At 37.8% G+C, this 144179-nt stretch overlaps 5 protein-coding genes across 5 annotated transcripts in view; 1 reads left to right on the forward strand and 4 right to left on the reverse strand.

Annotated features, from left to right (window-relative positions):
- Nucleotides 1-3486: 3486 nt before the first annotated feature.
- Nucleotides 3487-47640, reverse strand: atg16l2 (ATG16 autophagy related 16-like 2). Its single transcript, XM_079885897.1, has 18 exons — nucleotides 47345-47640; nucleotides 46557-46626; nucleotides 46104-46164; nucleotides 45402-45475; nucleotides 43858-44109; nucleotides 40675-40740; nucleotides 39365-39445; nucleotides 39204-39257; nucleotides 37007-37112; nucleotides 35181-35286; nucleotides 34520-34590; nucleotides 32152-32223; nucleotides 30818-30938; nucleotides 30582-30687; nucleotides 18010-18159; nucleotides 17200-17247; nucleotides 6229-6330; nucleotides 3487-3988 (listed from the first exon to the last, which is right to left on the reverse strand). Exons 1-18 carry the CDS (start codon nucleotides 47478-47480, stop codon nucleotides 3895-3897), a joined length of 1770 nt encoding a protein of 589 aa, XP_079742023.1. The 5' UTR covers nucleotides 47481-47640; the 3' UTR covers nucleotides 3487-3894.
- Nucleotides 47641-49205: 1565 nt separating this feature from the next.
- Nucleotides 49206-89852, reverse strand: wdr62 (WD repeat domain 62). Its single transcript, XM_079885200.1, has 33 exons — nucleotides 89459-89852; nucleotides 89183-89274; nucleotides 87089-87151; nucleotides 86942-86999; nucleotides 84151-84321; nucleotides 81541-81678; nucleotides 80781-80963; nucleotides 77997-78157; nucleotides 76110-76299; nucleotides 75885-76034; nucleotides 73681-73844; nucleotides 73511-73602; nucleotides 70958-71083; nucleotides 70760-70830; nucleotides 68601-68722; nucleotides 68346-68421; nucleotides 68120-68231; nucleotides 67895-67958; nucleotides 67029-67151; nucleotides 64821-64939; nucleotides 63991-64052; nucleotides 63641-63910; nucleotides 62571-62725; nucleotides 61567-61688; nucleotides 61320-61445; nucleotides 60706-60820; nucleotides 60417-60519; nucleotides 58670-58724; nucleotides 55420-55500; nucleotides 54100-54834; nucleotides 53293-53387; nucleotides 50023-51285; nucleotides 49206-49801 (listed from the first exon to the last, which is right to left on the reverse strand). The coding sequence occupies exons 1-32, from the start codon at nucleotides 89588-89590 to the stop codon at nucleotides 51040-51042; spliced, it is 4572 nt and encodes a 1523-aa protein (XP_079741326.1). The 5' UTR covers nucleotides 89591-89852; the 3' UTR covers nucleotides 49206-49801; nucleotides 50023-51039.
- Nucleotides 89853-91329: 1477 nt separating this feature from the next.
- mrap (melanocortin 2 receptor accessory protein) lies at nucleotides 91330-92076 on the forward strand. The gene is made up of 3 exons (XM_079886938.1): nucleotides 91330-91474; nucleotides 91548-91644; nucleotides 91931-92076. Exons 1-3 carry the CDS (start codon nucleotides 91366-91368, stop codon nucleotides 91998-92000), a joined length of 276 nt encoding a protein of 91 aa, XP_079743064.1. The 5' UTR covers nucleotides 91330-91365; the 3' UTR covers nucleotides 92001-92076.
- A 1121-nt stretch (nucleotides 92077-93197) lies between these two features.
- Nucleotides 93198-135045, reverse strand: urb1 (URB1 ribosome biogenesis homolog). Its single transcript, XM_079885896.1, has 41 exons — nucleotides 134818-135045; nucleotides 134094-134233; nucleotides 132751-132902; nucleotides 132423-132552; nucleotides 130644-130740; nucleotides 130480-130565; nucleotides 130281-130406; nucleotides 127198-127319; nucleotides 126356-126551; nucleotides 126061-126198; nucleotides 125223-125396; nucleotides 125026-125134; nucleotides 124810-124935; nucleotides 124624-124736; nucleotides 124332-124451; nucleotides 122393-122509; nucleotides 121572-121710; nucleotides 120496-120666; nucleotides 120056-120255; nucleotides 119160-119372; nucleotides 118181-118366; nucleotides 117097-117362; nucleotides 115827-116109; nucleotides 114457-114718; nucleotides 114151-114349; nucleotides 113803-113980; nucleotides 113246-113304; nucleotides 112526-112716; nucleotides 111024-111134; nucleotides 110870-110933; nucleotides 110610-110778; nucleotides 106430-106538; nucleotides 105000-105160; nucleotides 103960-104071; nucleotides 103732-103838; nucleotides 103409-103552; nucleotides 101996-102105; nucleotides 101696-101893; nucleotides 99330-99571; nucleotides 97904-98455; nucleotides 93198-93457 (listed from the first exon to the last, which is right to left on the reverse strand). Exons 1-41 carry the CDS (start codon nucleotides 134948-134950, stop codon nucleotides 93297-93299), a joined length of 6666 nt encoding a protein of 2221 aa, XP_079742022.1. The 5' UTR covers nucleotides 134951-135045; the 3' UTR covers nucleotides 93198-93296.
- Nucleotides 135046-135566: 521 nt separating this feature from the next.
- The window catches only part of phkg1a (phosphorylase kinase, gamma 1a (muscle)), an 11573-nt gene continuing 2960 nt past the window's right edge, over nucleotides 135567-144179 (reverse strand). The window contains exons 6-10 of the mRNA XM_079885516.1: nucleotides 141342-141505; nucleotides 138301-138391; nucleotides 138008-138161; nucleotides 137765-137890; nucleotides 135567-136118 (exon numbers count right to left, since the gene is read on the reverse strand). Coding sequence (XP_079741642.1) covers nucleotides 135852-136118; nucleotides 137765-137890; nucleotides 138008-138161; nucleotides 138301-138391; nucleotides 141342-141505 — 802 coding nt within the window. The 3' untranslated portion in view covers nucleotides 135567-135851. The remainder of the gene's footprint in view (nucleotides 136119-137764; nucleotides 137891-138007; nucleotides 138162-138300; nucleotides 138392-141341; nucleotides 141506-144179) is intronic.

The raw sequence follows: 144179 nt of genomic DNA on the forward strand, positions 1-144179 counted from the left end.
GCAATCCTGTTAAATTACCGTAAAATTATCAGAATGACTTTACTGGTAAATGCACAAATATGCTGTTCACACAAGCAATAGCATTCTGGCTTTTTACGGTAAGAGACCATTTACACATCAGCTTCAAAATACCGGTAAATTCTGTGATGTCAGAAATTATCTTTAAATGCAGTGCCGTTGTCTTCATCTGCCCTCGTGAGGAAAATCGCTTTAGTTTCACTATCTGTTCAATTTGACAAAAAATTTAAACACCTGAGTGAAAGGCATAACGGATGATCAAACATAATGCGTTTTTACTCTTAAAAACGAGAGACGCACATCATGATAGTAAGCAAACTGCAGAGCCACAACGCTGATGAATGGAAAAGGCGGCATGGTCTCGAGCGCGACACGTTGAAAAAGCTGTGAGATGTGGCGCAACGGTCAAATATGATAATTTAGCGCATATTTAAATAGAAAACATATTAAAAAGCTTACTGTAAACAGCGCAGAGTAATCATGTCATCTTCATAAGTCTTTATGATTGGCCCAATGTGATACACAGAGCACCAGTAAGGGAAGTTGTAACATTACCGGTAATTTACTGGTAATGTTACAACTTCCCTTACTGGTAAAATGCCGGAACCAATTTACCGGTATTTTTGAAAAGGTCCTGTTCACACATGATCTGTTACCAGTAATTTACCAGTAAATTACCAGTAAAGACTGTGTGGGGCTTAGCCTATCTCGCAATTCAGATTTTTTCTGCAATTATGACATTTATTTCTCAGAATTGAGTGATATAACTCACAATTCTGAGAAAAAAAGTCAGAATTGCGAGACGTAAACTCGCAATTGCGAGAAAAAAAGAGGCAATTACCTTTTTCATTTTTTATTCTGTGGCGGAAACAAGCTTATGATAATAGCCTAATGATATTAAGATTTAAAATTACATATGACATCAGATATTACACAGCAATACCCAGCATTTCATAATTACTTCACTGTTATGACAAAAAAAGTGTAACTCTTAAATACATTAATATTCTAAAATGAATGCTAAAATCATGTTATATTGGCACTTTCCAAAAATAGGATAAAATGTGGTGTCCCATTACACTTTTCTTAGACACCAATCCAAAGTTCTTTTTTTAACACATTTTAAAACACATTAAATCTCTCAAACATTTACATTTCAAACAGTTACTGTAAGAAAAAATATTGAAAAACGTATGGTGCACATGCTATCACCAACTACAAACAAACAATTTAGTCTCAAACTATTGAAACTCTACAAAGTGATAAATCTTCAACCCTGTTACAGTACTTACAGCACAGTTACCCGGTTTACCACAGTTAAATATTTTACTATTTCATTTTGATGTTCATTTAATGCAGAAAACATCTGCAAGGGTTTAAACTATATGTCATGACATGAATGTTGATGTTTCAGGACCTATTTTTAACCTACAGTATTAATAGAAAGTGCCTATTAGAACAAAGACAAGCCTGGACTTATTCTTATTTGCTGTAAACAACAGACTTTATCATCAAACTCACTTTTGGTCCTTACTCGGTAGTTTTGCATGGTATAATATAATAATATCCATTTTCAGGTCATGAAAAACATTTAAACATCTTTAATCATTCATTCAATCTATCGATCATTTTTTCCTTTTTTTTTTTGCGTTGCATTGCATTGCAACATTATTTTCATGACAGTAAGTACATTTCCATTTCAATTCTCATTACTACATGGTGAAAAATCTCTGTCATTGCCATAATGCACATATATGCATACATGTAAACTTACTAAAGTAAAGTATTTTTAACTTGTAAAGTTTTAACTATGGTAGAATTGGTTGTACTGTCTTTTGCTGATATTATTTTTTTAAATAATTGTGAATAAATGCTTTCTTGTTTTCTTTTTATTCAAGGATGAAATATGACCTGGACATGTTATAATTTTACAATAACTCACAATACAAGGATTTACTGTAAAATCAGTGATTTCTGTGACACATACCAAATCATAGCAACTAGCACATATGGCAGTTTTAGGTTAATAAATATTCTAGACTTTACATTAAACTCTCTGGTCCAACAGCTGACAAGAGTATTAGACTTTCCTCAGCTAGCCTATAATTAAGTTGCAAATGAACGCAGGAGATTAAATGACATGCCGGTCTGTGAATTACGTGAATTACTTGTGTGATCTCTGATGGCAGTAATTTGGTTCTTCAAAGTCAGTCAGAGACCGAAGGCTCTTTTAAATGCTAATCTGAGCGCAGTTTAACAGTGAGCATACTGGGTCTCTATGGCAGCACTAAAGCGTGTGGCGGAGGGCAAGGCTTCCTCTCATTCATTTTTAAAACACCAGTCCCTTTTTATAAGAGTCAATCCAGTATAACTGAGCTCTTCCCTGAGGCAGTGATTAACAACATGGGGTCTAAAGGTCACTAGACTACTGGTGAAAATGTTTCTATTTTGCATTTTTCTAAGTTGATACTAATTCAAATGTTTCTCATTTATATTTCATAACAAATTATATTAGCAGCATAACAATTTGAGTATTAAAACTCAAAATATGAACTCCCTTTTGCTTTAATCTCAACACTCAAGCTGTATGAACTTTGTGCAAACCTGAAGATCATGTTATTCTGCACGTGATATCAGTCATTATCATAATGATAATGTCACAAATTTGCTTTAGTAGATTTCATTAGTGATCTATATCAATAAGATGATCAAATAAATCATAATGATTCAGATTTTCATTGTGGTATAAGACATTACGGTTCAAAAGTTTTGGTGTCTGTAAGATTTTAAGACAAACTCACTTCTGCTCACCAAGGTTGCATTTATTTGAACACATCAAAAACAGTAATATTGTGATATATTTTTACAATTTTAAATATTTTTTTTTATTTTAATATATTTTAAGTGTAATTTATTCCTGTAATAGCAAAGCTGAATTTTCAGCATCAATACTCTAGTCTTCAGTGTCACATGATCCTTCAGAAATCATTCTAATATGCTGATTTGCTGCTCAAGAAACATTTCTTATTATTATCAATGTTGAAAACAGGTAATATTTTTGTGGAAACCACAATAATAAAAATTCTTTGATGAATAGAAGTTTAAAAGAGCAGCATTACTTTTAATTTTTTTGTAACATTATAAATGTCCTTACTGTCACATTTGATCAGTTTAATGCATCCTTAAATATTAATTTCATAAAAAAACTTATAAAATAAGTATTTTTCCTTAAAAAAAAAAAAAAATATATATAGTTTTTTCATATTTATATCTCTTTTTGCATTGCATTTAAGAATCAAAGTCATTGTGTGACAATATACAATGGGCTTTAAACAGGCTTTGAAAATTATGTCTGTGTTTTTGTCCCTAAAAATAGGACTGATATGCGAATAGGCTGGGGTCGAGTTTCCACGTATTCAGAAATGTGCTGTCATGTTCTTAAAACTGGTTGGTTCCATTTTGTTCATGTTTCCCTTTGATATCAAATCCCAGAGGCTGAAATATCTGGTGTATGTCAAGAGATCTCAGATTTTAAAGTGGCTGGCAATTATAGTAAGAAGTCAAGCAACAGGAAGGCCTACAAATGCTTCGCCACGTCCTGCGCCAGTAATTCATTTGTAACAAGGTTTCAAAACAAAACCCAGACAGCTCCGCTCGACAGTCGCCAGACCCCTGTAACATTAGAACGTCTGTTTGTGCTTTTGAATGACACGGCTTCTTAGTAACAGCGACTGTCACAACACTGAGGGTCGTGCTCTTGACGGAGTGCAGAGTGTGAGCTTTTCCCAACAAGGTAGTGTTGTGATGACATCCCTGAGTGCATTTCCAGGAGTGATTTCAGTTGATAAGATGGAAAAAGGGAGCCCATGTCTGGTCTCAGATATCACTCCAGAGCACAGCTCGACGGCTCTTGTCCACGCTTACCACGTATTCGCCCGACAACGACCAGGCTACAGCGCTTATTGGAGCACTGCAAAAAGAATTAAATCTTAGAATTCAATTTAAAGGCAAAATTAAAGAGATAATTCACAACATCCCACACACACAAAAATCAGCAAAAGTGGAATTATTGACACAAAAAGCACCATAAAAGTGGTCCATAAAACTAAATTATGGATTCCAATTATTCTAATGTCATCCTAAATACCAAGATATAGCTATATATGTGTGAGAAACAGACATAAAATACTGCTATTTTCACATAGTGTAAATAGAATCTATTGCTACTTGCACTTAGTGTAAATATAATTGTAATCGAAAGTATTCAACTCCAATAGCAAATCAGGTTTATTGGCAAAATTGACAGACTTTCAGCTGTTTGCAAGGAACAAATCAAACAAAAGTTATTGAAATAGCTCAACACAACAAATGTTTCAAGTGGTTTCCCCAAATTCAACTGAAAATGCAACTTTTAATGACTTCTGCAGTCTCAAAAATTATTCAACCCCTTCATGTCAAGCATATTTAGTACTTAGTAGAGCACCCTTTTGCTGTTATGACCTGCTACAAACGAGATGTATAACCAGACACCAGCTTCTGGCAGCGTTTCTGACTAATCTTAGCCCATTCCTCATGAGCAATGGCCTCCAGTTCAGTAATATTCTTGGGTTTGCGTGCTGCAACCGCCTTCTTCAAATCCCACCAGAGATTTTCTATGGGGTTCAAGTCAGTACCTGATGGCCACTGTAGAAACTTCCAGGACTTCTTCTGCAACCAAGCCTTAGTGGAATTTAGGGCACGCTTGGGATCATTGTCCTGTTGGAAGGTCCAATGACGCCTAAGCTTCAGCATCCTCACTGACTGCATGACGGTTTTGCCTAGGATTTCCTGATACTTCAATAATCCATCTTGCCTTCCACACGCTGCAGGTTTCCAGCGCAAGAGGATGCAAAGCAGCCTTCACTCATCTTCCTCCAGACATACCGCTGATCCATAGTAGAGGTCTGCAAGCCCATTACTACATGCCAAGCCCATTCGTGCCGGGCTCGGGCCATTTTTTTTTTTTACAGATCGGGCTCGGGCTTATTTAGCTTCTCTCCTTTCATTGTGCCCATAATGTACGTGCAGAGCACACGTCACATAGTGTGTATGAAATATTCTTTTATTTATTATATTATAAAAATGATACATCGCCTAAGCAATACAAATGCAATACGCATATACGCACGCGTCACTCACGTGCATTAACAGGTGACAGTTGACCATGCAGAGGATCAAGGAGAAGTTGGATTTTTTTTTTTATTAATACTATTTAACATTAGCCAGTTGGCGAAGAGTTCTTCATTTTTGAACATTGTTTTGAACATTGTTCTTCAGTTACTCACTGTAAAAGCAAAGAAAGTTAGGCCGTTTATTTACTTATTTTTGCGGTTGGATCCCATAGCTCTATATTCTCTACTGCATGCTTATGCGTCTCTCTTTAATGGATAGTCTGTGCAACTAACGAAGCCCTTAATTAGTTGCATCAGGTGTGTTTGAGGCAACACCTGTTTTGCAGATGTGTGCTGTTTGAGGGATTCTATTCAGGGGGTTGAATCATTTTGAGACTGCAGAAGTCATTAAAGGTTGCATTTTCTGTTGCTATTTAAACAGTGTAAATAGCAGCTATTGCTATTTTCACTTAGTGCAAATAGTCGCTGCCAAAAATGTATATTTGCTGAAAATCTTTCTTTAAAACCTGTCACACTTTAGGGTTAATTTAGTCATAATGACAAATTTTGACATAATGATGGCTTATTTGAGTGACTTATAATAAATAACGGAAAAAAACTAATCTGAACGAATCTTGTACAGTGGTGTAACTCGCCTTTTTTCGCCTTAAATGCGTAGATACCAACTGAAATGAGCGAAATTTTGCAGAGCAACGGGTAAATGTGACCGCACCTTAACTACTACGCATCGTAGGAAAACCCGTAATAACTTAGTTGAGCAATCGGCATTCGAACCACATTGGTTCAACAGTATAGAACAGTCCTTAATGACATCAATTCTGCTAATTAATTTCTTTGAGATCGAATTTACTGTATATATAGAGTATGTATCCATTTATAATGTTTATAATGTATATAATGTATATGCAGTATATAGAATTACATATATAGATTAGACTCATTGAACTATGTTGGTAATGACAAAACTTACATACAGAACATACTTTATCAAAAAAAGTATTGTTGATTAGTTGACCATGGTGGCCTATCTCTGAGTTACCTGTGCATGTCTGGAAGCCGTTTTTCTAGGTTTCCTGTGTTCACATTCCATATGTACACGGCACCGTCCGCAGAGCCAGCTGCCAGGAAACTGCCATCCGGACTGAAATAGAGAGAAAACCCACAATTGTGACTAATGACTATAGACTGATACACATTACTCTGGAACTTATTCTCTCTTGCCGTATCAATCCCTCAGGCAAGAGATCTGATCAAATTCACTCAAATGTCAGGAACCTATACAAGACATATCTGAAGTCTGTTCCTAAACCAAGTAAAATACCTTCCAAGAATGCACTTTAAGGCATAGTAGCTCTTTTTAGTTTATGCTAAAATTATGCTGCCTTCAAAGATATGTATTTTTGGATAAATTAGACATGGCATTGAACATGGCATTGAGTGTGTGATCACAATGAAAAAGAAAATAAGATGGGGGATGGAGTCTATGAGAATAGAGTCCAATGTTGAGTGTTTCAAATCAGTTGAGGCTCCATTTCAGACAGGATGCTGTCTTAGAAGATAGCTGCCTATTTAAGAGCCATAAACTGTAGCCAATAACCATCTGGACACAATTTTCGAGTTTTAGTTTTTTGCTCTATTCCACAACACTGACTTCAAAAGGTACTGTAAGCGATTTCAGCTTTGCTAACTTCTGCTAGACTCCATTAGACCACCTTCTCTCCATAGCCCGCCCTCCGAAGACATGTCAGCCAACCAAGATCCAAGACAGTCTTGGATCCAACATATACGAGACCGGACAAATGAGAACTGAAAACACAGGAACTTACAGTATATACATAGATCAAACAAGGTCATTAATAAGGAACAGCTGAACAGAAAAATGAAATCAAATCTGTAACCATGGTGACAAACTCCGGTTGGGAAAACGGCAAACAAAGTCCAAACATAACAGAACCGTGACAGTACGCCCCCTCCCAGAAAGGTTCGACCTTGTGCCGACAGAGGAAGGAGGAGGCTCTGGTGAAGGATGGGGACCCAGGAAAGGTGACAGCTGAAGAAACCAGGGTGGTGTAGAAGGTGGGAGGAGCCAGAGAGAAGACTGGCGGAATCCCAGAGCCCAGCCACGATGGAAACCCATGGCGGCATCAAAAAGGGAGGAGCCATGTCGCTAATTGATGGTGACAGAGTCAATGGTGGTGGAGCTCCAGGCGCAGATAGAGAGTCGATGGAACCGGGCTACTTCGAAGGTGGAGCTGGTGGTCCGAGTGAGCCCTGTGGAGCTGTAAGCCGATGGTCTCTGGTAGAGGAGAGTTAAGGAGGAGCCAAGGTGGAGGAGTCAGGGTGACAATCCGAGGTGGAGCGAAGGGATCAGCAACCTGAGGCGGAGCCAGGGGATCCACATACCGTGGAGTAGCTAGCTCACGGAAGGCCCAAGGTAGATCCATGCCACTGAGAGGAGGCTGACGATGCACAGGGGACAGCAGAAACTGGGCAGAGGGAAAGGCTACCGTCTGAAGAGAAGTTGGGAAAGGGAGGCTGGGTGGGATCCAGTGGCGTAGCGCAAATCCATGGATCAGACTCGTCGTGGTGGTGGTGGATGGGCGGGGGGGGGGGGGGGGTTAAGGGGGGGTTGATTTGGCATACTTGTTTATTTACTCAGTTATTTAATTATTCACTTGTTTTTAATCACTGGAAATTACGCATGCAAAATCTAAATCACTGTCCATCACTTTGTGAGCAATTGTTGGTAAAGAAAATTTTCGGACACTATTGGACATATTTTCATTTTAAACCATGAAGGCAAGCCAGTGGATATCACAAAAGCAATGTGCAAACTTTGCTCTAGAGTTATGGCAATGAAGAAGTCTCAAACCCCAGTCATATTTAAAAATAATCCCAGGGAATTATCCTCTCCAAATTCAAAACAACTGTCCATAGAGTCCAACAGAAACTCACTCACATTGGCGAGAGTTTGGGCAGGGTTCTAATCCATCCCCTCCATCTCCACTAAAACTCTCACAGCGATAGACGATGTTTCTGAGTCACACATCTGGTCAAACTCACTGTGGTGCTTCAGTTCCATGGCAATGGTTGGCGCGGTCATCCTCACAGGCTCCTCCATCGCGGCAGGCGGAAAATCCCCGTCTGCGGATGGCTCTGGCATCATCTCCATGCCTTGAGAGACTCTCCAGACAGCGTAGGATGACCTCCCTCCATGTTCTCTAGCATGAATAGTTAGCCCCAACCCAAAATAGTGACTTCAGGGTTCCGTCATCTAAGTTCACTCATTGGGCTAGTGTGCAAATGTGAATGGAACAATCCATGAATGAAAGTCCTCCCTGACGAGGGAAGTGAAAGCTGTAGCATAGTCCATGTCATGAACAGGCTATAGTAACACACACAATGAAGAAGATAAAGATCCAATACAGTCTTTAATAGTAACCACAGGTAAATCCAATCAGAGGCAGGCAAGCAAACACAACCATAACACTGATGAGACAGGACAAATGAGAACTGAAAACACAGGAATTTATATACGCATATCAGCCAAGGTAATTAATAACAAACAGCTGAACGAAATCAAATCAGTAACCACGGTTACAAACTCAGGCAGGAAAACGGCAAAGTGTAAACATAACAGAACCGTGACAGTATGATCAGATTTAACAGATTTATCATTCTTTGCACACTGCAAAATGTTTTGCCAGATAACAAAATTACTTCATAGTAACAATTAAATGAATTTGTTTTAAGACGAAAATATTATGTCTATATTATGACCAAATCAGGATAAATCAACAAAAGTAATTTTTAAGGTCCAGAATAGCTAGAAATAGTGCCTTAAGGTAACAACTGTAAATGTTTTCTGTATAGTTAGATATGCTATGTGCAACAATTACTTTGAGTGAAATACACTGTTTCTTGACGGCAGTGGGCAGCCTAACAGAAAAGTGTTGGCCAGTGGGGAAGATGTTGAGTTATATGCCTGGCACAAGGGAAAATGTTGCAGGGTGAAGGTGTTGATGAATGATTAAGCGACCATTAAGTTCCTGCTTGTGGCTCTCGCTCCCCTTTCAAATGTTCATGCCAGATCTAGCCGTGAAAAAAAAGCCACAGAGCGTTCTGGCCTTACTGTCTCCATGGAAACAGTGTATATGTCTATGCAGGGAGGTGCTAAAAAGACTCATCTGTTAGACTCAGTTCTCATCTCACATCATATGGAGCGTGTTGCATTTACTTTCTAACAATGCTGAGAAAATTGCAGGGTCAGACTATGCATGAGGATAAGGGCTGCAAAAGCTCTAAGATTATAGAAAATACATCTGTAGTAATGTGTACTATAATAATAGTAATGTGTTTTTTTAGGCTAGAAGAACACAACAACAAAAATGTTGGCAAATGTAACCAAATCTACAGAGCAAAATAAGAAATCATATTTTGCATAAAGAATATGAATGTGAAATATAAAGTTAGATTCCAGATGTGAAAAAAAAAAATCCCAAGAAAAACTGATTTGTAGCTTCTGGAGGAGCAGCAAGCCAGTGTGATTTAACTACACTAGCCATAATTCTGGAAACATATCCACCAATCAGAGAAGTCGCTGTTACCATGGATATAATTCGGGATAAAAATGCTCCATTGCAAGAGTCCACTCCTAAAACACTACAGTGTGACTGAATCTCCCTACACTCTAAAACAACTTATATATTTGTTTATGTTTCAATATTTTGCAATAAACTTAAAATATATTGAATTATATATATTTATTACATGGCTGGGCTGAATTCCAATGTAGAATGCGGTCTGTTATTTCTTGATAACAGACCGCTGCGAAGTATAACAGACCGTTGCCATGAAAAACAGCGCGTTGCTATGGACGCGGAACGGACTATTTTCTTTGGCGGAAGCAATACAATCGTTTTTAAATCAATAAACTCCTTTTTAAATCAATATTTCGTGGCAAATTATTTATTTATTTTGTAGGTAGCCATGTAATAAGCGGGATAATGTATAGAGAGGCGGTCGTTATAGCGAATAACAAGCCCGACAGGCTGAACGAGACCCCGACGCGAAGCACTATATACTGTATATATATATATATATATATATATATATATATATATATATATATATATATATATATATATATATATATATTAGGACTGTCAAACGATTAATCACGATTAATCGCATCCAAAATAAAGTTTGTTTTTACATAATATATGTGTGTACGGTGTATAATTATTTTCTATATATAAATACACACACATGCATGTATATATTTAAGAAATATTTGCATGTATATACTGTGTATATATATTTATATTTATAATTTATATTATATATAAATATTTTATATATAAATAACACATTTTTCTTAAATATATATGCATGTGTGTGTATTTATATATAGACAATAATTATACTCCATACACACACATATATTATGTAAACACAAACTTTTGTTTTTGGATGCGATTAATCGCGATTAATCGTTTGACAGCCCTAATATATACAGTGCTATGCATAAGTTTAGACACCCATGCTATATTTGACTAAAAAGAGGAATAAAAAATCATCTTTTGGAAATTGAACTTAATGCCTTAATTAAAAAAAATTGGAAAAATCCAACCTTTAAGGACACCAATTTTCTTTGTGAATGAATAATGTATCGTAAATAACTAAATGTTCTTCCTTAAAATACAGGGTGCATAAGTCTGGACACCCCTATGTTAAATTCCCATAGAGGCAGGCAGATTTTTATTTTTAAAGGCCAGTTACTTCATGGATCCAGGATACTATGCATCCTGATAAAGTTCCCTTGGCCTCTGGAATTAAAATAGCCCCACATCATCACATAGCCTTCACCATACCTAGAGATTGGCATGGTTTTATTTCAGTTAGCCTAATAGCTGGTTTGATTTGCATTGAGAGATGATCTTATGGAAAGTACTCCATGCCAATCTCTAGGTATGGTGAAGGCTATGTGATGATGTGGGGCTATTTTAATTCCAGAGGCCAAGGGAACTTTATCAGGATGCATAGTATCCTGGATCCATGAAGTAAGTGGCCTTTAAAAATAAAAATCTGCCTGCCTCTATGGGAATTTAACATAGGGGTGTCTAGACTTATGCACCCTGTATTTTAAGGAAGAACATTTATTTACGATACATTATTCATTCACAAAGAAAATTGGTGTCCTTAAAGGTTGGATTTTTCCTAATTTTTTTAATTAAGGCATTAAGTTCAATTTCCAAAAGATGATTTTTTATTCCTCTTTTTAGTGAACTTTAGCATGGGTGTCTAAACTTATGCATAGCACTGTATATATATATATATATATATATATTGTTATGATGGTGCAAGGAGATGAACCCAAATGCAGACAGTATGCAAGTGAACTACGTTTATTACAGAAAAACAGGGAAAACAAAACCCACGAGGGGGCAAAACAAGACAGGATCAACTATATAAGACTAACAAGACTAGACTAAGACTGAAGACTGAAGACTGAACAATAAACTAACAGCTAAGACAGGAACAAACTCTTCACAAGACTTTCAACAGGTTACTCACAAATGAATCTTCACAAAAAGAATGGCAATGAACCGGCACAGGACAGCAAACACAAGGGGATTAAATAGGGAGAAACTAATGATAACAACAGGTGACACAGATTAATTAATAATGACTAAACAAGGGTAACAAGGGGGCGGGGTTACGTGACGAGACAACGCAAGCACACAGCCCAAACAAATGGCCATGTGCTTACACATAAAACATGGGTCTGTCATGATTCTGCCTCAAGACCAGGGAAAATTAAAGACTAGATGGCAGGATCATGACATATATATATATATATATATATATATATATTGAAAAAAACATTAAAGGGGCTCAATATATATATTGAACAAAACAAATTAAAGGGGCTCTTTTTATTAAAGTTACGTGTTTTTTAGGCTGAAACATTTTTTGTCACATATAGCAAACATCTCCTCACTATCCGCTAGCTGCCTGTCCCCTGAACACACTGTAAAAAAAACACAGTCTCTGTAGACAGCCCAGGCTCCACAAACGGCAAGAAAAACAAACTGGCCCAGCCTGGACCACGAAACATAACAAACATTGTTTCAGCCAATAACCAACAAAAATGATTTGGGGGTGGGGTTTGGGGGGTTACTGTGTGTGCACATGAAGGGGGGTGTGGGGAGTGGAGGAGAGAGAAGCATGAAGAGGGTAGTTAGCTAGAGGAGAGATGTCCTAGACAACGACAACGATTAACGTTAGAATTATATTCTCTTGAATTTTGATTTGGCCGACACACGACCAAAGAGACGACGTTCCGATGAACAAATAGCAAAGAAGAGTGAAAAGGAGAGGGAACGCGTGAAGTCCTGAATTCATGACTTTTTCAGGAAGCACAGACGGAAGGGGGAGGGGACGGGATGAGGAGGAGGGAGGGTCGAGCTAGCCTCCGTTTTGTTTGACAATACTTCGAACATCAACAAAAAGTGACGTCACCCAAAATCGCCTTTAATTATTATATTATTAATTAATTATCTTAATCTCTATAGAAAAAAATAATTTGAAAAATACTACTGGAAAAAGTGTCAGTTGTCGAGTTTTATTTTAGTATCACTGATATACCTATTATAGGTTTTGTTAACCCTCTGAGGTCTGAGCTGTTTTCTGGGCCCTGGAGGTGTTCTGACATGCTCTGACATTTCTGGTTATTTCTGTTACTTGTGACATTTTCATGGCTAAAGTCTAATTACACTGTATTCAGCACAAACTCTGCTACAATAATATATCAACAGCATGTATGTAAAAGTTTGTAGTTTTGAGATAATTACATTTATGCGTGGTTTGTGAAAATACAAAAAAAAATTCTCACTGAAATAAGGCCATGAAACCCCTACTGATTATTTCTTCACAAGACTTTTGAAAATTGTATGACATAGCCTAGAATATTTGCTCTAAAACTATGTGAAAATCACCCTGACTGCTCATTCAGAGAAGACAATATATTGATTTAAAATTTTTACGACGTGTTTTGTGTGAGAAAGCTCTATGCGGAAGCTCATTAATATGTATGGGTTTTCTCACCTGAGAAAGACAAAGAACCTCCCCTAACGGCCCTATTAGGAGCTATTAGGCCCCTATCATTCTGAGCAACCTTGCACAATACTGTAAATGAGGAGATTTAAAAAAGAATGGCTTTTAGATTGTTTGGATTTATTTACACAACATAATCCAAATAGACACAACAAATGGAAAAAAAGCACTTATTGAAAGACTTTAAAAAAAAAGCTTTTTAAAATTCACAAAATACACACACACACACACACATACACACACACACACACACACACACACATACAAATGTTTCCAACAATATATAGTAAATGAACACCAGGTTTGTTGTGCCTTGTAGGCATAGGCTATGCGCAGTGCTGGGTAAAATAATAATAACAATAGATAGCAGTATAAATCTTCCAAAATATTTCAGTAACAACCAAGCTAGAGAAAAATATATTGATTATCATGTTACTTCAAATGTTTCCATTCGTTATGATGATATGAAATGAGATAATAGTAAAAACATGAAGCCGTTTGGTGTGTTTTGCTTTTCAAATTTTCAAATGATAAACGCGATCGCGCTGCAAAATCTGATACATTCAAACGCGATCGCGCTCAAATATAAAACATTATGGTTATCTACGTTTGACCAGATATCCACAAACACAGTAGGCTTAACAGTAAACACGGGTCTAAATATTATAATACTACTTTTACCATGCTGTGTTTTATTATAGAATATAAAAACATCCTCGTGTTGAACACGTATACAAGCACTGAAAGGTTGCCTATCATTCTAGTTCACATTTCATGTTTCTGTCTATATATACATGTACATATATGAAATTAGGCTTAGTTCATGTTTTTACTCCAAACTCATTTCATAACATACATTTTAATCTGGCACGACCAGTTTAACATGTCTTACCTTAAAAATCTTCTCATCGTCAAATCGCGTTTGAAGTAAATCCGAGGTAAATTCAAGGTAAACAGCACAGCACAGCACAGCACAGCTTACAGTCGTCCAAACGCGATGAAAAGGAGTAAGTTACGAAGTCTCTGCTTCTTTGTTTTGAGGTGATGAGGGCGTTTACAGGTCTGCGTTTCTCCGCATGGATAATTTGCATGTCAATCGCTCGTGCGCTCGTAGGCGTGTTCAAATTAAATTTAATGAGGACGCGTTTGAGAAACTGTACATGCCGCTGCTTTCGTATGGATTACTTAAAAATAGAATATTTGTTTTTTATATAATTTACATACTTTAAAAATAGAGATTCCAAGCGTTGTATAGACATGCGTTTCAAGTCTGTGTGACAAACATTCGCTGAGTTACAGGTCATTTTCTGTCGCGTTTCAGAATGAGTTTCACATTGAGAGAGACGGCAGAACGCGCATCATGTTTATTTTCTTTGTTTTACGAAAAACACAACATTTTGTTTTTATTATGAGTGTACACAAATAAAAGAAGACATTTAACAGTTTTGAATGATGTACAATACAAGTATGTAAAATCAAAATCAACAGAGTATTTTGCACTGATATATAAAAAAACGAGCAGATCACGCCGGCGTGATTGCCGACCTCAGGGGGTTAATATTTTGAATTACATTTTATTTTTATATTTTCTGTTTTAATTTTAATTTTAAAGTTTTTGTGTGGTTTTGTCATTTTATTAGCCGCCCTAAGGAAAATGCCTGATGCATAAGGTCATGAAGTAATCACAAGCACAAGCCATTTGGCCTTAAAGGAGAAGTTCACTTTTAAAATGAAAATTCTGTCATCATATACTCACCCTCATGTTGTTTCAAACCTGTATGAATTTATTTCTTCTGCTGAACAGAAAGGAAGATATTTAGAAGAATATCAGTAACCAGACAGTTTTTGGGTCCCAATGACTTCCATAGTATTTTTTTTTCCTACTATGGAAGTCATTGGGACCCAAAAACTGTCTGGTTACTGATATTCTTCTAAATATCTTCCTTTCTGTTCAGCAGAAGAAAGAAATTCATACAGCTTTGAAACAACATGAGGGTGAGTATATGATGACAGAATTTTCATTTTAAAAGTGAACTTCTCCTTTAAGGAACCGAATATCTGAGGAGAAATAATAATAAATTAAGATCTATCCTTCTTTTGTAACCAGATGGTTCTTCTGTAAACACTTCCTATAACACCCGATGTACTCGTTACATCATAAGAAGAATGACATCTACGCTAATGTTAGTCTTTCTGCTCGTTCTGAGGTTTACTGTAATCAGCTGGATCCGGGCCAAATCCAGAGCAGATGGAGGACCTGCTCCTAGACACGACCACAACGCATGATGTAGTCAGCCGGATCCGGGTCGTATCCAGACTAGATGAAGGACCTGCGCCTGGACACGACCACAACGCATCCCTGAAGTGTCAGCAGAGATTGTGTCAACTAGACTCTCCCCTGTGAAGGCCTCATCGACACGACAGCCATCGGCACTGATCCTCAACAAACCCGTCTCAATCCCGGCATGACTCTGATCTTCAACCAGATGGAACTGGATAATATTCTGATTGTTCCAATCCAATTTGACTTCTGACCTGTAATGCTGCCTGAATCATGAGTGAATACTCTCTACTTAAAGGTGTAAAGTTTATTAGGCTGCATAGATTAGGTCAGCTGGAACTGGGAACACGTCCTATAACACCTGATGTACTCGTTACATCATAAAAAGAATGGCATCTAAGCTAATTTTAGTCGTTCTGTTTATTCCGAGGTTAACTGTAATATCCAATTAACGGTAAACTGTAATATCTGAGGTTAACTGTCGTATCCAGATCAGATGGCGGACCTGTGCCTAGACAAGACCACAACGCATCCCTGAAGTGTCAGCAGAGATTATGTCAACTAGAGTCTCAATCATCACTGAACTTAAGCTGGACTGTGATTATATTTTCTTCTGGAAACAAACCTTGTTGCATTATTTTCCCGTTATCTCTGTAAAGCTGCTTTGAAACAATCTGTATTGTAAAAAGCGCTATATAAATAAAGGTGAATTGACTTGACTTGGGTACTCTAGAGTTTAGGATGGTCTCAAAAACCTATTTTTTAAGAGATCAAAGTATGTTGATGTCCCTCAGGGGCCAAACCCACAGTTTCCACATCTCAGGCCGGGGGTGATAGGTTGAGGGAAGCGTCTGTCGTAAGTGTTTTATTGTGAGTAATTTTAAGTGAGTAATGATGCTGCAAATTCAGCTTTGCACCACAGAATTAAATTACATTTAAAATTATTCAAACAGAAAACAGTTATTTTGAATAGTAATTTTTCACAATATTACAGTTTTCTTGTATTTTTTGATAATTAAATCGAACATTTAAATGTTTAAACCATAGTGTCCATAATATTATAATTAATATAATCTATAATATAATTATATATTTTTCCTTAGACTACAGTAATCTTAAATAGGCTTAATTTTCATGTAAAATGTATATTTTTATATTTTCATTTTGAGGTGGAATATCACCTTCACAAGTTTTGTGAGATTCACTTGAAAATATTATGCAACAACAGAGCCAGAATCATCCAGATTTTTACCTGAGAGAAAATAAGATATGAGTCCTGCTGAAACTGGAAAGTGACAAGACTAACAAATGAAATCCATCTCAGCAGCTATCTTTACTCAGAGGGTCAGAGTCTTTCCCCGTTCATTACGGTACCAGGATTGGATTTTCCATCTATGTGTAAATCCACATGACCTCTCCAACGACCAAGAAAAAAAGTCAGGGTTGGTGTAGATGCCAGAAGCGCTCGACAGCACAGTGGTACGTTTCAGGGGTTGTAAGCATCACAACGCATGCCATCTCGAATGAGACATAGCACAGACATGTCCTATTACTGCGCATATTGATAGATGGTTAGCGACGGCTCATACCGTCATTTTTGATGTCACTCACCTGAAGATGGCCTTGGTGCTGTCACTTCCACATTTGAAGCCCTCTGCTCTGAAACAACAAAGACAAGCAAAAAAATAAAAAATGATTGAATGTTTTGTAAATTGAACAACAAAACGAATCACGAATAAAGCACATTCAGCTTTATATACAGTAAACATACTTTTTAGATGCTTCCGGCCATGTTCTGTATATAAAACTAGTAATTGCCAAGTTATATCCTTGTAATTGCATTTTGACTTGCTTTTAAACAAAGGATAATGCTGAAAGGACTGTGGCAGCCACAGCTGTATCAGGGTATTGAATATTCATGCTTTAAATAACCAATTCATTTTTTTCTCTCTTGGAACTTAAACGAGTATTGTGAGTCTATTTCAAAGTAATTGCAGTGGCTTTAAAAGAAGGCAGTTTCTTATTCCAGATTAAAAAACATTTTTATTGTAAAGCTGAATTTGTATATGTATTTAGAAGTCATCTGTCATATACAGTATATATAAAATATCATATACACTACCATTGAAAAGAGGTAATATTATGAAATATTTTAACTTATTTTAAAATGTAATTTAGTCCTGTAAGCTGCTTTGAAACAATCTGTGTTGTAAAAAGCGCTATATACAGTAAATAAAGCTGACTTGACTTATTCACTAACTGGTGGGGGTTTTATTTGCTCGCTACATGCAGGTTTAACTGTATTTGGGACTCAGACAGTGTTCATTTTAACTATGAATAAAATATTTTTCAGTTCTGTGTGTGGTATGCACTTAAAAAAAGCCACCTGTGCGCAACCTCGTCTCAGATGTGTGTTTCTACCTGAAGGCCACCCTGTCGTTACTCTTTCTCAGGTCAACCAGCTGCAGGATGTCGTCCCGGGAGCAGCTGAGCAACTGCCTGTGGTTAGGGCAGAGGTCCAATGATGTCCCTATGCCCTGAAGAGGCACTTCCTGCGTGCAGGTCGCTGCCCTACGGAATACAGACATGGATTCATTTACCAAATTTCATTATATTTTAGTGCAACTTATAATTAAACCCAGTAAACATAACAATTTTTTTAATTAAAGGGGGGGTACCATGGTGTTTCATGTATTCAGAGTTGTTTACAGTGTTAAAGAGATGGATTCTCATGTTAAACATGGGCAAAGTTTTAAAAAAATATTTTGGACGAATAACGGAGAATTTCTGTGCTGAAAATCTTACTTCCGGGTTGGTACAAGTTTCGGCTGGGTTTTTTTTTATCGTGGATCTAATGACGTAGACTAGAGTGGAACTCCTTATATGAGCATTTCTCTCGGAAAAGCGCGCCCGCGCACACGTCGACCAGAGGAGAACGAGACCGCGCGCTTCAAAAGGAAGAATGTCTCCAAAAAAGTGTGTTTTTGGATGTGAGGGAAAGCTTACCGTGTCCAGCTTTCCAAAGAACCCAGTGTTACAGGAACAGTGGATGCCGTTTGTTTTTCCGGGGCAGCAACGGAGTGTAGGAAGTGCGGTTGTGTGTTCTGGCCATTTCAGTGACGAATGTTTTATTAACAAGGCTCAGGTCGACGCTGGATTTGCAAATCGTTTGCTATTAAAACGTGGAGTGGTCCCAGTGATAAAAGACCCCATTCATGTAAGTACAACTGGATCAGATTTCTGTCTTTTGCTGGAAATCAAGCACTACCGCTTGACTCTATAGCTCCGCCTCCAGGACCTCGGCTTTTTCCGGAGAGAATCGGAAAGCTGTATTTTTCTTTTATAAATTTAATAAAACTAAACACTTTTTTGAGATATTAAGGATGCACTACTACTCTATAGGTACTCAAGATTAACATGAGATTAGGTGAAACTGTGCATGTTATGTACCCTTTAAATAAGTTTGCATACCACTTGCAGGGTAACAAAATAAGAGGTATAATAAAATGGCATGTTCATTTTTTTAATACTGTCCTGAACAAGCTGTTTCACAAAATGTTAACACATAGTCCAGAGGGCAAAATAATAACTCAATTTACACAAATAAATCATTTTCAAAGTTTACATACCCTTGACAAGTAACCCCGAAAATCCAATTCAAAACTGAACTGTACTTTTATTTATTTTATTTTATTAATTCTGTGATTACTATTTGCTGTTTAACATGTTAAAAATAATTAATGTAATTAGAGCAGCATTTGTAAAGTAGCTAATGTCTTCAATTAAAAGTTGTTATATTTTTAATGTTCTGTAAGAGGCAGCCACCTTTTTATAGGGATGGAAAAATAGCGCAATCATTTCTGTGATTTCTATTTGCTTTTTAACAAGTTAAAAAATGTCTCAGTTAGGTATGTAACCCTCGGACACGTTACGTCAGAACGGAACTGACGAATTGGGATCTCGTCTGAGAGCCCAATAATCTTTGAGTGTAAACCAGGGTTTCTCAAACTCGGTCCTGGAGGGCCACTGTCCTGCACAGTTTAGCTCCAACCCTGATCAAACACACCTGAGCAAGCTAATCAATGTCTTCAGGATCACTAGAAACTCACAGCTAGGTGTGTTTGATCAGGGTTGGAGCTAAACTGTGCAGGACAGTGGCCCTCCAGGACCGAGTTTGAGAAACCCTGGTGTAAACTAAACGAGCCAATGCACGTAAATACGGAAGCATGTGCAATCGCACATTCAGGTTTTCCCTGAGGAGCCGAGCTGATGACCTGGCCGCTCAGCGGTGGTGCAGCAATTGTGGCGACGGGACATAACGTCTCCTTTCGCTCCTTCAGGGAACAAGGGTTACATATGTAACTGAGACGTTCCCTTTCAGTCAGTTACATTCAACGTTATGTCAGAACAGAACTGACAAATTGGGATCCCTACCAAAGCGCCACCATTGCTGCCCCTTCCAGCGCTCCGCGTAAGCCACCTGATTCCCCTCCGCAGTTGTTTAGACAACTGCATTGAGCTGGTCTCTGCACCTGTATATCCTATATTTTGCGCTCCTATAATATGTTATTTTATACATATGTTTAGATTTATTAATTTATATATTTACTGTTTGCACTTCTGGTCAGATGCTAACTGTGTTTCATTGGCCCTGTACTTGTACTCTGCACAATGACAATAAAGTTGAATCTGACCTACTGGGGTGGAAGATGGGACAGGGCTTTATGCAGAGAAGATCGATCACTGCTATTCTTTCAGACCCATTCAGTGAGACTATTGGTTAACACCGGAAAGCGTGCCTTTTCCAACGAGAAAGGAATTCTATCGAGACCACATCCTACCCGTAGGGAGGCGACATGTGGAAGTTACATATATGGACTGGCCATTAGGGCAGTGCTACATAATGAAGGTCTCTGAGGTAGCTCTGGCCTAGTTAGGGGGGAGTCAATACTGGCAGAGATGGCAGAGCGGGGTCTGCCAAGGAAAAGACACAGAGGAGACAGGGGAGCCATCCCGCAGAAGGATATACATATGGGATCGCTGTAGGGATCCCCCGGTGTTTACTGGCTACTTGAGGCGAGTATACGGGAGGACACTGGCTCTACATGAATATTATAAAATCTGGCAAATGTGTTGGGTGTCGCTCAGCCCGCAGCTCTACATATATCTGTCAGCGATGGCTCGCCCTGGGTTTGGTACTGGGTCTGCTTCCTACAAGGGCAGCGCTTGCAGGTTCAACACCTGGTCCCTGAAAGGAATGGTGGGAACCTTGGGCACGTATCCTGGCCGGGGTCTAGGGATAAAGTGAGAGTTGGCCGGGCACAAATTCCAGGCACGATTCGTCAATCAAGAATGCCTGCAGGTCCTCTACCTTCTTCACAGATGCCAAAGCAGTCAGGAGCGCCATCTTTAACGACAAGATCTTAAGCTCTGCTGACTGCAATGGTTCGAAGGGCGCTCTCAGCAAGGCTGTTAGCACCAAGGAGAGGTCCCAAGAAGGTATAAGGTGAGGGATCTAGCCTCTCAGGAACCTGATGATCAGGTCATGCTTCCCCACAGATTTACCATCTACTGCATCATGATGTGCGGCAATAGCGGCAACATACACTTTCAGGGTGGAGGGAGACAACCTTCGCTCCAAATGATGATGGTGTCGACTACCGCTGGGGGTTAGGGATGGGTATAGTTAAGGTTTTAACGGTATTACTACTCTTACGATACTGCTTATCGATCGGGTACTTTAACGGTATTCTTATCGGTTATTTTTGTTATAAAAAAATGTATATCTATGGCAAAAGAAAAGGTAATGCTTTAACAAAACGAATAAAACATCTATTTATCAGGATTTATTTGTGTTTTATATACATAGGATATACATACACGATATGCAAAAACAAAGATACAAATTATATACACAGTGCTTTCATTTCAGGAAGGTCTACTAATATTAATGTTCAGGTAAGTAATATGGCCTAAAAATAAATCTAATAAAGTATAAAATCTGCATAGTTGATCATAGATAGATTAATTCTTATTAAAGCTAGTTATTCATGCCATAGCTGTGAGGGATTTTCTCTTTGCCTTTTGTTGTTTGATTCGCATTAATCGCACAATCGTAGGCAGGTTTATTAGACTGCTTCCCCTTTAAGACCGAGTGCTACTGATGCACCATATTTTCTCCCAAATATTCACGTCCATTTTAGACAAAAACTGTGTGAAATTGAATAAACTGTTTTTATGTGAATCTCCAAGCAGGTCATTTTTACATATTTTTGTGTATATTTGATCGTTTAGACGCGCGCCGCACACAAAACCCAAAGTATAATTTGCTTGTCTCGTTGCAGTTTCAGGGAGAAATTACAGTACACTGCTGTGAAAGGTAGGAAGTTGCGCTAGACAGAATGCGGCTATAGTTTTTAATGGTTTAACCTCAAATATCTTCTTTTTATAATCATTGGAAGCCAAAATCTAAATCTAAAATAAAATTAGATTATCATCACAGATCTAAAGTGTAACCACTAACCATACATTTGAATGTTTAGTTCTGTCCTCCATCGTCACTCATTAAGCAGAAGTTGTGTTGTGCGCGCTGTGGCTCCGCATGAGAGATATTTCTCTCTCTCTTCTGAACTACGAATAGCAAAAATGCATCACACAAATGGTTTAATATTATTATTATAAATAGAAATGCCTGGCGAGATAAAATTTGCAAGATAACGTCTTTATAGCAATAATAAATAGTAAGTGTATTAATTTCTCCAGTACAAAACGTCCGAGCTTATCGATACAACGGTCTTTCATAATTCAGCAACGGGGCCGGTTTAATACCGGGTTTCGGTACACATCCCTACTAGGGGTAGGTCACCTAGGTCCTCCATGTCCCGTTCAGAAACCACACGTGGAGGTTCCAGAGGTCTGGACGCGGTATTTGTATTTAGTGCCATAGAGTGCCCCATCTCTGAGAAAGCAGGTCCATCCTCAGAGGAATGCACCAGGGAGCGGCTGTTGCGAGGAGCATGAGTTCTGGGAATCAGGTCCGGTTGGGCCAGCAGGGCGTAGACAGCAAGACCTGCTCTTCATCCTCCCTGACTTTGCACAATGTACATTTACATTTGTACATTTACACATTTAGCAGACGCTTTTATCCAAAGCATTTCAAGGTACACATTTACATTCTTATCAGTTCTTAACCCATGACCTTGGCGTTGCAAGCGCCAACACTATACTGTTTGAGCTACAGGAAAACTCAATGTCTCTGCGAGTAGGCTCACTGGGGGAATCGCATACTTGAGTAGACCCCGGGGCCAGCTGTGTGCCAGTGCATCTGTGCTGATGGTCCCCTCGGTCAGGGAGTAAAACAACCGGCAGTGGGACGTGTCCGGAGAGGCAAACAGGTCTACCTGTGTAAGATCAGTACATGCTTGCCTAGAAGCAGCTGTTTGAAGTGGCCCAGCGCAAGCCGTACTGCTAGCAACTCGAGGCAGTTGATGTGCCAATGCAGTCGGGGCCCCGTCCAAACACCCGAAGCTGCATGCCCGTTGAATGTTGAACGGTCTGTGTCAAGGGAAAATCGAGACATGAAAGTACACGTCCTTCAAGTTGATTGCTGCAAACCAATCTCGGGGACGAATGCATTCGAAAATGCGTTTCTGCGTTAGAAATTTTGAACGGGAGCTTGAGAAGGGCCCAATTCAAAACTCGCAGGTCCAAGATTGGCCGTAACCCACTGCCATTCTTGGGTACAATGAAGTAGGGGCTGTAGAACCTTGACTTCATATTGGCTGGAAGGACCGACTCTATCGCATCCTTCTCCAGAAGGTCTGCAATTTCTGCCCGTAAGACAGCACGGAGGTGAAGTGAATTCCCCTAAACTTGGGGGGATGCTGGGCAAACTGAATCGCATGAGCCAGCGAGATGGGCTGGAGAGCGCTAGCCAGGCTCCCAGAGACCATACAAGTGGGACCAGAGGGGCAGGATCAGCTGCTCGGCGCTCAGCGCTCGGCTCCGAAGCGAAAAGCTGAATGTGCGATTGCACACGCTTCCGTATTTATACCCGCGGAGTGGGGTGCGCGGTGCAAATATCGCACGCCAATATGCATTGGCTCGTTAAGTTTACACTCAAAGGTGATTAGGCTCTCAGACGAGAAACCAATTTGTCAGTTCCATTCTGACGTAACATTGAACGCGACTGACTGAAAGGGAACGCAATTAACGCAGCATCCAGGTTTTTTTTATTTATATTATTCATGAAGTAGCTCATTTCTTTTCACTTACTCATTTGAATCAGCACAAAAACATGGCATTTGTGTCTTTTAAAAGACACCACAGCGTTTCCTGTTTGGGAAAAGTGCCACTAGTTGTCATTATTGCCATCTGGCCTCATATTATTTGCGTACTGCATATTAGGACAAGCACCATGATGCTGAAGGCGCATCTGAAAGTCTGAAATCTGTCAACTGCGGCTCTCCATCGAGTTTAAGCAAACTGATGTCATGATAGTTTGTCTCATTACACTATGAGTGATGGACTTAATAAGACAAGAGAGGCGACTGCAGATGTGCAGCCTGAGGTCATAGTCTGCTCTTTCCTTTTATATTCTAACCAATTATCATTTGGACAAGGATAAGGAGAAAGATTTGGAATCTCAAGGCTTTTTAACATATAAGACATCTGGGGTGTCGCTCAGTAAACCAGAGGAGCCTCATCTTTCTGAGCGCTTGCACAAGACAATGATTTGAATTTCAATAGCAGAGACAGGCATTAGTGTTTATTGCCTCTTAAAGCGGCATGCGATCTTGCATCTGCATGCATTTTATACAAGAGATGTTTGAACACGTCTGTCATTAAATTGCCACTTGAAAGTAAATCTTCTCTCCAAAAGATTAAAAAAGGGTCAAAGCATTGCATGGAGAAAAACGCAAATGTCATAATATTGCACAAATCCCATTACAACAAGATGAGAGGAGAAACAATTATGTGGGCTGACAGTTGCTAGGAGACGAGCGAGCCGTCGGCTCCTTGGCAGCTGAAAGCTGTGGTTGCTGGGAGTGAATGAGAGATGTCAAGGACTGAGACATGGTGTAAATAATGGATCTTTTTCTACCTCTGTGGCGTCATCTATATTTGTAAGTTTCGTGAATTACGCTCGCCGTGAGGCTTTGTGAGAGCACAGCTTTGCTGGACTGACATCCTTGGTGCTATTATTTTACATTTCTTAGCCAGTCCGAGCAATCGAAACCCACTGAGATGCTGAATAACGAGGGTTATGCAATAAATACTCTGTATTATTATTACAGGGTTGCTTCAACCGCTACAAGGTGATTTTCAAAGCAGCCTTGTTTAAGAAAACCCGACCAGCTCCAGTGTGACATAAGATTTATGCAACAACATTAATATTTAGTAGCGAATGATGTAAGCTGTTGTTACGGCATCATTGTAATGAATCAAAGACACCTGTTTGCTGTTGTTGTTTAAGTCAAGACACAACAAGGGTCAGATTTTAAATAATAGATATCGCCTTACCCAGTTGAATAATCACAGTACATTAAGACAATTTTTAAGCGTTACAAATTTGCTGAAATGTTATGTTTAAAAATGCACTAATTTGCATTCTTTTCCAGAACAAAAATCTGAACATTGGGTAAAGCCAGTTTCAAAATTAGTTTCATTTCATTGACATTTAGGATTTTTTTTTTTTTTAGAGGGATTTTGGATAGGCTATCTCTTTTTATCACTTTATAAATCATGAAATTGTGTACACAGCCAGAAAAAAAAAAGGATCTCTGTGTTTTTAGGAATAATGTGTTAGATAAATCAGGCGAATGATACATGAAGAAATCCTGCTACAAAAACCTTCAGAATATGGATATGAATAAAACTGGAAAGTCTGGTGTAAGTGAGTTCTGGCTCAGTGCAGGAGAAAAAAAAAACTTTGAGTAAACCTAAAACTAAGAAATGTTTTGTAATAGAAATCTACAGATGCAAAGTGATAAAGCGTAGTTAAATAAACACTTAAATATATAAATCTACTTGTCTGACAATGACAAAATGGAAGCAAAATAGCCCAAAATAACCAGTGCATGAAAAAACTATTCTATTCTTGTGTTTTTGTCATTGAGAGTAATATTTGTTGTTGTGGACAAGTTTGTCTCCTGTCATGTTTTGCATGTAATGTCTATGTTATGACTAGACGTCACGTCACTTTCAGAGTAGACCACTGATTATAATGAGCAATGTGGTTTTGTCATGTTGAGTCACAAAGTGCTGCTCGATTGCAGTGTTGATGTGCTTTTTGAGTCACAATATTGTGGCGTTATGAGAAAGGGAGAGCATACACGTGTGCACAAATTTGAGCGTGAAATCTGCGTATGAACATTTTCACGAATAAATCATGATTCACTAAATATAAATAATTCTAAATATAAGTATATACTGTAAATATATAACTGAAAACACATGTGTGCAAAAAACCCTTATATTATAATATAATATATTACATTACATTACATTACATTATATTATTTACAACGATTCGTTGAGGTTCTCAATTCTGATTGGCTGAGAGCCTTTTCCAGCCATGTGATATTCGACCTTGTTTCACCGCTTGTATCACTCCGCTTGCAGCATTTCTCACAGCGAGTGTCATGGTGGACCAGCAAACCACCATCCTTTTACAAATACTACTGTTCTTGTGTCACAGAACGTAGTTTTAAGAGTTTTTAGTTTTTAGTTTTTAGACCTCAGATATGCAATGCATTTGTAAGTTGCGTCTTATTGTTTACAACCTTGTTTCGTCCTTTCAATATAAAACTCTTTGCTACTGACTCACTCATAAAGACAGTCTTTGCTGCCATCTAACGGTGTGATAATGTACCTTTCACTGAAGTCGAAATCAAAATCCCTACAGACCCTTTCTCATTACCAAATACGGCATGCTATTTATATAAAATATTATTTATTGAAAAATAATATTTAAATAAACAATATTAGCCATTATAAAAGTATAAGAAAAGTATAAGAAGACCAATAGGAAATAAACACAAGCAAATAGTTCAGTCAAAAGTCCAAATGCAGCGCTAGTTATAGTACAGGATTTAAGTTTAATGTAAATATAGAGTTATGAAACTTAACTTTGCCCTTAGCCAAATTGACTTGCTCTGGAACAAGATTAGATTACTAAGACCAAAAATTGCCCGTTTGATATACACCAAATCAATAATACTGTATCTCATGTTTAAACACTATCTACAGAAGAGCCAGAGGCATAGTCCCAAAAGACTGTCCGAGACGAAGCTGTTCTCTGCGGGTACATGAGCGTTGAGAGGGCGCTGACGGCCTGGAGCTCACGTCTCTGAAAACGTCTAAACAAATTGTCAAAAATGTGCTATATGCTTATATCGCTGTCATGTTCCGGAAATCCCCTTAAATGTTAAAAGGACGAAGACAAATACATCGCTTTTCTCAGTGGACATTCAAATTGATTTTGTGATTATGAATAAAAGACTGACCTGAAGAATATCAGCTAGATGCAGATAAACGACCTCTCTTCATAATATTCTACTCTACATGATACAAAGCTTCAATAAAGCAACTCAACGTTCCTTCGTTACTAGTTTCTAAAGTGACGTTTTAGAGTTCTTGGGCTCAACTGTCAAACTGTCAACTTGAGATTTATATCTATGGCGGAAGGAGGTAGATCAGCACAAAAGAGGGTTTTTAAAGACACTCTGTGGTTGTTTATTAATTATTTACACACTTGTGCCGTCGAACTGTTGTTTAAACGCAATATCACACTCGTAGCCGTGCGATACAGCTGTGAAGCAAACGTTCTTCGCGACACAATCACAGTCATTCAGAAAATACCTACGTTTTACAGTGTGAGTGGGATTTTGGATCTATCTATCCATCCATCCATCTATAATTAGAATTTTGGGGGTTGAATAATTTTGAATAATAAAACTTTACAGTCTCAGAATCACTCAAATGTGTATTAATAATTTACTGATGCCTTTGTTGAACTGGTTTCATAACATTTTGTTCTCAGCAGCAGAATGTCTTGCAGGTCAAGGTGGTTGAATAATTTTGATTGCAACTGTATAAATATTACAGTTTACATAGATTTTTTGCATTATAAAAAATAGAGATTTTTTTTGCATCACGGTATGAAAACTGGGGAGGACAATCTGCTTACTTATTACTTGTCATGAAAACAAATGTAAACCATCAAAAAATCTTAAACCAACAAACAGGTTTCATATTCCTTAAACAAAATACAGTTTCTTATGATTCTGAACTGATATATGAACTGAACATATTCTTAGAAGGTTTTGTGAGATTCATAGCACTGAAGGGATAGTCCACCCAAAAAAATAAATAATCATCTCATAATGCTAATAATTGGAACTTTTTTTTTAATTATAAACCATCATTTCCATCTAAATGTCGAACACATTCACCAGAGGGTTTACGAGTTTTCACTTGACGTAACATAATTGTATTGTGAAGCTAACCTGATAAGTGACAGCCCTCTGCACTTCCGCATCACTTCTTGTGCACGCCTCACAATGTGCTTACGTTTGCACCAAGTGTAAACTCAACCATCTTGTGAACATGGCCTATAATGGTTTATAGTCCAAAAGTCTAAAACATTAGTACCTATGATTTGGCTTCAGCAGACATTGATTCATCCAGTAGGGTCAATGTCATGATGGCTGTATGTGCTTTTAGGAGCATGAACATTTGGGAACCCATTCACTTATATTATATGGACTCACAGAAATGGATTATTTTTCTAAAAATCTTCTTTTGTGTTCATCTGAGGAAAGAATATCAAACATCTGGGATGCCGTGGTGGGATTTTCGTATGGACCATCCCTTTAAAGGACTCATGTTTTTGACTTTCCTAAAAACAAAGCATTTAGCCTAAAGAGAAAATCACATCTGGAAAATGAATTCCATGCAGATCAACACAAATGCCTTTGAGCATCAACTGTCAACACGTGTGGAAGAGGTTTCTGTCCATACGACTGGGCCTCTGGAGAAACCAATCTCACGCATTACTACCAAAGCGTTAACAAGCCGTCTCTCGCCAGCGATGTCACCACACACACCTGAGGCGACACTCTTTTAGGTCATCGTCCTAGCCTGACATGTGGTGACGGACAGCGAGCAGTGCCAGTTCGAGCACTGCCAGCTGAGTTCATTATTCATGTTTAATTGCACCAACTACTCTTGAGTCAGTCCTGGAAACCTGGACGGTTGCTGTGAAAAGCACTATAGTGATCAACACATTTATGATCAAACCAACGCTTGTTTAACAAATCCACCTTCAGCGATAAATTTCAAAGGCCATTACTCTAGGACCAGAAAAAATGTTAATAGCTGGTCTGTGTACACAAGCAGACTCAGACCCTCTTTACACAAGGCATCAATATCCGTCTCAGGTGATCTGATAACAAGTGCTTATAACAGAATAATAACAAGTGATAACAGTGTTTACACCACAGATGTTTTGTCGTCACATGCTTTACCTCCAAATGCACACTACCAGTCAAACGTATATATATAGTAAAGTGTAATTTATTCCTGTGATCATCAAAGCTGAATTTTCAGCATCATTACTCCAGTCTTCAGTGTCACATGATCCTTCAGAAATCATTCTGATATGATGCTTTGATGGTCAAGAAACATTTCTCATTATTATCAATGTTGAAAACATTACATTTTTATTTCAGGATTCTTTGATGAATAGAAAGTTCAACAGAACAGCATTTATCCGAAATAGAAGCTTTTGTAACATTAAACACTAACGTTCAAAAGTTTGGGGTCAGTAAAAGAAATAAAAGAAATCAATACTTTTATTCAAGGATAATTAAATTAAATTGATAATATAATTACATTTATCAAAAGTGACAGTAAAGACATTTATAATGTTACAAAAGATTATATTTTAAAAAAAATGCTGTTCTTTTGAACTTTCTATGAACTTTCTATTCATCAGAGAATCCTGGAAAAAAAAATTACACAACTGTTTTCAACATTGATAATAATAATGAATGTTTTTTTGAGCATCAAAGCATCATATCAGAGTGATTTCTGAAGGATCATGTGACACTGAAGACTGGAGTAATGATGCTGAAAATTCAGCTTTGATCACAGGAATAAATTACATTTTAAAATAATTTGATGTTTTTATCAAATAAATGCTGCCTTGGTGAGCAGAAGCGACTTCTTTTAAAAACATAAAAAATCTGACCGATCCAAAACTTTTGACTGGTAGTGTAGTTTGAGAGATCCAAACACATGTGGATGTAATACCAGATGTACTGTAAACCGGGTAGAGTAAATCAGAACACTTGCTTATTCTGCTTTGCGCTCAAGGTTACATCCAATTTCTATGGAAGCTATAAAAATAAAAAGGTAATTATGAATTTTTCTGAGTTTATGTCTCACAATTCTGACTTTTTTCTCAGAATTCCGAGTGTAAACCTTCCAAATGAAAACATAAATATAGTCCTAACCATATCCCTACCCATAAGATTTCCCTAAAATCAGAGGGAAATGATAGGTGAATAACTCTGATGTAGAAGCACATAACCCTGGTTGTAAACCTAAACTTGACATAAACTGTAAACTTGTCTCTCAAATCTGATTGGTTGATTGGAATGTTGTTCCCGGATCAATATCCTTGTTGGTCCTGGAACAACATTCCAATCAACCAATCAGATTTGAGGGACAAGATTTGTTCTACTTGGTGAAATCACGTTCTCCGTGGCCATTTGCACATGCTGTCAGTTTAAAAATCCATGTAGTGTGAACAAAGCCTTAGACAGCAAAAGCTCCAATGTTAACCACACTTCATACCAATAGTCAAAGTCTAGCTAAGTCAGACTAAACTGATTGTAGCATTTCATAAGCATGTATTAATATCATGTTTGTATGGTGTCAGAAAGATGTGTAGGTAATGGGTGGTGTTGTAATTGCCCTGTTCTTACCTGCTGTCCCAAAACCGTATTTTTCTGTCATAATGGCTACTGATGATAAGGTACTCGGAGCACACAACATCACTACAGAAAGACAAAACCTCAATGGTTTGTATGCCTGTAAGTAGTACAGAGAGAATAATGAAATTAGTAACTGACATGTGGTAAGATGTTGACAATTTATTGCAGACAGATGCGTAAAGTCTCAATGTTAATGCATGAGCGAATTGTTGCATATTTCTACATACACGCTGCTCGCTGGAGGTCCCATATCTTGACGGTCCTGTCCGCACTGCCCGTGACCACCTGCCTCTGACTGTATTTAAATTTGGCTGCTGTCACTTTACGAGAATGACCCGTCAATGTAACCTGCAACAACAGCAAAGTGCTTATTAATGAGAGGTTGAACAGAATCTCCATGACATATTCCAGCCCAAACTAAAAGAAATAAATAAGAAATTCTATTATTTCTATGAAGTTTTCTTTTTTTCTTTTTTTTTTGTTGTAATTTCATGACAATTTAATTATTTATATTGTAATTAGAATGATTTATGAAAGATCATGTGACACTGAAGTAATTGGAATAAAATACAATTTATACTTTTTTACAATTGTATGTGGACGCTAAGAAAATAGGAGCATTTTCTTAAAGATTATGATGTTTCAATTGCTCTATCAAGACTCCAGATGTTGTGTTTCTTAAAATTTGTGAAAATAAAAACATAACATTAACAAAACAGTATTATGGTCATATCTGACCCAGTTCTTAATGTTTCACTTTTTCATTTGTCCTCTTTATTGTCTCACTTTCTGTCACGCTGGTACATTTTCAGACACAGTTTTTATGGGACATATGAGTCATTCCTGTTATGCAGTACCTTTTGAACTTTGTACCTTATAAAAAATATTATTAAAGTAAACATTTCTATATAAGTGCATATCAGAATCCCAGGCACCTTTTTAAAAAATCTACCTCTATGATCACATAATTGTTATACTTCCTTATAAGAACGAATACAATTTCCACCTTTAAATATTGTGAGATTAGGCTAATACAATTTATACAATATATTAAGACATATATGGGCCATAAAAAGTGTAAGAATGACACACATTTAGGCCCGGTTTCACAGACAGGGCTTAGACTAAGCCAGGATTAGACCATAGATCAATTAGGACATTTAAGTAATTTTTATAAACATGCTTAGAAAAAAACATTACCGATGTGCATCTTAAAACTAAAAAGGCACTGATATATTTTTAAGATCAGCAAGTTTATTTCAGTGGAAACAGCTCAGACTTACATTTTAGTCTAGGACTAGTCTTAAGCCCTGTCTGTGAAACCAGGGGTTAGACTGTTTGCCTCAAAAATCATGAGATAAGCTGATTCCTCCCCATAAAACTCTCCCATGCACGCCTCACTGCCATGTAAAACACAAAGCAATCTGAGCAGGCACAGCAATACACATCTTTAAAATGGTTCATACTGGTCTGTCTCATCTGATGATGCTCTAGAGTAATTCAGAGAGACAGACTAACCCACGGGAGGTTTGGGTGGGTAAGAGGTGGGAAGCTCTGTTACCTTGGGAACGCTGTCCTCTAGCCTCCAAAATAGCGCTGACTTGTCATATGACGCAGCTAAAATCCGAGTGCCCTGATGGAAAAGCACAGTGACACATCCCACAATGCATTAGCGAAATAACCAACCACAGCATAATCAACTCAACAGCCTTACAGGAACAGTATCCTTAGATTGCTGACAAAGATCCTTCGAGGGCTCTTACAGTCCTAGCAGCACAACATGCTAATTAACAATGACTCAGAGAAGACATCTGGAATGCTCTTCAGATCACCTAAAGCAGAAGTTTTTATCTTAAGAGCCGCTGATTGGTTCTTCCAAGCCGGAAGCGCATCCGATCGATTTGTCTTTCCTATATGCAACCTTATTTATTCCCATCCCCGTCTCAGTGTGCCCTCCTCCTCCTCCTCCCCAGCACCACCTGGCTAATAAAATCTATCAAATATGATTAACGCAATAATTTACATTTTCACTTTGAGTCACTCTCATTCTGCTTTCTAAAGACTAATTTGAAAACATTCAAATGAATTGTGATTTATTTTTCTATTAACAGTCATTACATTAAGAAATCATAATCACGTCTGAATATGGAAAATAAAACATGTATTGTGTTTTCTTGTAGCTTCCTATGAAGTTTCAATAAAATGGGGTGTGTGGGGTGAATAGGGTGAATTCAATTAACAGTTGCACTACTTGTGTGCACGATATGGCAGAGCAAAAAGCTGCATCATATCACAAGCTTGCGATCAGGTTAAACCAGGCACTAATTTGTGTGGTCAGTACTTGCATAAAAAACAACAACTTTGAAATAGTTGATTACAAATGTTCAGTTTAGGTCTGCTCTTATTGAGTCTTATTCAATTGATTTGTGTGTTTTGTAGCAGTTCAGCATTGCAACCGATCTCAGACATGTGCGTTTAAATGAGTTAATAACAACTACCGGTCCTAATGAGCGAATTTGAATCAGTTTTTGAATCGGACACATGTTTTATTTTCCAGTGTGCATGGAAATGATCGCTGCAAAAACTAAAGCAAAATTCATGCAATCAATGTAATGCAACTTATTACATGGCTTGGTTGAATTCTAATGTAGAATGCGGTCTGTTATTTCTTGATAAGTATAACACACCGTTGCCATGAAAAACAGAGCGTTGCTATGGACGCAGGATTCTAACCGTAGAGACGGAACGGACTATTTTCTTTAGCGGAAGCAATACAATCGATTTTAAATCAATAAACTCCTTTTTAAATCAATATTTTGTGTCAAATTATTGATTTATTTGGTAGGTAGCCATGTAATAAGCAGGATAATGTAGAGTGAGGCGGTTGTTATAGCGAATACAACCCCTTCAGGCTGATCAGGACTTGAATCCTATTCGCTATAACAACCGACTCACTCTACATTATCCCTTACATATATACTTCAAACAAAGCGAGTGTGGCAAACTCGAACGCTAACATTATAATCAACAAAGCGTAGATAACTTGTAAGCTTGTGCTGGACTGGAGGATTCATACTGGAAACTGTGTAAATCTGCAGGGACTGACAGCTTCAGTGATTGTAAAGGGGGCCACTCTTGTACTGTGTCTTGTTAAGGCTAAAGTATACAAATTTGATTTACATGTACGCTAGTGTATACGTACAGTTGAACGTGTAACCTTTCAAAGCATACTCCATTTCATAGAGTGCGCAAAACACAGGCGGTCGACATGCGACACTTTAAACTAAAGTTGCGGATATCTCATAAACCTTCTCACACAAGCGCTAGTCAATGTGGGTGTCTGTTGTTTTTGCATTATTTTGTTGTTCTTCCTGTTCTGTCTCTTGAGTTCAGTAACAACAGACCAGGCCAGTGTTGCCACCTTGTGGAACAACTGATTAGTGCAAAACAAATTCAAAGCGCACGTGCAACCTACTGGTGATGAAATTCTGTGAATAATTCATTTAAACAAAATTGTGTGTGTGTGTGTGTACTTGTACAACTATCTTTGTGAGGACCAGTTTGAGTTTTAGACCATTGGAGTGAGGATAAAGAGAGTAAAGTGAGGACATTTTGGCCGGTCCTCACTTTCTGAGACCCTTTTAAAGGCCTGTTTGAGGGTCAAGACGTGGTTTTAGGGATAAGGTTATAATGAGGTTAAGGGTCGGTTTAGGGTAAGGGTTCGGGTTAGGCACTTAGTTGTGATGGGTAAGCGGTTAGAGATTGCATTGTGTCAATGAATGTCCTCATAAAGATAGATGTACAAGAATGTGTGTGTGTGTGTGTGTGTGTGTGTGTGTGTGTGTGTGTGTGTGTGTGTGTGTGTGTGTGTGTGTGTGTGTGTGTGTGTGTGTGTGTGTGTGTGTGTGTGTGTGTGTGTGTGTCTGTACCGTAGGGTCGAACTCAATGCTGGTGATGCCCTCATTACTTCCATCTAACGTCGCTCTGTTCTGAAGAGTACCTGTGTAAACAAAACACTGCACTATGTTACATCAAGCCTGGGAATATTCACTAAATCCTGTTGTGTGTCTATTGACTGCATAATAGAGCTCATCACTTGAGATCATGGTTTATCTACACACAGTGATGCTTGCCCATGCAAAATGTGCTGACATGATGGTGGGGTGTTTTGGGTGTTTGCCAGGGCTTTTCTCTGTGGTTACTAACGTGCTTGGAGTGGTTTTTATTGTGCTGCATTGTGACATTCTGGTCTCAAAAAAGTGATTTTCTTACTCATCATTTCAGTAATTTTTATATTTCAAATATCTACAAATATAAAAAATAACCTTAATTCATATTTTTTCTTGTTTTAAGAACAAATCTCACTTAATTTTGATACATTTCTCAGAAAACAAGACTTCTTATCTTGTAGTCTCGAGTTAATGTGTTTAGATATTGTGCTGACACCTGCTGGTGGTCACAGGCAGTCACATGTACTGACTAAATCATTTAGCATCACTTGTGTGGTTCTTTATTATCCATCTGAACTCTATATGTCTATAGTCTACATGGCTAAAGCTGACAATGAAACAGATCAGTTTTGTGATGTACCTGCTTCAATGTCCCACAGTTTGATGACTCTGTCAGTCCCTCCTGTAGCCAACAGGTTTGAACTGGTGCTGAACCGCACAGCGTTGATTCCCAGCTCATGAGCATCCTGAAAACACAAAACATACATTCATTTCTAATTCTTTACATCCACATGTATGTATTAGACAATGCATGTATGTATTATACATGTATTAGACAGTTTTTAATACAGAGGAACATTGCATTTAGGTATACATTTAATCAGTTCATGCATTGAGTGTTATAATCTTTTAAACACCCCTAGCAAATTCCCAAAACTGCCTAGCAACCACCCAGAATCCCCTATCCTGTAATGCAATCGAACCCATGACCTTGGCGTTGAGAGCACTATCTTTTACTTTTTGAGCTACCAGAACACTTTTATGCCGCTTACTTTAATTACAATTTAAAAGAACTGTTTTCTATTTCAATTCATTTTAAATGTAATTTATTCTTGTGATCAAAGCTGTATTTTCCACATATCAGCAAATCATCATATCAGAGTGATTTCTGAAGGATCATGTGACACTGAGGACTGGAGTAATGATGCTGAAAATTCAGCTTTGACGTCACAGGAATAATTTAATAAATATATTTTTTTTTAAATATTCGAATAGAAAACACAAATTTTAAATGTTTATAATATTTCACAATAGTACTGTTTTTTCTGTATTTTTGATCAAACAAATGCAGCCTTCATGAGCATAAGACACTTCTTTCAAAAACATAAATATTTCCAAAAAACAAACCAAAAAATGATAAACTTTTGACCGGTAAGCCTGAGTACCCCTGCTCACAGCTTTCAGCCTGGACAGACAAATTACTGGATGAAAAATGAGTGAAAACGTATCGTGTCAGACCTGCTGTCAGAAGCTTTAGGAAAATGATTACAGTATGCGGATAACATGGTGTTTACATGGCTCCTCAAGGTATAATCTTGTTGTTAAAAAAACATTCTTTTAACATGGTACAAGTCCAAATACCAAGGTACAACAATGGTACTTTTTGTTTAAGGTATGCATCCAAACGTGTCTGATTTGAAGGAACTTCACTACCTTACCACAGCACAAATAATAACAGTAGCTGTCATGCTCAATGTTATATTCGTACAGTCACTCATGTGAAACTGAAGAAGGGGAAGAAACTTTGCTAAGGTGTGAAAATGATAACAGCGAGCAGTGTATTACTTTACACTCAAGGGGAAATTAAAACAGCGGGCGATAAGCACTGCAATATTTTGCCATCAAGAAGAAATTTCTTGAAGAAAGAAATGATGAAATGACAGGAAATAGTATTTAAATTCTGACGTGCCAACGACCAAAAGATCAACAGGAAATGCAAATGAGTAATTGTGACACATGTCCATTTAAGGAAGTGGAAACTCCTCTCCATGCCACAACTAGGGCTGGTTCCTGCTGTCAGCCATTCAAATGAAAATGGGTGTCTGCACATGACAGAGCTGCAGTGTCCCACAGAAAGACACTGTTTCACAGCGACACACAGACGCTTTGTTCCACAGCCTCATCATCCACAGACCACCAGCTACCACTATAGCGGATGTGCTCGTAAAATATCGACCCTTACATGCTATGACCCCTTTAAGAACCACAAGATTAATATTATTGTCCATTTAAATATCATCACTCCATCCACTAGTCCATCTACACAACTGTTTCCTTATCATTTTAACAAGGTTATATAGGTTCCTACTTGTTTTATAGCCCAAAAGGAACATAATATCAACATCGTAATATAACAGCACAAAGTATGTGAGAAACATGTTTTGTTGTTGATCATGTAACACGCACCAGTGAATAAATTGCCTTGGTTGGGACTCTGGCAACCAGACAGACTCCTAATGGGATAAAGAGATCTTCCTCTGACCTGCAGACTGATTTACCTCTGATCTTCCTCCTGGACACACAAACAACAGAAAAAACATCAATAATACTGATAAATAGTACATCTTATATATAGATAGCATTTCTTTGGCCAAAACATTCATTTGGAGTTCGTTTCGGGAGTTTGAAAAGCTGGTAAGCACCTTTGAACTATCATTGGTCCGTGGCGATTATGTAATAGGTAATAGGCTCAGAGGCCCCGCCTTCTTTAAGGTGGAAATCTTCATTTCTCTGTTCAGTCTGTCGAGGTCAGATGCGAGCAAAAACATGAACACTAGAGAGCCGCTTTAAGGGAGAAACTGAAAAACGAACTGAAAAAGTAACTAACAGTTTGTGCATGTTTAATACTCTAAAACTGTATAAAGTCTGTCGGGAGTCTTTCGGTAACAGTCTCTTGCTGCAAAGGTATTTCACACTTTTTTTTTACCCCTAAGCGAAGAACGAAAAAGAACTTCGCCTAGTGTATTTAATGACCTTAAAGTTGAGGTCACATTAGTGAAATTTCACAGGCAAAAAAAAAAGTAACTTGAATCTTCGTGGGGAAATCTTTCACAATCGCATTGATTTCTATTGATTTGATTTATTTAATAAGTAATATGCACTTTTTAGTTTAGCAATATCCAGGTCCAGATAGAATCTGAAGACTTTTCTGTATTATATTTCCATATGGAACTGAGAGTACAACACTGTTATTGGCAGTTAAAAGCTTCAGGTTAATTTAGCTATTAAAGAACAGATGTTGCTTGATACTGGTGTTTGTGATCATATTTTAATGTATTAACATAATCATAAACACAGTAGTTTTACCATTTACTGCACTTTGTTATTCTTCTAGTTATTCACATGCTAATGAACCCAAAGTCTTGCATATTCACAGAAAATAACATTTTGTGTTGCAAAATAAGGTGGATAGTAACATAATAATTTAACAGTAACTAATGCGGCCTTCACGTGCTATCAGAATCATCTTATGCGAGTCAGAAATTGGACACTGTTGCCCTCTCAAGTCGTATTTACAACTGGTAAACTTGGAGATAATTTTGATACCCAAGTTCCAGAGTTGGGCGGGCCATAAACAAGGAAGAGTATTCGGGGGGGGTTTTTTCACAAAATTAAATCGCCTTGTCTTGTCATTAAGGTAGTGCATATTTACATATATGAATAGTCATTTGAAGCATATTATGTGTTTTATACACAGCAAAAATACCCCTATTTGACCCAAATTCCAGAATTGTTAGCAAGCTTACTAGATAGATAGTGGAGTGAATGTTTCAACAAATGGGATAATACATTTTATTAAAAATTAAATATCTTCATACACTTTGGCTTTTATAAGATTTCCCTAATAAATAAGCAAGAATAAACCTGGTATCTTCCAGATTCTTTCCGACAACAAAGCTCTTGAAGTTATCTGTTTCACTTGAAGCACGACTTCAGAAGTGGGAAGTAGGATATTCCCGATAGCATGTGAAGGCAGCATAATTACTGCAAAGCATAATAATAACGTTTCTCATAAAGCAACGTACAGCAGTAATAATAATGTTTCCCATACAAACAACGGCTATTGAGATAGAATGGATGTGACACTCTGTCAAATTAAAGTTAAACATTATTGTATTTATTCAATTTTAAATATTTCAGATTGGTTTTATCATATCACCGTAAAGTTGCCAAGAGATGTGATCACATGGTGCCTATGATCAAGATGTATGAACTAGTTTAAGGAGTTTATTCAAATCATATTTATATATTTACCATATTTTAAGTTCAGGTTAACTTTTCAAGCATTTATTTTTTGTGTGCTTTTTATGCTACGCATAATAATAAAAAAGATCATATTCAACTATGGAATTTCCTTTTGGCAAAATTTAGTTTTATGTATATGTTTATTGTGTATTGTTCTGATCTGCATATATATATTTTTAGTATTTATCTATGTGTTCTAGGTGTTTCTGTGTACTTGTCTGAAGCCTTTTGTTTTTACACTAACTTGCTTAGTTTGTCTTCTTAGTTTGTTACTTTTAAACGTAACATTCCCCAACACTCCCAACTTATGCTATACAGTGATACGTCAGCGCTTTAAGGGCTTTTACTAAAAACTTACTCGAAGAGTCCTTTGATGGAGCTGAAGATGCGCGGGGACGTAGCTGAAGCAGACCTGAGGAAAAATGTCAAATTCTGTACAATCTGAACAATCTGAAGAACTCTGAGATGGAAGATCGAGTAATCACTGTAATAATTATGCATAAATGCCACTACTGTTACCTGAAAAGTGGTCCATGGGATCTCTCTGCAGTTTCACATTTGGGGGACGATGGTTCGGATGGTGACACATTTCCAGACTCTCTGACAGGCGAAAGCAAAACCATTCATGAAAACTCTCTGAATAAAATCAAACAATTCATGATGATCCATATGTTAACTTTATAATGTTGTTTATGCTGCCCACATATGCACATATTCATCTAAAAATCACTTACTCACCCTTATGTCATTCCAAACCAACATAACTTTCTTTCTTTTGTGAAACACAAATACATAAATGACAATGCATTCTTTAACATTTCTCCTTTTGTGCTTAAGGCGAGACACTACAGGTGAATAGGGTAACATTTTTAAATAATAGATATCACCATGAAACTTCCTCAGTTGATTACTTACACAAGTATATAAAAAAATGTATTACAAGTTTTAGAAATTTGTATGTTTAATTATGCAAATTAGGCATTATCTCATTAAATATGCACGATTTTGCATATATTTTCGGTAGATAGATCTGAACATATGATAAAGCCAGGTGCAAAATTTTTTTTTCATTTTGTTTACACACAAGATGGAAAAAAAAATTCAGAGGGATTTCAGGATATATGCTTTCATTACCTAGGAAATCAAAATATACTGTCCATAGCCTTAAAAAATCGATTTTCGCCTTATTTTTTTGATTAAAATGTCACACAAATCAGGCCAGGAATGATTTATTAACAAATCCCTCTGAAAATATCTTCAGAAGTGTATAAATGGAAAGTTTGGTGTACATAAGTGCTACATAGGCTGAGATGTTTCCACTGGAGAATGACAAAAAACTCATTTTGAGAAGACGGCAGTTAAAGATTTAAATAGCTCTAAATGAGATTTCGTCGTTAGCTTTAAATCCCCCTTTGGACATTCACGATTGGTTACTGATAGAAAGGAAATGCCCATATTTGGGTTACATATCGTTGTGCAGTAGACTCAGAGCTTTACAACGACACCGGTCATGACAGACTTCAGTGAACAGACGAAGCTCGGCGTGTCACGTTGGAATGCTAACTTCTTGGTAAATTCGGGAAAAATTTACTGCCGCAAGTAAACAAAATGTAATAAAATAAACATCTTAATGTATATTATCAACGTTTTCTTTATAGCAGCTTGAAAGAACACATATTGAAGGAGTAAACTAGCCCAAAATCTCAAAACTGACCAATCTATGTTTTTGTCTGCCGTGTCTCGCCTTAACAGAAGAAAGTTATAAGGGTTTTGGATCGACATGAAGTCAGATTTACGCTGCAGTGTCACTTTACACAGTTGTTACTTACTCATTAATATTCACGTTCTTACTGGCAGCCATCTGAAGCTCTTTGTGAATACTGGCCTCTCTGGCTCTAAGAAAGAAGAGGAAACGTGATCAAGAAGGATGTGGTGTTTATGGAATGGGCAAAATTTGCTCTCAAGATTTAGGAAAAAGGAACATACAAATTATCTGCCAGCAGAAAAGCACAGCAGCAGAGAGAATGTGCTCAGTGGACTTTGAAATATGGCCTTTGTTTAACAAAACACCAATTCATTAACTACATTAACCATCTTCCAAGCCATTGATTTTCAGCAAATAATGTTTCTACTGTTGTATGACATGGCCTTGGTGTCGCTTATTCCTTGCTGACAGATGTTGCGTACAGTACAATGACCTCAAAACTTATTTGGACACTTTTAAAAATGTAGTACTTTTAGCTCCCACATTGTAACACAGGCCTGGTTTCGCAGACAAGGCTGTTAAATTAGGACCTTTCTGTAGCTTTTATAAATGTGCCTTAGAAAAAAAAAACATTATTGGTTTGCATTTTGAGAAAAAACAATGGCATAGACATATTTTAAGATATTTCAGTGCAAGTTGCTTTCAGTTAAGACAGCTCAAACATGCATTTTAATCTGGGACTAGGCTTAAGCCTTGTCTGTAAAACTGGGAGCTGAAGTCTCAATCTTATGCTATTTTGGATTTAACATTTCATGTAGTGTGGGTGTAAAAGTTGTAAAAGTTGTAAAAGATCAAAGTGCACGATAAATGGAGTTATTGAGTTGTTAGAAGGCACTGAGGACTCTGGCTGGAATTGATATGGTAAAATTGGTGCAATCGTTACTGTTATCACTGTGTGTCCAATCCCTGAGGAAGATCCGGAGCTAAAATTCAGATATGGTAATGACTTGGCCATCTGACCAATCAGAGAAGAGTAGACCAATCACAACAGACTGGGCCATCTGACCAATCAGAGCAGAGTAGACCAATCACAACAGACTGGGTCATCTGACCAATGAGTGCAGAGCAGACCAGTCAAAAAAGACTGGGCATCTGACCAATCAGAGCAGAGTAGACCAATCATAACAGACTGGGCCATCTGACCAATCAGAGCAGAGTAGACCAATCACAACAGACTGAGCCATCTGACCAATCAGAGCAGACTAGACCAATCACAACAGACTGAGCCATCTGACCAATCAGAGCAGAGTAGACCAATCACAACAGACTGAGCCATCTGACCAATCAGAGCAGACTAGACCAATCACAACAGACTGAGCCATCTGACCAATCAGAGCAGAGTAGACCAATCACAACAGACTGGGTCATCTGACCAACCAGAGCAGAGTAAACCAATCACAACAGACTGGGCCATCTGACTAATCAGAGCAGAGTAGACCAATCACAGCAGACTGATCCATCTGACTAATCAGAGCAGAGTAGACCAATCACAACAGACTGGGTCATCTGACCAATCAGAGCAGAGTAGACCAATCACAACAGACTGAGCCATCTGACCAATCAGAGCAGAGTAGACCAATCACAACAGACTGAGCCATCTGACCAATCAGAGCAGAGTAGACCAATCACAACAGACTGGGTCATCTGACCAACCAGAGCAGAGTAAACCAATCACAACAGACTGAGACATCTGACCAATCAGAGCAGAGTAGACCGATCACAACAGACTGGGACATCTGACCAATCAGAGCAGGGTAAACCAATCACAACAGACTGGGTCATCTGACCAATTAGAACAGAGTAGACCAATCACAACAGACTGGGCCATCTGACCAATCAGAGCAGAGTAAACCAATCACAACAGACTGAGCCATCTGACCAATCAGAGTAGACCAATCACAACAGACTGGGCCATCTGACCAATGAGTGCAGAGTAAACCAATCACAACAGACTGGGCCATCTGACCAATCAGAGCAGAGTAGACCAATCAAAAAAGACTGGGTCATCTGACCAATCAGAGCAGAGTAGACCAATCAAAAAAGACTGGGCATCTGACCAATCAGAGCAGAGTAGACCAATCAAAAAAGACTGGGTCATCTGACCAATCAGAGCAGAGTAGACCAATCACAACAGACTGGGCCATCTGACCAATGAGTGCAGAGTAAACCAATCACAACAGACTGGGCCATCTGACCAATCAGAGCAGAGTAGACCAATCATAACAGACTGGGTCATCTGACCAATCAGAGCAGAGTAGACCAATCACAACAGACTGAGCCATCTGACCAATCAGAGCAGAGTAGACCAATCACAACAGACTGAGCCATCTGACCAATCAGAGCAGAGTAGACCAATCACAACAGACTGGGTCATCTGACCAACCAGAGCAGAGTAGACCAATCACAACAGACTGGGCCATCTGACCAATCAGAGCAGAGTAGACCAATCATAACAGACTGGGTCATCTGACCAATCAGAGCAGAGTAGACCAATCACAACAGACTGGGCCATCTGACCAATCAGAGCAGAGTAGACCAATCACAACAGACTGAGACATCTGACCAATCAGAGCAGAGTAGACCAATCACAACAGACTGAGACATCTGACCAATCAGAGCAGAGTAGACCAATCACAACAGACTGAGCCATCTGACCAATCAGAGCAGAGTAGACCAATCATAACAGACTGGGTCATCTGACCAATCAGAGCAGAGTAGACCAATCACAACAGACTGAGCCATCTGACCAATCAGAGCAGAGTAGACCAATCACCCACAAACCAATCAGAGCAGAGTAGACCAATCACAACAAACCAATCAGAGCATTCCAGACCTGTATGAGTGACTTTCTTGTCAACACAAAAGCAGATATTTTAAATCATTTTTTGCCCATTCAATAAATGTCAATGGGGTTCAGCACAGAACTAGACCACATTGGCTTTCATTGAATGGACAAAAAAAAGCAGTAAGACATTTTTCAAACTTATCTGTTCCACAGAAGAAAGTAAGTCATACAGGTTTGATGATGAAAGAATTTTCGTTTCAGGAATGAACAATCCCTTTAAATCCATTCTGCAGAATTAATGCACAGTGGCTTGAATAAAAATATGTGAGACTTATGCATTTTTTGCTTTTCTCTTTGGTGACTCTTATGGCGCAGTAATCACATTTTTCACCTTTAAGAGATTATTACTATGTATAATTCTTGTGTGTAACCCTTTAACACGCGCCCCATCCCCCCTCTGACCTCACTCTCTTCTCATTACGATGGTTCATGCGGACAGCAGCCTGCTGTTTTAGTTGGATCATGTTCTCCAGGATCTCGGAGCTGTGGAGTTTCTCTTGTCGGTACGTCCTCTCCGTGTTCTGGTGCTGCTCCAGCAGAGAGTCATAGTTTTGTTTCAGGAGTCGGTTTCCGGTCTGCACCTCAGCCACGCGTTCCTGAAGCACCCTGTGCTCTGAGGCCAGAAGACTGAGATGCTTTTCCACCTCATACAGCCTTATTTAAAAAAAAGAAAAAAGACAAAAAAAATGACTATATGCAAGATGTATGATAAAATGGTTCCACTTTCCAATACTTCAGGAATTTGATTAGATATACCGTGTATTGCAGAATGTTCAGTGTCTTTTTCTGTACAGTGCAAGTGGTAACTTCCACCTGAAGCCATATGTTAGCTTTGTGACCAAAATGTAGGAAATTATTCACTGATAATCACTGAAGAGTCAACAGCTTGAGGATGAATAAATGGCACTTTCTACGTATAGGATATAAAATATGGTTTAAATCTCTCTTTCAAAAAAAAAATTTTTTTTTTCAACCAAGTGTCAATAAAGATACAATGGGAGGTCAAACTAAATAGCAAATGAAGTGTTTATTCATTATACACACATTAATGTATATATATATATATATATATATATATATATATATATATTTACTTATTTTTATTATTTATTTATTTTTATCAGTTAAAAGTTTAGAAATTTCTATTTTGAATAAACGCTGTTCTGTTTCTTTTATATATCAATGAATTCTGGAAAAAAGCATCACAAATTAAATAAAAAAATATTACGCAGCACAACTGTTTCCAACATTGATAATAAATCAGCATATCAGAATGATTTCTGAAGGATCATGTGACACTGAAGACCGGAGTAATGATGCTGAAAATTCAGCTTTGCATCTCAGATATAAATTATTTTTCATTAGTATATTAAAATAGAAAAACATAAAAATTGTAATTGTAATAATATTTCACAATATTACTGTTTTTTTCTGTATTTTGATCAAGCAGAAGAGACTTCTTTCAAAAACAAAAAATATTAATGTTTCCAAAGTTCTGCCAGGTACTGTGTGTGTATATAATGCAATTTTAAATAAACCTATAGACCAGTAGTGGCAAGCAGGGTTGAGACTAACTACATTTCATAACATAATAGCACAATAAGTTCATATAAATTAAATAAAAATATTTGTTTAATATATTTGTTTGTCATATTACAAAAACATAGGTAACAGGGATAAATGGTTTGAAAATTTTGAAAAAAAAAATTAATACTACAATCAGCTTTATATAATTGTCAATATTGAGGGTCATGCATTTGATGTGCTTAATTGTATGTTAATTTCATCTTAAATCAATCAGATCTAATCATTTTTAGATGTGCCTCTAACCCTTTAAAGTCAAAATTGTGCCCTATTTGTGGAAAGTGACAAATGTAAAGAGTGGTGAGATGAGAATGATGTACATTTTGTGTGTTTTTGAGGTATAAAAGAATAAGGAGGTTTACTTGGTGTGTTGTTCATCCAGTGTCACGTCCTTCATCTGGAGTCGCTGCTGCAGTTCCACCACTTGGTATGCAAGCTGCGAGAACGAAAACAATTGGAAAGCCAAAAAACATATTTCAGAGAGGAAAAAAGGCCATGAAGGGAAACTCAGACAGTGTAGCTGCCCACTCATTACTACATTAACACACGTTTAAAGGAGTTTTCAATAGCTACAATAGCTAGATACAGGCCAGAGGACTTGTGTGTCGATAAAGCAAAGATATGAAGCAGGTTTTATCACATGCTTTTGCAAAAATGTTAGGACAGCCTCAATGCCAGATTAGGTGTAAGAACTGGTTCTGCTCGATTCTCAGACTAACTGTAATGTAAAAGTAATGTTCACATTTACGTTAGACTAATATGCTTTGACTATGAATATACTTTGACTACACGCTTTGCTTTTACAGGTGCAAAGCCATCAGTTCAGGAGGAACTTTGGCTTGCTTGTAGTAGGTTTGATGGTTTGACTGTCTGCTAACAGGAAGAGATAACAGCAGGCACACGTGTAAACCTGTTCAGTGAAACAGGTCACAACTTGTGCCATAACATTCAGTTTGGTCTATAAAGGTTCATTGGTAATCCAAACATCAATCTGCTTTCTTATGAGAGAGGCTGATTGTGTTTTCCCCACACATACTGTACTGTACTGTCCCATCATCTCATACCTCACCGGTGGTCGTCTTTAGAGACGTCAGGGAATCTTCAGATGAGGGGGCCGCTGAGGGCCTGCAGGGGCCGGAAAAGAAACCAATGTTATTTATATGTTACTCCAATGTAATTCAAAGAATTCATGCTAATGCTATGTTGTCATGTCGGTAAAGCGTGGTTGGTAAAGTGTTACATAAAGAAGATTCTGGAATTCTGCGTCTCAAAAATACATAATGGGGGGGGGGGGGGAATACAGGAAATCCATGATTCCACACATGGATGTGACGATCAAGGTTTTTTCCTGTAGTCTAAACATGTGCGTCATGTGGTAACATCTAAATTAACTAGTTTTTTTCGTGTCAAAAATATGATTTAATATGACTGCATCAAAGGTTACTCCGACGAATTTCATTTTCTAGGGTCAGTCACTTCTTCCAGTGTACCATATTATGACTCAGAGTAAAGGTTACCTTGACCCTGATCCCAGAATGCCTTTGGTTATGAAGGCTCTTTGCTTGGACTTCTCCAGCAAACTGTGATCTACAAGAAGAACAATAAGACAAACGACTTCTGAACATGCATGAAGAGCATCATCTTAATATTTGTTTGAAAAGAGGCCAGCTGATGTTTACATGCACTCCAAGTGTGTTTGTTAATGAGATTTTTCATTTGCACCCAAGTGTCAAGATTCACACAATGAGCGAGAACTCTGAATTTCCTTTGTATCAGTGTTATACTCAAGATATGCAAATTAGACCTTAAGTTAGTCACATTTTAATATTCTGTTCTTAGATCCAAATAAGCATTCATAAAAATGGAGCATGGAGAAATGTCATGTGTATAAACTGCATTATAACTATGTTATAGGTTAAATTCTAAAATAAAACTAAATAAATAAATATAGCATACATCCAACATTTAATAAAATACACATTGTAGAACTATATATATATAAAGTATATAAAAACCGCATTTAAAAAAACGAATATGAATAGGCTATAACATAAACAAATCACAACATATAATACTAAATTATAATGTAAAACATGTTGTATTTTAACTATTTCGTATTTTGTGTATAATACATAATTAATTGTATTAAATTGTTGTAAGTTCATAATCATATTTAAAATTAAATCAATTTAATCAACCATAAAGACATGATAGATACAAACTTCTGCATCCAAAACAAGTTTCTTCCTTCTCATAGCACTGCATTGCTTCAATAAGTTAAATGATATTAATAACATTGGCTTACATGACTCTATAATGTCCTGGAAGACGCTCGTCTGTGTCCTGTTGCGGTGTTTCAGCTGTCTAATAATGTGACGCTTCCATGTTTCGCTCTGTTTAAGTTCAGAGTTTCTCGCGCGCTGCAACGCAGCCATGATCATAAATAATAATAGTACAACAACAACAACAACAATCTACATTCTTAGTCATAGTACATAGGCTTACGCGCCGTCATCTATGTTTTCCATTGTTTTGAAGCGAATTGACAGGAAAGCGTCAGAAAGCGGTGCAGCTGTGCGCGCTCGCGTCACTTCAGTGTGTGTGTGTGTGTGTGTGTGCTGTAAACACATGGAGGACACGCCCGCTTCTGGGACTTCTGATGAGTAATCATGACTAATCTGTGCGCGCGTCTCAGCCAGAAACAGAGCGAGCAGAGCGACCAATAGAAAGAACAGTGGATAAAATGGGCGTGGCCTATTGTCCTGTATCATGTGACGTGAGTTACTTTTCTAAGCGATTAGTCGTGATGGACCAATCACAGTCGTCGTGATTACAAGTTGCGGTTATTTTAAACAATTTATTCGGGTGTACATTTTTATTAATATGTCTGATAACTCTCATATAAATCAAATATTTAAAATGTTATACATCGATTCACTGTACTAATAATGAGTAAAAAAAACGTCTTGAAGTTTAAACGCTGCTCATGGCAGTGCGGGTTTCTGAGCTGCAAAGCGCCCCCTGTCGTGACTAGCTTGTGTGTGCTGTAGAAATAGTTATATTTGCGAGTAATATTGCCACCCAGTGCGGAAAAGTACTTCAGCTGTACAAACACTTCCCTAAAACACTCCGGGCTTCTTTATTTAACACCTCAGCACAGAAACCTCAACACACACACATTGTGATTTAATGTGCATGACTGACAGTTTGCCACTACGAGGCTGATAGTCTCACTTCAATGACAGTTTAAGTACAAATACCGTGGGTTTTAAATATAAAATGTCAGGTTAGTTTTAGTGTAAGTGGAAAATATTGAGTAACACTTGTCCATTAACAAAATGTATGGTTTCTGCCAAAGGCTACATATAACTTGGATAGCAGTTTGCAGTGTTGCCAAACAATTTGCAGGGGAAGTTGCTAAAAACAGGTCGATTTGTTGCTAAAAAAAGTTGCGAAATTACGTTTTGATGTCATTGTGAGATGACGTCGATGCATTGAATTCACAATACGATTATACGGTAATGTAAAATAATATAATATAATATAAACACTTTTTCCAAGTCACCTCAATGGCAAAATGTACCACCCTCTATATAGAAACATTATGCATTTTTTATGACCAGATAATAAAAAAATGTAATACAAGATTGAATTATTGAACAGTTACACATTTTTGAACAATTACATTTTACTGTATGTATTTTCTTATTAACAAGTTAAACTACACATGCTGAACAATTCTAGTTTTAAGCTATAGTGACTATAACTATAGCTTGTTCAGCATGCGTTAAGGGTAGCCAAACGCATTACAAGTAATGTGAGTTGCGTAATCAGATTACTTTTTTCAAGTAACTAGTAAAGTAACGCATTACTTTTAAATTTACAACAAAAAATCTGAGTTTCTTTTTATAAGTAACACAAGTTACTTTATTTTCCCATTTTTGGACTGACAGTTCTCCTAAATTGTGAGTAAGTGCAGAGGTGTTGTGTGTAAACATGATGCTTACTGTAGTTCTAGACTAAATGTGAACAATGAACATGCATTTACTCATCTCTCTGCACAAAAACACATTCAGTATTCCTCAAAATGAATCAAATCAGTGAAATGCAAAATCAGAATATTACACAAACCTACAATAATAAAATAACACATACTTCATGTATTTAATCTCACTTTATTAGCCATACAGATGTGAATTTGCACTTCAACTTGAGGCTTATTCATTTCACTTTTGGTGTGAAAAGGCCTTTACATTTGACAAAAAAAATAACTTTTATTGGTATTAAAAAACAATCAAGCAAGTCCAGCCCAGGTGAGAAAAAGTAACAGAATGCATTACTTTCCATAAAAAGTAACTAAGTAATGCCTTTTTAAGGAGTAACGCAATATTGTAACGCATACCTTTTAAAAGTAACTTTCCCAAACACTGGTTATAGTTTGCTCTGCTGCACGAAGAAAAGTCCTTAAAAACAGGGCACAATACTGTGTTAATATGAAGGAATTTTCCGTATTGATTTTTCACAGGTGTTTTATCCGTATTTTAATTTAAGCATTGTGTTTTGTGTTTTAGGGTTACAGGAAATGTCCGTTAATTTAACGGATAATGTCCTTGCAGAAAATCACAGTTCTGTTTTTCTACGTATTTTTTAATAAATAAATTGTAAAAATTGCTAAATTTGTTGTTAGGTGCTTTATGAAACAAAAACATAAAAAAAGTTGCCAAGGTAGTCTGAGAAGTTGCTAAATCTTGCAATGAAATTCCTAAGTTAGCAAAACTGCCGGTGTCTGGAAACGCAAGGGAGTGCTGTGGGGTCTGTGGAAAAGTTTAGGAAAAAATCAGTAACAAATGTTGTATTCATTTTTCACACACACAATTGTGTAAATTCATAAATGAGTGAACTACATCAGTGTTTTCCAAAACCAAAGGTAATTTACATAATACATCTTTAAATATATATATATATATATATATATATAAAGACTAAACTAAATATAAAATAGACTAAAATAAAAAATACACCTACAGTAAGTGGGAAAAAAGTAATTTAAATGAAATACTTTTTTTTAAAACAAATAATATTTTAGACATATTTATACTATTATTTTTTCACAGTATGAATTAGGTCTTTACACATGAAAATATATGCCCTGGCCCGAGGCAGATCATATTTGGGGGTCTGTGGCATTTAAAAGATAGAAAACACCTGGTACAGAATGTTTCTCTCTTATCCAAGCTTTAAAAACAAAATAAATTCAAATCATGGGGTCTTAACACTTTTCCAAAATGCAAAATCCTCTTCCTTTTCAATAGACCGCTCTTGATTTATAATTTGTAAAAAAAAACAAAAAAAAACAGTCTTTCAAAATCATAAGAAACCACAAAAAACAATCATATTTAATAATAAAATGTTTAATATTAAAATAGTGTAAATGGCGGATTAAAACATATTTACAAAGCTTTCCTAAAAAGTTAACTATACATTTTCAGTGAAAAAAAAAAAAGAGGATTGCACAACACGACAAAGCATAATCAGCACACCAGTGGCAAAACCAAGCACATCGTGAGAGTCAGCCTGGTGCTTCAGCAAACATATCTACATATTCAAAACAACGGAACAACTCGGCGCTAGTCTTCGTGAAATGCTGTGAAACTACACTGAACTGCAACACAAAACTCAGTACATAATTCAACTGTTCGTATTCCAAAAGTAACACTGTTTCAAAATTCTACATGAAATATGGAAAACGCAAACGATTGAAGGAAAAGGTCCAGAAGAGTTCGCCTTGATAAATCTTTAAAAATGTATGTATGTATGTGAGCAAATTCACTCCGGTATTGAAATGTAGTGGGGGGAAAACCGTGTAAAAGTCAACTCACACTGCCAGTTTTACAAAAAGCTTCAAATATTTTATGCTTATTTAAAAGCATAAAACCAACGCAAGACATTAAAGTTTAAAGGTGCTTATTAGAAGTTCATTTCGGCCAATAAAACGAGCCGTTACTCCAGCGCGGGCTGAGCTCCTTTTTCAGTCATTCGCAGTAAGAGCATCTCGGAGTATTTCTCCAGGAGGGCCACGGTCCTGTCGTCCCGCAGCTGGCGGCCGGGGGAGTCTTCCGGCACGGGACGGGCGCGGGTCTCCTGTGGGCACAGGGAGAGAAGCTCGCACTGTACGCCCACAAACACCTCCTGCAAAATACTCTTCATCTGTTCCTGCTGCTCCGACAACTCCGGGATGGAGCACAGCTACAGAGAGGGAACACACAGTTTCACCATTAGATGGATTTAAGCTTCTTTCACTCTGAAGAATGCTATAGAAAAGGGGAGAACTCAAATAGTGGACCACGGTTCGGGTGCGGACCCTGGCTTGATTCCATCCAGACCGCGACACAATAGCCACGTTTCCATTAACCCTTCAAGTTGCGCAAATTGAAATTGCAAATTGCAAATACGGCCAATGGAAACGTCAATTGCGCAAAAAACATATATTGCACAAAAAAAAAAAAAAAATTTATTTACACGCTCGCCTTATATGAGGTGGTTTTTCAGGCAATTCGAAAAAGGAATATTTCACAAAACTGCAATGGAAACTTTTTCCGCATTCACAGGTCACCTCTGGCATACGTAACAGTCGATCATTCTTTAAAGATGGCGTGGTATGTTTGGACAGAAGACGAGACAGACAGAGTTCTTTATTAAACGCGTAAAAGAAGTATAACGGGAATACTGGATACTAAAAAAACAAAGAAATGCTACCATTTATCAAGACCTTGAAGCAGAGGAAGGAGAAACGCCTCATATGTGCCGCTCCCAGTATAAGGGTCTTTCCTTGCCATTAATGCTTGGATACATGCCTACGTCTCCTTCCATTAAAAATAATGGCTAGTGACTTAAAGAGGAAAACCCTGAACCCTCTTACTGTATCTTTTCTGTCACATGGCCTTCTGTCATACATGGGTCTCTAAATATAAAATAACAATAGCCTGATAAATCCAATCATACCTTTTAATATTCTTATCTAACTGGGCTCAACTGATATTTTTTTGTTTGTTTTTTCTGACTCACTGCTTTGGCTCTGAGGGCACAGAACACTTTATCTTTGCTTCTATTTAGATTTTTTAGGATTTTTGTTCTTTTACTAATGCTGCCTAGATGGAAATGTATAACTATTCCAAAGAAATATTTTCTGAATCTCCGCGAGGAAGGAAATATAGTGACCTGACCTTTTGGAACTATAATTGACTACCCCGCTATATAATTTCAATATATATATAATATATAAAATCCAATGTTTTTGCTGCATTTCTGGCAGGTTAATTACAGTTGATTGAGATATATATATATATATATATATATATATATAAAAATAATAATTATATAATTTTTTTATTTTTTTAATTAGACACTAACAGCAACTCTTTTTAGTTAGTTACGTGATGCTATAAAAACGGTGGTGTAACGTTATGATTGACAGCTGTGATTGACAGGTTCTCTGAGCGAAGTAGTCACTGAAGCACCAACGGACATTTTTTTGGGATCTTCGGAGGACTGAGGAGATTGTATTTACTTTATTTTATTACATGGCTTGGCTGAATTCCAATGTAGAATGCGGTCTGTTATTTCTTGATATCAGACCGCTGCGAACTATAACACATCGTTGCCATGAAAAACAGAGTTGCTATGGACGCGGAACGGACTATTTTCTTTAGCGGAAGCAATACAATCGTTTTTAAATCAATAATTTGTGTCAAATTATTTATTTATTTTGTAGGTAGCCATGTAATAAGCGGGATAATGTATAGCGAGGCAGTTGTTATAGCGAATAACAACCCCTTCAGGCTGATTCAAGCTCCGCTTCACGTCGGGGTCCCGTTCAGCCTGTCGGGGTTGTTATTCGCTATAACAACCGCCTCGCTATACATTATCCCTTACTTAACAAGCCTCTTGTCGTACTGCAATCAATTTTTAAATAAGTGCACTCAGGGAGAGTGCATTCTGCGAGAGTGAGGGCGGAGCGTTGATTTCGCGGCTTTACTTCCTGCTCACTCCTGTGCAGGTCTGGTCCCGAGATGTCAGCGCCATATCAGGACACTGGCGGCGGCTTCAGTTCTCACCAATGGAAGAGAGCGAAGGGGCGTCGTGCATCTTTTTTTAACAGTCTATAATGCATCTTGACAAAACAACAGCACTGAAAGCAACTTGAACTGGCATATCTTAAAATATGTCAGTTAAAACGAGAACAAGAGAAATCACCTCGTTATAAAAGCCAGTTGCTTTATGGATGGTGTGCCAGAGTTCATTCACCATCTTCTTACACATCTGGACACTCAGCGACCCTGCAGAAAGACCTAAAGACAAACACAAACCAATCCCATCAATAACTGCGGCTACATACAAAGAAAACACTGTTAATTAGAATTCAGGCATACTCTGATAAGCATATTGTGTAAAAAGATTAACCTAATGGCAAAAACCTGATTAAGCCAATAATCAGACAGCAGGCATAAACCCATATTGATCTGATTTTTGAGCAACAAACACGAATTTGGATCTGTGGACATCTAGATGGAAGTATTTATTTGTATTAAGGAATACTTCAGCATTTATGGAGCATCTCTTTCAGAATGAAGACTACCTGAATATTGCAACAACTACATTCATGGTCAACAACTTCCTTGCCATTTAATATGCATTTTTGTATGTAGCAGGGCTGAACAATTAGAAAAAAAGATTATTCTGGGGGAAAAAACCCGAAAATAAAATAAAATAAAATAAAATAAAATAAAATAAAATAAAATAAAATAAAATAAAATAAAAACTCAGAATATATATGCCTCAATGTGCTTGTTTGTACAGTTGGCAAATTTGGATGAAAAAAAGAAAAAAAGATATAAAATATATGTTCAAATTCATTTTCAACTGTTATATCATTGAACTTTTATTTTGACGGAAAGCCACAGGGAGACCTTAAAGCTTCTCTATGATAATAGATTATTACGGATGTTGCGCTCTCAAAAACGCGTTAAGCAACCCAAACTCAGAGACGGAGTTACAAATTACCTGTGTTCTCCCCAAGGCAGTCGTTTCCTGTCGAATCCTCTCTGTCTGGAGTTACTGCGATCTGACCCGAGGTCTGCATGTTCTCACATGACCCTGTAAACGTCAGGTCTTCAACCACCGTGTGACCAGCTTCCGACACTCTGGGCTTCCCGGAAAACATTTCAGACCCTGTTGAGAACCTGCCTGAAGTCTTGGGAGCCAAACTCTGCTCAATATTACTGATCTGCTTCCGACACTCTTTCCCCAGTGACCGCATCTCAGTGGGCGTCACCAAAGCCTGTCGACACGGAGACCCGGGACGTTCAACTTTCCCCAGACGAGTCTTGAGCGACACCGGAGACAAACTGGCCCGGCTGGGGCCAACGAGGTCCAATCGAAGCGCTGCCCTGGCACTGTGGTTTCCCAAGGCAGGAGTCGGATGAGGCGGTCCCGAGGGAAGAGCCGAAGAGGAAGGAGGAATGATGTTCTCTTTGCTTTGCTCTACAGTTGGGTCCAGTGACGAGGACAGGGTGTTTAGCGGCGTTTCCTCCGACACACACGCACTCAGACCCTCCACAGAGTTGCTCTGCGCGATCTTAGCGCGGGAGCTCGCAGTGGGTCCCATGTAGCTTTGGCGGGAACGTGTAACCGATGCATCTGCATCTTTGGTGTTGCTGGCAGATTTGGTTGCAAGAACTGTTGTAGCGTTGACAGTATTACTGACAGCTTTGGAAAGAATGGTCTTGTTTGAGATTTCTGAAAAGAACAAAAGACATATTTGGATTTGTTTTCTTTTAATAAAACTTCTAATGTGACTTTTAAAGCTGGAAGTTCAAACCCCCCAGTTGCACAAAGAAAACCAATAAACAAGAACCACAAAGTAAAAGAGATAAACTGAGCATGAAAACACCAAGGCTGCGTCCGAAATCACACTCCACGAGTAGGTACTTTACGGCCATTAAGGAAGGCATGTTCCTCATGAATGTGTGTAGTATGAATTTAACCTTGGCATACTACGTCTACCATGTTGTCATTGTCATGTGACCGACTAGTGTCAGTTGCGCAGCTTTATTGCCACTCAATCTTTTCCCGTGGCCTCATGGGATAGTAAAGTGTCCATTGGATGCACACTTCAGACTTTCGGCAGAACTAGTAGAACTTTCAGGGAACTTCCCGCCTACTGTTTAATGAATACTGTGAATTTGTACTGTTTTTCACCTACTATTTAGTAGTGAAGTATGAGATTTGGGATGCAGCCAAAGACACCCATGTGAAATTATTCTGATTGTTGACTTTAAAACCCCAGACATTAAAAAAAACACCCAACACACTCTTACAGACCTCCCAGAGCATTTTTCCAGCGTAACAAAGATAAGTTTTGGCAATATTTCCGGGAAGACATCGAGGAACGTTTCTTGGAAACTGGAGGACAGGATTTTGAAAAATGTAAAATGACTAAAACAGTGAACATCCAATATCTTCTAATTCAACAGCATTTCTGAGAGGAAAAATGTTGATGGTAAATGTTGTTAAAGAGCTCAAACAAATAAAAGTACTTCGCAAAATGAACATCCATTAAATGATCCATGTACTTTCTTTGAACTGAAGACTGAAGTTACTTTACATGGAGAGGATCATCAGACCAGACATGTTGAGATCTCACGACCAGTCAAATTCTATTCTTAAAGCTACACTGTGTGATTTTTACCCCCATCTAGCGGTGAAATTGTATATGACTACCCAGTGAATATTAGTTTCTGTTCCTCTCAATTCCGAGGGCGTTTTAATTCCTACGGTGGCCGTATTATTCCAAGATTAACATGGCTTCCAGTTATCGACTTCGTCCATGACAATAATAAACAATATGTCTAAAATGAATAAAACTACAGGACAGATGTCAGGAGGTAAACGTCACCCTTGGAATCGGCTATCCCAGCATAATCAGATTAGGCTAACGTTACAATGTGTACAAAGTAAAAGCAATTAAAAATAACTCAAATTTACAGTGTCCTTTTTTTTATATAGCTTAAAAAATTGCGCCTTTAAAACTATTCATTACCTGTGATCCGTCGCAGCACAGATTTATGTTACAAGGTAAACAATACTTTTTCACCATTGATGCGAGGATGAAGTTATACTAGAGGTCGTTCTGGCGTTATGCACAACCATGCTATGGTTAGACAAGCAACTATAAAACTTCGAATTTACACAAATGAATTACAACAGGCTGAATTACCTGTCGAGAAGAAAGCAGGCAACCTCGGCGTCCGTTTTAAAATCTTTTCTCCTCATGAGCTCTTTCCATCTGGGAAAAGTTACTCCACTATTGACTATGGTCTTGCTGATTTGTCTGTCGCGTTGACGTTTTAATTCTCTCTTTCAAATGTGAGTATGCACGCACGCACACACACACACACACACACACACACACACACACACACACACGACCACACTATCTTTCAAATCTGCCGGCACTCGCAAGCTCGCGAGTAATCTCCCCCTCGCATTCGTCACGGTATCACTGAGTGAAAAACTCAAAAGGCGAAGCTTGAATTTACAGGCATGTCCCTCTTTGGCTAATGTAGTTTCAAGATGGAGGGGCAACATGGCGACCGGCATTCGAACCCCTCACCCGTATGTACTTTCAATGGCAGATTATAAACTTAAGAGAATACTTTATTACTTGAAAGAAGTAAATATACATTAATGAGCACATATATTTTTGAAAGAACTAAGTGTTTTTTGCTAAGAATCAACTAAAAAAGTTACACAGTGTAGCTTTAAGGCCCTGATATACTTCAACCGAAATCGAAGAATGAACTGGAGTTTGAAACAGCTTGCCAAAGTGAATTTTCCGAAAACGTTTGCTCTGGCTGGTAAACGCCTTTGAACTAGGGATGTCCCGATCCGATCCACGGCATCGGTATCGTGCCGATACTGGCCCAAAATGCTAGATCGGATATCGGAGGGGAGAAAAAAAAATTATCCGATACCTATGATCCGATACCCATTATGGGTGGAACGGTACGTATTCGTACTGAACGTACGTTCGGTGCATGGATTTACACAGAGAATACACGGTATAAAAATAAATAAATCTCACGTGCACATTAATTAATGTAATACGGAACTAACGTTACTGTTAGATACGCGCTGTTCAAACTGTTCAAACTGTTCAAGCATCGAACTAGACGCGATAGACGCAAATTTGACGCTCTATTCGCGTTTGGTTTGGTGTGAACGCAGCAAAATGAACAGGCTGCGATGTCAAGATTGCAATGCTGGAGTGTGTGTCAGAGAGAGAGAGGCACGGGCGCGATCGAACAGTGGAAACATAAAAACATACTCCGTCATTTTCATACAGGACATCATTAAAACTGCAAAAAGTGTTTAGCCTACTTATATTTGTGTAAAACACAACATTGTGCTTTTGTCAAACTGTAAACTCTTGTCAAACTGTAACTGTCACCCAACCAAAATCACACGCACACACACACACACACACACACACGCTGTTTAAAAGCAAAAATGATCTCATCTTTTGGACATTCATCATTGCATTGGTTTTCATTTCTTGTCCTAAAACAGAGCACTAATCTGTTTATTTTTAAGTTACACATTCTACATTGAATAAAAAAGAAAATCAAATGTGTTTTTAAAAGTAGGCTAGTATTATTTTATACAGAAATAAATTATTTATAATTCAGATGAGAATAAAGTTAAAGTTAATTAAAATTTTAAGGAAACAAATATATTGATCTGAAATATAGCAAATTAATTTTAAATGCATTCAGGTTACCAAACATATCTCAAGGTCTTTTGAATAAAGGCTGGCAGTCTTTCATTATCAACTGTTGTTGTGGACTATCTACTGGAGAAGTATTTGTTCTCCATTTTAGTGAGTTTTTATGTGGCTAATTGAGCAAAGTGCTTCCATTATATTTTATTATTATTAGTATTAGTTCAAGAATAAAATAAAAATATCGGATTGATATCGGTATCGGCAAATAGCCAAAGCTGCGGCATCGGTATCGGTATCGGAAGTGAAAAAGTGGTATCGGGACATCCCTACTTTGAACTACCATTGGTACATGGAGATTACGTAATATGTAGGTGTAGATCTGAGGCTCCGCCTTGTTTAACTTGGGAATCTTCTCCATTTCATTTCTTCTGTTCAGTCCGTTGAGCTCAGAAGTCCACAAGTAAAAACATGAACACCCTGGAGAGCTGCTTTATAGTAGACACCGAAGTTCAAATTTTAACAGACACAGGCAATTTTTCTTCATGTTAAATGCTATAAAGCATCTTGCTTCAATCTATTGCATAAAGTGCTTTCTTAACTGCATTTTCTCACTGCTGTCATTTTTGCTGCATGTTTACTATCATTAAGAACATTTACATTCATCTAAATCCCAGCATCTTGGGACAGCGTTGGGATGTTTGCTAACAGTATACTGCTACTCTCTCTAACTTTTTTGCGAATATCAAAAGAGAACTTCGCCTAGAGTATATAAGGGTCTTGAACCTCCCTGTTATTGGACACTTTCACTCAGTCAGAATTAAAAATGCATTGTATTAACAGAATACATACCACTCTTCTCGTTCTCCTCACTGCTTCCACTGCTGTTTGAAAGCTTTGACTTGTCCTTAAAAGCAGGAGAAAAAGAAAACATTAACAAAAAGTCCAAAAGACAAAGCTAGTAATTCAAAATATTGAGTTAGATTGAAAAGTACTCCATTCAATAGAAAAAAAAAAAAAGTCAAAATCTCATTGTTTTTACTGACGTAACCAATATTAACATCTAACTCCTCCTAACTCTTATCATCTCCAATGTTTCTTGATACTGTATAGTTTTACTTAAACTAAAAGCCACACTTCTAGTTCCTATGCTCTCAGCTTTGAGGTCATCTTTACTAGAAGTGTAATCCTAAATCCTAATCCTAAACATTGACAAAATTAGCAGATATACACTTAAGACTTAAAGGAATAGCTCACATAAAAATTAAATTGTAATTAACTTTACATGATGAACAGATTTAAATGGTTAGTTCACCCAAAAATGTAAATTCTGTCATTACTCACCCTCATGTAGTTCCAAACCTGTAAGACCTTCGTTCATCTTCAGAACACAAATAAAGATATTTTTGATGAAATCTGAGATCTTTCTGACCCCCCATAGACTGCAACGTAATAACCAATTTCAAGGCCCAGAAAGATAAATACATTGTTAAAATAAAGCAATGAGAATACAAAAATGACGACTTTATTCAACAATTTCTTCTCTTCTGTGTCGGTCTCTGACGCTGTTCACCGAGCACCACAACATGCGTGTGATACTGACGCTGGAGCTGGCCAATAATGAGCCGGCGTTCTGACGTACAACCCAGAAGCGCTTCACTGCGTTTACCACGTGAACAGGGCCAGAGACTGACACAGAAGAGAAGAAATTGTTGAATAAAGTCGATATTTTAGGTTTTTTGCGCACAAAAAGTATTCTCGTCACTTCGTAAAATTAAGGTTGAACCACTGCAGTCACATGGACTATTTTAACGATGTCTTTATAACAACTTTCAAGGCAGTAATGTTGCAGTCTATGGAGGGACAGAAAGCTCTCGGATTTCATTACGGGTTTGGATTGACATGAGGGTGAGAAATTAATGACAGAATTTTCATTTTTAAACTAACCCTTTAATTTAACATTTTTAGGTGATTCATATTCTTTTTATTCACATATGATCAACACACTTCCTGTACATAGATCACATTAGAGCTACTGTTTACCATATTTGATGATGCGCTCTATGTACAGTATGTGCACTGAACAACGTTTCAGAAGACTTGGATTAAACTGCTTAATGTAGATTACTTTTTATGATGTAGTGTTATGATCTTGGTGGAATGACCTTTGAATGGAGGGACCAAAATCATTCAGGTTTCAAATATCTTCACTTGCGCTGCAAAGATGAATGCAAGTCTTATGGGTTTGAAAGACATGAGGGTGAGTAAATGACAGAATTTTCATTTTTGGGTGAACTATCCCTTTAAAGAGTTATGAAATCCTAAAATCACATTTTTGAGATGCTAATATACATAGAGGTTGCACATGGAAAAATGATGGCATCACACATTATTTTTAACAATAAAGAAGTGGTGGTTAAATTTAGGACTGCTTGCGCCATTTCATTCTTCTGGCTTTAAAAACTAAAGCTGAAGAAATGTCACAATGATGTGGCATATTAGTGTTCAGTCTGAGTGTATGAAGAACCAGCGGGCTCATATTGTATACACCATTCAGACTCAGAGTACATAACATTATTCATGAGAGTAAGTATCATACCATTGTTGCGTCGAGGGTTTGACAGCCATCACTGGACTCGTCAGGTATACTGGGCAGACAAGCTGTGAGCCGACAAACTGCACTGCTACTAGACCCTACAGTGCTGAAACACCAGACACAAATTACATTATAATGTCGTTTAAACTATGAATCGCCACTACAATACACACCGCTACTTCCCTCATTTCATTAAGGTCTAAAAAGGGAAGGGATAACGAAATGCAAACTCATGTTTCTCCATTACACAGCTTGATAGCATGCTGTGGGACAGACGCTGATGTTGACTCACCGGAAGCGGCTCTGAAAGCGGGAGAGGAAGCGTGTGGAGATGCTGAGACGAGGATTGAGGAAGTTACTCTCTGTGCCGCTGGGCTGCAGACAGCTCAAGTCTGTGTTGAACTTTTCTACAAGACAGTTTCCACAGCAGATTAGATCAGCAATGATGATTTCAACATCATCTTAAGACTGGAATACACTACATGACTAAAGCATCATACAGTTCCCACTGCACCGCCAGACGGTCACCAGATCACAGTACGTCACAAGCGACAAACACAGATTCAACATGTGGGGTAAACTGATCCAACAAAACCTGAAGCGCCTGTTGCCATATTTCGGTACAGTGTGAATTGGCCTATACACTAAACATGTACCCATCATACACTACGCAACCGTCAACTCTGACTGCCTAATATCTGCACACTGGCTCTGATATTTGGCAACTAGCGTTGACTGTAAATTAGCAAAAAGCGTAACATTTGTGTAGGAGTGTATTCCAGCCTTTAATGGAAAACTAATGGAGCCCTTTGAGATATGCTTATTGTGAAAAGATCATGCCTAGCAAATAAGACATTTTTGAAGCCAGTTTTGAACAATTGCTTTAACACAGAGCTGAAGTTGTACCATTAGCAGCCACACCCAGTGTGTCGAAATGTTGGCGAAGCAGCGTTCCAGATTCTTCTTCATCCTCTTCCTCTTCCACTCCTGAGCTTCCCGTGGAGCTCACCTGACTGAGGGAGTCTGTGTCCTCTAAAAAACCAACACAACAGATAAAGTCACATCAACAGGAGGATCTTCAACTCTTCAAGGCCACTACTATTGTGTTAGGGCATGTCATGCTCTCCAGCACACAGTGTGTAATGTAACGTACGGTCATGGGGCTGGTCACTGTGGGAGGCTGGACTCTCAGCAGAGCAAGCGCTATCTGGGCTGAGCTCCTCGTCCTCAGGGTCACCACCTGACCCCTCACACAGAGCTTTAACATCGAAGTCTCTAAAGGGAAGAAACAAAACAACAAAAGATTTATTATTGATTAGGGACTTTCATATAGCAATGTCTAGTTTACTATGGGTAAAAAAAAAATCCAGTTTCACAGCATGTAAATGGGAGAAACAGGGTTGTAAGACACTGTCACACTTGGTTCAGTAGCTTGGTCCCATTTAGAGCTTGAATCCAGCTCACCCACTTTTCATAAACTGTGCAAAAAGTAGTCAAGTCACCTTTATTTATATAGCGCTGTTTACAATACAGATTGTTTCAAAGCAGCTTTACAGTGATAACAGGGAAATAATGCAACAAGGTTTGTTTCTAGAAGAAAATCAGTCCAGCTTAAGTTCAGTAATGGTTAATTTTTGTTGTAAAAAAGTTATTAATTTAGTTCACACACATTTAGTTCACACAAACACACACACATATATATATCCGCTCTGGCGAAAACCGTAATGTCATCGTCCAGCTCAGTTCAGTTCTCATATAATGTGTCAATGCAGGCAGATCAATATTATTGTTGACTATTAAGGTTCCCCAACTAAGCAAGCCAAAAGCCAAAGGCAACAGTGGCAAGGAACCAAAACTACTTCAGATGACTTAAAAGTAACTCAAATTAAATTAACTCAATGTGGGGGACTGGTAACGGTAACATCAAGCAAACATTGGGATACCTCAGGGCTTGATACTTGGACCGCTTCCTTTTCAGCTTTCACCACAATGTCACTAACTCATCACCCAGGCATTTTCCAATATTAAAACAAAACAAATTGCATCGCAGCAATTCTCATGTTGCTGGATGAGCATCTGCTAAACGAATAAATGCAAATAAACCTATTCCCAAAAAGGAAAATGAACCAAAGCCAGATGTTGTTATAAGTGGTTTACCCTTCTCCAGTGGAGAGAGCAGTGCTGTTGGCAGGGTACAAAATGTATCCAGTCTTCTCTGGTGAGCTGTGCTTGGGATTGAAGTTCTCCTCTCCATGTGGCAACTGCAGAAAATCTGGCCCTTGGAGAGAAGAGCTAAACCCATCTCTGGAAACCTACAACAAATAAACAAACAAACACTTTCATGTTTCAGTTATAGCAGCAGACAATTATGTGGTTACAACTGTTAGTGAAGTTACTCTTGTCAAGACAAGCATCACTACTACTATTGACTCATTCTTTGAGTAATAGATTTTAGGTTGCTTGTCCCACTAGATGGCTTGAGATATCACTCTCTAATATCCGGTCACGTGAAGCCAGGGATAAAAGACCAAGAGTACCAAACTAACAAACAGGGTTCAGACAAATATTCACCAATAAATGTCCATATTTTTCCCCCAGTAGTTCATGATCAGTTGTTAAAGGAGTAGTTCACTTAAAAAAATGAAAATGGTCATCATTTACTCACACTCAAATTGTTCTAAACCTGTATGAGTTTCTCTCTTCTGTTGAACACAAAGGAAGATATTCTGAAGAATGTTGGTAACCAGACAGTTGATGGACCCCATTGACTTCCATAGTATTTGTTTTCCAACTGTGTAAGTCAATGGGGTCCATCAACTGTCTGGTTACCAACATTCTTCAAAATATCTTCCTTTGTGTTCAACAGAGGAAAGACAATTATACAGGATTGAAACAACTTGAAGGTGAGTAAATGACAGATTTTTCATTTTTAAGTGAACTGTTCCTTTAAGGATTGAACAAATACTTATTACTACCATTATTATTATTTAAATTTAAACAAACATCACCCGCCTCGAGAGCAGGCAAGACAGGACAGAGATTTTCTGGAGTGATTTCACTGTTCTAAATGACTTGTCGGTTAACAAACATTTATATAATAAAATGACGCATTGAAAAAGACAAACTGTCAGCAGTCTTAAGAAGTTTGATTCATACATTGCAAGTTCATGATGATGCAACAGGCAGTTTAGCACTGACACCGTTCATGCAAAAGTAACAAAACTTACACTGCTAATTTTTTCCTCTTCCTCCAGATCATCGTCTTCGACGCCTTCATCCAACAGACTATCCAAACTCTGAGGGTGGAAGCGAGAGTCTTCCTCGAACTCCTCCTCTCCCACGGCTCTGCTGGGAGTGTGTGACAGGGGAAGCTGCATGCTCTTCATCTCCAGTACTGTGCGGATGGCTAGTGGATCTGACTGCACTGCCCAGCGTCCCTGAGGCTGGAACTGAGCTCGATTATCTACGCCACTGCCATCAGTCTCACCTCCTCCGCCCTGCGATTAGAGCAGATCCATTAGTCATGACAGAATTCAATATGCAATAACATATTTAATGAGAACAGGAACATGCTTACCAGTCTGCGCACCCACATGGGCATTTTGCCATTGGTTTGGAGCACCACAGAATCCAGAGATGCTAAAGTGTGACAGTGAAGTCCATTAAATCCAATTTTAAACAATTCTATACACTTTGCTTGTGTACTTGATGAAGGGCCCAATGATTCCCACCATGTGTAAAACACACTGTAATTCCTGTAATTTTTTGGTCTAATGCACAATTTTTGGACAAATAAAAAGTAGGGCTGTATAATTAATCAAATCACAATGTGGACTAGTGTCTGTGAATATTAACATGCAAAAAGACAGCTATAAGAAAAGAGTGTTATTTTAGTGTTGTTACGTTTTCATTTGATTACATTTTAAAATATAAATTGTTAATGCTTTAATGCCTTCATCTGATTACCACCGTTTTTGAACATTTTTATTAAATCATGAATCCAGAAAAATCCAAACACAGAATTTCTGAATGGCCCTATTATTGTAAAAAAATGTATACCTTATAAATGTAATTCATAAATCTTTAACAATTTTATGAGAAATGCTTTTTGATTATAAAACTAAAACCATTACAACAGAATCCGGAAAAATTAAAACAGAAAACAAAGTTAAACAGATTTCAGAGACTGAAAATTAAATTTTTCTGAAACTTTTAATAAACTGTTAAGCTGTAGATGTTGATTTCAACTAATTAGACATGTTTTTTTGTTTTTGTTTTATTACTAAAATTTAAACTCAATAATTAAAATAAAAAGAATTTGGGAAAAAATAAAAGGGATTTCATTGGGCCCTAACTTGACATGATCGAGAGGCCCAATAACACCAGAGAAAAGCACCATCAACGCACCATCCGTGGAGTCGAGTCTGTCTGGAGTCCGGCAGTCGTCTACACCGTCTTCTGGACTCTCCTCCTCCTCTTCCTCCATGTGAGGCAGTGCAGTACAGGGCACGGCGTAGGTCTCTCTCCTGGACAACAGCCATTTAAAGAGGAAAATTATGAAATCAGATGGTCATTCCCATTTTTGAAGTGGTCATGGTCATTCCCATTTCATTCCTATTAAGATATCAGTTTTTAAAACGTATGTCCAATTCTTGTAAACATACAGTACAAATTGTCTTTCCCATTAATTTAAATAAATCATGGCCTTTTGAAGATGAATAAATCACAGAGTGCTGCTGGGATGATATATTTTTGTAGGTCAAAACACAAACGAGAATTTTAGCACTTCCATCAGCCTGAAGTCAATGGGTATTTGGTTAAATGCCTGAAATAAGGTCTGAGGTGAACACAAGCTCAAGATATTTGACGTTTTATTCTATGACATAAAACACATCAGTAATACACGCTTGTGATTTTTTTCACTTGTCTTAAAGGCGGTTTCTAACTAGTGGCTAAATGTGTCATTAAAGGTCTTCACGCCAAACAGGTAAACTCAAACTCACGAGTTGCTTTCAGCCTCATTGAGTTATGATTACGCTCTTGCAAACCATTTTAACTCAATTTTATGGAAAATGCTTTTTAAATAAGGACTGAAAGAAGTGTTGGAAGCTTTACTTTTGCCGATTGTATTTAGTCTTATTATACAGTTTAAATAGGTTTAAATAGGCAAACAGTTAAGAGTCTATGATTGGATCATTATCACAGTGATTATTATGTTTATAGCATGTTATATGTGTGGCAACAGTTCTTCTAACTCTAATTGATGGAGTGTGTAGCTTTTCATTTCTTAAACAGCCATGTAGGAAGAAACAACGGTTGTGAAAGAATGGGTGTGAGGGAGCATGAAGAATCATTTTCACACATGAATTGTCACCTCTGAGTTTTAATTGACTGAAAGTTTTGGGATGTTCTGGAGGAGACTTTACAGAGTGCTGGACTCTTGCATTGACAATACAAGATCTTGACCAAACAATGATGCACCTCTTGACGGAAATATAAAAAAAAAAATTCCATTACCATTCTTTCACAACTTGAGCCTGATGAATCTTGACATTTGTGAAGATTATCATGATGAAATTAAATAAAAACAAAAAAAAGTCATAATTGCAGCAATTTATTAAGCTGTATTGTGATTTTCTGTGCCTAGATTTAAGGCCGCTTAAAATAATTAAGATTTCATTATAACATTTAAAGTCTCCCTGTGGTGAAAATCCAGTTTTTAAATGTTGTTTATATGTCTATGTGGTGTTTTTAATATGCTTTAAGACAAAACATGTGCAAATTCATAAATCAAAACCATTATCTCCTTCAATATATATTCTCCTTAAAACTGGTGAAAAAAAAACACGGTTTGAAATCGCTGGTCACAAGGTAGTTTGTGACATCAGAAACACAAATCAGGTCAACGTGCCGGAGGGCTTTAGCATGTCATTACCAGCGAACTAGCAGGGGAGTCTCGAGAGAAGCCAGGTTATCCCGGCATGCGTTTCTGTTGATATGAAAAATCGGATACATTTAGCAAAATAACGGGTGTATGACGTATAACGATGTTATGATGAACTATATGATGAGTCTGCGTATACTAAATGAAGGATGTAGAGTTACTCAAGCTATTTCAAGGCATGATTCATTTTTTTTTAAATCACAGGAAGAAAAAAAAAAAAGTTTCAATGTGTCATTTTAGTGATCAAAGACGAGTTTTAAGGGATAAAATTGACTACAGGGGGACTTCAAGACATTTCACAGCTAAAATACAGTGGTCAAAAAGGTCAGCAATCTATCATCATCTGTGAAGTTAGCCATTAGTATGAAGCACAGCTTCATTCATACAGTCAAACCATGCTATTTAAATCAATTGTATATATTCCTATTGAATTGACTGGATTTTGTGCCCACGAAATTCAAACAAAAGTAAATGTGACAGCACCTTAACCTCAACGTAGTTTTTTTTTTTTTTTTTTACTACCCACCCCTAGTGGTACGTTTGCAGAAGACTTTGCAATACACAAATCACACACGCATCAACTCAACCTGGGTCTACACAAACACATCTAGCGTGAATGTGACATAGGAAGAGATCAGATTCACAGTTTCCATGGGGCCAAATGACTCTACCTGATGGCTTCTTGTTTGCTGGGGGGCCGTTGAACCCTCAGGCCTGCTTTCTGCTTTCTCTCCGCCAACCTCTTCCTCATGGAGTTGGTCATCTGAGTGTCCAGCCGCCACACAAACACACAGCTGGACACACAAACACACATTAGACTGGGATCTGAATCAGTGAGTGTGTTTTTAGCACGCACTGAGGTAAAGTTGAGCAGAGAATTAGGGTTGCTCCTAATGTGAGAGTATACACATTTATATTAGTCGAGCTAATTTACTTCAGCCATCTAACAAAGCTTGTCTCTTTCGGCATATGTGGGTCAATTTACTTGTAATCTCTATGCTTTACTACTCCCAGATGTTCACTCCAAAAGATGAGATAAAATACACTTTCAAACTTCAAAAACATTAAAATATAAAAACAAAGTAAACACTGCCATAAGTCAACAAAAGAAGATCATAAGCAATTGCTTAGTACAAAACCATGGTATTTATTATACATTATACATGGTATTTATAGCAAACGGCTCTGAACACACAGCAGTGCCACATTTTGACATTCAAACTCAATTTAATTAAATCATCACCAATTGAAGTTTAATAATAACATTAACTGTGTGATGATTCCTGTTTATCCATGCCCAAATTTAAGACCTCTTAAAATGATAATTAAGACTTTTGTTACAACATTTAGGATATTCAAGACTTTTTAAGGATCCACAGGAATCCTTCAAATCCACGTCTGTATGTTGTTTGATATCGGATTAAAATGTTAAATATTTAATGGTGAATGTATACGCCTTTTCTTTAATACTGTACAAAACAGTTTCTTGAAAAATCAGTAATAAAATAAAGTAAAAAATAACATTTAAAAGAGTTACCTGTCACCAGATACGGTGATCAGATGCCGGCAGTCCTGGCTGAACTTCATTCCTGTAACAATTTCTGAGGGAGAAAAAAAAGTTTGGTCAACAATGAGACGACCCCAAACAATAAATAAAATTGTGTGTGTGTGTGTGTGTGTTTATTTTTTTTATTTTTTTTTATATACATGCATATTTCTGAAGAGTCAGAATGAAATCATTGATTAAGAAAAATAAACGTACCCGAATGTCCAAATAAGGTGGCCACACATTCGCCTGACTCATAGTCAAAGATACAGATATTTTTGTCTGAACAACTGGTGGCCAGAAACATCCCCGAGGGATCCAACTGGACCTGAGAGCAGAAAAACAATCTTATTGCCAAAAGTGCAAAGGATTTTGACTGCAAACATAATTTACTCTGGTAGTCAGTTACACAATAAACAGCATTATATACACAAACACACACCTTGAGTAGTGTCCCATCATCATTCAGGGAGCCCTTGAAACACTTTTTCATCTTGCCACTCCTCACATCGTACACTCTGAAAACGCAAAAGAACATATTCATGCATATAACTCTTTCAAGATTTCATAATGTCATATGCTTAAAAGTAGACTAATTATTATTGTACTGAGCATAAAACAAACAAACATATGAACTGACCCTTTCAATCAGAAGTTTACAGTATAGGCAGTAGTAACACTTCACACGAGGCCCTACCTAATGTTGCGGTCTTGGCACGCAATGGCCGTGTGTGTGCGCGTGGCGTCCAGGTCCATGTCATACAGTGTGGTCTTCTCCACTATGTGATGTGATCGTGAGAAGTTCAAGCCCTCCGAGGTCTTTGAGAAGAGACAAAACAACAATATTTAGAAAGTACATTTGAAAAAAGTGACATTAAAGCCAGACATTAAAGCCAGATTAATCAAAAGCAAAGACAATAAATCTATTTGCATGTTCATTTTTCAGATTAACCCTTTGACACGCCAACTACAGCGGACAGGTCTTTTAAAGCCTTTTAACCTAAATCATTTTAATGATTTAATTCAATTTTAAAGGGGTCATGAACTGGATTGTTTTTTTATTTTATAATGTTGCCTGGGGTGCCCTTATAATGTTAGTATGATTTTTACATAAAAAATTGTCATAATTTATAAATAAAAGCCATTTTTCCAAGCCTGATTTCTGCCTCAGATTTGAACGCTCCGTTTTAAGGGGCGTGTCTGCTGTGAGACTGCAGTGCAAACGCCCACTGCTGTGATTGGCTGACATGCTTGCAATGAAATAGCTAGTATTACATGAACTCTCTCGAAAACTTTTACTACGTTTTTACTATTACAGCTATCGAGATTAACAAATCGTGAAAAGTATCGTTTAAAGCATTATATTTAAATCTATTACATCGCATGAAAGGTTGCAGCATGATGAGCACTGACTGAGCAGATGACAGACAGTCTGTTGATCGCGTGAATAAAGATCTTATCATTGCAACGCAATTTTTGCACTCTCACAAATGCTTACACCAAATCACAAAACACGATGTAAACACGATGTGAATACACAGTAAGAGCTTCGTTGTGTAGTGTAACAGTGTCATTATTTCATCACGAGTTTGGTAAGTGTCCAGATAAGCTCTCGCGGCTCGCGCTGTGCTGTTTGATTGACAGCTTGGGCGAAAGGGATCGTTCTTTGATTTGCTTTCTGTAGGCTATATAATTTAATAACAGTTTAAAAAAAAGATTATTTTCATAATACTACGAGAAATTATGTGAAGTTGATCGTTTAGCACTGATGCATAAACAGTATTGAACGATTTTAAGAGAAATATCTGAACTTGAATAATTACACCGAAATCACTGATCGCAGATCAGGCATTAGAATACACATGGTTACTTACATGTTGCTGGCAGATCCGTGTCGGGAAATTGTGATTGACTGATTTAATAAAGTTTAACCATGCTGGAATCCGAAGGAAGCTTATGCAGACTGTCTTCTTCCACAAACAGGCGCTGCACAATATTTAGTCAACAGCATGTTTATTGCTTGTAAGTAGCCGGTTTAGCAATTATCATGTCATCCTATGTTATTTAGCATGTTTGTGCGAATCGGTGGGCGGGGCTAAAGAGGCCGTGTTGAAGTAGGCGTTGATCTTCTTTTGTGGAGGCGGTGTTTTATCCTCTTTGACGTCATAGTTCCCCACTTTGAAAAACGAGTCGTTTGCTGAGCCTGATGTCTATAAAAGCTTTTATTGGACTAACAAGGTAGTTTTCAGTTCTGAAACTTACAGGATATTATTATAGTATGATGATCTCTTATATGTCAAAAGCTCAAGGAAACTTTGATTTCCCAGTTCATCACCCCTTTAATAGGTAAAAAAGCATGTCTAACTAGATAAATCATGGAACTTACACAATTTTACATACATTTATTAAAATATTAGCACAATTTTTTGTAATTTAACTATTTATATTATCCTAGCAGATAGATAGTTAGATATAAATAAATAAATAAATAAAGAAATAAAGAGAGAGAGAGAGAGAGAGAGATTATAATTTCTCTCTCTCTCTTTAGCATCTCTCTCTTTAGTCATTAAGCATTTTTTTCTTTCCCTTCTTGATTTAATAATTGATGTATTAGAGGGTAATAAATTGATAATATAAAATAAGTAAATAAAAGACTAGAATGTGGAGTCCATGGCATATTTAGCCTGCATAATTGTTGAATATCTCCAAAAGCATGATGATATTTTGAATGATCTGCTCCAGGGATGCTTATCTATCCGAGTGAAACCTCTATGCAGTGTAATATAATTATAATAAGATGCCTCTATAACTTTATAGCAGTAACACAAATCTGAATGGTAACCGCTTCATCCTCACCTTCTCAGCAGATCGAAAATAGATGCTCTTGTCAGCGCCACAGCTGACCATACACAACTCTGAACTCAGACCTACAAAAACATGTGCACGAAAGACAGGAAATGTGTTTGACATGTCCGAATAGCCGGAATATTTGGTGTGAAACAGCAGCAAATCTCTTGTATATGAACATTGAGTGTTTATCGACTGTGAACTGACCTGTGAACTTGATGGCAGTGATGGAGGCCGAATGATCGTAAACCGTCTGCACTAGGTTACATTTCTTCTCCATGTCAAAGATGTGAATGAGCCGATCACGACTTGCAGAAGCCAACAGATGCAAACCTGACAGGAAAAACACACTTCTGCACTGAAGATAATGACCATTTGTAGTGTTATACACAACAATGAGCCGATCATGACTCGGCATGACTAAAACTAGTATACATTTCTCTTCTTCACCGATTTTCAACTCGCTTTGCATTGCGATGACAAGGTTGGTAGTTTATATAAAAGGAACAATGTTTACTCGTTCTCTGTGTTGAGATCAAGAAAAAAAAAAGAAAAAAAAAGTGCCATCCGGCAGACTTTTGAAAGCTCCAGGGCTTTCGTGAAAATTACAAATTATATATCCGCATGTTGTATCCCCGCCCATAGACTGTCAGATCGACAGAGGTTATTAACAGAACAGTTATTGTAAGGGTAGGGTTATTGTCCAGAGTTTCCGCTAGAAAAAATTGGGGGGCGGGATTATTACACGATTTATTATTTATAATAATAATATTACCATCTTACGTGACAGTTCTCATTACGGACGCGTCGCAACTGTTCAAAGCGGCACTAAAAGACTGCTTTAAAACTTCCACAGAGACCTCAAACAGAAAGCACAAAGCCTTTCTTACGAATTTCGTTTTGTATTAATTGTATTTTAATTTTAATCAGTGTTTCATTATCCAATTTTCTCGATTTAATAAATAAAAAGTAAATATAGCAGACAATAAATAATCACGACATGGAGGCGCCAGCGCCTGAACTGGAGCTAACGTTAAGCTGTCATCCATGAACCGAAATTTAACGTATAAGGTAGCCTACTCGCCTCACACACCTAAAAAAAATAAAAAAATAAATAGAAATATATCTATTATCTACAGAAATCTCTACTTTTAAACAGAACCATTCAAAACAAAATAAAACGATGTGATCCGTATGAAATGTGTATCTCTCTCCGGCGCGTTCACTACTGCGACGATCGCGAGTCAGACCTCATCTTTGCAGCCGACACAGAAAACACTTGTTTATTAATAGACAATTAAAATGTCTCATTGCAATATTTTACATATTCATAATCATTACTTTTGCTGGTTCGTTGTGACAGTTATGAAAAATTGAGTGTGAGGGATTTGTTCACTTCACACAAAAAGATCTTGGAATGAGATGGCTAACTGTAGTAGCGTTTAGTCCACTGCCTATAATAGCCTAATTTAGAGATCACTTTTTTTTTTTTTACCGACTACCGAGTAAACTTGAGGCACTCGCAAGAAAATGGATAAGTAGCTACATAATAACATTCACAAATATTACACCATTTAAAAAAAATACATAGGCTACTGAGTTACTAAAACATTCTTTGTCAAAGAATACACTCGTTTGTTCACAGTTTTAACGTTCATGTTTCCATTTGTTTAATTTCAAGATCTGAGGTGAATTATATCCATTGTTGCTTTTACAGCTTCCAACCTGGAGCACTAAATAATATTCAAAGTCACATTTCACGCTTTTACAATAAATAAAGCACATAAACAGTAGCCTACCAGAGATTATCATTGCCACACTTTGTGTTTGATGTTCCAGCGCGACGTCGCAGAAAAATAGAAACCGTTTCTAAATTAGAAATGTTGCGTGTCGCCGTCGCGGCTGGTTAGGACAAAAACTCTGATTAACATGGAAAAGATTCCTTTTATCGCGTGTCGCGTCTCGTGTAGTTAGTTAGGACAATTTTAATCGGACAATTTGACTGGAGAGATTTAATTTTGTCGGACATTTAATTTTTTTTCCGGCCAATGTCCGGCAATTACCGGACAACGGAAACCCTGGTTATTGTCTCTGCAAATGGTAACGTACTGTCAACACTTTAAACACAATTATGGTAAAAAAGCAACACAAAGACAACAGCTTTCTTATCTGAATGCGACTGTGTTGCTTCGGGCCGAACTGACAGAACAGCAGTTTCTTTCAGTTTTTCCTCTCCTTCTGGCATAAAACGTTGACTACAAGCACAGAGGTTTTTCACATTTTCCGTCGTGGCATTCCCTCCGTATTCTTTTCAGCTTTTAGCCACTGCCCACAACACGTTGGATCCTTCACTGGAAACCGAAAGTAACTCACTCCGGCTAAATATTTACTCTTTGAATTCTTGCACCTTGGAACAATACAAGTCGACATCATTATGCCTGAAAGTTTGCCAAGAGGCATTTCCTACTAAAGCAAGGCAGTATTTGACTCTGGTCAAGCGTATCCATAGCAGACTGATGCGAGTGGCCTTGGACAGCAGCATGTCCAGTGCATTATGGGTGTTATCCTACCTCTTTGGCAAAAGAGCCTTTTTTCTCAGTTCTCTCTAGTAAGGTAGCACCAAATTTAAAAAATAAAAATAAAAAAACAATCGCCTTTCTACTGCATAGGCAGCGTAGCTTTATTGAAAGCTCATTTTGCCAATGGCGAAGTATCCCTTGTGCATTACAAAATATGTATTTGAAATAAAGGCTCACTTACCGGTCTCATTCGGAGAGAAGGCTAGACACAAGACCTCTGAATCATGAGCCTCGATTTTCAGCAGTTCGTCCATAAACTGCAAGCCGAAGATCCTGAAGAAGAGACCGCTGATTCAGCATATATTTAGATTTAGGATTTAGTTCTCTGCACAGACCCCTCATTCCTCTCACCTCAGGTTCCCACTGCGGTCTCCAGCAGCCAAATGCTGTCCATCTGGGCTGATCTCCATCACCCTGATCCCAGATTTACCGTCCTGGCCTCCTCCCTCAGCTTTCTCAGCCTCAGCTTTGAGGAACTGCGTGTCATCGTCCACATACACTATCCTTGCAATGTCCTGAAACACATTCACATACAATAGATCAATGAACACAAGAAGACACTGGCAAACCATTCTGTCATCATTTATGAATCAAGTTCTCCATATGAATCAAGTGGATTAATCCAAGTCACCCAAAAATCAAAATGTTAACCCTTTAAGGATATTCAACCCAAGCCATCAAACTGACATCAGAGCTGAAGCTAATTTTCTGATTTTGATTAAAGACAAACCTTTTTTTTTTCTGTGTATTAAGTTACATGGATTAATTGTTCACCACAAGACTAATAATGTGCACTAACAAAGTAAATAGGGTCAATTTTTGATTTCATGACTTTAATATATTCATTTGTGTTTCAAAGATGAACAAAAAGTATTTTAGGAGGACATAAGGGTGGGTAACTGATGACTACGACTGTGAACATAACATCATGAATCCTGAGTACTATAATTTGTTTAAGCAATATTATCAGTTAAACCACAGCCTGAATTTAGCTTTGGAAAATGAGGGGCATTAGTAAAACTATGCGCACTACCTGCAATCACACTCCGACATTCATATATATTCTATTATACAGGTTAGGGCTGCACTATATTGGAAAAAAAAAACAGATTGCGATATTTTTTTCCCAACGATATATATTGCGAGCCATCAATCCAGGCTAAAGTCAATAATTACCATTCCATGATATTAATAATTTCACTAATAAACAAGCTTCACTACAAGTGACAAAAAGGTCACTTAATATTTTATTCCAAAATTCAAACATATTTCTGTAAGAATTCGGTGAACGTTCTACGCAATCCAACATGGCGGCGCTCTTAACAGATGTTTGTTTGTTCATTAGGCTATAGCCTAATTCCTCAGAATAAGTAAAAAAAATCTTATTCTCTATCGATACTGATGAGACTGACTCGCGATCTTCGCAGTAGTGAACACGCCGGAGAGAAATGCACATTTCATACATTTTTATTTTGTTTTGAATGGTTATTTTTAAAAGTAGAGATTTCTGTAGATAATAGATATATTTAGATAGATAAGCTACGGGTTTCGGTTCATGGATGATAGCTTAAGCTGTTCAGTCGCTGGCGCCTCCATGTCGTGATTATTTATTGTCTGCTATATTAACTTTTTATTTATTAAATCCAGGAAATTGGATAATGAAACACTGATTAAAATTAAGATACAATTAATACAAAACGAAATTCGTTTTAAAGAAAGGCTTTGTGCTTTCTGTTTGAGGTCTCTGTGAAAGTTTTAAAGCAGTTCTTTTAGTGCCGCATCATAACGGTCGCGTCCGTAATGGAGAACTGTCACGTAACATTGTTTTTTCCTCATAAATGCGAACACGAAAAATAAAAGACAAAAGACTTTTTAAAAAAGACAACCATCCACAACTTTATAACACTCCAGGCAAAGTACCTCTTTTTGGTCAACATCCTCCTTTTTGGAGCCGAAATAGTTCCAAATAGCTGATTTTGAGTTTTGGTACGAAATCATCATCAGTTATCATATTTTTTTTTGCGGCGGATCCTCTTCGTCGCCCATTTTTAGCTATAGGATTGCCAGTGAATGTTGGCTGTGAGCGGTGAGCAGCGGCACAGCGAACCAATCACTGTCCAGGCACGCGGAACGTGCAAATGTCACTGCAGCAACAAGCCATACAACAAACTCGTGTTTACTGTGTGCTATCGTTCTTTTAATACACCATGAGTGCTACTACCCTTCACATCGCATGTTCCGGCGATGTGACTATCGCTCATGCGCACACCGCGATGTCGATGTTAAAACAGAATATCGTTCAGCCCTAATACAGGTATTTGTGAAACCAATTTCCATGACTTTTCCAAAAACGTTCTGGGTTTATTTATTTTTCCCAAACTTTTCCAGGCCTGGAAATTGCCATTTTAAAAGTCCATGAATTTTTCAGGTTTTTCATGACCATACGAACCCTAAACAAATAAATAAAAAGACAAAATATGCATTCTCTGCTGTTCAGACAAATTCTGAAAATATATTTGTAAACGGTGATGATGCAGACTAGCAGTAGTCCGTACCTGGCTGTAGAGGTTGTGTCGAAGGCCGAGAGCCGAGCCGTGACTCTGCGGGGACTCACTTTTCCACAGGCGGATGGTGTTGTCAGATGAACAGGTGAGGAAAGATCCAGGCGACAGACATGCTGAAGAATCTTCAAGATCAGGGTAGGTCTGCAGAGGATATTATGCATTCATAAATCGGTTCATCTGATAATCTCAACATGAACTGGTCTGTGAGTAACGCACCTCCACACTCCACACACACCCGCTGTGGTACAGAGCTGAATAGACCTTCCCAACATTGCGAATGTCCCGCACGTCCCATACGTACACACTGTGGTCATTATACACACACGTCAAGTGCCTGGTCACAGGGTCAAAGGTTAAAGCCAGGGTATCTGGATACTGTGCTTCTGGGTTTGCACCGAACAAATGCCTAAGAAAAGAGAAAAGATATGCAACATTTGATGTTTAACGTTTGATTTTAACACGATGTTTAATGGAAAATGTTTAAACAATTATACATACGAGATCATTCAAACCACAAGAACACTGGTAATGAATTTATTGTGCCAACATTACACACCAGAGTTGCATCAATATCTTTGACAGACTATTATAGTTTGTAAATATTTTAAAATCTTTTTTTTTTTTTTTACACCATTAAAGTTTTTGTTAATATTTTTATTTTTATATATTCTATTTTCATAATTCTAGTAAAAGTTAATAATTTTGTTTGTGTCATTTTATTAGCTTTTTTTTTATAAATGTCTATAGTTTTTAAGCTTTAGTTTATTTAGTTTAGTTATTTTAGCACTAGCTAACGTTTTTATATATTTTAAGTTAATGTTTAATTCAATGAATGCAAAGTAAATCAAATTAATCAACATTAAACTTGGAACAGTTGTGAAGTTAAAGCTATATGTCTGAATTCTAAGTATCGTATTTTCTGGAATACAAGTTGTGTTCATCATCTGAAACGTGCTGTGATTTATAATGCAAAGTTAAGGTACACCAAATACGCCATTTTGCGCGTTACTTTTTAACAGATTTCAGCATACGAGTGACGTACAAAGAATAAAAGTTTTAGTATAAATGGTAGCGAACATGGAAACATTTGGATTTGTGAAGAATGAGAGGTAAGTGAGATCATAAATCTGGATTAAGCCATTATGCTGGCTTTCTACTCTGTGTTGCAAGCTTTGAACAATATTCCACTGGACTACACGTGAAATTTGTTTCTCCTCCCACATCCTCATTCACTCGCTCACACAGCCTTTTTAAGCAGGAGATTTATTTTATTAAACATTTATTTTTCCTCCTTTTGTTTAAAGTAGAAAAACTGCAGATCAGATATAGTTTTATTTAAACTCAATTACAGAAACCATTAATCATCTTGGTTTTTCACTCAAAAACTGCTAGATGGAGTGCAACAAAAACAGTGGTCTCGTGACACGTCTGTCAAAGCTGCACTAGTTTTAACATGCGACTGCATCTAACATCATGACACTTAAATGGCATTGGCATGCAAACATTAATGTTTTGTTAAATTGCAAGAAAAGGAAACCAATGCGTTTTTAACCAATTGACTGAAAAGTTTAAAGGGGTCATTTGATGCTATTTTAAAAGTTAAATATTTTGTTTATTGGGTGTACTAGAATAGGTTATAATCACTGATCTATATAGAATGACATTATATAGATCAGTGGTTATAATCCTTTAAGGTTAAAAAACACATTCTTTACATACTGTACATTATTGCAGCTCCTCTATTCCAAGTCTGCCTAAAAACAAGCTGATTTCTACAAAGCCCTTCCTTCCGAAAAACCCAGTGCACTCTGATTGGCCAACTGCCCCAGTGCGCTGTGATTGGCCAAACACCTCAAGCATGTGTCGGAAATGTAACGCCCCATACCATAAATTACGAGCTTCAGCTTCCCAGGCTTCTATGCAATTGTATACCGTTAATAATGTTATCTGTATTCAAGTATCAGTTCGAAGACGAGTCAGATTCTACAAATGTGAATGATCAAGCAGGAAAACATTAAAAAGCATCATAAAACTCCTTTAAATCAACAAACGTATGGCGGTTTTAGCTCTATTCCAGCCCAGGCGGGTCTGAAAGTCTCTTACCCAGGCTGAGTGCCCTGAGACACATCGACTCCCAAGCAGTGTGGCCGGTGCAGAGTGGTGATGTAGCGCAGGTCCTGAGGGCTGAACACACGCACCGTCCCGTCAGCACAGCCGCAGAAAACAAACGTCTCGCTCACCGACAAGCACTGTGCTGACGTCGTCTACAGAAGCAGAACAAAGACACATGACAGCATACTTTACACATAACATCCTATAAAGCCTGTCCTATTTGTCTCTGAGACATGTTGAGTAATAAATATTTTGTTGGGTCTTACTGGCTAAGTAAGTACTAAAAGTGTTGGTGCTCCAGGAAGGGGAACAAAACGCAAACAATTGTAGGTTTTTCCTATCGCACTGAAGAGATAAAATTCCATGTGCCTGGATGTGGAATTTTATCTCTTCAGTGCGATAGGAAAAACCTATTTTGTTCCCCTTCCTGGAGCACCAACACTTAGTACTTACTTAGTCAGTAAGACCCTACAAAATATTTATTACTCAAACATGTCTCAGTGACAAATAGGAGTTCAGTTCAAATCAACTGAAATTCATTGTGTACTCAAATTTACTAAAATTATTGATATAGAGCAATTTAAAAAGATTTAGATCAGCTAAATATATTCATGCCTGAGTTTAAGAAGTAAAATAAAATAAAAAATGCAAGTAAATAAATAAGTTTACAGGGCAATTGGGAATGGACTGCTGAAAAGGCAAATCCAAAATATGTGGGGGTCAAAATGTAGGGCTGGACATTAGCACAAATTTCACAATTCGATTAGATTTGAATTTGATACATAAGTTTGCGATTCAATTTGATATCAGTTCATTTGGAAACAAATCAGGTGCAATATATGTACATTTTTCCTCAAGGATAAAAATCTCAACTAAAGCTGTAAACTATACAGGGAACCCTGTCGTATGAACCCGGTCATATGAATGAATATTAAAGGGGTGATGAACTGAGAAATCAAAGTTTCCTTGAGCTTTTGACATATAAGAGATCATCATACTATAATAATACCCTGTAAGTTTCAGAACTGAAAACTACCTTGTTAGTCCAATAAAAGCTTTTATAGACATCAGGCTCAGCAAACGACTCGTTTTTCAAAGTGGGGAACAATGACGTCAAAGAGGATAAAACACCGCCTCCACAAAAGAAGATCAACGCCTACTTCAACACGGCCTGTTTAGCCCCGCCCACCGATTCACCCAAACATGCTAAATAACATAGGACGACATGATGATTGCTAAACCGGATCGAGCTACTACAAGCAATAAACATGCTGTTTACTAAATATTGTGCAGCGCCTGGTTGTGGAAGAAGACAGTCTGCATAAGCTTCCTTCGGATTCCAGCATGGTTAAACTTTATTAAATCAGTCAATCACAATTTCCTGACACGGATCTGCCAGCAACATGTAAGTAACCATGTGTATTCTAATGCCTGATCTGCGATCAGTGATTTCGGTGCAATTATTCAAGTTCAGATTCTCTTAAAATCGTTCAATACTGTTTATGCATCAGTGACTAAACGATCAACTTCACATAATTTCTCGTAGTATTATGAAAATAATCTTTTTTTAAACTGTTATTAAATTATATAGCCTACAGAAAGCGATCAAAGAACGATCCCTTTCGCCCAAGCTGTCAATCAAACAGCACAGCGCGAGCCGCGAGAGCTTATCTGGACACTTACCAAACTCGTGATGACATAATGACACTGTTACACTACACAACGAAGCTCTTACTGTGTACTCACATCGTGTTTGCATTGTGATTTGGTGTAAGCATTTGTGAGAGTGCAAAAATTGCGTTGCAATGATAAGATCTTTATTCACGTGATCAACAGACTGTCTGTCATCTGCTCAGTCAGTGCTCATCATGCTGCAACCTTTCATGTGATGGAATAGATTTAAATATAATGCTTTAAACGATACTTTTCACGATTTGTTAATCTCGATAGCTGTAATAGTAAAAACGTAGTAAAAGTTTTCGAGAGAGTTCCTGTAATACTAGCTATTTCATATGCAAGCATGTCAGCCAATCACAGCAGTGGGCGTTTACACTGCAGTCTCACAGCAGACACGCCCCTTAAAACGGAGCGTTCAAATCTGAGGCAGAAATCAGGCTTGGAAAAATGGCTTTTATTTATAAATTATGAAAAATTTGTATGTAAAAATCATACTAACATTATAAGGGCACCCCAGGGAACATTATAAAATAATAAAACAATCCAGTTCATGACCCCTTTAAAGTTTAAAATTACCAACTGATTTGAATAGAAACGTTAAGTTGTAGCCTACATAAGACCGTTTTTATAATAAGTTTATAATAAATTACTTTTTAATGACAATTGGTGTCATAAAAACTATTGACTTGGCTGTCATTACATTTTTTTCTATATTTAAATAAAGGATGAAGTAGTCAATGTTCTTAAGTCAGACATTACTTTTAGCCGCTACTGTATATTTATATACAAGTTACCTTCTGATGTTCATTCATGTTTATTTCATGCAGTCACATTAAAGAGTGCCAAAACGGTATTTATCATTTGAATTTCATAATAAAACGGGCAGAATTTGACAGCTGACACAGTTATATATCAAAAGTAACAAAGCTTATTGCCATTTCTTGGATGGGTGGCGAAATATGACTAAAATTTAAGTGAAGTTTTGATTTGAGAATCAAAATCGGATTAAAATCAAGAAATTTATTTTGTCAACCCGGCCCTATTAAAGGGTTTTGAATGGATCACAGAAATGAAATGAGGGCACAGTGCGTGACTTGCCTTGAGATCAACCCAGGAATCCAGCTGTCGGTTGCTGTTGAACTGGCACAGCAGACCCGTGTGTGTGATGCAGTAGGTGCTGCTGGCCATAGAGCCGCGGCCACACGCCAGACCACAGAACTGACTGTTCTGGTGCTCCCCGAGCAGCCCTGAGCGACCAATCAGAGGCACTGTGCTGTTCACCTGCAGGACAACCAGGACAACAGGTGACAATCGCCACCAATGACATGAAGAAAACGTGAGCATATGTTTTGTGCTCCATTTGGTTAGAAAACAAAAACCCAGGCACAGGCACAGAAGGATGTGGGCAAACAAAGGAAACTGCACTAAACACTTCGATTCATATCAGCACACTTGAAGTTCTAATGTTGTGAAAAGAACTGAATTATCATGGCACCAAAATAAAATTGCAGATGCTATTCACACTAAGAGAAAATGGCAATATTTCCGTTGCACGAAGTGTAAACCGGTGTAAGATAGTGGCAGATGCTATTTGCACCTCAGTGTATTGTAGCACATTATAAAACAGCATGCAAAAATAAAACATATTCTGTGTATATGCTTATATTTATTAAAATCTTAAATGGATGCTGCCATTTTGGGTAATTACTTGCCCCTGTCCCTCTACAACTACATCTCAAGATCCATAACATTTAAAAAAATTATATTAAAATGATTCTAAATATTAAGTATTTTAAAAACACATTTTCAACGACTGGATTTTCAGTGCATCTGTGGACTGTAGCAACAAGCGTCTCACCCGTCTTTCCTTTGAGGCGTCAAGGTACCAGAACTTAACATGCCTGTTCCCCGCCGTTACAAAGTAGCTGTTGTCCTCCGAGAACGATACAGCAAGCACACGGCTGGACACCTTATTGGATGCGATAACAGTCCCCTTCTACAAGCAAGGAGAAGATTTAAAAGCATTAGTTATGTGTTCTTGTAAACCAGACTCACAAGCTGTGTCCCGATTGGCAGTTCCCTATGCAGCGTCCAACACTCCCTGAGCAAATATCCTCATTTTGAGTTCAGATTCACATGAATAAGTGAGTGACGTCTTATTTACTAACTGGAAACCGCAAAATTCCAGATACGAGAGTTGCAAAGTGTTGATTTTAAACATGGTGCAACATAATACAAATAATAATAAAATAGCCTACGTATATCTATGATCTCAACATCGAGAACAAGAGAAAGCAAGTCTGTAGGGAATGGGGTAAAGTCACTCGGCTTTCACACTAACAAACATTTGCTTGTTTGTGATACCAGGTGTAACTAAGTGATAGAAATGAATCATTTTCATTTTGAATTCAGGTTATTGTTCACAATATAATTATTTAGTTTGTTCAAGGTAGAGTATGAAAAAGCAATTGCACTGTGCATGTGTCGAACTCGTCCATCCGCGCTCGAGTATCCTTTGAAAGCTGTCCGGACATGACTGTGCGCGAGCGGACAGAGCTTCCCAGCCACAGGCATTTGAAGACAGCATTAGCTATGATGACATAATAATACTCCTGATTCTTTAAAGTCCAATGATCTAAAGTCTCCAATGACTCTTTACAGTTTATTTTTTAGGCCCCGTTTAAACCGGGTATTAAGATGCGTTCTGGTTGATCGGATCACAAGTGTCCACTTTCCACCACTTCCAGGGTTAGTCAAAAACATTATGGGAAGCGCACTAGCCAGACGGGATTTAAACTTTGTCAGATGGAGACCCAAGTTTGGATCGAAGATTATAATCGTACCAAGCGCAATGTTCTCTCACCATTCCTGATTTCTAACACACACACATTCTGCGTGATCTTGTGTCTGTCAGATCAGAAACCAAAGCTGCTGCTCTCTGTGTTTTCCCATCGTCTCCTGCGTGTTCATATGTAAATTGCACAAGCTTATTTTGTCCATTAGATCGAAAAACACATTTACCACCCATAGACCCTCCCCTCGAAGAAATCAGGACAGAAGTGGTTGAAAGTGGACAAGTGAAACACCATTAAAACACCAGGTGTAAACGAGAACGTGTCTCTCGTCTACTTGTGATCCGATCAACCAAAACGCATTTTAATACCAGGTGCACACAGAGGGGAAAACATTAACAAATTTGCTATTTCCATTTAGGGCTGTCAACGAATATTCTAAATTCGAATATATATTCGAATAGTTTTAAAAAACAGGAATTCGAACGTGAAAATTAATATTCGAATGTGAATTTCGAATATGGAAAAACACGCCCGCGGAAGCAGAGGCGCGGCTGTCTGCTTTGCGAGTGGGCGCGCGCGCTGCCTGAGGGACAGGTCACACGAGTCGCACTGTATAGCACAGCGTCACTGCTGAAAGTTGACAGTGCACTAAAAAGACAATGGAATAAATTGCAGTCAGTTTTTCCTTTTTTTAATACAAGCATCAAGAATGTAAGTAGGCTTTTTCTTTTTTAATAGCACTTTATTTTTTATGAACCTCAGGGTAAAATTTCTTTGTTGTCATATTTCTCGGAATTGTGTGCCTCATTTTATTTAACGTTAAACAGAAAAGTTCCATGTTTACCACAGCACAGCTCGCTCGGAGCGTTCAATGTCGGTTCTATACTGTAAAACTTATAATGTTAATACATTTGTTTCAATCACTGAAAAAAGCCTGCTATATTTGGGACAAGAGTCGCGACCTTAAATTGCTTGCACAAAACTCTTGATCAGCACTCAACATGTGCTTATTGTTGTTGTTAATTTAAACCGTTATGCGCAGAGAGAGCGTGAGGGCGAGAGAGAGAGAGAGAGAGAGAGAGAGAGAGAGAGAGAGAGAGAGAGAGAGAGAGAGAGAGAGAGAGAGAGAGAGAGAGAGAGAGAGAGAGAGAGAGAGAGAGAGAGAGAGAGAGAGAGAGAGAGAGAGAGAGAGAGAGAGAGAGAGAGAGAGAGAGAGAGAGAGAGAGATGCGGTCTTGGGCCATTAGTTTATTTACTTGGTTTTGTGTTGGTAATACATTGTCAAATATGTTTAAACTTAAATTTACTACCTATACAAGTAGTTATGTCTCTTTGTATTAATTTGTCCTGTCATTGACGTAATGCGCGTCATTGACAAAATGCGCAACCAGAAGTTCGAATATTCGTGTGTTTTTTAGAGGGAATATTCGAACGTCATTTTTGAGCAATTTTGACAGCCCTATTTCCTATAGCAACATTAGCGGGAGCAAACAGATTTGCAAGAACACCGTTTTCAAGCCCATGTATAATTTAAGTTGTCAAGATTTCAAGAATACTAATACACTGCCTGTAAACACACTATTGTCTTTGTAATCTTAAACTCAGAGTCCAATATCACTTGTCTGGGGTTAAACAACTATTCATAGCATCCCGGCAGCCGTCTGTCACACCCACCTTCCACTCCCAGACGCTGACGGTCCTGTCGTGCTGGTATCCCACAGACACTATATAGCTCCCGTTGGGGGAGAACGACACACACGCCACCCCGTACTTGTGGCACTGGACCTCTGCCACCTGCGCCCGCTCTGCCACGTCCCACACACGCACACAGGGCATGTGCCCGCTCTGCCCAGCAACAGGGAACAGATGAAGAAGAGTAAAAATAATGCATGAAATCATAATAAATGTGTGGTTCCCCACATCCAGATTTGTCTACCCTACTATACAGAGTGCACCAGTCAAGTTACGAGAGTAAAAAAGCCTATTTATTTTCTCTATAGGGGAACTTCTTTTGAATGATAACTGGGCTAAGAGGTTGTTCTTTGTTAAAGCCATCAGTTCACATTATTAGCGTTTAACAGCGGCATCTATGATGAAAAGCTACATTACCCATGATTCTGCAAAAATCTCCACCAATCAGAGAAACAAAACAAGCAAAACACTCTAAAGCCTGGCTCACACTACAGGATTTTTAGGCCGATTTATGCCCGATTTACCCCCTCCCGAGAATCTGAGAAAAAATCTTGTCGAGGACCTCGATCGGTTCCGATGTTCGGCGCAGATTATCTGGTAATGTGAGGCGTTCACAGAATAACTCTTTAGCCCCGCCCACTCCCACAATGCACTGCGAATGACGTAATAGAGTCAAGCTGTGTCCCAAATGACACACCATACACTATGTGCTTGTACTATATACAAAACATCTAGTGTATGAATTTTATATGGTTATTTTGACACTATTTACACTACAAAACGGCCCAGAATAGTGCAAAAGTACGCAAAATGGGACACACCTTCACACAGTCTCCCTACGCTATCAAACTGCTTAAATGTTTTATATATACATTTTGCAATAAACTGAATAAATTGATTCTACACACATTTAACATTCTACACAATAGCGTTATATTTGTTTCGAGTTTTTATGTCATTCGCAATGCTTCATGGGATTGTAGTTCTTTTTCTCATTAAAAAGGTTAAGTACAGTCCGATTTTGTTCGGTTCATGGTTATTACTCCTTAACAAAAACTCTATTAAAGGAGAACTTGGTAACTTTTTTAACTTAATAAAACTGTCTAGAATTCATTTGGATGGTTAAACAACCTATTCTGGTGATATTGGTGACTTTCCCCGCTCCCCCCAGCGTTTCCCAGGTGGAAAACCAACCTTGCAACTTGGGGACTACCGTCCCGTCAAGATAGAAATTGGAAGTCTCGTGAGAAGCGAGAACGAGAACGAGAACGAGCGCGAAACACGAATTGCTTTACGGCAATTCGACATAAACACACACGCATGTATGATGTATTACCAGATTACCCACCTCGGTAGACATAGCTCCACACGATACAGTTGGCTTGCTCCGATCAAAACAAACGTACATGAGCAGCGGTAGAGAGGGGGAGGAGGCCGCCGCAAGTGAGTTTTTTACGACCGTGTTGTGAAATATACGCCCCCCCACAGCTGTAGGGGGAGCTCGTGGGGAAAACATGCGACAACAAAAGGGAAAATCAGCGAAGAAGTGACTAGAGTTCGCTAGAGTTGCCGAGTTCTCCTTTAAATCCCTAGGTGAAAAATTAAAAAATAAAACGCATCCAGAACCAACGTTGCTGAAAAAGTAGATGTGCACTCTACTGTGGCCAATAATGAGAATTATCGTGACTATATTAAAGACCCTTTCAAGGAAAGCCTGTTCACTCAGCGGCCATATTGGCAACGCCTCCGGGCAGCTATTCCAGGCATCCAAGACAAAGTCCTGTCTACTTGAATGGGGGAATCCTGAAATCTCAAAAACTGCTTGCTGAACAGCAACAAAATCTGACATCAACTGTCCCATAAATATTTCTTAGCGTAAAAAAAACGTATATTTCATAAGCACGCGTCTCAGAACACTGAATGTTTTTATGGCACCAGGAGCTTCTAACAGCAGCTGCAGTGACGCCATGATGACTTTCTATATATAAAGTCTTTGCTATATTAAAAACACTAATTTAGGCTAATGTAGTAGGTCATTTGGATATTTTATTCGTACACACTGCAGAAATAGTATGACAGTATGCTATTTTTGATTAGATTTTTATTTACTAGTTTTCAACACGGTCACATAGTGAGAAAAAGCATGAGTGGAAAAAGCAGCCACCGATAAATAATCATGTGTCAGAGAATGTAGGACAACATGTGCCTTTCAAGAGTTTAAATGGTGACTAATCCTCCTCTAAACGCAGCTGCAGGGATATCAATCTTGTGACTCCGCTCAAACTTAAACCGTTGAAGAAATAGTTCACGCAAAACTGAGAAATCTGCATCACCGCCACTCCAAACCCATTCGAGGCTATTCTTTCTGTGAAACGCTCAAGCAAAAATATCTAAAGGATCTTCCAGTGGCTTTTTTCACTCAATTTTTTTCTTTGAGTGATCTATTCTTTTAATTATCTGCCAACTCCCCAATGCAATACGCAGCATTATTAGTCAGAGGGCTAAAAAAGCAAAGCAGGCATTGCACTGCGTTTGTGATCTGCTGTCGCTACAGCGATTCTCTGTTGGTTTTCCAAGTTGGGACAGACACTGGGCCTCGCTATGACGACCGGGGAGCAGGAATGTGTCGGAGCGCACGGAGAAGCCCAGACGTGAGCCCTCCTCTACCGCATATACAGAAGATAACCGTACGAATCAGTGAGAGACTGCCTCTAAGGGCATTCAGCACAGTCGTCATTCTTCTGGCCCTCATTAAACATCTCCGAACACTTACCTCACCAGTGACCAAATATTTTCCATTCTGCGAGAAAGCCAAGGCACTGAAGGTTTTCCTAAGTAACAAACACATGATTCGGATTTAATTCAGTTTCAATGGACAACACTACGCTACTGAAGTAAAGACAATAAGCGTGTTGTTTACCTGGATGTATTAAATATGTGAGTCTGCTTGTTTGTCTTTGGGCTCAGGATGACAATAACACAACTGAAACACACAACATCATATCTGCATTAGTTCACAGAAGAAAGTAATCATTCACAGTTTGCATTACTGTTCAAAAGATTGGAGTACAATTTTTTTAATGTTTTTGAAAAAAAAAAAGGTCTATTCTACTCAAGGCTGCATTTACTTGATTAAAATACAGTAAAAACAGCAATATTGTGAACTTATTAATATGCAAGTAAAGTATCATTCAATTGATTTCTGTGATGGCAAAGCTAGATTTTGAGTCTTCAGTGTCACTTGACTCAGAAATCGTTCTAATATGTTGATTTGGTGCTCAGGTCAGTGTTTTCAACATTATTAATTATTTAAAATTTTGTGGAAACTGAGCCATTTTTTCAGGAATTTTCAATGAATAGAAAGTAAAAAAAAACAAAAAAACAGCATTTATTTGAAATATAAATCTTTTGTATCATTATAAAATGTCTTTACTATCATCTTTGATCGATTTAATGTGTCCACGCTGAATAAAAGTATTCATTTCTTTTACACTAGTCTTCTCTCTTGTTCAGGTGTCCAAGCAGAATAACCACAAGTTGAGGGAAAGTTTAAAGATCACCTAAGATCAAAACTTGTAATTTACTCATGTTGTTCCAAACCTGTATAGCCTAACTATTCTTGCTCTTTTTAAAGAAAGGCTGCAGGCTTTTCCTTATAAATGAAAGTGAATGGGGACTGGAGCTGTCAAGCTCCAAACATAGAAAAAAAAGGACAATAAAAGTCCTCCAAACAAATCTATATTTCAAGTCTTCGGACATCATAAGAAAACTTAATGCAACAAACTAAATGTGAAGGTTTAGTTCACCCAAAAATGAAAATTAGCCCATGATTTACTCACCCTCAAGTCATCCTAGGTGTATATGACATTCTTCTTCCAGCCAAACACAATCAGAGTTACATGAAATAATATCCTGGCTCTTCCAAGTTTTATAATGGGAGTGAATAGTAATTAAGATTTTGAAGCCCAAAAGAGTACATCATCCATCATTAAAGTGCTCCATACGGCTCCAGGGGGTTAATAAAAGCCTTCTGAAGTGAAGCGATGCGTTTTTGAAAAATATCCATATTTATAACTTTATAAACTAGAATCACTGGCTTCCGGTCTCGAGTCTAGTTCTGGCTGAAGAATGATGTCTGACATTATTAATCGTGGAAGCGCAGACGTCACAAATTAGAAGTCTAAGACGATCGGAGGAGCTTGAGTTTGTTGCCCAACCCTATTAGTTTGAACCGCGAGAGGTCTACTCTCACCTAAGCTTACGCTACATCCTACATCGGGTCAGAGGTCACTCTTCCACCGGAACTAGACTGGCGTACAGACGTTACCCGAAGCCAGTGACTACAGGCTTTAAAGTTATAAATATGGATATTTTTCTTACAAAAACGCATTGCTTTGCTTCAGAAGGCCTTTATTAACCCCCTGGAGTTGTATGGATTACTTTTATGATGGATGCTGTGCTTTCTTTTCACTCCCATTATAAAGCTTGGAAGAGCCAGGATATTTTTTAATGTAGCTCCGACTGTGTTTGGCTGAAAGAAGAAAGTCATATACACCTAGGATGACTTGAGGGCGAGTCAATTATTGGATAATCTTAATTTTTGGGATAAGTTAGGAAACAGACTCAAGTTAACAGACTCATGTAACGTTAGCCCCAAACGCCACTGACTCTCCAATGACTTGTGAAGAACCATCATTGATGGCACCATATTTGACAGCTACAGCGAATTTCGGTTTGTTGCCAACACACAAAGCCATGTCTTCAGAAGAGTAACAACACACAAATCGTATGGATTACTTTGGGCCTGTCAGTTTTGAGATTGACAGCTCCAGTCATAATTCACTTCCATTATAAGGAAAAACAGCAGTCAGAACATTTTTCAAAGATTAACTTTTCTACAAATAGAAAGTCAAATGTGTGAGTAAATGGCAGTCTTCGTTTTTGAGTGACATATGCCTTTAAGTGTGGACTTGGACACAGAAAACACGTATAGAGACAGTGGTAACTTCTTTACCCTGCAGGATAAGCCACTAAACCCGTGTTGTGGTCGCAGGTTAAAGCACTGCTGCTGGAGGCACTGATGCCCAGGACCTTCTCCAGGACGACCTGCAATCACAACACAACTTCATGAAGCACTTCACACACCCAACCATCTCGTGCACGTCAACATTTAACGCAATGCATTAAACGTGCAGTTGTGTATGAGTATGAACGACACACAAACAATAACAAAAACAGGAAGAGTCGTTGAGTTTTCTGGCCTGTGAATCATGAGTGGTGTTGTTCATACCCGGTTATGAATGTCTCGTCTGTTGCTCTGTCGGGTTTTTCTCTTCATGTTCGCTGGGATTGAAACGCTGTTATTGACTTTCCTTGCTCGAGAGGTCAAGCAACTTGCGTTTAGACTCGCTCCATCCGCCATAGTGCAACTCTCTTCTTTAAAACGCCTCAATTAATAATCCACACTCTGAAGTCACATATTCGTCTGCAATTAAAACGCGTTAAATGCTGTCCATTGGTCAGACACGCGAACGCTCGGATGTTTTATACTCGGTATAATACTGATTGTGGATCAAAAGTTTTAGTTTATAAAGTTCGATGAAATGACTTCTATTTGATTTTCGGCTGAAAACGAAACTTCGACAATGTACAAACAGCTGTAGGCAATGAAGTCCATGTAATGTGATCTGAGACTGGCCGTTTCAAACATACACCGTGTTCTGTGATTGGATGAATCCCGCAAGGGAGGCGGGATCATTCGTGTAGCTCACTCACTATTGGTCGATTCATGTATGGGTTCGCCCAGACGTCTTAACTTATTATCATCACTGCAAAAGTTGTGATCATAAATCCATCACACATAATTTTTGAACACATAATCATAAATCATAAACATAATGTAAGCAAGAATCATTTACAGTTTTTCAAAATGACACAAATGGGTTTAACATTAGGATAGACACAACATTACGTTCTTGAAATGTAACACCATATGTTTGATTTTTTTTTTTATTTTGTAAACAGGACACAAATAATTTATGTCAAATATTTTTGGGGGGATGCTAGATATATTTTGGTTCACTGATTCTTTAGACTTAAAGCTCTCACTAGAGGTCCCTTTTCACTTTATTTTTGCAAATACATTTTAGTTATTAGCAGCAAAAAAAAACATCTTTCTGACGATTGTTGTTTATTCTTACGAAATAACACAAATAATAATATTAATAATAATTATTATTATAAAAACAGTATCTTTATTAATAACAGTTATAATAATTATTGTTATTTAATAAATCCTCATCAATAATAATAATCAATATAATAGTAATAATTATAATTATTTAACAAATAATAATTATAGCTTTATTATTGATAATTAAACTTATGATACAAATAATAATAATGTTATTTATTAAATTCATAATAAATAATACTTTTATTGATTTAATTACTCATTAATTCTTATAATTAAAATTATTATAATAATTACTAATTATAATAATTATTGTTACTGTTCTTTATTTAATACATAATCAATTATAATAATAAATAATAGTAATAATCATAATTATTATTAATGCTGCTGTAATTATTATTGAACTTATCTTATTATCTATCTCGTTATAATTTTGTATCAATAATTAAATTAATAATAACAATTAAGAAAAATAATAGTACTATTTATTATTATTTATTACAGTAAAAACAATTTTCTTTATTTATTCATTCATTCATTAATTCAGAGAAATTCACCTGAATAAGAAATGTTCAAGTTTAAATCAGAAATATCCTATATTCACAAATATATATATATAATTATAAAGAATCTATTAGTATAAACAATAATTATTAGTTATTTAATAAATAATTATCAACAATAATAATTGTAATAGTAATAATCCTAATTGTTATTATTGTCATTTAACAAATAAATAATTATTAATAATCATTATACACAAATTGAATTAATAATTATACCTATTATTATTTATTCATCCATTCCTTCATTGATTTTTATTTTATTTTTTTAACTGAAGAGAAACTCAGCTGTATAATAAATGTAGAAAATCTAGTCTAATCTAGAAATATAGTAAAAGGGGGTGTGGCTTGTGCTTCTCCTGGGATCAAGGATTTAAAATCAGTCAGGCTTTTGGTGGCGTTTCAGCTTCACACACAACATCACCGAACCGAAAGACAATGAAGAACTCCACTAAGCCGGAGTCTGAATACGTGTTGGACTACGAGTACTACTACGACTACGTGGACCCAGTCTATGTGAACGCCACTGCACTGAAGTACAACAGATGTGAGCTCCTTTAACTTTCTCTTCTTGATCACAGCTCAGCTGATGTGACGTCTAACTGTCTTTCTCTCTCTAGATTCAGTTGTGCTAATATTCTGGATCATTCTAGCTGCATTTATTGGCTTCTTCTTCTTGATTTTGTCACTGATCTCACACACAGGGCAACTACCAAGGTAAGAATGAAAAAGATAATTTCACTGTATAAACATGTTTATCACACTGTGGTCATTTTAGATATGTTCATTTTTCACTGTTTAAAAATACTTTATTTGTGCAGTTGCTTTGTTCATGGTTTCTAATTGAATTTTATTTATTTTTAATAATAAACTAACAAGACATGTTGAATCTATAGACATACTCAGCTAATTGATAAAAGCCTTCTAGATAGTCTTTAAAGCTTAACAAACGACGTGATAATTCAATAAAAGTGAATATTATTATATTTTTATTTGTTTATAGGGGTCCTCGTGTCAAAAAATCAGGTTTGCCATTAATGAAAGGCTATGGATCTCCTCAGAGAAGATACTAGACACTCGAAGACACAAAGCCATGATGAGATCTGATTGTGAACACGAGTGAAAACAGGCACTGGAGAAAAATCACTGCCAACGAACTGACATTAAACCATGATATATCCTGATCAATGTGTCTGTATCTCATAATTTAGTGATGGAAAATCAGATGTACATAATATTTCTGAAATGTAAAACTTATTACACACAGTATTTACTAAATGGTAACTACAAATATATGAAAAAAAAAGTATATATATTAACATGTGATCATGTCAATAGATGACTGACAGTTTTGTCATTTCAGATGGTAATCTCAAAAGCATGGAAGCTCGTTTCAGTCACAGAAAATAGAAAAGGTGATTGCGACTTTTTATCCAAAAATTCTAACTTTTGTTCTCGTAATTGATATGATCTCGCCATTCAGAGAAATAAAGTCGCAATTCTGAGATATGAAGTCTCATGTCTGAAAAATAAATTCATAATTGTGAGATATAAACTCGCCATTCTGAGAAATAAAGTCAGAATTGTGAGATTTAAACTTAAAATTGTAAGAAAAGGTCAGAATTGTGATATGAACTTGAAATTGTGAGAAATATAGTTGCTATTTTGAGAAATAAAGTCGCAATTCTGAGATATAAAGTCAGAAATGCGAGATATAAAATCTCAACTGCCAGAAAAAGAGTCAGAATTTTGAGATATAAACTAGCCATACTGAGAAATAGTCACAATTGCGATTTATAAAGTCTGAATAGTAAGATGCATATTTCTCAGAATAACAAGTTAAGTCAGAAATGCGAGATATAAACTTGCGATTGCGAGAAAATGTCAGAATTGTGAGATATAAACTCACAATAGCAAATTATAAAGTCAAAATTATACATTTTCAGAATTTGACTTTATAACCCCTAGTTTGTATCTCATGATTCTGAGAAAAACTATGAATTGTGGGAGATAAACTCGAGTTCATATCACACAGTTCTGAGAACTATGCGAGTTCTGAATACCTTTTGTACTGTATTTATTTATTTATTGGTGGCAGAAACGAGCTTCCATACAAAATAGTCAAATATTGGGTGGGGTTTTTTTTGGCCGTACCAAAAAAAAAAAAAAAATATTCTATCAATGCTAAACTATAAAAAATGTGCATTGTACATGCAATCATACTAAAATCATTAATAGGCACACACAAAAAAAAAACACAAACACAAAAGGCCTGTTCATCTTTTTTATTTTAAAATTATAAAATTACAAAAAGATCCACTTAACATCTTCTATTACCATTGTGCGTGATAACGTGATGCCGCAGCACGTCAGGGGTCGAGCGCAGACAGGATCTCCTCACACATGAGCAGTGAGTGAGATGTGGGCGTCCTGTGGCGCATCAGTCTGGCGTGGGTCAGCAGGAGGTCAGGTGACCGAGCGCCACTCCACAGCTCATAGATGTACAGAGACAGCAGCTTCAGACCGCTTTCTGACAACAAAACAAACAAACAATATTTCAGTGGAGAAACACATGCCACAGTGATTATAGACTGTTTCAACAAATGCATGTTTCCCATTCATCATCTTAACAGGGTTCTCAAAAAACATTCTTCAATAAAGAGCTATAAACCAAACTATCCAGCCATCAGAGGAATAGCAAATGTTCCCATCTTTGCTCTGAAGAGGGAAAAAAGTATCTAAAATTGGGTGGGAAGAGTGTACCTATAATATCATTACAGTGAGTGAATGAAACTCCTCACTTGAAGAACTGCATGTGACAAACAACTGTTCGATACAAAACTATTGACATAGTAATTGATTACGAATATCTACACTACCGTTCAAAAGTTTGGGATCTGTAAGATTTTTAATGTGTTTAAAAAGTCTCTTCTTCTCACCAAGGCTGCATTTATTTGATTAAAAATACAAACAAAAACATTAATATTGTGAAATATGATTACAATTTAAAGCTGCAGTCCGTAGTTTTTCCCTCTTTACCGCCATCTCTGTTCGAAATCTGCAATTGCAGTTATTCGCGGAATTATACGCGGATGAATCCAATGTTTTGAGGAGAATGTGCGGCTGTCAATCACAGATTCTACTTTTTGGAAGTATGACCAACATTAGAATTTTCACTGGAAAATGTATTCTGAACAAGTAACATCCACTTTTGTTCTGACCAACTAAGACATCACTGACATCACATCATGTTTTCGGTTCGTTTAGATGTCTTTGGTCCACGTTGCGTTCACGTTTCAGTCGAAGCACACCAAGGGCCCTATTTTAAGGATCTAAGCCAGGGGTGGGGAGCGCTGGTCCAGGAGGGCCACTGTCCTGCACAGTTTAGTTCCAACCCTAATCAAACACAAGCTAATTATTGTCTTCAGGATCACTAAGGCTATAATCAGGTGAGTTTTTTTCAGGGTTGGAGCTAAACTATGTAGGACAGTGGCCCTCCTGGACCAACGCTCCCCACCCCTGATCTAAGCACATGGTCTAAAGCGCAGGGCGCAAGTACACTCAGGGCGTGTCCGAATCCACTTTTGCTAGTTTAACAACGGGGAAAATGGTTGGTGATCCCGGCGCATGGTCTAAAAGGGTTGTCCCTATTCTCTTAATGAGTAATGGGTGTGTTTTGGGCGTAACGTGCAATAAACCAATCTCATCTCCCATTCCCTTTAAAAGCCAGTTGCGCTCGCGCCATGGAGGATTCTCTATTTACATGGCGGAATTTGCAAGCGGTAAAACTGAATGCTTCTGTAGCGAGGAAACGGCTCTGCTCGTGCGCGAGGTTAAAGTGTGCAAGCAGACCATCTACGGGACAAGCCGGATTTCATATATTTATGTACACAATATTCATCTTTTACTTTGTTATCCTTTAATTTTTAATATTTGGCATTTTCGTGTGCTGCTGTGTATTTAATAAGAGTGTACGTGCGTTGTGGACCCACCTATAAGCGTACATTACTAATGCACTCTTTAAAGGTGCTCTAAGCGATGTTGGGTGACGTCACTTCTTGCTGACGTTCGAAGTATTGTCAAACAAAACGGAGGCTAGCTCGACCCTCCCTCCTCCTCATCCCGTCCCCTCCCCCTCCCTTCTGTGCTTCCTGAAACAGTCATAAATTCAGGACTTCGCATTCCTTCTCCTTTTCCCTCTTCTTTGCTATTTGTTCATCGGAACGTCGTCTCTTTGGTCGTGTGTCGGCCAAATCAAAATTCAAGAGAATATAATTCTAACGTTAGTCGTTGTCTAGGACATCTCTCCTCTAGCTAACTTCCCTCTTCATGCTTCTCTCTCCTCCACTCGCCACACCCCCCTTCATGTGTATGCGCACTAACCCCCCAACCCCCACCCCCAAATCATTCTTGTTGGTTATTGGCTGAAACACTGTTTGTTATGTTTCGTGGTCCAGGCTGGGCCAGTTTGTTTTTCTTGCCGTTTGTGGAGCCTGGGCTGTCTACAGAGACCGTGTTTTTTTACAGTGTGTTCAGGGGACAGGCAGCTAGCGGATAGTGAGGAGATGTTTGCTGTATGTGACAAAAAATGTTTCGGCCTAGAAAACATGTGACATTGTTTAGAGCCCCTTTAAATAACAAAAAAATACTGCCCCATTGACTTTAGACCAGGTTTCAGTTGGTCAATGTCTATTTCAGTTTCCTCAAAATAGTAACGCTCCAACAAAGCGTCTGAACACACCTCGTTTTCAGACCAGCAGCCCATGGGCAAACAAATGGGCGCAAATACATTTGCTATTTAACCCCCCGAGGTCGGCAATCACGCCGGCGTGATCTGCTCGTTTTTTTTTATATCAGTGCAAATTACTCTGTTGATTTTGATTTTACATACTTGTATTGTACATCATTCAAAACTGTTAAATGTCTTCTTTTATTTGTGTACACTCATAATAAAAACAAAATGTTGTGTTTTTCGTAAAACAAAGAAAATAAACATGATGCGCGTTCTGCCGTCTCTCTCAATGTGAAACTCATTCTGAAACGCGACAGAAAATGACCTGTAACTCAGCGAATTTTTGTCACACAGACTTGAAACGCATGTCTATACAACGCTTGGAATCTCTATTTTTAAAGTATGTAAATTATATAAAAAACAAATATTCTATTTTTAAGTAATCCATACGAAAGCAGCGGCATGTACAGTTTCTCAAACGCGTCCTCATTAACTATAATGTGACCACACCCACGCGCGCACGAGCGATTGACATGCAAATGATCCATGCGGAGAAACACAGACCTGTAAACGCCCTCATCACCTCAAAACAAAGAAGCAGAGACTTCGTAACTTACTCTTCTCTGCTTTCATCGGGTTTGGACGACTGTAAGCTGTGCTGTGCTGTGCTGTTTACCTTGAATTTACCTCGGATTTACCTCAGAAGAACGCGATTTGAAGATGAAAAGATTTTTAAGGTAAGACAAGTTAAACTGGTCGTGCCAGATTAAAATGTATGTTATGAAATGAGTTTGGAGTAAAAACATGAACTAAGCCTAATGTCATATATGTACATGTAGACAGAAACATGAAATGTGAACTAGAATGATAGGCAACATTTCAGTGCTTGTATAGCCTACGTGTTCAACACGAGGATGTTTTTATATTCTAATAAAACACAGCATGGTAAAAGTAGGCTAATATATATATATATATGTGTGTGTGTATTCTGTACATTTTAAAAAGCTATTTTAACCTGAAAAATCTAAAATATATTCCCCAAATTGTGCAGCATAGTTTATCTTGATATCAGCATGTTCACAGCTGTTTTGTTGTTGTTGTTTTTAGAGGAACAAGATGCCACTGATAAGTCCTGCTGACTTCAACATTCACATAAGTCTCCATACATGAACATGCTAAAGTGAAAAATCAAACACCATGGAAATGAAAGGTATGTAGCCTACTATGTTTCAGGAATGGCACAAAGGTGTGTGACAGTTCAAGTCTCTGTCTTTAGTTCAGTGTGTTAAATAATGTGGTTTTTTTTTTTTTGTCATTATGTTGTGTTGTAAATACATTAAAAACAATCAAAAAGCCATTCTTTTTTAAATCTCCTCATTCTTTGTGCAAGGTTGCTTAGAATGGCAGGGCCTGATAGCTCCTAATAGGGCCATTAGGGAGTGTCTTTTGTCTTTCTCAGGTGAGAAAAGCTTACATAATAATGAGATGTCCACGCCTCTTGCATAGAGCTTTCTCACACAAAACACGTCGTAAAATTTTTAAATCAATATATTGTCTTCTCTGAATGAGCAGTCAGGATGATTTTCACATAGTTTTGAAGCAAATATTCTGGGCTACGTGATACAATTTTCAAAAGTCTTATGAAGAAATAATCAGTAGGGGTTTCATGAGCTTATTTCAGTGACAATTTTTTTTTGTTTTTTCACAAACCACGCATAAATGTTATTATCTCAAACTACAAACTTTTACATACATGCTGTTGATATATTATTGTAGCAGAGTTTGTGCTGAATACAGTGTAATCAGACTTTAGCCATGAAAATGTCACAAGTAACAGAAATAAGCACAAATGTCAGAGCATGTCAGAACACCTCCAGACCCAGAAAACAGCTCAGACCTCAGAGGGTTAAACAACGTGGAGCAGGACGTGAAAATGATGACTGCGCCGGGCTGAAACTAGCAAAACACACTTGCGTCGCCTGGCGTTGCATTGCACCGGATGTATGATAGGACCCTAAGTGTTTGTTGGAAGCGGACCAAGACCCCCTGAAAATACCGTTCTCATTCCACTTCTTTTTTCCCCACAAAGGTTCGGATGGCACTCATTCAAATGATCTGCACCAACACAGTTTGTTTTAATCGAAGTGTGAACACGCTAAATCTGAGACCTAAGTGCTAAAACTCAGTGTCTCTAGAGAGGAAATGACTGGGATTGACTGCTGTGCTCTAGGGCTGTAGCCTTACCTTTCTTGGCACCATCATCTGTATTCGCAGGCAAGCAGGTTCGTAACACCGTCTGGTGGATGACGTCCAGAAACCCGCCGCGCGCCTCGAGCAAATGAACCATGACTCTAGAGAACAGCTGAAGGGTGTCCACTGTTGAGCCATGCTCTTGCGCTGTGTGGTGATATAACCTTAGAAAGTCCTTTCTCGTGATTTCATCAGACAGAACAGCGTCTACGATGGCAGAGCGCGGCAGAATGACGCTATTCACCCATTTTAAAAGAGCTGAGGTGCTGCTGTCATCATACGGGCTCTCGGTCAATGTCTTCAGGGCCCACTTGAGAATTAAACATGCAGTTGCAACGTTTAGATTGCTTGAATCAGGTTTGTCTACGGGTTCAGGTTTGGGTTCCCAATGTGTGAGGATGTTTCTAAGAAGTGGTTTACACTCGTCCAGCAAAGCCTGCTCCAGTTTTTCCCCTTGTCCATCTACAGTTTCTGTCTGTTTTTCCATCTGAAATTGAGCGTGCTTTGCTGAGTGGCATTTTCCTTGCCCTTTCTCTCTTCCAGAGCCTGAATAAACACATGAAATGTTTAGTTAGGAACAAGAATGTGTCAAAACATGTGATCTGTGTGTCTAACATTCATCCAGTTTCCACAAGGCCAAGGACTGTCCGTGTTCACTGCCGTTTAAAAGTCTGGGGTTGGTCAATGTTTGTAATTGTTTTTGTAAGAAGTCTTTTAAACTCACCAAGGTTACATTTATTTAATTAATAATACAGGCAATATTATTACAATTAAAATAACTTAGTGACTTTTCTTTTAAAGTCCTCCTGTAGTCAATTATTTGATCCCTTAAAACTCATCTTTGATCACAAAAATTACATATTGAACGGTTTTTCCTTGAAAATAAAATTCTTCATGCCTTAAAATAGCTTGAATGTAACTCTACACCCTTGCCTCACTTAGTATATGTGGTTCTATGAATATGCAAATGAGCCCCGCCTCCACTCACTCACACCAACTCAGAGATCCACTCGTTGACGATCACACGTTGATCTGATTGGTTACAAGGTAGTTTGTGACGTCAGAAACACCAGCGATTTCAAAGCGTGTTTTTGAGACTGTCTTTGATTCACTGCAGTTTTAAGGAGAAAATACTCAGCAATGATGTTGACTTATGAATTTACACATGGTTTGATAAACAACATTAAAAGCTTGATGTTAAACAATAGGGGTGTTAAATTGACTTGCGCAAACCTTAGTAAATCACGTTGCATTATTCATTTAAATACTCTCCTCTCAGAAATTTTGAGCTGATGCAAGCTGTTAGTAAATTTGGCCCTTAGACATTTTTTCAAAAAGTTATAGAGATTTCAAACGACAGTGACAGAATTTGACGAACTCTTTAACTTGTACTGAACCTGTAATGTGTTAGGACTCTTACCCATCAGCTCTTTGACTCTGTGTTTGTTGATGAGGGTCTGGAGAGCGGACAGCAGTGAGGCGTCCCGGGCCAGTGTTGCCCAGCGCTGCAGGAGACCGAGAACTTCAGAGCACGACACTTTCTGTGGGTGTAGCGTCAGCCAGCCTGCCTCTTTATGAGCGTTCAGAGCTGTCCCATGATGCATCAGTACAGAGTCGAGTGTGTGTAGGACTGCCTTCAGCTGAAGCGTGCTCACACCACTCCTGATCAGGAACAGAGAAAGAAAAAATTAAAACTATTTTCTTGCGTTTGATGAAAAAAGTGGTGATTGTGTGTGGTCCTATTCTGCTTTTTAACTTGTTCAACTTTCTTTAGTGTGTAATGTTGCTGTTTGAGCAAGGAAAAGGTCTGCAAAGATACAAAGCACTCCAAAGGGAGTTATTCTTTATGTCAGTGCGCACAGTTTCTGAACTCAGTAAAACGCCTCATTTAAAGGTTCCATATTGTCAAAACTGAAATTTCATGGCTTTTTTCATGATAGCAGAGGTCTAGGGGCGATGAAACTACCATATAAGTTTCAAAACAGTCGATCCACAGACAAATGCACACAGCCTGCATAAAGTAGCTGTGCCTTTTCACGAGCCGTTGTGACTTACGTATAAATGTGATGTCAGAACTACTCAGTCACCGCCTTCAGTCACCACCCCCACCAATGGACCCACACTCAGAAAACAACAGGCCAATCAGAAGAGAGGCTAATGAATATTAAGTAGACGGGCCAAAATCAACCTGTTCTTGGCAGATCTCCAGAGAAATTAGCTGTAAAAATATATTGAGATTGTTTTTGGTACTTATACTGCAAATATATAATCTTAAAGCTACACTGTGTAGGATTTTCTCCCATCTAGCGGTGAAATTGTTTATGACTACCAACTGAATATTACTTTCTAGCCCCTCCCATTCCGAGGGTGTTTTAACTCTTACGGTGGCCGTATTATTTCAAATCTGCCAGCAGTCGCGAGTAATCTCCCCCTCGCATTCGTCACGGTGCCACTGAGTGTAAAAACGCGAAAGGCGAAGCGATTTCCAGGTATGTCCCTCTTTGGCTAATGTATTTTCAAGATGGAGGCGCAACATGGCTGCCGCCATTCGAGCGACTCGCTCGTATGTATTCTAAATGGCAGATTCTACGCTTACGAGAATACTTGATTAGTTGGTAGAAGTAATTACACATTAATGAGCACATATCATTTTGAAAGAACAAAGTGTTTTTTGCTAAGAATCAACTTAAAAAATTACACAGTGTAGCTTTAAGGACATCAAAACCTAAAATAAAACTTCAGAAAGGTGTACAATATGGGACCTTTAAAGTCTTGAGCTTTCTTCTGTCCAATATTCCTCATTTAAATAATTCCCACCCAAAAGCAATGTAAAAAAGTGCCCTGGTCTGGTTGAGTTGTGTTATAGTGTTGAAATTCGTGGTTATGGCATTTATGACATTTCCAAAACACGCTCGAAGCGCTTGACCAATCACAACACACTGGTCCATCCGACCAATCAGAGCACACTACACTTTTCAGAAGGAGGGGCTTCATAGAGACAGGAACTAAACAGAGCGTTATTGACAGACTGGGAGGAGAGGAGCTGCAACAATGGAGAGTATGGGAAAAATAATGTGTGTTTCGAACATTCAAGTATGAAAACCTAGTAGAGTCCAAAAAACAAAATTAAGACTTTAAAAAAGGGGGCATAAAAGGTTAACAGAATCTACCCATAACATACTCAAGTATGTAAACGTTTCTAGCCAAGCAAGGGTTTTTGTGCATCGATAAAGTCTTACATTAGTTTTTCATGACCATTTCCAACCTTTCTTCTGTCGTTCCTCACTCTGCATGTTTTCCCACATTTCAGCCTGAACTGTTTTATGAATCATAATGCAAAGTAGTCTTTGCAAAGAGGCTGCTGAAGGATATGTGACACGACAGCACATTCAAAACACCTGTTGATCATTTCACACACAAAGGGTGTGATTCTTAAAAACGGCAAACAAAATAAAACTTTTACTTGCATGTAACTTACGTGACAATTAACCATCATCAGAGAGCTGTAAACATGTGAATGTGTCCTTAAATTATTAAAATATTAACTTAGTAAATATATTACATCGAAGGGGTTCTGCTGAGAAAAAAGCTTGTGAATTCCTGTTCTAAGGCGAAGAGAGACAGTGGAAAATGGACGTGAAAAACGAGTCCATGACTGTTGTTTGGGCACAGGAAAATCATTATATATTATACCATTATTATAATATTGTAAGCTGACCTCATGGAAATAAATAAAACAGAGGTCGTGTGCGTTTTTCACAGACGTTTGATCTTTCACGGTCTTACCCCAGATGCCTGATGACTGTGAGCAGCGTGCACAGGAACTCATTGATGATCGTCAGAGGAAGACATTTGCCTGAAGTCTGCGGCCGCTCTGGTGTAGTGCTGTGTGCTTCTGGTTGACCCTCTTTATTACCCAGATTAGTGAACCACAGAGCATGAAGCAACTCGATGACCGAACTCAACAGCTTACTGTCAACATTCCTACAGGAAACAAATCTAATCAGTTTCTAAAGTGAGCCCACAAAGTAATGAGACTTAAAGCACATGTCAATGTCAAAGCATATACTCCATTAGTTAAATCACCTCTTTTCTATAATCTGTAATATCCATGTTAGGACTCCATGCTCTTTGGTGAGGACATACGCTGCTCTGTTGCCATGAGCCGTCTGCCGCAAAACATTTATTATCTGAATCTGGAACAGCAGAGCAGAACATTGTCAAGCCAACAGATCCCATGCCATATTACACAACAAGTATTACTATATGTGACAATTAGAAAACTTGTATAGTACTTTAGAAGGCTTTTCACACTTAAAAAAAACCCTTGGTATTAATAAATTCAGGTTTCACACTGTACATTCCTAAACCCTGGGCTGACGTCCTTATCTGCATATATGCGGTGTCAGTGTCATTGATTGCGATACGTTAACAAAGGCTCTAGCATTGCACATCCTCATATTATATATTGCAGACCGCCTGTTACTTTACGATCAGATTAATCCTAAACGGATAAATTCAGTGTCTGTACAGACTTCAAAAGGATCCAGTGTCAGGAAACATTTATTTAATAGCGTCCCAGATCACGGCAGAGATCGGTTTATTCGTTTATTGAAGCAGCAAACTGTATATCGGATGCACCACAAACAGGAAGTAATTTTTTTTTCTGATTGGTTATTCTGGGATTTTGGGCGGTTGCTGATGTCTTATATTGGTTAGACAGCATGCAGTCCAGACTAATGAAAAAAAAGTGAAACTGTGGATTTGAAAGTGCGCACTGCAGTGATGCCTGGAAACACTTATCTCAGGAAAATACAGTCAAAAGCAAGATGTGCAGCACCAATCTGCCATTTACATAACATCGTAATGAGAACACTACTGTAAAAGAATATTGTCAATTATTTGTGCTTTAGTTGCCCGTGTTTCAGCGTTGTTGTTACAGGAAGAGCGCGTCCACAATCAGAGTTACACATTCAGACAAGCACGGTCAAGTCCACGTTCACATGCGCATTCGCGTCCTTTTGTGCAGATGCAAGTTGAAATATGACTTTTATGTTGTTGTATATAACTGATTAATCTCATATAGGATGCGTTTGGTTGAGTTAACCCTGGCAGAGCGCTTCTGTTTACCTATTTAGACCAGCTAAGGCTACACCTTTTAGGACTTCAAATTTCAGTTAATACATTTTACGATTTCTTCCTCATTAAAAATGTATATTACTTGCATACTTACTCATTTAAACCCTAAAATTAAGTTCAGGATATTAAACATTTTAAAAAAAACTAACAACAAAAGATATTTAAAAAAAAATTGGATTCTGCACTAATCAAGAAAAATATTTTGTATAAAACTACTTTTAACAATTTAACAACTAATTCACAGTTGCAACTTATTTCGAGCAGTAATTTTGCACTGAAGATAATGGAAGCACGTTAAGAGTTGAATCTACCCTACATTGTTGCTTCGCTCACTAGCAGCACATCTGAACACACACACACCTGAGAGGCCTGGTCACACAGCGGCGTGCTGCCGAAGCCCAGCAGGGTCTGATAGATGCCTTGCTTCTCACAGAGCTCGTAGCACTGCTTATCCCGGACCCCTTCCTCCAAAATACTCAAACCCCACTCGCGCTCCATTTTGTGCTGGACAGAGAAACAGAAACAAATCAGAGTCGAGTCTTCAGCAACTGCAACATTCATTGGTTGAAGACATGTTTATTTGAACATATACTATATTACCAAGCATACTGTATTTGTCACCCATGAGTTATTTGCTATGCAACCATAAGTGTCTAATCGCATGATCTCTGATGTTTCATTACCTCCAGATCAAAGCTGTAGAAGAGTTTGAAGAAGTCAGGAATTCTCTTGAGGTCCAGAAACTGAGTTCCCAGAAGAAATCTGCTCACCACCATGTACATGTGTTCCTCTGCAGCGGGAGAAAGTTAAACTCAGGGTTTTTGGGAAACTTCACTCTGATTCCATATCTCTTATGATATGTTAACATGTGAAGTGAGCACTCGACTCTATGGCTCCATGAACACACTCACCAGGTCTCAAGATCTGCTGAGCGACTTTAGCAATGAAGGCCACGTGTACAAACGGTACCTGGAGGTTTTGCTTTTGGATCCCGTTCTTAACGGTGTCAAGCAAGTACAGTAGCTGGATATTATATAAAAACATAAATATTAAAATAAATAAATAATATAATAAAAAGTTGGGGTCAGTAAGATTTAGCATTTATTTGATTCAATAAAATAGTCAATAATATTGTGATATTATTTACAATTTAAAATAACTATTTTCTATTTGAATGTATTTTAAAATACAAGTTATTTCAGTGACGGGAATGCTGAATTTTCAGCAGATATTAGTGACACTTCAGTCTTCAGTGTCACATGATCCTTTTTATTCTAATACAGGTGAAACTACAAAAAATTTGAATATCGCGCAAAAGTTATAATTTTGATGATTATGGCTTACAGCTTATGAAAACCCCAAATTCAAAATCTCCAAAAAAAATTATTATTACATGAAATCAATAAAAAAAGGATTTTAAATTCAGAAATGTCGGCCCTCTGAAAAGTATAATCATGCATATGAATATAGTAAAATATACTAAATATATTAGTTTCACCTTTTAATTTGAATTACTGAAATACACAAACTTTTGCACGATATTCTAATTTTTCGAGTTTCACCTGTATGCTGATTTAGTGCTCAAGAAAAGTTTTACTATTATCAATGTTGTACTTTTTTTTTTACAGGAGTCTTTGAAAAATAGAAAGTTAAAAAAAACAGCAATAATTTGAAATATAATTATTTTGTAACAAATGTTTTTACTGTAACTTTTAATCCATTTAATGTTTACTCACAAATCTTACTGAACTCAAACATTTGAAGGGTATATTATATTATAAACAAAAATGTAGTGTCAAATTTTATTAATTTTTCCCATTATTACAACACTAAAAGCAACGTATAAAATTGCATAAAATATGAAAAAAAAAAAGTACAGAATTGGAACAATCTTCAAATAACTCTTACTAACAGTGATATGTGACACTTGTAAACAGTAACACGTCTCTACCTGTCTCTTCTCTCTGAATCGAGCGCCCTCCAGGTGCTGATAAAAGGATCCCAGGACTTGGTACGCCGCGGCCCTCACTTTAGGGTCACAGCTGCTCAGGGCCGCCACTGCGACACCCAAAGCATGACTGGAGACAAACTTCTGGCAGTCCACCGCACACTCTGATGAGAGAGACACAGCACAGCACAGGTGAACTAATGTAAAGAAAACCTTGAAAAAGCAGGCTTGCAGGCAAATGTCTCAATCTGATGAAATGTTTTAAGATAAAAAAAACCTTGACATATGTCTAGATACTGACTAAAATTATCATGATCACAATGATTTTGTTGGCCATATGAAATTAATAATTAATTAATGTGAATATTGTGTTGATTTTATGGCAGATTTAAAGGGGTCATGACATTGATTTTTATTATTTTAACATGTTTCTTGAGGTACACTTATAATTTTAAGTTCTATTTTTAATTTAAATAAATAAAAAAATATAATTTTTTTGCACAAAAAAATTATATATATATATATATATATGCGTATTTTTAAGGGCGGTTCCTTTTTAAGGCTTGTCAGTAAACAGACACTGTTATAATTGGCTAACGTCGGTTCATAGGAAACAGTACTAACGCCCACTCACTAATAAACATGAGCTAGAGTTATAAAAACATTATCTATATAAAATCGTTTACAGACAAAGCATTATGAAATAATTTACTTATGTGCTGTGATGCAGCTTCATATTTCAACAAAAGTTTTTTTGCGAACTTTCTGTTACACTGTGCCTCGTTTACAAAACAAACTGCTCCGAACAAACATATAATCCTCTGACGTGATCTGGGACGCTGTTAAATAAACCATCCACTTGTTTCTGACGCTGGGATCCTTTTGAAGATGCAAACAAGCTGTTTAAACTGTCAACGTGAACGTTCTTTAACTCTTCATTTGTCCTGTTGTCGACAGACTCGAGTGTGTGGATACATCAGAAACTGAACTGAACATCTGTACTGTATCCAGTGTAGACAGCGTCACTGATTATAATGGCTTCTGTTTGCTTAAGACGTGATGCTCATATCCAGGGAAAGCAAATGTCAGCCGTTAAACGAGTAAACGCCAGTGGCCGTTATCGCATCATGGTGCGATGATGTAACTATTCGTCGATGTCTTGCTCTGGAGGCGGTCATATGCAAATGTATTTGCCTATGTGACATCACAGATCCCGCAATATAAAAACGAGCCGCTTTTGGAGCTTGATTAAATAAATGCTCGACTGAAAATATCGACTGATACAATAAACTGAAAAAACAAATTATCACTAATAACAGCCGGCAATATGGTTCCAATACACTGTATACAAGTGCTAGTCAAAGTACCTAAATACTAGTAAATAAATACACAGAACCAAAAACCAGCATTGTGGGCCTGTCATGTCAGGTTACCTGGGCGAAGGATGAAGCTGAAGAGAGGGAGGAGGAAACAGGGGTCATACAGAGATGACAGATCGAGAGAACGCTTGCCTTCCTGCGTGTATACCGAGTTTCTGCTGCCCTGTAGAAAGAGTGTGATGTTCATGCATGACTCAGGCTTTAAAATGGTACAATTCATTTATTTATTTTCCTACTTCTGTAAAGTAAACAGGAATAATTCAGGAATAAATTAAATAGGAATAATTCAATTTAGAATTTGTTCTAAAGGTTAGTTCACCCAAAACAAGTTTTCTGAAGAGACAAAAAATCACTTTGTATGATGAACAGATTTCATTTAGGATTTTATTTACATATAAACAAAAGCAAACAGAACTACAACTGTTTAATAGCTTACTACTCGGTTGGCATTGCACTCACCCAGGTCTACCTGTTCAACTTGTTAACACAAATATCTAATCAGCCAATCACATGGCTGCAACTTAATGCATTTAGGCATGTAGACATGATCAAGACGATCTGCTGAAGTTCAAACTGAGCATCAGAATGGGGAAGAAAGGGGATTTTGAATTAAAAAGAAGTGAGTTTGATTGTGGCATGGTTGTTGGTGCGAGATGGGCTGGTCTGAGTATTTCAGAAACTGCTGATCTACTGGGATTTTCACGCACAACCATCTCTAAGTGAAAATATTAATTTAGCAGCACTTCTGTGGGAGAAAATGCATTATTGATGCCAGAGGTCAGACGAGAATGATCAGACTGGTTCAGCTGATAGAAAGGCAACAGTAACTCAAATAAGCACTAGTTCCACCCGTCTGCAGAAGAGCATCACTGAACACTCAACACATCAAACCTTGAAGCAGAAGAGCATCTCTGAACACTCAACACGTCAGACCTTGAAGCAGAAGAGCATCTCTGAACACTCAACACGTCAAACCTTGAAGCAGAAGAGCATCTCTGAACACTCAACACGTCAAACCTTGAAGCAGAAGAGCATCTCTGAACACTCAACACGTCAAACCTTGAAGCAGAAGAGCATCTCTGAACACTCAACACGTCAGACCTTGAAGCAGAAGAGCATCTCTGAACACTCAACACGTCAAACCTTGAAGCAGAAGAGCATCTCTGAACACTCAACACGTCAAACCTTGAAGCAGAAGAGCATCTCTGAACACTCAACACGTCAAACCTTGTAGCAGAAGAGCATCTCTGAACACTCAACACTTCAAACCTTGAAGCAGAAGAGCATCTCTGAACACTCAACACGTCAAACCTTGAAGCAGAAGAGCATCTCTGAACACTCAACACGTCAAACCTTGAAGCAGAAGAGCATCTCTGAACACTCAACACATCAAACCTTGAAGCAGAAGAGCATCTCTGAACACTCAACACGTCAAACCTTGAAGCAGAAGAGCATCTCTGAACACTCAACACGTCAGACCTTGAAGCAGAAGAGCATCTCTGAACACTCAACACGTCAAACCTTGAAGCAGAAGAGCATCTCTGAACACTCAACACGTCAGACCTTGAAGCAGAAGAGCATCTCTGAACACTCAACACGTCAAACCTTGAAGCAGAAGAGCATCTCTGAACACTCAACACATCAAACCTTGAAGCAGAAGAGCATCTCTGAACACTCAACACGTCAGACCTTGAAGCAGAAGAGCATCTCTAAACACTCAACACATCAAACCTTGAAGCAGAAGAGCATCTCTAAACACTCAACACATCAAACCTTGTAGCAGAAGAGCATCTCTGAACACTCAACACGTCAGACCTTGAAGCAGAAGAGCATCTCTGAACACTCAACACATCAAACCTTGAAGCAGAAGAGCATCTCTAAACACTCAACACATCAAACCTTGAAGCAGAAGAGCATCTCTAAACACTCAACACATCAAACCTTGAAGCAGAAGAGCATCTCTAAACACTCAACACATCAAACCTTGAAGCAGAAGAGCATCTCTAAACACTCAACACGTCAGACCTTGAAGCAGAAGAGCATCTCTAAACACTCAACACATCAAACCTTGAAGCAGAAGAGCATCTCTAAACACTCAACACATCAAACCTTGAAGCAGAAGAGCATCTCTAAACACTCAACACATCAAACCTTGTAGCAGAAGAGCATCTCTGAACACTCAACACGTCAGACCTTGAAGCAGAAGAGCATCTCTGAACACTCAACACATCAAACCTTGAAGCAGAAGAGCATCTCTAAACACTCAACACATCAAACCTTGAAGCAGAAGAGCATCTCTAAACACTCAACACATCAAACCTTGTAGCAGAAGAGCATCTCTGAACACTCAACACGTCAGACCTTGAAGCAGAAGAGCATCTCTGAACACTCAACACATCAAACCTTGAAGCAGAAGAGCATCTCTAAACACTCAACACATCAAACCTTGTAGCAGAAGAGCATCTCTGAACACTCAACACGTCAAACCTTGAAGCAGAAGAGCATCTCTGAACACTCAACACGTCAGACCTTGAAGCAGAAGAGCATCTCTAAACACTCAACACATCAAACCTTGAAGCAGAAGAGCATCTCTAAACACTCAACACATCAAACCTTGTAGCAGAAGAGCATCTCTGAACACTCAACACGTCAAACCTTGAAGCAGAAGAGCATCTCTAAACACTCAACACGTCAGACCTTGAAGCAGAAGAGCATCTCTAAACACTCAACACGTCAAACCTTGAAGCAGAAGAGCATCTCTAAACACTCAACACATCAAACCTTGTAGCAGAAGAGCATCTCTGAACACTCAACACGTCAAACCTTGAAGCAGAAGAGCATCTCTAAACACTCAACACATCAAACCTTGAAGCAGAAGAGCATCTCTGAACACTCAACACGTCAAACCTTGAAGCAGAAGAGCATCTCTGAACACTCAACACGTCAGACCTTGAAGCAGAAGAGCATCTCTAAACACTCAACACATCAAACCTTGAAGCAGAAGAGCATCTCTAAACACTCAACACATCAAACCTTGTAGCAGAAGAGCATCTCTGAACACTCAACACGTCAAACCTTGAAGCAGAAGAGCATCTCTGAACACTCAACACATCAAACCTTGAAGCAGAAGAGCATCTCTGAACACTCAACACGTCAGACCTTGAAGCAGAAGAGCATCTCTAAACACTCAACACATCAAACCTTGTAGCAGAAGAGCATCTCTGAACACTCAACACGTCAGACCTTGAAGCAGAAGAGCATCTCTGAACACTCAACACATCAAACCTTGAAGCAGAAGAGCATCTCTAAACACTCAACACATCAAACCTTGTAGCAGAAGAGCATCTCTGAACACTCAACACGTCAAACCTTGAAGCAGAAGAGCATCTCTAAACACTCAACACATCAAACCTTGAAGCAGAAGAGCATCTCTGAACACTCAACACGTCAAACCTTGAAGCAGAAGAGCATCTCTGAACACTCAATACAATAGACAATAAAAGATTGGATAAACGTTGCCTGGTCTGATGAGTCTGGATTTCTGCAGCAACATTCAGATGGTCGGGTCAGAATTTGGCATAAACAACATGAAAGCATGGATCCGTCCTGCCTTATATCAACGGTTCAGGCTGGTGGTGGTTAAACGCCACAGTCTACCTGAGTATTGTTGCTGACCATGTTCATCCCTTTATGACCACAGTGTCATCTTCTAATGGCCTCTTCCAGTGGGATAACAGGCCATATCACAAAGATCAGATCACCTCAAACTGGTTTCTTGAACATGACAGTGAGTCACTAAACTCAAACGGCCTCCACAGTCCAATCCAATAGAGCACTTTTGGGATGAGCTGGAACAGGAGATTCACATCATGGATGTGCAGACGATAAATCTGCCGTGATGATAAAAAACTGTGTTATGATCTCATGTGAATATGGACCAAAATCTCTTGAGGAATATTTCCAGCACCTTGTTGAATCTCTGCCATGAAGAATCAAGGCACTTCTGAAGGCAAAAGGGGTCCAACCCTGTACTAGCACCAAAGTTTGGGTGGAATGGACTTTCAATCTCTTCGATTTCATTAAAAATATCTTGATTTGTGTTGTAAAGAAAACGCAAGCCTGATGGGTTGTAATTAATGACAGAATTTTCATTTTTGGGTGAACTAACCCTTTAAGAAGGATATATTAGAATACCTTAAAAGGCTGTATGTAATTTACTCTCTTCTGTTGTTACCTGAAGGATGATGCGCCGCTGCTGTGGGAAGTGCGTCACAGTGTTTAACATCATGTCTGCGGTGAGCAGTGACAGCAGCTGCTCTGAACTGGGCTTCTGCCACAGGGAAGGTCCCAGGCTCTTACGGGCTTTATGGTGCTCCACCGCGGCGGGACCCCAGAGCACATACCTGACCACAAACACACACATGCAGTAAACAACCGTTTTCTGTTCGTGGAAATCATCTTCAAACGTGTGATGTGAAATATGCTGAAACGTACTGAAACTCCGTGAGACTGATGTTGTTCTTCTCATATTCCTGGAGCACAAGTAGAAGCTTCTGGTCTGCGATAACCAAAAACCATTTCACTTAATCACATGACTGACTTCATACAAAGTCCAAATCAAATGAGTCATGTCAAGTGGGTGATTTACCTGTGGTGCTCAGCGACGCTCCATACGCACCCAGCAGCACGAGGAAGTGGTTGCTGTTACACACTTCAGGACATTTTTTCACCAGCGTAAGCAAGAAAGATACCAATGATTCTGGAAAACATTATTATTATTATTATTATTATTTAAAACAACAATCATTCAGATGAGGTTGTTTGAATCCGTAATCCAAAGTCTAAGGAATAGTGATAGGGACAGAAGCCTTGGCAAGCAGAACTAAAAAAAAACCTTGATACATTTTTTGGAAGAACATTAGGAGTGTAACACTACACATATTTGTACTAACAATTATCGGTATGGGTCTTTTGGTTCGGCATGCATGTGTGACAAACAAAAGCATTGTTTCGACCACTGAAAGTGAAGGACATCTGTGTGTGGAACGTAATTTGAAACTCAGAGTTTTCCAGCTAAGATGGGACAGCACTGTGTATATTGATTTATGCTTCTAAAACATCTGAAAATATTGAGCGATCCAAGTTGTCCTAAGTTGCACTTCAAACTAACTCGTAAGCCTACTTTTTAAATCTGATCTCCTGTCAGATGTGCAATTTCATTAGCAAGCAAGTCTCCGTTAAACTTCACAGACTTCAATGAATGAGCGAAGGAGCACAAGCTGACAGATGGAGCGCAATAGAACGGGAACGCAATCATTCTAAAATATACATTTAGCAGAAATATGTTTCTGTGTGCTATGGAAGCTTGTTTTCACCAGAGAGTATAAAAAATAATAATAAAAAAAAAGGTCATGATTTTTATCTCACAATTTAGACTTTTTTTCTTGCAATTTGGAGGAAAAAAAAGTCAGGAGAACAAAATTATCTTAGAATTGTGAGATATTGCAAGAAAAGTCGCAAATTACCTTTTTTATTGTGTTATTCTGTGGTGAAAAAAAAAAACAGAATTGTGAGATGTAAACTCAGAAGTCCAAGAAAAAAAAGACTGAGGGTACAATATACAAACTAAAAAAAAAAAAAAAAAAGGTCAAAATAGCAAGATGTAAACTTGTAAAATGTAAAATCTGAGGAAAAAAAGTCAATTACAAAATATAAATATACAATTGAGAGAAAAATGGTCCGAATTGAACTCGCAACTGAGTTCTAAAGTTAAAATAGTGAGATGTAATCTCGCAATTCTGAGAAAAAAAAAGACAAATAATTACTCTTTTTTTTTTTTTTTTGTGGAAAACATTTCAACTGACTTCAGCTGAATAATGGCTGTTTACTATTGTCTTTTTAGATTTGCTTTACAGCCGAATTGAACTCTGTTTGCATCACTGAATCATTTTTTTCCAGTTTATCACTGTAAAGCTGCTTTGAAACAATCTGTATTGAATAAAGTGCAATGTAAACAAAGGTGACTTGACTTTAATCTGATCATCATTAATTTAGATTACGTTTAGATGCCCATCAAAAGATAAGCTTCATGTGTTCAGAAGTGCCGCAGAAGAAGGACATTGAGCTGCTGATATGGTTGGTCTCTATTACCTTTAGACACATGAGGACTGTGGGGCTCGTTCTGTGTGGCCAGCATCGTGGGCAAGAACAGAGAGTGACTGGTGGTCATCATGTGGATGGTAGACAGGGGCAGCAGCTCTTTAGGGGTCTCTGGTCTTCCATAAATGATCTCCACAAGGGTGTTTAAGGTCCCCAAAAAGCTTGAGTCACTGTATCGATACCTGAGAGTGGAATTTTAAGAGCAGTTTTAGTTAGCAGAACGCACACTGATAGTGTCATCGGAGTAGTAAGCTAGTACGCAATTTGTGTCCTATTAGCTTTTGTTCATTAATAGGGGGTTTCGCACCGGAATATAGGAACTAGCCACCAGTGTGTTTCCCCGAGAACACGATATTAGATATAATTGTTATACATAGAAAGTAGACCGTATATGAAAAGGTGTTAGCGTATGCCGTGTGGTTGATGTCCAGTGTTGCTAGCTGAGCAGAAATACATGATCATGTTTGGATTTTCTCCTTAGTGTAAAGGTTAAGATGTTCATCTATCACTGTTTTCCATGTTTGTAGAGTTAATATATAGGCTACAATCTGTGTGTTTACACAACATCTTTTTTAAATGGCGGGTGCTGGGTTTTTTTTTTTTTTTTTTGAAGGAAAAAACTTTTAAATATGTAATTTTAGTATATCAAAGATAAGTTTTAAGGGATCAAATGATTGACTACAGGAGGACTTTAAGAGAAAAGTCACTTACTTCAGCCCAGACTTGACAAAGGTGTTCCAGTCTGATGCGGTGATATTATCTGGAACGATCTGCAATAAACCAAACATGCAGTAAACATCAGCTGATGTTGAGCTATTTACATTACAAAAATGTGTAAAACATTTATATAACTACATTATGCATATCTGGCACAAATTGTGTTATTAGCACAGTTTACAACAAATAGTTGATATATGTAATTTACACAATGCTTTGTCAATGCATTACAAGTGCGCTGTTTTTGAAAATATAGTTTCATAACTTCTGACTTACGCCACATTAAAGTTTAAAATATGCAACTTTCAGTTTTGATAGTAAAACAAACACACATGTTATCATGAGGCTAGTTTGAATCACTTTTCAACTTTAAACATCTTAATCTGGAAACCTCAGTAACTTTTTAATAATATTAAAAATATTAAAAGAAAACTATCAGTAAAGTACTGTTTACATGGAGCTAACACCACCCACAGGAATTATGATGATAACCTTAACCAGTTGTTCATCCACCTAGAAATGTAAGATGACGATGATAATACTGGACCCACCAGGAGTGACTTGAGTCTCGTCAGCACGGTCTCTTCATGAAGGGACTGAGGGTCTTTCTGCTCTTTATATACCGCAGCCAGCCAGCGGAGAGCGGCCGAAAGCAAAGATGTCCTCCACTGACACAGATCCTCTGAACTCTCAGACAGCTTTTCACTGATGACGTCTGCCAGCTTCCACCTGAAACAAGATGTGCCAGCAAATCAAGCTTCAGTTCAACACCACAAACATTAAAGTAGGATGTCAATCATTTAAACTTATTTAAACTTCCTGGAAGTTTGAATCATTTCTACGGGTCTCTTTTTTAATGAATAGGTTCAATTATTATAATTTTTTTTGATGACTGTCACCTTTGATGACTGTCTGGTTTCTGAAGGATGGCAGGAAGATCTTTCATGAGTTGAGTGAGGTCGGCGTTCCCAGCAGCCAATCGGATGAGACCGGACAGGACCTCCACATGCAGGTCGCTCGTAACCTCCCCTCGCTGCACTGTGTGCCACAGCTCAGACAGCAGAGCTTTCTTCAGGGCCTTCAGGACTGATTTATGAACTGCGTACAGCGATAGATAAGACCACATGAAACCTGCTGTATGCGCACGTCAAATTCAATACGAGCAACATTATTTGAGCCACTACAAAGAAAGCAGCAACACTGACTGTCTTTAGGGCGGGTGGGATCATCACTAATGTCTCTCCTCAAGTAGGCGTTGAGTAGAAACAAGAAGCCGCTGCTTTGGGAGCTGATCTGCGCTAGGTTAGACGGCTCCAGGCACCAGAGCTCGAAGCTGAGCACATGTGTGGAGCAGTTCTGCAGGAGAACGACCCCAATGGCCTGGGCTGAAGGACTCTCTCTCTGGATGCAGTGCAGGAGAACGTCCGTCTGAATGAGTTTGGCCGTGCCTGGCTCCCGGGACAGCACCTAGAGAGAGACAATTTTACAGAAAGTGTGCAAAAAGACAATGGCATCTGTAGGCGCATTATCACTACTCTGAAGGCCCTCGATATACTTAAAGCAAAATCGAGGAACGAACTGGTGTGACGTCATGACAAAATCAGGCCAAAACAAAGTTCGTTTTAGGAGTTTGAAATGGCTTGCCAAGCTGATAAACACTTTCAAACTACCATTTGTCCTTGGCAATTATGTAAGTACGTGTGGCTCTTACTTCTTTAGCCCTATTCGGACAGGATTAGTTTAACAAGGGTAGATGGAGTAATGTAATTTTACCACAGGACGTCTGTAATATCATTGGCCAATTCGCACGGGATAAGATATCTCAGTAAAACTAGCAGAAGTGGGAGAGGTAACTCGATTTGCGCACTACCGTCACCTTCCTGTCGTCATGTGCGTATTACGTTGCTTTCTGATATCATGTGCGCAAACACATATAACCTATATATTTATATAAAGAAAACAGCTAGGTCTGGTCGAACGATGGATTAATTAAATCCAGATTGGATTTAGTTGGTAATAGATGTTGGTAATAGATCCAGATGTTGGTAATAGGCACTTACCTAACGCTAAAAGAAGTTTCGTGCCTCTAACAAGTGCTTTCCACCTTCTTTATGATCTGAATGGTATCTGGAAAACACTAGAGTTTTGCCACAGACTCGTCCCAGCGTCTAGAACGCAACCGAATGCTTCTTCAAGCACCTCCATACTTGAAAAATCATGGAAACCTACTTTTAATTAGGAAATGATGGAATATTCACTTACATATTTACAGCGGGTCTATTCGCACGGGATTAGTATTACCTGAGGTAATTTTTCCGGACCTTTTTACTGAAGGTAAAAGTCGGCGTAATCTTTACTGACATTGTCCGTAATGATGACTGAGATGGCACTGACTAAAATCACAGAGAACCTCTGGTAATAATTACTTCACTCCACTTCTCCATATTAAACTAATAGGGCTTTTGACGTGAAAATCTTCTTTGGTTAAAGGGATAGTTCACCCAAAAATGAACATTTCTACCCCTAAGTGAAGAATATCGGCCCCTTGAGTGTAAAGTTCCCCTGTTGTGTGTACCTGCAGCAGGAAGTCCTCGAGCGGCACACACTGGCAGGGCGTGAGGAGAGCAGCCAGACCCCTGAGGTGAGCCTGGGACAGAGAAACACATCTGCTGTGGTCTTCAGAGAGCAGCTTCAGCACCGCGTGCCCGTACACGCTCAGCTGGCTCTCAGGGGCCACCAGGCTCTTCTGAGGGAGCAGCAGCAGAGCGGACACCACCTCCTTCAGGCTGGACGCCTCCATGAAGTCATGCAGGGACAGCAGCGCTCGGACACAGAGGGACTGCTTTCTGGGACAACTTCTGAAGACCAAAAGGGATTTTTCAGTGATGCACCAAACACAAAACTACACTGCATATTGCTCATACTATTTTCGAGCACAATAAGACTTGTGTATACATGGAATACCCAGAAAACCCACTACAAATGCCAAAATGGCCATTACGCAACTACAGCACACTGAATATCACATCCCATAATGCAACACACTCAACTCGATACTCCCTTTCTAGTGTCATGAATGAATTAGAAGTAAAAGCAACCATGATTTTTAACGCCTCTTCGTTTGACAGACTATTATGCATCATTTTTTGTAAATTTGAAAACAAATGCAAAACCACATTTATTTTAGAGATGATAACTGGGCGCCACTGAATTGTAGTGAGGTTTATTGTTGCACAATGTGTCCTGTATTACATACTTTTTTTTTTAATTAAGTATGCAGTATATTATTCAAAAATCTCTGTCATTTCAAACCCATAAGACTTTCGTTCATCTTCGAAACAAGATCTCCATTGAAAGTCCACACAGCTAAAACTTTGCCACTTCAAAAAGTTCATAAAGCAGAGCCTCTGCAGTGTTTTAGATTTAAGACCTTATAAGACCTGCACAAATAACATGAACACTGTATGTCCAAACAGAACAAACCCACATAATTTCAAAATAAATCATGTATCTCAGATTCTTTTCCTTTATTAAACAGGTTTATTCAACTTCATATATAAATATGAAACATGAGCAACCGCTTAACGTTTTGACTTTGAACATGCAGCGCTCGCTTTTATTTCACTCAATGAAACGTGCTTGCATGACACAAAACAATCACTTGTGTTTTTAAGATGAACGCTTATGGTTTGGAACAACATGAAGGTGTGTAATTGATGACAGAATTTACATTTTTGGGTGAACTAACCCTTTAATATCAAAGTATTATTAATTGTATTGTAAAATAGTATGTAAACAGATATCTATCCGTTTTAAATTGTATTTAACCGCATGTTTTGACATACTTGCTTCTCCTGTGGTGTAGTTCTGCGAGCACGGCTCTCTGCACGGCTGTCAGGTACGAGCTCACGATCTCTAGGGCGTCCAGGTCTCTGAGCGCGCCGGTGCTGGACTCCAGCAGGGTGAGCGTGCCCTCGCTCAGACAGACACACAGATGCTTCAGCCTCACTGGATTCAGACTGTGAGGAGGGAAAGAGCTCAACTCCAGAGCCAGAAACCACTGCTCCACTGCGGGGTGCTTAAACACTGATCTGAGGACAGCCAGTGTGATCTGGAGAGCAGAGGAAAAACAGGGCTGGAACAATGCAAGGCTTCTGGACTCTGTTCCTACAGTCGCCATATGTGAGGGGGAATCGAATTGCGATTTTTCAGATTAAAAAAAAAATTAACTGCCATTTGCTCCACAAATCTTCTGTTGTTCTGTCATAATATTTTTTTTCCTGTGTTTGTTCTGTGTAAAAAAAAAGAAAAAAAAAAGAAGCGAAAACACAAAAATACATGTGCAAATATATGATTGCGATTTACAGAGATATAGGTTTGCTGTGCTTTTTTGTAGGGCTGCACAATTATATTTTACTATAATTTTGTGAATATATATCAATATGGCTTTATAATATTAATAAAAACAACAATCGTCTATCTATCTATCTATCTATCTATCTATAAAAAATAATCTAACACTAATATTACAATTAATTGTATACAATAATTCTCTACAAACACACAAAAAAATCTAAAATAAATAAATAACGATTACAATAATACTAATAATAAAAACAATAATAACAACAGTTATATAAAATCTTTGATAATAACATAATAATGTTATAAAAACCACAAGGCGCCCTTTAAAGCTTTAAAACAGTCCCGCGCTTCACTCTGAAACACGCAGCGCATATATTTAATTAAATCACAGCCTTTGCGATTTGATAACCATACTAAGCAATATGCGATTACAGTCTTATTTTAATTAATCGCGCATTTATTTTAATTAATCCCCCCCCCCCCCCCCCCCGCCCCACCCGCCCCACCCGCCCCACCCAGGATAACTCAGGATATTTCTTTAAATTGAAACCAAAGGCTGGCTACCTGTTTCTTATCAATGTTCTGCGCGGGTACGTGGTTTGTGTCCAAAAACAGGTCTCCCTCGTCCTGCTGTCCCGCGGGCTCGGGTTGAGTGGGCTGTTGTGTTTCTGAGCTCAGCAGTTTGAGGATGAGAGAGTTCAGCACTGCCATCAGACGACCCAACACCTCTGCTGCCGTCTCCTTGGGGAGCTGCGGGCAAACACAGTCAGTCATTCAGGACACGCACTTACAATCGGTCCTTTCCTCAGACAAACCCCTCAGACCCCTGAGATTTTAAGCTGATATTTCAATATTTTAACAATTAAGCACCAATAATAACTGAGCAGCTAATCATCATGTCAGAGTGATTTCTGAAGGATCATGTGACACTGAAGACTGGAGTAATGATGCTGGAAATTCAGCTTTGATGATCACAGGAATAAATGACATTTTAAAATACATTCAAATACAAAACAGTTCTTTTAAATTGTAATATTTCACAATATTACTGTTTAGGTGAGCATAAGAGATTTGTTTCAAAAACATTTAAAATTTGTCTGATAGTGTATATTCATGGATGAATTACTTTTTTTCTTTACTAGCTCAAATGAAACTCATTCATTTAAATGTTAGAATAGTTTTCTGAAACTTTAAAGGGACAATGAAAATTCTGTCACCATTTACTCACCTTGAAGTGTTGTTCATTACTTTCTTATGTGGAACAAATTATTTTGAGAAATATCTGTAATTTTTTTTTTTACCATACAATGGGAAGTCAATGCTCAGCAAAATGGTTTGGTTACAAACACTCTTTAAAATGTGTTTTTATGTTCCACAGAAGAAAGTAAGTCGAGGTTTGGAACAACATGAGGGGGAGTAAATCATGCCAGAATCTTCTTTTTTGTGTAAGTTATCCTTTTAATAGCTTGAATTAGACACTGTTTGCCCAGTTTTTAGTTCACATACAGAAACCACTCATATATATTTTAGAAAGGCTCAATACCGAATTGAAAGTGACGACGAAGTGTCTGAGGTAGAGAAGCACTTGATTGACAGCCACTGGGAATTGGGACACATCCAGAGAGGTCAGAGCGTCCTGCGCTGCCTCCTTAAAAGAGTCCCGTAGGAAAGCTTCTGCTCCTTCACTATAGATGGCCTTCAGCAGAGCGGTGAAACCAACGTAAGATCGATCCTCACTGAAGTCTTCAGTCATGAACTGGGAGAAAGATTGACAAGTCAATCAGGAAAAAATTAGCTTTGAAACTCCATACAGCCATTTATATAAGAACAATTTACGGTATCACTTTACAATAATAGTCCATTTCACAACATTAGTATATTATTAGTTGCTTATTAGCATGCATATTTCTAGGTGAATAGTTAATAGTGACAATTGGACCCTAAACTAAAGTGTTACCTACTAACCAACATTATATATATATATATATATATATATATATATATATATATATATATATATATATATATATATATTAACATTATAACATTTTGCTGCCATGGTCTGAAGAGTCAGACCATGGTCTGAAGAGTCAGACCTGAAGAGTCAGACCTACTAACCAACATTATATATATATATATATATTTTAACATTATAACATTTTGCTGCCATGGTCTGAAGAGTCATATTTTAGTGAAAATTGGACTAAAAGTCGAGGTTCATGTAGTTAAAGTTCATGTAGTTTTTCAAATTTGTGGCATAACTGTTTTCAGCGTGAACCAAGGAATCTAATCAAGACCAGAGACAGCAGATTTGCTATGATAACAGACTGTCCTCCATCTCTGTGCCAAATTTCAAAACTTTTCCTATGTCCGGTTTTATAAGCTTCCATACACTCAAAAGAAGAAGCAGCAAAAGAAGATGAGTTGTACTGAACCAACCAGTGTCTTGCGTGTGTTTTCGGGGAGCCATTGTGAGTAGTAGTGGTAGAAGGTGAGGACAGAGGCGTGAGGAGGTGATGAAGACTCTGACGAGTTGAGCTCTTCATCGTAGTGCTGGAGGGTCAGACACAGAGCCAGCGGGTCCCTCTGACAGTGCAGGACATCACACAGGACTGATGCCATGTACTCGTACACCACACCTGTACAACAGACAGAGCATTACCTACATGAGCTCGTGGAAACATGATGCATTAAGACCCGGGGGTGAAAACTTTTGAACAGGATGAAGGCGAGTACATTTTTCTTATTTTGTTTAAAGATAATATTTTTCCACTTAGTACTGCCTTTCAGAAGCCACAGAAGATACTTACGTTTACTTATGTTTCTCAGAAGACAAAGTAAGAACACTTTACCCTGATCTTCAAAATTCAAGAAGTTACCTTTCCCATCTTTAAAACTCTCTGGCAGTTTGTTGCGAGCCTCTAGCACAGCTGGTACAATGGCGCTAAACGGGAACGTCTGGAGGATGATGTCTTCGGTGAAGGACGGTCCGATCTCTTCAACGTCCCCTTCGCTGCCCTCCACTATAACATCAACCATGTCGAGCACATCTAAAACACAGAGTAAAACACGTTTAACCCTCATCCTTCCCTCGCGGGGTCAAAATGACCCGAAGCCCTAAAATTATACTTCATTTTTTTTTTTTTTTTACAGAAAGCTTATTTTATTTAATTTTGATAATATTTTTTTCTATTTATAAATGCATTTTTTATTATTTTTTGTTATTTTTTATTTTATTTACCTAAATTAAAAGTAATTTAGTAATTTAAGCACATTCCTCACATTCTTTGAAATTAAATTCAAAATAACTCACAATTTCATGTATGACCCTTTTATTTCTTTGTCTTTGCCGACCTCTTGTGGAAAAAAAATGCTATAACATGATGTTTCAAGACTCTTGCCACTAGATGGCCTTATAAGCACTATTTGGAGCAAATGAGCTGTTCCGCTGGGTCCTAAAGTCAGTTAACTTCAGTATGCATTCAGATACACATGTAGACATTATAAAATCATTTTTGGTATAATTTAATCATTTTCAGTTTGAATTTTGATCATTTTTAAGTTTTTTCTATGTGTACTGAAGCATTCCTCGCATTCCATTCATTCCTATGGGGGTCAAATTGAGCCGCGAGGGAAGGATTTGTTACTTTTTTAAATTTCAACCACAAAACTCCTCGAATCCATTACATTTGTGTGTGTGTGTGTGTGTGTGTGTGTGTGTGTGTGTGTGTGTGTGTGTGTGTGTGTGTGTGTATTCGTGGTTCAAGTGCGACAAAAGTCCTGGGGTCTTGGACCCCTACGATCACTAAATTAAAAATAAATAAATAAATAAATAAATAAATAAATATTGCAGGTCAAAATTAAAAAACCCAGATAAATCCATATTAACATCCCTAACAGTGCCAGCATGACCTTAGATTGTAGAAACATTTGTAAAAATGTGTGCAATGCTAACCGTCGATGTGTGATATGGGGATGCTGGCTTCGTCTCCCTCCTGGCCGCTCAGATTGGCCTGCAGGAACGCTGCCTCCTGGACCGCACTCGCTGCTTTCTCCGTGTACACGTGTGGGTCACACACCACGCGCATCAGAACCTGCCAACACAAAACATCAACTTCAAATCATCTGTCATGGTGACGGGATTATATTAAGAGTTGATCAGAGTATAACATGGATGTGAATTGGGTAACATTTTCAAACTAATAGATATAACCAAACTTCCCCAGTTGATTAATCCTGGTACATTAAGACAAGTGTTTTGTATTACAAGTTCAGAGAAAAAAACTCATTTAGAGAAAACAGCCTTTAAAGATAAGGGTGAGTTAGGACAGTTTTTCCCAGTCAAAAAGTGTCCCAATCAAGAACTCACCCCTATTTATTGCAATTAAAATCTAGAAACAAATAGTTAAAACGTAATAAAACAAATGCTTTTTGTACACTTTCATTCGAAAAGTCTGAAAGAAGACTCATATGATGGAAGCACAAAATCTCAAAATTGACCAGTGCATTAAAGTGTCTTTACTGTTACTTCACACCATTTTATTAATATTAGGATTTTTCAAAACTCTAAAATCAATATTTCATTTTTCAACACTTTAAAATCAACATCACTTCAAAATGAACTATGTTTTTGATTATACAGTCCTTCCCAAAATATTTTCTCACTGAAAATCTTGAGTCACTCAGGTATTAAATGACAAAATATCAACTTTTGATCATTCATAACACTGACACGGTTATATAAAAAGCCCAGTAAAAGTGGTCAGAATGCAGTACATGGTCTAAAAACTGAACAACGGCCTCCTGCTGGGATGGGTCCAAACGTGCCAGACGGTCCAGCCATAACTCCAGCTCCTTCCACGTGTGCTCAAACACACCGCTGTCCCTCAACACCTGAAAGCAGAGGACAAGTCAGCACCCAGCGGACCATTTTAAAGTCCCCCAGTGGTGAAAATCCAGCTTTTAATGTTGTTTATATCTCTATGTGGTGTTTTTAATATGCTTTAAGACAAACCATGTGTAAATTCATAAGTCGACACCATTGCTGAGTATTTTCTCCTTAAAACTGCAGTGAATCAAAAACACGGTTTGAAATCGCTGGTGTTTCTGACGTCACAAACTACCTTGTAACCAATCAGATCAACGTGTGATCGTCAACGAGTGGATCTCTGAGCTGGTGTGAGTGAGTGGAGGCGGGGTTCATTTGCATATTCATAGAACTGCGTATACTAAATGAGGCAAGGGTGTAGAGTTACATTCAAACTATTTTACGGCATGAAGAATTTTTTTAATTCTTCATGCCAAAAAAACTTTAAAATGTGCCATTTTGGTGATCAAAGATGAGTTTTAAGGGATATAATTATTGACTACAGGAGGACTTTAAGTTCAGCCAAAGAATTAAATTGTCATTATTTCTTTACCCTAATGTCAATCCGAACATTTGTGCTGGATTTTTTTCTGTGTAACACACTAAAGCTGCTTTTCCACCGTCGGGCCAAACCGTTCTCATTGCTTAACCGTTCCCTATCGTGCCGATCTGGTACGGAGATGGTGTCATTTTCCACAAACAATTTATTGTTAAGTTGAGTGTTTACTTCCCATCCATGCGACGTCACAACACGCATCCTATCAGCACTGTTCGCCACGGTCATCACATGTGCTGAGAAATCCGGGCAGAGAACGGTTTGTAATCGTGCCGTGCCGAACCAAGCTCAAGTGGATCTACAACTGGAACAACCCATTTACTACTAATGTTAACAAATGGGACCCTATTGGAAAGTGTTACCGAATTTATTATTTTTTGTGGAACTATTACCTATACTTAATATGATAAATTGTAAAAATCTATTTTTATGAATGATAAAAAGCTTATGTCGTTTTAAAACTTATCATTCATAATGGTGACATGATTAATAACATAAATAGTTGATCTGAGTAAAACATACAAACTTCCAAATAACAGACTTTATACCGAACGCCACATGAACAAACAGGAAAACAGGTTGTATCCGCTTTCTTGTTGGAAAAAGTATCTTGTTGGACTTTTAAGGTAATCAGCTAACTTAGCTAGTTCTTTTTAGCGTTGGAGTTTTATTCAATTTAATCATCGCAATGTTAGTGAGAAGAAAAATAAAAAAGGCATCAATCTGCATATGTGACGGACATCTGTTACGCTCATCTTTGCTCACGTCCTTGAAGGCGTCTCGAGTAAAACATCTCTATATTTAACGAAGCACATTCATATACGGTAAAATAGAATAATAAGTTTGTTGCGCAAAACCCCCACTGTTTATCTTTTTGACTTTTTCCTACTTTTAAACACCATTTTGTTTTTGCCATTTTAAACACATTTTGGGAGGATTTTGTGACGTTTTAAAATCAATTAATGATTTTTCAACACTGTAAAGTCTTGTTTCTCTAGTTGCATTACATAGTATTACACAGTTGAACAGTATTAAAAAAATAGTACAAAGAATAACAGCATTGTGAATCATGAAACGACATGGATGTAAAATAAATTATATAATAAATTATATCATAAATAATAAATAAAAAAAATTATTTTTGGGTGAACTATACTATAATCAATATAACAAATTATCTTTGAATTGCAATTAAATATGTAAAGATACATTAAATGATCTACAATTCTTTATATTTTTTGTCAAGCAATGATCAAAGGTCTTCTTCTGTTGTTGGGTGCAGTTGAACTCACCTTTAGGACCAGCATCCTGGTGGAGGTCTTCAAGTAGCTACTGTTACTACTTACAAACATCTTAAGTAACAAATAGAAGACAGATTTCTCTCCTTTTTCTTGATCTGGATCTGCTAGTTCCTGTGCCGGGAAAAAACAAGAAAAAAGTGAACATCACAAAACTCACGAAAAGCCAAATACATAATCTGAAAAACATCAGCAACTGCTGAAAAGACACATGGTCATGTAATCCTGAATAACGTGACTATAAAGCTAAGATACAAACGCAGCATTCAAGAATAAAGGTTTTCACCTGAACGCGGAACCAGGAGAATTTGCTTGCAGGAAGTTCAAGAGCCAGTTGAAGAATCTGATACTGTAGAACCGGAGGAACTTCCTGTTTCACTCCCCTCTCCGTCACAATGCCTGCAAACGTCTCAATAAGTCACTTCAACAGCAGGTTAGAAGCTAACTGCACTATACCTGTTCTCAATTGTACCTTTCAGGAGTTTGCTGAAATCGAATTTGCTCTGGCTGACAAGGTGAGGCACGACCCGCTGATACAAACACATGACCTGGAGCAGAAGAGCTTTCACCAGAATGAGCTGTGCATCGTCCTGCCGCGCTGATTGAGAAAAACACTTCATCTTAATAGTGTGTGAAACAACAACAACAGCAAGTCTATAGATAGAAAAAACAAAAAAAAGATTATTACGATGTTCTTTGGTCTGTTTTTGTTCCGCGTTCTTCGTCTTCGCTACATCTTCCTTCTCTTTTGAGAGCGACTGCCAGTTGGAAACAACACACATCATGTCCGGTAGAATCTGTGGCAATAAAAGGATAAATACTGATTGTTTCTTTATTCCCTCGGTTTAAACCCTTTCATTCCAGTTGTTTTCGCATCGTCCTCACCTTGCTGAGCGCCTCTCTGTAAAGCTGCACGAACTCCTCCATCGCGGCAGGGCTGTGAACGTCTGAACTCTCCCAGGCGGTTTTGTCCAGGCAGAGCTCAATGTTCTTCTGAGCTCGCTTGAGAATAAACACCAGGAGGGAAAGAGTTGTGTGCTGGACCACCAAGTTATGCATCTATTAGAGGAAGAAGAAATGTCTCGGATCATTTTAAGATGACATTAAAAAAAGGAAAATCAAGCTTTTTAGAGTTGTTTATATGTCTATGTGGTGTTTTTAATGTGCTTTAAGACAAACCATGTGTAAATTCATCAGTCGACACCATTGCTGAGTATTTTCTCCTTAAAACTGCAGTGAATCAAAGACAGTCTCAAAAACACGCTTTGAAATCGCTGGTGTTTCTGACGTCACAAACTACCTTGTGACCAATCAGATCAACGTGTGATCGTCAACCAGTGGATCTCTGAGATGGAGTGAGTGAGTGGAGGCGGGGCTCATTTGCATATTCATAGAACCGCGAATACTAACTGAGGCAAGGGTGTAGAGTTACATTCAAGCTATTTTAAGGCATGACAAATGTTTTTTCAAGGAAACATTTTTTAAATATGTCATTTTGGATGGACAGAAAGCTCTCAGATTTCACTAAAGAGATCTTCATTTGTGTTCCGTCGATGAACCAAAGTCTTACGGGTTTGTAACGACATGAGGGTGAGTAATTAATGGCAGAAATTTTCATTTTTGGGTGAACTATCCCTTTAATAATTGCCCAATAACGGTCTAGCCAAAAATATACTGCACATCACAACTTCTGATGATGTGATTGGTTAAATCTACCACTTACATTGAGACCTTGAGTGAAGAAGACTTTATTGCAGACTGAAGGGAAAGACGTGACCAACACCATTGACAGCAGACGAGGTAAAGGAATCATTTCACTGGTCTGGAAAGCCTTTGACACCTCCGGCTGAGCCTCATAGATCTGTAACAACATCAAACCTTGAGTAAGTAGCATCTGTAAGATCCGTTAATGCAAAAGAATGCACAACTTAATCAAGAGGTGCATTTTCCCCGTTGTTACATGAAATGAAAGCACTGCACCACATGACATAAAGCAACCAAAGGACATAGTTTCTCACTTTCTTGAGCAGAGTGATGTTGTCCTGCCAGGCTTTGGCGATTCGTGGAGAGAACGAGAACTGGGTTTCTTTGAAGTATCTGGTGAGTATATCAGGACTGCCCTTCAGAACACTAACAACCAGCTCCGCCACCATCTCGTCCTCCGTCGCCTGCTTCAGCCCCACCAGGAACTGCAGAAGAACGATGTTTCCGGCTCTGGGGATGCAAGGACAAGCAGGATGAAGAGTGTTTTGGGCACAGTCTATCGTTTCTTTATCACTGGGGAGATTTTTTTGAAGCGTTTGTGCTGTTATTGTCATATTTTACTGGGACAGTGTTTTATGCATGTTATTCTATGGCATAAAATACATCGGTAATACATCCTTGTGATTTCTGTAAAGCTTTTTACTTCCTAACAAGTGGCTAAATGGGACTATAGAGGTTATAGAGGACATTAAACGTCTTCACACCAATCAGATAATCTCATCTACTCACATAATAACTCATTATAATCACACTGCTGCAAATTATTATAACCTGGATTTTCAGGGAAATTGAAATAAATACCGAAAGACTTGTCAGAAGTTTAGTGATGGTGAGTTCATGTGATGTAGATTTACCTTTTTACTTCTGCCAATTGTATTTAGGCTTCAAAAGTTGTGTATATTAGTGAAGATTATCATGAACAAAACGTGTAAGATTCATAAACTTCTGTTAGTTACAGAGCTTATTTTCTGAAATGATCCAAAATTTTCCTTTCCTAATTCTGGGGCAGTCGAGGACTACCCATTGACCCTGTTAAATAAACTAAGAAATAAATTGCAGCTGCAAGAATGCCAACATGAGCATCTCCAGGACTCACCTTCCAGCGGTGCCCAGGCTCGGGTCGTGAAAACTGATCCCATGTTTGCGAGAGCAGCATATGTCCAGCAGGAAGTTATGCACCAGCTCCCTCACTATACGTTTCCCTGCCTCTTCATCCTTCTGATTACAAAAGATGTTAATTATGGATACAGACAATATGAAAAGCCATTGGTAATGTATTAAACATTTGTAATGTAATGCCTTTCTGAGCAAAACAGAACATTCAGTGGGAAATGTAGGACGAGACTTCTTGTTATCCATCAGAGTTTGCTTGGATAATAAGGAGTGAAACATGTTATGGGATTATTAGTTCATATTTTCTCCCATCTACAACCTTGGTTACAACAGAAAATAGAGTCTGCTCAATTCAGCGTGAGCCGAACGAGAGTCGCAGCACAGATCAACAGCGGGAGTCAGATTTCATTTATCTCGGGAGTCGGGAGTGAGGCGAGCTGACTGACAAGACGATGGCGGAAGATTTGGTTTCAAAGCGCAAAGTGAAAGCGCCAAATTATTAGGCAAAATTTTGGATTTAAACCCAATGCTAATGGGGAACCTGCAAAGGAATAGTTGTGTTTTTCTAGTTGTTGTGTTTTTTTTTCATTAATAATAATGATGAATCCACCATTTAAGCAACTGCCGCCCCCGCTAATTGGCGCTAATTCGAAGCGGCCGCATGGGCATTCATAACAGTTCATGTATGCGCATTTTACTTTCGCTTCGAATTAGCGATTTAAAAGTCAGGTGCAAAAGAGGGAAAACTCCAACAATCCTGCGGCCTGAACCACTGTTAGGAGACCACCTTCACAGACGTGTGGTTCAGGTTAAGCAATCAAATATTAGGGATGTGCCGATCCGAAACTCTCATTCTTGGCCGGATCGGGTATCGGTCAGAGGAGACCGATCCAAATCTGATATTGTGCGTGTACTATTCTGTGTTATTGTTTAAGCCCCACAAAAGGCACAAAAACATCATAAAGCACCATAAAGTTTTCATGCACTATATTATAAGTGTTCTGAAGCCATTCTATAGTATAATGTGAGATAGAAATGAATATTTAAGTTGTTGAATTCAAGATCACGTAAACGTTTCCCTCCGCTGGGGCTGTCAGTCATTCTCCATTCAGCATCAAACAGCGCGTCGAGTTCGGTTACGACAAACACGATGAAACTCTCTCCAAGATGATGCAATAATACTATTATAATACTTGATCTGTAGATAAAGGTCTATGGTTTCGAATAAAATGACTTTATCTTGCTATACTGTTAAAAGAAAAGGCTCACTAAACTATTGCATAGATAGACAGATACTGTATAATACACTACGCATCAATATGTCTTTCCTTCGTGCTTTGAACTTTTCAATGCGGACTAGTGATGGGTCGGTCATTAACGATTCGTTCATTTTGAATGAATCTTTAATATGACTCGCGCATGCGCAACATCCTATGGGTTCTAGTACTGGAAACAGAAATGATTAGTTCATCTCTCGAGTCTCTGGGTTCGGGTCCGAGTCTTTAGTTCTTCCTGTCAGTCCCATAGAGACTATGCTGTCAGTACCAGAAAGAGAAAGTGTTAGTTCATCTCTCGAGTCTTCAGGAAAGATTCTGAGTCTTTCTTCTTTTGTCACATGATGAACGAAGGACTCGAACACAAAGACTCAAAAGATGAACCAATCAATTTTGTATCCGGAACCGACTGCATAGCTCAGCCTATAAGGTGCTGTCACGTGATGAACGAATGACTCGAACCCGAAGTCGATAGACTCGAAACGTGAACTAATCAATTCTGTTTCCGGTACTACAGACTACATAGCTCAGTTTATTGGGATGAATGAATGGCTCAGATCGGGAGGTGAGGTAAACTAACAGACTGCATAGCCTGAAGACCCAGATAAATTAATTAATCGTTTCTGTTTCTCATAATTTGGCCTTTTCCTTGCATTGCAATTTTTTTCAACATTTTAACATTCAACACAAACACATCAACATTTTATGTGTTTGGGGAATTTGGCTAACATGTAACATTTTAAATACATTCTGCTGAAACGAACGAAATGACTCGAAAAAAGATTCGTTCATTTTGATGAACGAGATTCAAAGATCCGAGTCAGTAAAATGATCCGAACTTCCCACAACTAATGCAGACTCGAAGCGCTGCATGCTGACTTGCTTCAAGCGCATCATTCTGAGCACGGGATGTGCATAAGCGCTTTGTGCCGCACTGTATTGGAGTCTTTCATATTATAATACTTTTGCACAATGAAAGATTATTAATAGCCTTTCTTGTTCTGTCCCATCTATCATATGTTGCTGCCTCATTAAACAGCTGTGATTTAAAATATTCATATACATTTAAACAATTTCTTCATTATATAGTAGGCTATATATAAAATAATTGATCTTTTTGATTTTTGTTATCTTGTTTTTCATGAATGTATTTTACAACGATACAAAGAGCAATGTGTAACGTTTTACCAGATTCAGTGCTACACTTATTGTCTCTTATTTGTTCCCCATTAAATGTTGTTTCACCAAATGTTCAGATTTTATACAATTATTTTGCACTAGTGATTTTTCTAGACTAAATTTTACTGCTGAATTATCCACTAATCTAGTTTATAATAGCATTTTTGTCATAGATTATGATAATATATTTTATGATATATAAATGATCATACACTATATTTTTAAGTAGATTGTGTTCAACACACAAAAGAGTGATTATCAGTTCAACACACAGTTATAGAATATAGAAATCCTACTTGATAAAAAAAAATCGGTCGATACCCAGAATTTTGGTATCGGATTGGATCGATTCTGAAAAAATGATATCCTTGCATCCCTATAAAATATCATATAGTAATTTAAATGAGTCAAATTTAACTTTCTAATACAGTCAAATCTATTGGATAATTGTAAACCTAGAAATGAATGGATTGGTATTTTAAGCAGGATTTGATTTCATGCCCCAAGTATATGACGTGTTGCAGACTGCATCTATAGAGACATAAACATACTGAGTAAAATGTCAGAGATGGAGTCACTGAGTGCAAGTGTGTCCAAATCTCCAAGTGTGTACCTCTTTCTCATCCATGCTGACATCCACAATCCCGTTCCACTTATAGAGGGAGGCAATCTGCCTCAGGACAGAAGCACTGAAGAAGCGCACTTTCTGAGTTTTCGTGATGGTCTTATTCTGCACAACCTATGGACAAATATAGTACAGTTATACACAGCATCTCACATTAATAAATGGCATTCATGAGGGAGGCTCTTACTCTGGTTTGCAGGGTGGACAGAATCAGGTTTACAATGGATATTCTATCCTCTGTAAGTCCATTGGTCAAGATTTCAGACAAGAAATCTAAAGAGCAGCAGAATTTGTTTTATTTTAAGGTAACTCAAAGTGCAAAATAACACACATAAATTCAGTCACTGATACCTTTAGTGTCCAGTATCTGGCCAATAGTTGTATTGTCTCCAGACATCAGGAATGAAAGGACAAACTGAATGTAAGCCATTCTAACATCTGGCTTTCCCTGGAAAAATAACACAATTATTACCACTGCATGAAAAAGCAAATTACACAACTACTATAAGTATATCCAACCTTACCTACAGTACACTCATGTTAAGTGGTATGTACTGGACTATTCAGCAAATCTCAACTGCTTGATTGGAATATCATCTAAAATTTTTAACTATATTATCGGTGAGAGATATTAAAAGTTGGATTGATTGTACATTCTTTTTACTTGCATACATACAGTATACTCATGCACAGCAATATATACTATAATATAGTAATATATTTAGGGATGCACAATATATCGGCCACCATATCGGTATCGGCCGATATATGTTTTTATATATATAAAAAAAAAAGCCTAAAAGTTTTTTATGTTATCGGCCCGATATATAAAAGCCGATAAATAATGTATTATTTCCTTCAGCTGAGACACTTCAGATGCGCGCTGTTCATAATGATGGCTTTAATTGCTTGAAATATAATTGGAATCATTTCAAAACAGGAAAATATAGTTATACAGGCTCTCAAAAATTAAATAAATATTTGGATTAAGACTTCTCGGCCAATATATCAGTTATCGGCTTTCAAATATAAAGAATTATCGGTTATCGGCCAAAATTTTCATAATGGTGCATCCCTAAATATATTATAGAAAATCTCATCTGTATGATTGTTTATGTTATCACAAAAATGAAACTGTATTATCGCAAAGCTCTATATATAAAGCTTTATTCACATAAATACAGTATACTATTATGTAAATTGAATTATATTGCAAATCTTAACTTCCTGATTTTATATTTTGTAGCCATATGCAACTATATTATTGCCTAGCTCTTTATACAAATTAGAATATATAAATATGTCAAACATTATCCACGTACATACAGCACTTTTACGTAAAGCAATATATAATATATTGCAAATTGATTGCTTGTATCATTGCAAAATGTAAAATATATGTAAACCCAGCTCTAATCTGCTAAATATGATTATAAAGCAAGAGAATATTAACTTGTTATAAATATTAATATCATGACTTTCAGTAAAGCCGCTTTAAAACCATGTGTATGATGAACAAATGCTATATAAATACATTTTGACATAAAAAAATCTAATAGGGAGTGTGTTTATCACAGCCTGTCAATGTTTTAATTGAATATATGTGTGTATTTAATGTATATGCTTATGTATTGCAATTAGGGCTGTCAAACGATTAATCGCATCCAAAATAAAAGTTTGTTTTTACATAATATATGTGTGTGTACGGTGTATAATTATTTTCTATATATAAATACACACACATGCATGTATATATTTAAGAAATATTTGCATGTATATACTGTGTATATATATTTATATTATATATAATTTATATTATATATAAATAACACATTTTTCTTAAATATATATGCATGTGTGTGTATTTATATATAGAAAATAATTATACTCCATACACACACATATATTATGTAAACACAAACTTTTATTTTGGATGCGATTAATCGTTTGACAGCCCTAATTGCAATGTATGTTTATATGTCTTTAAAGGTTAATTAATTGACTTAAGTGTGAGTATCAAGTAAAGAGTTCAAGATGTTCAAGATAAAAGCATATCAAGATGTTTTAGATAAAAGCGTCTGCTAAATGAATGAATCAGAATGTAAAGTTTGCCGTTTGTGAAGCACTTACCGTTTTGTCTCTTCTCTGAGCGAGGTTAGTGAGACCTTTGCTGAACTGCATTAGACTGAAGATCTCCCTCGCAGCCTCCGCACCCTGAGACACCAGAGCGGACAGCAAACACAGACACTGACGGACAAACCTGTCGGAAAACAAAACAGGTACGCAAACAACATTGAGTGCATTCGCAAAAAAGTGGTTCATTTAGCCTGTTGTAACATGTGCTGCATATCAGTACCTGAAAACCAATAAAGATGATGTCCTACAAAGATGATCAGGAAATAAATGCATCGTTCATTTGTAATAATCAGCAAGCATAAGTAATTTGCGTAAGAAATACCTGTGATTGTCAGAGTGTAGAGAGGAGAGCAGAAGTTTGAAGTGAGTGGAGACAGTCTTCCTGACGATGTTGGATCCCACCATGCTCAGCTGAGACAGATCACTGGCCGTCCGCAGCAAAATCATCTCCAGACTCTGAAATATCAGCATCAGCTGCCAAACACATGACATACAATTCATCATGGTGATGCAAATCATCAATGCCAAACTGCATTCTTTGTGGAGCGAGAAGAACTAATGTTGGCTAGTCTGTATGGAAGCCAATTGCAGCTTTTAATCACACAAATCTGACTTTTTTGAGTTTATATCTCGAATTCCTGAGAAAAAAAAAAGTCAAAGTTCTGAGATATCAACTCACAGTTCTGCCTTTTTTTCTCTCGAAGTTGTAAAATATAAACTCAGAAAGTGAGAAAGAAAGTTACAATTGTGAGATATAAACTGAAATAAAAAAAGTTGCAACTATCTTTTTTTAATTGCAGGTTTATAACTCACAATTGCAAGTTTGCAATTAAAAAAGGTAATTGTGACTTTACCTCACAACAAGTCCGACACATTTCTGAGTTTTTATAACTTGCGATTCTGACTTTTTTCTCTGAATTTTCAGAGGTAAACTTGCAAATTTGAGGGGGAAATAAATAAATTGTGAAATTCACACTTTTTTATTTATTTTTATTCCGTGATGGAAACATGCTTTCATAACTCTGCATACAACATGCATAACAAATTCACAGGGGCTGTCAGCCATAGTCTGCAGCATGAATAGTGTGCATAGTATGCAAATATTCCATATGTATGAGATACCTAGATTAACTACTATAAATGCCGAAATGTATATAACATTTTAATACTGTATCCTACAATACAATGTGACTTGACCTTCCATTTCCTATGAGACGAAGACACTTTTACAAAATTAAATAAAAGTCTGTGTTTATTTCTGAGATTATACCACCTACTGAATTATGTTCAAAATAGTAAGGTCATATCAATTAAAAAGGCATTATTAGTGTTACAATATGAGCACAGCAATAAACAGTACCTGCAAATAACCTGGTTAAATTAAAATAATAATGGTAACACGTTATTTCGATGGTAAACTTTAGACATTCTACTGACTATAAATAACTTTGCGACTACATGTCAACTTATTCTATTAACCCTAACAGTCTCTACTACAGTCTACTAATACTCTAATGAGAGTTAGTTGATATGTAGTTGCAAAGTTATTAATAGTTAGTAGAATCATTTCTAAAGTGGATCATCAAAATAAAGTGTTACCCCATAATAATAAATAAGTAAACTAACAAATAGATAAACAAATCTAAATTCTAATGCATGACTTACTTCTGACTCTGAAATATTATCTTCCTCCAGTAATCCGAAGATCTCTGAACATTCAACTGAGATTTTTATGTATCCCTCGACTACATCATAGAGTTCTGCGCAGGGAAGTTTCTTCGCCATTTTTATGAAGGTTTCCAAACCTACATGGTAATACAGAAGTACATGTTAATATGCCATGATAACATTTCTTTTCTTAGACACTGTCATACAAATAATCTAGTCTATGTATATAGACATAGATGAACATATGTACATCTAATCTTATCTACCTATACACATACATACACACACACACACACACACACACACACATACATACATACATACATACATACATACATACATGCACACACACACACACAAGGGTAACTTATGTACAGGGTAATTATACTTACATTGCAAAACTATTCAAAATAATCAAGAGTACATATTAATCTTACAAACTGTTGCTTGTTTTATTAGTTTCAATGAATGCAATACTTGTATTAATAAAAAAGGATAACTAATTAATACATTGTTAAGTAATAATTTCGTATTATTCTGCATTTATGACTTCAATTACTACCAGTTCTACGCATGCACAATAAAATATGAAAACAAAATAAAAGTCTGTGGAGATGAACACTGTAACGTGATATTTACCGTTTAGAGAAAATTATTGATCAACAATGTACACGAATCGAGCTAACATGATATTTGATGTTTTCATCTGAGAAACACTCACCCTTTATCGCTTTAGAGGAATCCTTCAGCATGGATTTAAAGACAGCGCCGGTAAACTCGCTTTCCTGTGTTTTGGTTTTCTTTGGTGTTGTAACGGACTCAGGCGGATTCCCATTTTGACGTTTAGTAGCCATTGTTATATCCCAGTAAACGAAAATATACACATGGGACGGCGGAAGTGTAAAACTAAAAGAGGTAGAAGGACAAAACACGTGGAAACGCTTATCTAATGAATATTAAGTTTGACGTGCTGACGTTCATCATGTTCTCTGTAGAGCGTCATCAGAGCGTCAAGAAACCTAATTAATATTCATAAGTTAAAGGGATAGTTCACCCGAAAATTAATATTTTTTCATAATTTACTCACCCTCAGGTTGTTTCAAACTTGTATGAGTTTCTTTCGTCTGTTGAACACAAAAGAAGATATTTTGAAGAATGTTGGTACTCAAACAGTTGATGGACCCCATTGACGATAGTAGGAAAAAATACTATGGAAGTCAATGGGTGCCGTCAACTCTTACCAACAACATTATTTAAAAATATCTTCTTTTTAAAGGCAAAAAAAATCATTTATCTAATATGTATTTTATTCATTTAATATTTCATAGCCTATTTAATATTTTAATGGCCGTCAATGGAGAAACAGGCTTTTTTTTTTTTTTCAAAGGTACTTGAAAGATCTGGATGTACTGTAGCACCTCTTCTCTCCCCACATTAAATACAACGCCATAAAATGAGTTTGTATCCACATTTAGTTTCAAATACTTCGTTTGTTTTAATATTTCAAATAATTTATCATACAGAATAAATAAACATGATCTGGATAAGCGTGAGAACTTCAGCTATCCAGGTTGAACGCACATAAATATTTCAGCTTCACTAAGGCTTTCAATAACAACATTTAAATGCTGCAATTGCTTCCAATTATGCAACTCTTCAAGGCAAAATGAATGAAATGAAAGCGCATGTTGATAAGTAACATGTGATGTCATACATATTTCTTGAACATATTTTCCTGTGGAGCGCTTACATTTACTACATCATTCTGAGAGCTGAATCATCTGTCTCGGCTGCTAGAGAAAGCAAGATAGCTTTTGGAGTATTCTCAAACAGGGCAGCTCTGTTCTGTGTCTGGCCCTTCTTCACCCAGTGTCCATAAATCTTGAACGCACAGGCATCGATGAGCTTGCGGATAGGTTTCACTGCATAGGGGTCACTCTTGATCACTTCTTTGGTAACTGGCTTGGCACGTCGATAATTGCAGTAAATGCGCATCGTTGCCAGAACTGTCATGCAGATTACCTGAAAAACAAGTGATTGAAATGAACCTACATAGTTTACCTTTTTAAGGGGCAAACTTTTTCACATTCATTAGAGGTGGACCGTAGTGATTCAGATACAAAAACACGGTTTGGAAAATGGATTCATGATGTACTCGCTCATTTTATCATTTTTGTCCCTGAGTTGAATATGCGCAACCTTGTTTTTCCTGAGCATGTTATTGGCCAAGACTTTCCGTCCCTGGAACGAGCTTCTCATCTATTACAATCCTCTATAATAAACAGTAGATGGCATCATAAAGCCTGTTTTTTTTTTCACAGATGATTGCTTTTAAAGGGGTCATATAATGGTACATGCACTTTTACAAGTTGATTGTCCTGAAATGTGTGTTGGCAGTGCCTGTACACAACCATCATAAAAATCCATCCAGTGTTTTTTTTTTAATCTCCTTATATGTTTTCCCCTGTCTCAAATCAAGCCGTTCGATTTTGTGACGTCACACGGTCGGACGCCCCTCCCACGATTGTTGATTGACAGCAGCGTTTCAACACAGACCCGCCCTCGCTCGTGAGCGAGCTGTCAATCATAGTCTGCGCGGACCGGCGCGGTCATTGTTGATATGCTGGAGCATGTCTATGAGCAGAATGGTGTCTAAGCGATTGTGGTGTTCTGTTCTTGGGTGTAATAAGGAACACAGCAGTCGTTTTGATGTTCCTCAATCCGAACCGCTGAAGACGCAGTGGCTGAGTTTGTTTTCGAAGGGAATATTTCCCACGATCAACGTCAATGCTTTCATGTTTGCGTGAAACATTTCACACACCAGACTGCTTTACAAACGAGGGTCAGTATAAAGCTGGTTTTGCTAAGAAGCTGCTCCTGAAAAAAGGATCGGTACCAACTATTCGTGTTCCTGCTGCACCTCCAGAAGAACTGAAGTGAGTGTAATGTTTTATTAACCTTTATAAGAATATTTATATTAATCTTTGCAAATCGCTAGCACGCTTCACGATGAATGCGGCTGTTTACACTCAGGGTACATTACGGCATGTTTTCTATGTACGACGTTCTCAATATAATTCATAATCCCACGTTTATAATGAACAACACGTTATGGTTATTGTGTTATTATTAAAAACGGTGTACGCACAGAACAGAGGGGCGGGGTGAGCAAAGCTCATTATCATTTAAAGACACATGCACTTAAACAGCGTGCTGAAAACAGAGCTGTTTTTGAGCAGGTAAAATGAGTGTTTTCTTACAATACTAATGAGAATTTTTAAAGTATATTACAAACTTTTCATTTAGACCCCAACGAATCATATTAGCTTGTACAAAAATGGCATTATATGACCTCTTTAAAATATATGATTTGGGGTTTAAACCATTTTGCCCAAATAGAAGAAAAAAATATCAGGTACAGTATCTTTAAGTGAACTATACTTTTAATACAGGGTTTTTTTTTTCCCCAATCCCTGTTAACTTTCAACCCGGATATTATATTTATTTATATATAATTTTATAATTTTTTAATCCGTCCTTCATTATTATAATTTTTTGTTTTACTAATGTGACTGTCTAATCAAGATGTGAAGTGTTTTCCTACAACTATGCAAGAAAACAGCTAAATAAATCAATAATTACTCATTTTTCTCAATTATAGAGCCCACCTTGAACTTCCTGTACGGGCTGAAATGTCGCACCTCTGCGACCACGTACTGCTGGAAGAAAGGGTGGTTTAAGGCATCCGTGGCGGTGTAACGTGTCTCGGGATTCACCACCAACAGCCTGGAGATCTGAAAGTTGAAACCCCCAGTGAACACCACAGAGTTCAGGTTAGTAGATCAGCTGTGGGCTTGCATTAATCTTCATTCACTCTTTTGATTATTCCCAGGTCTGCAGGTCAGACGCACCAGGTCTTTGACAGTGTCTGATCGGTCGTCCCACTCCGGAGAGGTGAACTGGTAGCTTCCTGCTAGGATCATCCGCAGCATTAGCATCTGCTTTCTGTGCCAGAACGGAGGGGAACCTGCAAGAAGGGTGTACATGATCACCCCTGCGCTCCAGCTGGAAAAGAGAAAAACAACGGTGTGATTTTTCTCGAATCAGTCCAACTTAAACGTTTAATGTAAATTGTTTTCATGAGTTTGTCTTATATTGATCAAGCTCTTGTATAAATTCTGTGTAAAGCCTGTCCGCTACTCACAGATCAACGGCGGTCCCGTAACCTTGGTGGTGCGGATCCATAGAGCACTCGATGATCTCTGGTGCCAGATAGCCTGGCGTTCCACACACCTCTATGACACATATGAAACATATTAGCCTGTTATCTAATACTGCATGCAAAACATATTGCATAACATATGTATTTGTGCATCATAACATGCATTATGTATAGCATAGCATGTTATGGTACATACGACCAGGTTTTGTTTTAATATCATGTCAGGTTCTTATTTCACCCTAAAATAAAAAAATAAATAATTTATTCTCTGTAGGAACTGAGAGTGAATCAGGCAGATGACTCGCTCAAACTGACCAAGAAGAGTCAGAGTCAACAATTCAGGACAATCAAATAAGTGATCTGTCATTTGGGATGCCATTCAGTCTGGAGACTAACTGACTATTCTATAGTCTATATTCTATAATAGTTCTATATAGTCTAACTCTTCCACAAATAAGACAAAGAAAGCTAGTAAGAGATTATCCCAACTGGAGAACAAACACTTAAGGCAACTTTAAAGTCCCCCTGTGGTGAAAATCCAGCTTTTAATGTTGTTTATATGTCTATGTGGTGTTTTTAATGTGCTTTAAGACAAACCATGTGTAAATTCATAAGTCGACACCATCGCTGAGTATTTTCTCCTTAAAACTGCAGTGAATCAAAGACAGTCTCAAAAACACTGTTTGAAATCGCTGGTGTTTCTGACGTCACAAACTACCTTGTAACCAATCAGATCAACGTGTGATCGTCAACGAGTGGATCTCTGAGCTGGAGTGAGTGAGTGGAGGCGGGGCTCATTTGCATATTCATAGAACCATGTATACTAAATGAGGCAAGGGTGTAGAGCTACATTCAAGATATTTTAAGGCATGACGATTTTTGTTTTCAAGGAAAAAACTTAAATATGTCATTTTGGTGATCAAAGTTGAATTTTAAGGGATAAAATTATTGATCACAGGGGTCTTTAATAAATGGGTTCGGAGATAGGACATCTTGAGTCTCACGAGGAAAATCCTGAGTTGAGTGATTCTAGTTTATAAAGTTATAAATATGGATATTTTTCTTACAAAAACACATCGCTTCACTTCAGAAGGCCTTTATTAACCTCCTGGAGCCGTATGAATTATTTTTATGATGGATGATGCACTTTTTTGGGCTTCAAAATCTCAGTTTAATATTCACTCCTATTATAAAGCATGGAAGAGCCAGGATATTTTTTATTATAACTCAGATTCTGTTTGGCTATAAAAAAGAAAGTCATATTATACACCTAGGATGGCTTGAGGGTGAATAAATTATGGGATAATTAAAAATTTTGGATGAACTATCCCTTCAAACTGCTGATCTTGTTACCGTACTAATAAATAGTGTTTTCACTATAGTTTGGATATTAATATCCGCTGCAGAGCTGATAGTTACGGCCCATTAAATTGAGCGCTGGACGATTAATTTGTTCAGCTATGAAATAGGTGAATCTTTCAAAATTCTTTCAAATAATAAATCTTATATTATTAAACCTTATAATTTAATAAAATGTCATATGACAAATATAAGATTACTTTATAGATTGTTTTATATTTTATTATATGATTCTATTATATTTTATTAGAATATTATAAATATATTACATACAATATATTTTAAAATGTATATTATATATTAAAATATATAATATATCAATAAGAATTTCTGTAATCAATGTATCTTTTCATTACAGTAATGAGAATACAGCATGATGAAATTCATCCTTTTACAATCTCACAGTAAAGTGTGTTAAGACTTCACTCATCAGTTAGCCATGTCTGGAACACACATTTATGTAATTGATGGGTCATTCTTAGAGTAGAGCGTTTACTCTGTTCCTGGATAAAGGTCGGAGGCCACACCAAATAGCAAACAGCTCCTCCAGTTCCAGTAACATCATGTTAATCTCTCATATAAGGATAGTATGAAACCCGAATCCAAGAGCTGCATAAACCTGACAACTACTGATCAGAAAATGCAGGGGCATCTCTCTCTCTCTCTATAGACAAACGGGCAGCTAGCTAGTAGGTGTGTAAATTGGACGTTTCATTTGATATTATAGATTGTATCGTGACACAATATTTACAGATACCACAAAGCATGCCCTGATAGGATTACTATTTAATTAGATTCAGGAGCCTGTGATCAAATATCGATATTATGATATTATGTATGCAACAAAACCAGTTACATTTTATTTTATTTACTCACAAATCCAACTAAAGTATAAAAATTTAATTGAACTCTCTGACAATTGCAAATCCTGTTTCCCAAATGGACATCAACAACTAAAAATAAACTGCAGTTTTTTCAAATATATCGAAAAAATTATTTTGAAAACAGACAAACAAGTCTTCTTGTGGTCTCTTTTGAGACATTGTGTGCAGTGAAAAAAATATTGTTTTTACATGTTGCATCAATACATCATATCGTTAGTCATTTAATGGATGCATCAATCCATATGGATGTATCATTACACCCCTGTACTATCCAGTTCTGGAATAGCCTTCCTGATGATGTTCAATGTTATGATGCTTGAAATGTTATGAACAGCATCTACGCTAATTACATTCCATTTCCTTTTCTGTTTTATCTCGGGATGCCCACTCTCTAAGTAACTAGAGAGCGCGTCGGCTCTAGTTTGGATCCAGCCTCTTATGAAGACTTCAGACCAACTCCTGCGAGGACTTCAGATGAAGAAAACTCTGAATCAACATGCACCAATGATAAAATTTCTACATAGTGTAATCATTATGTTCACAACTTGTAATTATAACTTCAATGAGCTCATTTCCTCAATGCCTAAAAATTAATCATGATGTTAGCCAACTGTGTGATTTTTAGATGTACATTTCTGAAATACAGTCACCTCTGATAACAGATCACTCTAAATTGTAATGTAGACACACGTATGCATTTTCTGTAAAGCTGCTTTGAAACAATATGTATTGTGAAAAGCGCTATACAAATAAATGTGAATGAAATTGAATTGAATTTACCATTGAGTTTTTGTCCTGGTGCAATCTGCACAGCAAAGCCAAAATCAGTGAGTTTGATGTTCATATTGTCATCCAGAAGGATGTTCTCCGGCTTTAGATCTCTGTGCACAATGTTCTGAGAGTGAAGGAACTGAACCACCACCAACAGGGCGCGCATGATCTTCCTGCAAAATGAAAACAGAGCACTGCAAATAGTCTGAGCCATGGTAAATACATTGGGGGTGAATCTCACGAAAACGTGTCCAGGTCACATTTCACCCTCAAATCAAGACAAAAAAAGATGTTACATTAACATAATTATTCTCAAAGATTAATCTAATTAGATAAAAAAAGAAAAAAAATTGAGTTGCTAATACAAAGCTATATCAGAAATGTACAATAATAAATACACAAAAAATAACATTACGATGTCCAAATACCAATTGTATATTTATCGACATAGAACTCATGCTTAATGTGATAGTTTTACGTGATTCTGTCCTTACATCTTGTACAATATATCATTAGTCCCGATCGAGAGTCCTTGCATCATTTTGCACTCGGTTACTAACGTAACCTCGGTTCCCTGAGATAACGGGAACGAGTATTGCGTCGTAGAGACGTTATGGGAAACTCCTTTTTTCTAAGAAATACTGAAGCCTGATTGAATCACACAGTGAAACTGCAAAAACCTATGGCGCTGCAGCCCCCCCCATTTTTTGGAGGGTGGTCCTGCCATAGCCCTCTACTCTTCCTTCCTGATGGATCAGGACGGCTTCTGTGGCTCAGGACCCAACGTTATCTTAGGGCGGGGACCCTGGCGCTTAAGGAGGGGGTCGCGTTTGGTGTTGACGGAGAGCTGGAGAGGCTCAGACTCTGACTTGGGCTGAGCGGTAGAAGGCCCAAGCTGAGCGGATTGCTGAGTCGTCATGCATTTCTGGTGACTCGAAGCACTGCGGAGCTGGAGCTTGAGCTTGGGCAGGAAGCGGTGAAGCGCTCAGTGAATCCATCCACCGCTGGGTCGAAGAGACCGTTGGGGGAGACTGGGGAGTTGAGGAAAGCAGCTTTGTCTGCAACTTTAATCTCCATTAAGTTCAGCCATAAGTGGCGTTCCAACACCACTGAGCTGGCCACGGCCCTGATCTCTAGACAGCACGGGGCGAAGTCATCCACTGAGCCCGACCAATCCTCTGTGTCGGAAGCCGCTAGTGACATGCTGCCATCAGAGGGATCTTCCTCAGATCCCTCAAACGAGACCAGGCCGCTAAAGATCGCAGGTCTGCATGTGAGGGGAATCTCTCTCTGTGGAGAAAGTAAGGCACACAGGACCAGTGCCGGATAGCCGCAGGGGAGACACTGAATCAGCTGTTCCGATGCTAAGGCTCGTTCCACGGCAAGAAGGCTTCTTCTAGCTTGTCTCGGAGTCCAGCGAGGAGAAGAGCTTCGTGCTGAAGGAGAACGATTCTGGAGTTCTATGTCGAGATTTCCCCGCTTGTATGGATGGGTAACCCTGTCCATTTCGGCGGGCTACAGCAACATAGGTTCATGCAGTTTCACTGCGTGATTCAATCAAGCTTCAGTATTTCGGAGAAAAAAGGAGTTTTCCCATAGCGTCTCTACGACGCAATATGAGTTAACCGAATTGATAGGGAACTTTTGTTTAACGTGTCAGAGGTTCTGGGTTCTAATCTGCCTTCGTATGATTTTTTTCTCTCATTAAAACCAAAGATATTCATCAGTGATTGTATATCAAGAGCAGGGACACGAATTGAAACGAGTAGAGAGTCTCCGAAACGGCATTAAGCGATAGATTGGAGAACTCGTCTCTGTGAAGACTGTGCACGAGCCACCGCCACTGATAACAGCGGCAATGAACACTTGCGTAGCTGGCCGTGCTACCATGACTCAGCCCTTGCCGCTTCCAGTCGAGATTGTCCAGTCAAAAACAACATTTTCCAGTGCCAGATTACCTCTTATATAACAACTGAATGAAACGAATACTCTGCTAGTCAACTGGAGATGCTTCCTTTGTATTTGGTGCATCAGTGCCGCGAGATGTTTCAAAAAGTGGTTGGGGCAATATCGACCCTGGCAAAAGCTGGTGGGTACATGTCCCACATGGCCCATCCCACACGCAAATTACGCCTATGCTTGTGGCATAATGTTAATAACCAAAAAAAAATTTTTGATTTGTCCCTACTTTTCTTTACAATCAGTCTCTTACGATGGAAGTCACTGTTTCAAGTGTAGGGTAGCCACAAAATATAAACAAATGTGCATGTAGAGATGATTTCACCACCTTTGTTGTATATCCAAATTTACAACTTCATTGCCATGCAACAGCCTATCTAAAACCTCAAAAGAGCTCAAATAAGACAACTTTTACCAGAAGAATTAAAGGGTTCATTACAAACATCTTTAATTGTTTTTTAGATTTTAATTTTAAACTAGAAAGATTTTAAACCCTTTAATGTAAGTGATTTAATACAATTATTTATTATTTACTTCCATTGTACCTTGATTTTTACTGCTTTTAAAGAAACCGAGGGATGAGTCAGTATCTTTATTTATGCAGTAATCAATGTTTTTTTGTGGTAAACAAATGCTGTTGATTGAGTTTGAAGTAACTTATATCGAACTCAAAATAACATATTCCCAACATAAATTAAAGGAAGTACAATGAATACTTTCATTATGTACAAAAACATTGTATTTTTTTTTCTGTATTGAGAATAAGATATTTTTACATAAAGGTAATGAGATTTGAGGAGTAAATGAGACAAAATTGTCATGAAAATAATGTCACAATGCAAAACAATCGTAACGATCATAAATATGCCTTCAGCTTGTTGTTTTTAC

The sequence above is a fragment of the Squalius cephalus genome, assembly GCF_949319135.1.
Source record: "Squalius cephalus genome assembly, chromosome: 11".
Classification (NCBI taxonomy): domain Eukaryota; kingdom Metazoa; phylum Chordata; class Actinopteri; order Cypriniformes; family Leuciscidae; genus Squalius; species Squalius cephalus.

Bases quoted from the DNA above. Each gene is read 5' to 3' on its own strand.
- atg16l2 (XM_079885897.1), bottom strand. From the start codon at position 47,480: ATGATCATGGCTGCGTTGCAGCGCGCGAGAAACTCTGAACTTAAACAG. The intron at 46,165-46,556 runs GTAACCTTTACT...CGGCCCCTGCAG, and splicing joins ATTCTGGGATCAGGGTCAAG to GCCCTCAGCGGCCCCCTCAT. The intron at 6,331-17,199 runs GTGAGTGACATC...TCTCTATTTCAG, and splicing joins AGCACCAAGGCCATCTTCAG to TCCGGATGGCAGTTTCCTGG.
- mrap (XM_079886938.1), top strand. From the start codon at position 91,366: ATGAAGAACTCCACTAAGCCGGAGTCTGAATACGTGTTGGACTACGAG. The intron at 91,475-91,547 runs GTGAGCTCCTTT...TTCTCTCTCTAG, and splicing joins TGCACTGAAGTACAACAGAT to ATTCAGTTGTGCTAATATTC. The intron at 91,645-91,930 runs GTAAGAATGAAA...ATTTGTTTATAG, and splicing joins CACACAGGGCAACTACCAAG to GGGTCCTCGTGTCAAAAAAT.
- urb1 (XM_079885896.1), bottom strand. From the start codon at position 134,950: ATGGCTACTAAACGTCAAAATGGGAATCCGCCTGAGTCCGTTACAACA. The intron at 125,397-126,060 runs GTAAGTGGTAGA...TTCCTCTAATAG, and splicing joins TCTTCACTCAAGGTCTCAAT to ATGCATAACTTGGTGGTCCA. The intron at 117,363-118,180 runs GTAGCCAGCCTT...TCTGCTCTCCAG, and splicing joins AGAACATTGATAAGAAACAG to ATCACACTGGCTGTCCTCAG.
- wdr62 (XM_079885200.1), bottom strand. From the start codon at position 89,590: ATGGCGGATGGAGCGAGTCTAAACGCAAGTTGCTTGACCTCTCGAGCA. The intron at 89,275-89,458 runs GTATGAACAACA...TTGTGATTGCAG, and splicing joins GACGAGACATTCATAACCGG to GTCGTCCTGGAGAAGGTCCT. The intron at 87,152-89,182 runs GTAAAGAAGTTA...TGTGTGTTTCAG, and splicing joins TTAGTGGCTTATCCTGCAGG to TTGTGTTATTGTCATCCTGA.